Source organism: Acartia tonsa, chromosome 3 (assembly GCF_053477335.1).
Source record: "Acartia tonsa isolate MP-2025a chromosome 3, ASM5347733v1, whole genome shotgun sequence".
In the NCBI taxonomy this organism is placed as follows: domain Eukaryota; kingdom Metazoa; phylum Arthropoda; class Copepoda; order Calanoida; family Acartiidae; genus Acartia; species Acartia tonsa.
Window position 1 is genome coordinate 28,168,074 of NC_137262.1, and position 106,262 is coordinate 28,274,335.

The 106,262-nt window shown below is 33.4% G+C and overlaps 2 protein-coding genes across 2 annotated transcripts; both read left to right on the forward strand.

Annotated features, from left to right (window-relative positions):
- Positions 1–761: 761 nt before the first annotated feature.
- Positions 762–36,772, forward strand: LOC145314818 (uncharacterized). Its single transcript, XM_080154899.1, has 6 exons — positions 762–819; positions 8,898–8,964; positions 9,694–9,770; positions 22,893–22,969; positions 27,975–28,023; positions 36,674–36,772. Exons 1-6 carry the CDS (start codon positions 787–789, stop codon positions 36,770–36,772), a joined length of 402 nt encoding a protein of 133 aa, XP_080011025.1. The 5' UTR covers positions 762–786.
- Positions 36,773–37,146: 374 nt separating this feature from the next.
- On the forward strand, positions 37,147–53,954 carry LOC145315181 (uncharacterized). Its single transcript, XM_080155222.1, has 7 exons — positions 37,147–37,170; positions 37,610–37,681; positions 38,283–38,372; positions 50,876–51,043; positions 51,694–51,847; positions 52,321–52,527; positions 52,956–53,954. The coding sequence occupies exons 1-7, from the start codon at positions 37,147–37,149 to the stop codon at positions 52,985–52,987; spliced, it is 747 nt and encodes a 248-aa protein (XP_080011348.1). The 3' UTR covers positions 52,988–53,954.
- Positions 53,955–106,262: the final 52,308 nt, after the last annotated feature.

Sequence of the window (106,262 nt, forward strand, 5' to 3'; positions counted from 1 at the left end):
TGTAGAGTAGCTCTGCTTCTAATAAGTTAACCCCTTGCTCTGAAAACACTTTATCTAAGTATAGGCCTCACTTTGGATAATTCAGCGTTTATATGAATCTTTACACAGATTTGCCATATCTCCATTTTAAAGCCTTCCCCTTTTTGTCTCTTATTTCAATACTCTCATATCAATGGATATATTATTACCTGGATGTTACACCAGATTTTCATGATCTCAAATAAAGTAAAATCGCAGCGAGACAAAATAACGGCACCTCCCATCCACCCCCTTTAGCCCATCCCCTCACATCCTACTGGATGAATTAACTGACCAATAAATGAGTTCCAGGTTAGGAATTTTTCCCCGTTGTAATATCCACTTATATTCTGTTTCCATTACTCTGATATAAATCCAGTACCAGTGCTTTTCTTACCCCCTCAATCTTGCAATGTATGTATGTCTGCGTGTATGTGTGTGTGGAAACGGAGATTTTCCTGGATTTTCTTTCATCGGAGATTTGAGCTCCGCAGGTCGGGTGCCAAACCAATGCTTGCCCTCTGGGAGGATTTTAGATGAAGCAATTTTTTCGCCCTAAACTTCATGAAAAGCTAACACTTTCAAATTAAAAAAAAGTATTTTTTATACTTTAAAAGACAGTTTTTAAAAATAAAGTAAAAATTTTTACAGAAAAAAATCCTCTTAAATTAAGTGAAAAAATTCTGGAAAGAAATATTCATAAGTGAGATATAGAATTTTGTTGAAGAAATGTGACGGACCATTTTGTAGCATCCAGTAGAATACAAGATGGCTTGGAGGAAGGAGGAGGCTAATAAAAAGGTATCAAATAAAAAGGTTCTGCGAATCAAAGAGCCATTTATTTATAAAAATCAAAAGTGAATTATTTAAAAATGTGTTATTACAGGTTTGTATGATTCTTTAAATAAAGTTTTGAGTTTGAATTATTTTTAGTTTAAAATGCAATTTTTTTGCTGTATGTACACCAAAGGGATTAATTTGAAAATGCAAAAAATGTATACATACATACATATGCTAGGAAAGCAAATTTTGTGAGTAATTTTAAGATTGTAAAGCTGGTGTTTTTTGTATTTCTTTTCCTATTTTCTTTGAGATGTATATCAATAAAAATATCACCAAAAAATAAATTACTGAAAGAACAGTTAAAACACTATTTATTTAGAAACATTATGACAATCACAAAATACTCTTTAAGAGCGAATCATGATAAAAGTTTTGTTGTGACATTAAAAAAATCATTAGTTATTAATCGCATCGCATTACAGACATCTTTCCACGAATATTAGAATGAAAAATTTTAAGATTAAAACCAGTTTTGTTAACCCCGTGCTAGTATTTTCTGAAAACTTGTTCTTATCCAGCGAATATTGATCGGTAAAGTGAAGCTCTAAAGGACAAACGAACATTGTCACCCAAAATTACTTAGGGACATACCCTAAATATAGAAAAGCTTCACCTTAAAAAAGTTCATTATAACAAGAAAAAGAAATCAGAATAAGATTAAAGTGTAAATTATCTGATATTAAGTTGCATAAAGTTAAATTGTGCCTTTCCATTTCTTAAAAATTTTAAGCATTTTAATATTATTTTGTTATTGCTTATTTTCAATATAAGGATTGTCATGATGGCTGACATTTAAGTTTATCTATAATTTTGAAATGTCAAATACAATTTATTTGTAGAAATATATAATGACTAAAACCTTTTATTTATAACTAATTACTAATTGTTGTTTATTATATCCTAATAGCCTAGTACATAGTACATAAAAATTAACATAGACTTACCTCTAGAAATGATAGACAGAAAAGTCATATAAATTCCTTTATGTCATTTTCTATTAAGAATAGGCCATATAAACGTTTTTTGTTCCTATCCGAAATTTAACTGCTTGTCTGAAATTAATCTATATCCTACAATTAAGAATTGATTTATTATTACATCATATTTTCATGTACTCTAATAAAGTGAAACTTTTAACTGACTAAAATAACGATCTCACGCATCCATCCCCCTTACTCCAACTCATTAACTAATATTGAATGAACGAACTGACCAATAAATGAGGTCCATATCTACAACCTAAATTGAAGACCATTTTCCCCTTCATATTATCCACTAATATTCAAGTAAGTGAGTGAATTATTGAGAAGCTGCACAACTATTAGTTTGAAACATTTTAACTTTGTGTATTTACTCTTTTAAAAGGTAGAAGTTGACCCTTCCAAGTTTCAATAACTTTATAAGATAATGATTGATATTCTGTAAAACAATTGATACGTAGCACGTCAAATTATAGTTTTAAGAAACTTCTTATGTCAAAGAAGTAAAAAATAGCATAAAACCAACATTGGACCCATGTTAAGCTTCCTTTAAAATAAAAACTGATCGGATAAGGAGTTAGCGAGATCTTAAAAGACCACCAAAAATTATGATTTCTGCACTATTATTATAGTAGGTTCAGAGTTCTTGAAATAATCTAAATATTGATCCAACCATCGACGTAAATATCAGCAACATACTTTCTCATAGACATGTCAATAATGTGTCATAGTTTTATTGACCGTTTATTAGGCATAAAGCATAGAATTTTACGTCTATAAATGTGTCCAAGTTTAACAAGACTTGCATTCAAAAGATTGTATTAGGATTGCATAAAATGTTTCTTATTTACCACCAGTGACTAAAAACATTCCAGAAATACTAACAACTAGCGACTATGCATCTAGAGGCCTTTAGGGTAATTTTTTTAGGAGCGATTTCTCTTGGGAAGGTTGTTCTACCCTCCAAAAAATAGTTATAAACATTCACTGAACCTATTAAAATCTACATTGTAAAAGATCAGCAAGACACTTTGGTACAAACAGACCGACACATTGACATCCTGTTACTTTAGTATATAGATAGATTTTATTTTATTATTAATTATGTCTCTCACTTTACAACAGATCTATAGTATAGATGTATATACAGACAACTACCTCCCTTCATTTTTCAAATACCTCTTTCGTCTGCTTCTAAATTATTTTCTGCTACTTAGCTGTGTTAATATAAGCGACACCATTGGTTGATTTTCAATGACCCAATAAAAAGGTTGCACAATGCGGTTGCGATGGGGAGATATAGCAATTTAACCCTTTCTCCCTCTAGTGTTTTACTCTAATCACTTTACCATCCTAATTTACAATTTTTTTCCACATCTTTATGCCTGTTTGGGGGATAAGTTTTAGAAGAAATCTGACAATGAGATAGTTTCATAGTTTCGACAATATTTCCTAGTATTTCATAAACTTGAAACAACTTTGTGATCATCGAGTTTACTGTTTTCTTCTAAAGGCAAATAAATAAATCTATAGATATAGAATATTAATTTTTACTGTGCAGGTTTTTGTAAGGAAATAAGAAAAGTTCATTTTACTTAGCTGCTTTATAAAATATTTTTTAAAGAAAATTATTCTTTTTATCATTAGCAATTGTCTTTTTGCTCGTTTGTCTTTTTTTTTTGTCGAATTGTACATCAAATAATTCAACTTTTTTTTTCAACAGGTCAAAGAATACCTATTCTTGTCCTACCTGTTCTGTGATGCTAGATGCGTAAACTTGTAACCTTATTTAAATTTTGCAAGGTAAAAAATCAACAGGAAAAACTTTCGTTTCTTTTTCTGTTCAAAAAGTTGTGAGAAATAGGTGCTAGTCAATGCGAGGAATATTTTTTTATGAGTTGCAAAATAAATAGGTGTTCATTAGGGTGATTAACTAATAGTTACTTCAGAGAACAACATAAATTGAGGAAATGTTTAAAAAAATTTTTTCTTTTTTATTAGTGATATTTCAAGACTTTTATAGATTTGTTAAGTGCAGTTATTTATTATTAAGATCCAAAAATCGTTTGACGAATTGAAAAAAAAATTAAGAACTGATATTTTAAGATTGAATTGGTCTATCTAAAATGTCATATTTAGTGATTCGTTGAATCTTGATTAAGTCTATTATTACTATATCTGCTTTTCTCCTACATAATACTGCACTTTTAAAAAAAAGCTTGATAATGACTGGCCGCAAATGTTTTTTTTGCAATTGAAAATTAATCAATATCCGATTTTAAAATTTTGTGGTTTTTTTCATCCGTTGTGTATCATGTCATTAATGAAGATAGTGAAACCTTTGCCAGGGAGTGGACATTGGGCTGTTTATTGCACTAGTCACAAAAGTCTAATAATAACGTTTTCTTATTCATTGGCGTAACAACTTTGGGGACTTTTATGGGTTGGTTCATTAAGTTGAGTGTTCAAACATTTTTAACCACTAATTGTAATCGGCAGAAGGGGTTATTTTGTGTATCACCATTAGGGATATTTATCAATTTATTGTCTTATCCCTTTAAATCCCTGAACCTTTGCACTGCAAGAACAACAAACTTTGAAAATTTAGACATTTTCCTCAACATTCATACAAGAGCACTTTTCTCACAATTTTAAGATCTACAGGCTACGCCCCCAGAGCCCTCTAGGGGTCATTGAGGTTGTTAGGGAAGTTGACCCCTCCCACTTTTTTGGGGAGGTGGGTTTATTTTTTTTCTAGGGTCGATTTATCTTGGAAGGGCGTTGGTAACCTACCCCAAAATGATTATAAACCTGTGAAGCTACCCTGTAAAGGAGAACCATATTGGTTTAGTTGTTAGCAAGATCCTTCGGTACACACACACAGACAGATAGTTTACTTTATTATAAGACTGAATCAATTTAAAGAAATTCTAGAAATTATTTGCAAATTTAAGTTATGCTATTTTCTAAACAATAGCTGGAATTGAATAGAATATTTAGGAATACCTTTCCGTACTAAATATTACATGGTATAAATATCATAGGTTGACCCTTAATTGGATTAATTATTGATTATGTGATTAGGATGAATGAAAATAAGGTATAATAATTTGGTACAATATTAAATGAGCAGACAGAATAGTTGCAGAGTAGCTACGCTGCATATATTGAATTTTAACCAATATCAAATCATAACATTTTTAACTTCTCCATTAAAGAAGGATGGGAGACAAAAAAAGGATTAATGAAAATAATGGGGAAATGTTAAATTTGAAGCCAGGGTTAAATATATCTCTTCATCTTTGCATAGCTTCACATTGTACATACAATACACACACATACACACACTTTAGATGTAGGACCAAGTGCAGTAAAAATTGTTTTAAAAGGACAATCCTTAGTATAACTTTTTATAACTTTCAATTTAGACTTATTTTAATTAGAAAGAACCCTTTGTTATTAATATGACTTAATTATAATAAATTTTTGGGGTAATCTTAATTAATAATATTAGTATGCATAGAGAAATTCAAAATTCTTCATTTGATGGAATATGAATTAGCTTTGTTTGTATGTTCCTTTGGGGATTATTATGATTATTATTTTATTAATATTTCTAACTCAATTTAATTTTAATAGATAATTTCGTTGGAGAGATAATTATTAAATATGTTTATATTAGGAAATTAATTGCAACGTACTATTGACAGTTTTCCACGGAAAGATAATGAATTGTATGATAAACTCCTGTTTTATTGGCCCTAAGGTGTAAAAGCCACCAATAGCATGACACATATTCCATCATTTGTATATTTGTTTAGTATTTAAATATGATTTTTTTCAGTATTGCTCAGAACCTTTTTTAATCCATCAGTTTCAAAGTCATACTGGAATAGTTATTTCTCGCATCGTATTATAAACGGCTTTCCGCGGATATAAAATGTACAATTAAAAGATTAAAACTTGTTTTTTTAGCCCCGTGGTGCCGAAGGCACCGGCTAAAAAAACTGGTTGTAATCTTTTGATTGTACATTTTTATATTCGTAGAAAGCTGTATATAATACGATGCTAGACATAGTTTTTTCGTATGGATGAGAACCGGTTCCTATCCACCGGATTCGAATGAATACGAGAAAACTTATTATTGACGTATAGTATACTAAGACAAGGATCACAAAAGATTTTTAAAAGTGAATTTAATATCTATATCTAATATCTAAATCAATTATGGACATATTTAATGTTTGTTACAGTTGCTACCTTATTTTTTTTTGTCAATTCTAATACAGCATCTAAAGTTTTCTTATGATCAAAACATTCTTTTATTCCTAAAAATGTTACTGACTTGCAAAACCTAATAATAGAAAAGATTCCATTTTTTAAAGTCTTCTTTATTTGGAATAGTTATTTATCGCACCCTTTTGGCTAACAAAGCTGGTTTCAAAATTATAATTTTTATCTTATACGTGAAAAATTGTCTTTAATACGATGGAATTTATGATTTTAGCTGAGAACCGGTTTTAATCCAGCGGATATTATTAATCGGTTTCGAAGCAATATTATAAATTGTCCAACTAATATAGTTGCTGATGGAAAAATTTTATGTTTTATTTATATAAAAGAAATGTTTTATCAGAAGAAGAAGAAAAGCAGTACACTTTGTATTTTATTGGGTCACTATTTGAATAAAGCAATACTATGATTACCATATTAGGGTAACGGAAATACTAGAAAAGAGCAACATTTATTGATGGTGGTAACACATAACATTCTACTAATATATACAGACTTTATACTCTGAATAAGGAAAAACTATATTGTACTTTCCATGTCCTGTATAGAAGAACTTCTTCATATATGAAAATTTAATAGTTATTTATTGAATCGTATAATAGACAGCTTTCCGAGGAAATGAAAATGAAAATATATTAGATAAAACCAGTTTTGTTAGCCCCTTGATGCCGAAGGATCGGGTTAACAAAAGTTTGTAAGTTTGGCATGTGTATAATCTTTTAGGGAATAAATGATCAATTATTCTTGTGGCTTTTTCCTTTATTTTCCTCATAACAATATGAAAAAAGAAATTACATATTTAACTCTGTTAATAACAAGGAAAACATCATCCATAAAAGTTAAGCTTACACATTATATATTGATCAGTGATGGCCGTACTAGTTTTAAAGCATTGATAATGAGATAAATAATTATTCCTCTCTTTCATAAATGAGCATGATAACTGTCTATATTTAGCGTTTGATCTTTAAAACCACTGATCCAAAATGGTTCTCCTTGCAGTGTTGTTTCATATATGCCAAGGGAAGAATAATAACAATTTTCGGAAGGGGTTCCTCCCCCCTACCCTCAATTACAATGCGTATCCGCTAGTAGTAAATATTATAACAAAACATCAAAATAATCCAAACACTTCGCGATCAACAAATAGTTATATTCATCAGTTCTTCAATAACTTAACCAAAACAAATACTCTCAGTAGAAGAAGGTTCCTTACAAGCTCATGGCCATCATGGCGAACCTGACATAGCAGCAGTAAATAATGAATTATCTGTATGTATGTATTAATGTATGTACTGCACTGTTGTGTGCATAATTGTCCTTGACTTTGTTATAATGCATCCTTCATTCATAAAGTCATCTCCAACTAAATTTTTATACTTGACAACAAAACTTCATAAAGTGTGTCAGGAATAAATGGATAAAATATGTTTTAAAATGTTAATTAGTCAGGGATGAAGAGTCAGATTTTTGTAAAGGAATCCCAGGAAAATATAAAGAAGCAATATAGCAAGTAAATGTTTTGACTAAATGCTTATTCGGGAATAGAAAGTGTTTTCCCAAAAAAATCGCTTCCCTTTTTTTCCAATATAAAACAAAAACACTTAAAAAAAAAAACTATTAATAATTATCCAATTCATACTCAAGCAATGACAACAAGAAAAGAAATATAACCTTTGAATCTACTCACCTCTTTAGAGCACTTCAGCTCGAGAACTAGCCTTTGTGGAGAATTTAGCTCTACCTGGAAAAAAAATACTTATCAAACATTGAGACATGACAAGGCCCTTTAGGACTGCTTCAGTTATATTAGACCTTACAACACAAGATTTAGTTTTAGAAATTAAAGTATGACAATGTTAACATAAATTTTTTTTCAGGGAAGTATGGGTTAATTATGCTTACAAAAAAAGTACAGGGTTATAGGGGTTTATATTGTTGTTAAAATGAGGATATGCTTTTTAATTTTTGTTCCAATTGCACATCCCTATATCCATAGGAGTAAGAAAACTTTGCTTACAAAGTTATAACAGGAAATTGTTAAAATTAACTTCAATATAAAAGTCATTTTTCCTTCCTACCAGTACCTTACAAGGATTGGGTACTTAATGGTTGCATGATTACTTTTACAAGTATTACTTTGAAACCGATTGATATCTGCTGGATTAGAACCAGCTCTCAGCCATACTAAAAAATCATGTATAGCATCGTATTACATACAATATCCAATGATATTAAAATGAAAATCATAAAACTGTTTTTGATCTTATAATTTTCCTTTTTGTATCCGCATAAAATTTGTACTAATTTGTTCTTGTGCTTGTTTTAAAACAGTAAGTAAAAATACTTGTCATACAGTTTAACTGAACTTTAGTTAAGTTAGAAATAGTTTATTAGGTTATCATGATAATGAGGATTTAACGTTCAGGATAGGAAAATCTGGATATAATTTTTCCTAATGTGATATATATATTATGGCTACTGTACCATAATTTGAATGATAAAATAGCAATCATTGAAATAATGCGGTCTGATGTAATTGCAGCTCATTGAGTGGCTTAGTAAGCGGCGTGGCTGGATTTGAGCCTCCGAGCCAATATTTTATTATATGGTTTACCCGTCTCTTCAAACTTAAATAAAGGATCACTTTGAATCTATCTTATGTGTCTCATTTGATAGCTTAGGGAATTAATAATCAATATTTTGTGAATAAGAAAATTTTAAATTGTTTGTATTATTATTATAACTTTTGTTTCTTTTCAGCCTATGGATGATCTAACGGATCGAGAATTAGAAGTAGTTACAGCTGTTTTTAGAAGCTTTGAAACAGGTCAAAATTTAAATAAATGTAGAGGCCTAGAAGTGGTGGGTTGAATTCGACATATTTTATTTTCAAAGTTAATAAGGATGACAACATCCATAAAAGCGAAGCACTGAAACGGTAGGATAAACGGACATTAACACTTGTATAGTGTCAGAACTGAATAATCATAATATAAATGTATAAGGGTCAAAGCAAATTTGTAAGTAAATTTGTTGAAAAAAACTGCTTGATTCAGGATAATGTTTATGGACATACTTACATTTCTAGGACTTGATTTTAGAGTTGCTTCGCTTATTACATTATACTTTGTTGTCCCAGGAATCAATATACCAAAAATCAGATCAATCAGATGATTAGTTCACATAAAAATTTGTTTAGTACCTAACTACTAAAGGAATCACCATGCAAAATTTGAAATCGATAGGACAATTCTAACATGCCTAAATAAATTTAAAAAGCTATCCGTTACGGACGGACGGACGGACGGACCCACGGACGGACCCACGGACGGACCGACCCTAATTATAGAAAAGCTTTGCTTTTAAAAAGTAAAAACAATTCTTTTTGGAGGGGGGAAAATTTTTTATTTGGGTGATTTCTCTTGGGATGGTGGTGGTACGCAGGACCTATAAAAAATATCATTGTAATAGAGAACCATATCTGTTTAGCGGTTAGCGAGATCCTTATCTAAGGATTACTCTTAAATTAAACATTAAAATATATTGTTCTTTGTAGGTTTAAGAGAAGCTACAATATACCCGAAAGATTTACATCCAGCTATGAAAATGCTAGGACTCAACCCAATGGAACAGGTTCATTTTAGTAGTACAACTAAACTATATTAAGTGTCTGTCCTCTTGTTCCTCTGTCCGCCTGAGAACGACATCCTATAATATGAAGTACATAAAGTGATCAACACAGTTTATTAAAACATGTTATTTTTTTTTTGATAAGTCCAATACAAAGTGTTTCATTGTTAAAACAAATCTTCAAAGGTTTATAAATAAAAAGACACGATGCTTTAATGAGTAAAAAATTATATATTGTAGTAAGTTTGTCTGAAGCTCAAGATCTTTGAAATTACTGGTAATAAATTGTTGTAATTTTCAGGAAATCTTACGATTGTCTCAGTTCAATACATAGTCGGACACATACCCAATAAACACACACACACACACACGCTACAGCAGTGAAACACTATAATCGGCAGAAATTATGTTATATTTTATTTAATCAAACACTTTGTTGATGTCTAACCTACAATGCTTGAAATAAAATATTTCACATAACGTGATTTTTATCTGTATTTAACCTTTTCATTGAATACCTAGGAAATAAAACTTTCTCATGAACTTTTCCCATAATCATTTCATATTTTAATGTCAGAATATGGCAGAGATAAAGGAATATGATCAATATGACGATATTTTGAGAAGAATTGGCGGTTTCCCTAAAAGTGCAGGGTCGAGAAGAGAACGTCGCACCTTATTTTGAAATAAATTGGAAAATGGTTTAGGCGCTAGTTTATCGGACGCAACCATTGAGTCCGCAGGATTAGGGCTCCCTGCAAGGATTAACCATTAATTTAAAAAAAACTATCACTATTTTCGATTTTTTTTCCATTTAAGGGGAGAGATTTTTTTGTTTCACTTAATGGTAAGGGTAGGGTGGGGGATTTCGATGCTCGCTAAGCACTTTAAGGAAAAGCAGCGGAGAATAATGATATGGATAAGGTTTTGAAATGATAAATAATCTATACATATGTTGATAATAGTGTTAATCAAATCCACTAATATGATAGTTATATCATTGTATAAATTTTAAATTACGTTCAAGATTATTTGAAATGTTGCTGGTATATATTTTAAAAGACTATATAAAATATTCAAATTGTATAAAAATTGATTTTCTCCTTTGAATGTTATTTATTTGAATTACAAAATGGGTACACTAATAAAGTATTTATGATCAAATTACTTTTGTTTTGAACTTTTTATGATATAAACTACAAAATATTTAATTTTCCAAAACAAATATGCTTTCTTTGAAATTGACATGAACCTTTTAGCAGATTTTCTTTTTGTTTGAAAACATTTTAAGATTTCAATATTTGAAATGATATATTATTGTCAGTTTGTCAAATGGTCCCGCCTAAAATCAAGGACATATTTAGTATTTTTAGTAGGTTAAATCAAATAAATATACTCAGTTAAACTTATTATAAATAGAAAATATACATACACTTCAATTATACTTTTATAGTTGGGAAGCTTTTCTTTGTGTATTTGTGTCTGTTTGTCTGTACTTCTAAATTGTCATGGTGTTGCCGATCTTTGTATTTTAAGTGCTGAAAATTCACTTTCCTTTACTCATCTAATCATTAACTTACATTAACTTCCCCATTCTTTCAAATACACTTCTTTTATTACCCTTTTATTCACTTCCCTTCTAGTCCTATTTTGGTTTCTTTCCTTACCCTTTACTGCGATATCTGAACATTTTTTTAAAAAGGGGAAAAATGACAAACTTTTATTAGGATGACTCATGCAATAAAACATTAGTACATTTATTCTATTTTTCACTTCAAAATTTGAAAAGACTCAGTGTTCAATATTGTCCCTAATTCTATAAAAGATCCCATTTTAGAAAACATAATACATTTATTTAGTAAATGAGAAATTAAGTATGGGAATAATCTTTATTCATGCCATTAATCTGAGCATAAAAAGGGGGAAAACTAAACAATTAGACTCTTATATACTTATTTCCACACAGGGTGAAACATCCGTCATTTCGGAGGCGAGATAAAATGGCAATTTTCTGATTTATTAATAATATAAATGAATCATTATATTGACAATTAATTTTGATGGGTTATTTCAAATACATGAATCAGACCTGTTATATAGCCACTTTGCCTAATTTATAATTCTTTGATATTGTGGTGTTCTAAATTGCTAATAATCAAAACATCTAACTTACAGCTAATTTTGCTCTGTTAATTTTAATAGAAAACTAATTCAGTTCAGTAGTTATTGAAATCTTTATAAGCTTCAGGCAAAAAACTTATTATTTTATATAATGGGATAATGTAAAGCGGTAAGGTTTTTTTTGTCTGAAGCTAAAAATCTCAAAAATTCCTATTTTAATAATGTATTATTGAAAGGGAGTCAGCGGCTTACTGCTATAATTATATATATATTTGGCGGCTGGGGCAGCTTTATTCAGCTTATTACGTAATGGAACTTTGTCATTTAATTGAGAAAACACAACACATTATATACACTTATATAGTTTTCATATGCATTATATTTTATTCTTATTCAATACAGTAAATATTTGTAATTGCGATATAACGAGTGCATCAATTGTAGCTTAGCATAAAAATTATAAAAAATTATTAACTGACTATTACAGGGTCAATTTAAGGGTTCTAAAGGGATAAGACAATGGCTGAAATATTGATTAACATCCCCAATGAATATACACCAAATTACCACTTCTCTAGATTTCAATTAGTTGTTGAAACGTTTAGACACTCAACTTTTGAACCAACCAATCAAAACTGTCTACAGTCCCCAAAGCCAACGAATAAGAAAACTCTCAATATAAACCTTTGGGGACTCTAGTCAATCTGATGTTTGTATTATCTATAAAAGACAATAGACTATAGTCACAGTGTTATTATCAGAATGGCGTCATGTGGTGGACATTTAAGACAAAAATACTGATTTTTTATTATTTTAATGTTATTTATAGTTAACAAAAATTATATTCTGACAAAATGCTTGAATGTAATACATGGTTTAAAGAACAATCAGTACAGAAAAAGTAAAATTCAGACCGAATCATAAGTTATCTACTTGAGATAATTATTAGCTAACTTACCTAATCTTGCAGTTTTGTATGACTAAGCTTTATTAGTCCATAACCCTATCTGGAAATGTATTGTTTATGGTATGTTTAGAGATATAGGGATAAGTTCATGGATTAAAAATTCACCTAAGGAGTAAATGTATAATATTTATGTATTTGCTAGAAAATTATATAAAAGTGACAAGGATGAAAACACTCAAAAAGGCAAAGTCAAACAACAATACAAACAAACATTGAAATTTACTTCCTTAAAGATGTTTACTAAAACTATTTTTTCTTTAGAAGCACAACCATATGGGCAAAATTGACAAGGAACTCGATATTAACTTATTTACATCAGTATGTAATAAAGATGCTAAATTATATAATCTTATCTTATCGAAAACCAATTAAAAGAACTGAATTAGTATTTTTTAGGTAATTTACTTATCCCATATATTGTTTGTAACATATTGAATATGTATTCCATGTAGAAAGAACAATGTGCTTAATAGATCCTCTAATTTAGACATTGAACCCTGTAACATGTATGGGGAAAAGGGGGTGTGGTTATTTTAGTCCGCTATTAGTTTCACTTTACTTGCGTAAATGATAATCTGGTGTAAGATCCAATAAATAGTAAATCCATTTCCATAAAAAAAAATTTGTTCGTAATCCGATGGACCTTTTAGGTCAAGTCTTTACACTCCAAGAAAGATATTTTGGAAAGTAGATGATAGAAGTTCCCAAATACATTTATCATTCCCTAAAAACTTTTACTAATTTTTAATGGGTGTTTAAGATTAACAATGTCCAAACTAATACTTTTGATATCAAAGAAGGTCATTTTAATTTCTCATAATATGGGATGTAAATCAATATATTGTCTATTGTCTGATCATTATTCGTTCAAATGCCTCATTTAAAAGTTTTCTTTTTCATTTTCTTGATAATGCTTTCTTGTCAACAAATAATAAAAAATATTAATTTTAAAGTAACAGTGTTAGCATTATTAAACACACTCACTGTATTAAATCATAGATCAGCTACGCTACTTTTAACATCCATTCTGTAATGGTTTACTTAGGTGATTTGTTAATACGAATTCCAGACCTTTTTTCATTCAGCCTTGATTAGCAGCTACCAGCATGCATATATCAATATCAATAAAATACTCAAACAATATCCCACCAATCATTAATAGACAACCAATTTCAATCCCAAAAAAATTGTTTTGATGATTCTTATAGGCTCAATATAGGTTAAACAAGGATAATAACATCCTTAAAAGTTAAGCTCTAAAATTGGACGGTAGAACAAACGAACATTATCACTTGTAGAGTGCCAGAACTTAATAAGTAAAATATTAATTTATAATTACATTTTGTTGCAAGGACAATAATTTGTTGGAGAGGGTGGAATAGGGTTATTTGTGGATCATAACGAGTATTGGAGATTTTACCCAGTAGTTCGGGTTCTATATCAATAATACTTTTTCTTTGTTTTCTGCGTATTTTTCGCTCTAATTCCCGATTATCCTTTTTTATTTTGTTTTCCTCTTTTCTTACACTAATAAACTCAGCCAATCTTTCCTTTTTGTGTTTTTCTCTCTTCAAATCTTGAAATATTCTGTTTTGTTTACAATTATAATGAAATTTGTCTCGTGTAAATTATTCTTTTTTCAATTTCTTTTTATTATTTATATCTTAAACATTTTGTTAAGTTCAAACCTAATCAATATTTAATAAATAATGTTTTCATATAAAATAACTAGCGGTAAGAAGTGGGGAGGAAAAAAAGCCTTCCAAGGCGTGAATCTAAAAATAAATAGCATAAAACTACCTTAAGACCCAAAAAAGAAACCTTACTACCTCATGTAATAGGATGATAGATGATTATTGCTAATGCACAATTTATGACAAAAAATTTTGACAAAAATTGCTAGATTATTATATACATGACATTGAAACAATAGATGTAATGTACTACATTGTACATGTGTATCTTATTTTCATTACCAAGCATAGTATCGAGAATATATATATATGTTTATATCTGTCAGGGGTAAAGGAATTGAATATTTGTTTGGTTGGGACATTGAACATCACAGAATATAATTGCAATATATTTTTTTCCACAAAGTTTATGATGATTTTGTTGATATTTCTTTTCATAGATGCTACTCTATATTTCGAAATTTTCGTCCGCCCGTCCGTCAGAAACCGATGAATTTCTTAGTTGCTATTTCTCTATCCTAAACATATGTAACTGTAGTATAAATACATGAACTCTACCCTCTATTGTCTTATCCCTCTATCCTAAACATATATAGCTGTAGTATAAATACATGAACTCTACCCTCCATTCTCTTATCCCTCTATCCTAAACATATGTATCTGTAGTATAAATACATGAACTCTACCCTCCATTCTCTTATCTCTCTATCCTAAACATATGAAGCTGTAGTATAAATACATGAACTCTACCCTCCATTGTCTTATCCCTCTATCCTAAACATATATAGCTGTAGTATAAATACATGAACTCTACCCTCCATTCTCTTATCCCTCTATCCTAAACATATGTAGCTATAGTATAAATACATGAACTCTACCCTCTATTGTTTTGTCCCTCTATCCTAAACATATGTATCTGTAGTATAAATACATGAACTCTACCCTCTATTGTCTTGTCCTTCTATCCTAAACATATGTAGCTGTAGTATAAATACATGAACTCTACCCTCTATTCTCTTATCCCTCTATCCTAAACATATGTAGCTGTAGTATAAATACATGAACTCTACCCTCCATTCTCTTATCCCTCTATCCTAAACATATGTATCTGTAGTATAAATACATGAACTCTACCCTCCATTGTCTTATCCCTCTATCCTAAACATATGTATCTGTAGTATGAATACATGAACTCTACCCTCTATTCTCTTATCCCTCTATCCTAAACATATGTAGCTATAGTATAAATACATGAACTCTACCCTCCATTGTCTTATCCCTCTATCCTAAACATATGTATCTGTAGTATAAATACATGAACTCTACTCTCTATTCTCTTATCCCTCTATCCTAAACATATGTAGCTGTAGTATAAATACATGAACTCTACCATCCATTGTCTTGTCCCTCTATCCTAAACATATGTAGCTATAGTATAAATACATGAACTCTACCCTCTATTCTCTTATCCCTCTATCCTAAACATATGTAGCTATAGTATAAATACATGAACTCTACCCTCTATTGTCTTGTCCCTCTATCCTAAACATATGTAGCTATAGTATAAATACATGAACTCTACCCTCTATTCTCTTATCCCTCTATCCTAAACATATGTAGCTATAGTATAAATACATGAACTCTACCCTCTATTGTCTTGTCCCTCTATCCTAAACATATGTATCTGTAGTATAAATACATGAACTCTACCCTCCATTCTCTTATCCCTCTATCCTAAACATATGTAGCTATAGTATAAATACATGAACTCTACCCTCCATTGTCTTATCCCTCTATCCTAAACATATGTATCTGTAGTATAAATACATGAACTCTACTCTCTATTCTCTTATCCCTCTATCCTAAACATATGTAGCTGTAGTATAAATACATGAACTCTACCATCCATTGTCTTGTCCCTCTATCCTAAACATATGTAGCTATAGTATAAATACATGAACTCTACCCTCTATTCTCTTATCCCTCTATCCTAAACATATGTAGCTATAGTATAAATACATGAACTCTACCCTCTATTGTCTTGTCCCTCTATCCTAAACATATGTAGCTATAGTATAAATACATGAACTCTACCCTCTATTCTCTTATCCCTCTATCCTAAACATATGTAGCTATAGTATAAATACATGAACTCTACCCTCTATTGTCTTGTCCCTCTATCCTAAACATATGTAGCTATAGTATAAATACATGAACTCTACCCTCTATTGTCTTGTCCCTCTATCCTAAACATATGTATCTGTAGTATAAATACATGAACTCTACCCTCTATTGTCTTGTCCCTCTATCCTAAACATATGTATCTGTAGTATAAATACATGAACTCTACCCTCTATTGTCTTGTCCTTCTATCCTAAACATATGTAGCTGTAGTATAAATACATGAACTCTACCCTCTATTGTCTTGTCCCTCTATCCTAAACATATGTATCTGTAGTATAAATACATGAACTCTACCCTCTATTGTCTTGTCCCTCTATCCTAAACATATGTTTCTGTAGTATAAATACATGAACTCTACCCTCTATTCTCTTATCCCTCTATCCTAAACATATGTAGCTGTAGTATAAATACATGAACTCTACCCTCCATTCTCTTATCCCTCTATCCTAAACATATGTATCTGTAGTATAAATACATGAACTCTACCCTCCATTGTCTTATCCCTCTATCCTAAACATATGTAGCTGTAGTATAAATACATGAACTCTACCATCCATTCTCTTATCCCTCTATCCTAAACATATGTAACTGTAGTATAAATACATGAACTCTACCCTCTATTGTCTTGTCCCTCTATCCTAAACATATGTATCTGTAGTATAAATACATGAACTCTACCCTCTATTGTCTTATCCCTCTATCCTAAACATATGTAGCTATAGTATAAATACATGAACTCTACCCTCCATTGTCTTATCCCTCTATCCTAAACATATGTATCTGTAGTATAAATACATGAACTCTACCCTCTATTGTCTTGTCCCTCTATCCTAAACATATATAGCTGTAGTATAAATACATGAACTCTACCCTCCATTCTCTTATCCCTCTATCCTAAACATATGTAGCTATAGTATAAATACATGAACTCTACCCTCTATTGTCTTGTCCCTCTATCCTAAACATATGTATCTGTAGTATAAATACATGAACTCTACCCTCTATTGTCTTGTCCCTCTATCCTAAACATATGTAGCTATAGTATAAATACATGAACTCTACCCTCTATTCTCTTATCCCTCTATCCTAAACATATGTAGCTATAGTATAAATACATGAACTCTACCCTCTATTGTCTTGTCCCTCTATCCTAAACATATGTATCTGTAGTATAAATACATGAACTCTACCCTCTATTGTCTTGTCCCTCTATCCTAAACATATGAAGCTGTAGTATAAATACATGAACTCTACCCTCCATTGTCTTATTTCTCTATCCTAAACATATGTAGCTGTAGTATAAATACATGAACTCTACCCTCTATTCTCTTATCCCTCTATCCTAAACATATGTATCTGTAGTATAAATACATGAACTCTACCCTCCATTCTCTTATCCCTCTATCCTAAACATATGTAGCTATAGTATAAATACATGAACTCTACCCTCTATTCTCTTATCTCTCTAACCTAAACATATGTAGCTGTAGTATAAATACATGAACTCTACCCTCCATTGTCTTATCCCTCTATCCTAAACATATGTATCTGTAGTATAAATACATGAACTCTACCCTCTATTGTCTTGTCCCTCTATCCTAAACATATGTAGCTATAGTATAAATACATGAACTCTACCCTCTATTCTCTTATCCCTCTATCCTAAACATATGTAGCTATAGTATAAATACATGAACTCTACCCTCTATTGTCTTGTCCCTCTATCCTAAACATATGTAGCTATAGTATAAATACATGAACTCTACCCTCTATTCTCTTATCCCTCTATCCTAAACATATGTAGCTGTAGTATAAATACATGAACTCTACCCTCTATTCTCTTATCCCTCTATCCTAAACATATGTAGCTGTAGTATAAATACATGAACTCTACCCTCTATTCTCTTATCCCTCTATCCTAAACATATGTAGCTATAGTATAAATACATGAACTCTACCCTCTATTGTCTTGTCCCTCTATCCTAAACATATGTATCTGTAGTATAAATACATGAACTCTACCCTCTATTGTCTTGTCCCTCTATCCTAAACATATGAAGCTGTAGTATAAATACATGAACTCTACCCTCCATTGTCTTATCCCTCTATCCTAAACATATGTAGCTGTAGTATAAATACATGAACTCTACCCTCCATTGTCTTATCTCTCTATCCTAAACATATGTAGCTGTAGTATAAATACATGAACTCTACCCTCCATTCTCTTATCTCTCTATCCTAAACATATGTAACTGTAGTATAAATACATGAACTCTACCCTCTATTCTCTTATCCCTCTATCCTAAACATATGTAGCTGTAGTATAAATACATGAACTCTACCCTCTATTCTCTTATCCCTCTATCCTAAACATATGTAGCTGTAGTATAAATACATGAACTCTACCCTCTATTCTCTTATCCCTCTATCCTAAACATATGTAGCTATAGTATAAATACATGAACTCTACCCTCTATTGTCTTGTCCCTCTATCCTAAACATATGTATCTGTAGTATAAATACATGAACTCTACCCTCTATTGTCTTGTCCCTCTATCCTAAACATATGAAGCTGTAGTATAAATACATGAACTCTACCCTCCATTGTCTTATCCCTCTATCCTAAACATATGTAGCTATAGTATAAATACATGAACTCTACCCTCTATTCTCTTATCCCTCTATCCTAAACATATGTAGCTATAGTATAAATACATGAACTCTACCCTCCATTGTCTTGTCCCTCTATCCTAAACATATGTAGCTATAGTATAAATACATGAACTCTACCCTCTATTGTCTTATCCCTCTATCCCAAACATATGTATCTGTAGTATAAATACATGAACTCTACTCTCTATTCTCTTATCCCTCTATCCTAAACATATGTAGCTGTAGTATAAATACATGAACTCTACCCTCCATTGTCTTATCTCTCTATCCTAAACATATGTAGCTGTAGTATAAATACATGAACTCTACCCTCCATTGTCTTATCTCTCTATCCTAAACATATGTATCTGTAGTATAAATACATGAACTCTACCCTCTATTGTCTTGTCCCTCTATCCTAAACATATGTATCTGTAGTATAAATACATGAACTCTACCCTCTATTGTCTTATCCCTCTATCCCAAACATATGTATCTGTAGTATAAATACATGAACTCTACTCTCTATTCTCTTATCCCTCTATCCTAAACATATGTATCTGTAGTATAAATACATGAACTCTACCCTCCATTGTCTTATCTCTCTATCCTAAACATGTAGCTGTAGTATAAATGCATGAACTCGACCGAAACAATCCTTTCATTCATTCACTAATTGATTGGGACATTCAACATCTAGTAAGATATTCAATGTCTCCACACACACACACACACACACACACACACACACACACAAATACACACATACAAACAAAACAAGCTCACACAGAATACACACACTTACATACAAGATTTTAAGATTTACAACACAAATAGTTTTCCATATTTTGTATTTTGAGAACCAATAGATCAAATTAAAATGTAGTAAAGAACAGATTTAAGTGCCTTTAATAGCGAATTTAGTGTAAAATTGAAATTTTTGGGGGAAATTTAATTTTCTCTATTCTAATAAGAAGTAAGAAAACCTTTTGCAGTGTCGCTTTATTTTTTTACTGTCCTTCTTAAAAGAAAAATATTTTAAAATATACCTGATTTACTTTATAAGGACTATCTTTAATGATATAAGCATCACTATCACAAGGCATTTAGATTATAATTATTAGGCATAATGTTATAAATTAAGATATATAATTAAGTATTAATATGTAAGTACGTCCATATAAAGCATCCAGTACTTAGTTAGTTTTAGACAGCTAGATTTCTCACAAATATGGAGTAAAAAAAGCGTTCATACTCTATATTTGTTAATGTACGTTGTATCTTAATATATCCAGCTTTGCTTTTATGGATGTTAACATCCTTGTTACTTGAAATTTGAGAAGCTTTGTTTCTGTCCCCGAATATTAAGGCTTGAGAGTAAAGATTATTGATATTGAATATTGATATGAAGTGAACATGTACAGTACATACATATGAATACATGCAAACTAAAGTTTCACTTTCATCCCAACCACAAATTAATTATGGAGACTTAATTAGGACCTCTTCAATTTATTCACAGATTTAGGAACTTATAAATCAAGCTGAGATTGGTAAAATTATTTGAATTTACTTATTATTTTACCAAACTAGGTAATAGAAAAAAACAATTAATCTAAAAATGAGTACTATCCTATTTTATGTTCGGGTTGGGCTTAGGTTATTTTTTTTATTTTTAAAAGCGAAGCTTTTCTATAATTAGGGTCGGTCCGTCCGTCCGTCCGTAACGGATAGCTTTTTTCGTTAATTTATATATGTTAGAATTGTCCTATCGATTTCAAATTTTGCATGGTGATTCCTTTAGTAGTTAGGTACGATTTAGAAAGCGTAGCAACTCTATAATCATTACCAAAATGTCCGTACGTCCATTTTTAAACATGTTGATTTTTTTCCTTTTTTAAATAGCTTTTTTCGTTAATTTAGGCATGTTATAATTGTCCTATCGATTTAAAATTTTGCATGGTAATTCCTGTAATAGTTAGGTACGAGTTAGAAAGCGTAGCAACTCTATAATCATAACCAGAATGTCCGTACGTTCATTTTAAACATGTTGATTTTTTTACATTTTTAACAACAAATTTGTATGTGACCTAATTATCCGATTGGTCTGATTTTTGGTATACAGATTCCTTGGACAACAAAGTACAATATTATAAGCGAAGCAACTCTACAATCAAGTCCTAAAATGTAAGTATGTCCATAATCATTATCCTGTATCAAGCAGTTTTTCAACAAATTTACTTACAATTTTGCTTTGACTCTTATACATTCGCATTCTGATTATTCAGTTCTGACATTATAGAAGTCTTAATGTCCGTTTGTCCTACCATTTCAGAGCTTCGCTTTTATGGATGTTGTCATCCTTGTTTATATTTAATCCTTGGGATTTTCAAGCTATTTTTTTTTGTCTCTCCATATCTCTTTGAATGCATAGATGCTAGTGGTCCAGACCCTATTTTTAAAAGCGAAGCTTTTCTATAATTAGGGTCGGTCCGTCCGTACGTCCGTCCGTCCGTCCGTAACGGATAGCTTTTTTCGCTAATTTAGGCATGTTAGAATTGTCCTATTGGTTTCAAACTTTGCATGGTGATTCCTGAAGTAGTAAGGTACGATTTAGAAAGCGTAGCAACTCTATAATCATTACCAGAATGTCCGTACGTCCATTTTAAACATGTTGATTTTTTTTTACTTTTTTAACAACAAATTTTTATGTGATCTAATAATCCGAATGATCTGATTTTTGGTATACTGATTCCTGTATTGTATAAATACAATATTATAAGCGAAGCAACTCTATAATCAAGTCCTAAAAATGTAAGTATGTTTATAAACATTATTCTGTATCAAGCAGTTTTTCAACAATTTTACTTAAATTTTGCTTCGACATTTATACATTCATATTCTGATTATTCAGTTCTGACACTATACAAGTGTTGGTGTCCGTTTGTCCTACCGTTTCAGGGCTTCGCTTTTATGGATGTTGTCATCCTTGTTTTTAGAAAGACTTAATTAGGACCTCTTTACTTAAACAATCAATTTAGAAATCATTGACATATCTAAAACATAAATATCTTAGCCCACTATTTACTTTCATTGACTTAAAGTTTAATCACCAAGGAATTAGCATGTTTTTGACATTTGGGAACCTTTAAAAATTGTTTATTTATCTCTTATAACAGCAATGTTGGTTATTATTATTCTTGAAACCTTATCATTCTCCTTCCTTATTTATTCTTTGAAACCAGAATTTACAAATCTCAAATAAATTTTCAAATATTGTTAAAAAGAATACTTTAAAATTAGCTGAAATTAATAATAAGTAATTCTGATTTAAAACATTAAAACAAATTAAAGAGTATTATAACTGTTTTGTTATATTTAGTTATAAATCTAGTTTGAATTGAATAATTATTGTTTTTTTTATTTAGGATATTACAGACTTGGATAACGTTACAACTTTTAAATAACCGAGTGTCACGTACTAGCAGTTACATATTCTTTTTTTAGGAGATTATAGACTTGACAAACGAGATAGCCAAAAATGGTTTCATCTACTTTCCAGAATTTTGCACTGTGGTTACTAGGTGAGTTATTATTAGTAGTGCAGCTACTCTTTAATTAAGATATTTATCACAAAATTTTCTGGATAATATCATAAGTGCCAAGTCCAGCAAAGAAACACCTCACCCCCTTATTTTGAAATAAATTGAAAATTATGGGGTTGTTTCAGGATTTGGCCGCCAACCACCAGAAGTTTGATAGCGAGGGAAGGGGGGGGGGATTGTTTGTAAATTGATAGATTTTTTATTCTTGAACTTTTCAAGCAAAAGAAATATTAAATTTGTTTATGCTTACAAAAAGAATATTCTTTTTTTTTCTACAAAAAAATATTCTCATATAAAAATGTATATTTTTATTCAGCCACATAACTTAACTTCTCCCATTCAAATACTAGCTAATGTAAAGTTAAGTCTTGCATATAAAGATGTTTATTTACACCCATTGTTACCACTGCCAGGCCATAACCCCTGCAAAATATGGGCTCATAAACTTTTAATCTTTTTCCCCTCACAGCTTTTTCTTGAATATATTCAGTCACGAAGGTATACAGAATAACAAGAAAAAATATTTTAGAGAAAAATACAACATAATATATTTCAAGAGAGAAATAAAGAATTATAGAAATGTAGTTAGAGAAATAATTAAGCAGTATTTAGAAACAGACAGACAGAGAAAAAAAAGATAGATAGATAAAAAGAAAGATAGAGGGAGAGAGTGAGCGAGAAAGAAATAGATAGATAGGGAGAAAAAGAAAATCATGAAAAATATAAAAAGATGCAGGTGAATGAGAACAAGAAAAAAATAAACAATTGTCTTTTTTTTTAAATATGTTTTTGCCATACCCAAATTCCTGATAAAAGTGGGAAAGCATGACTAGGCCATTTCAAAGTAAATCGAGAAGAAAATAAAAACAAAGATGATATAAATATTCTAAACATAAAGAACCTTTTTTTCTTTTATGCCAAAAAAATATTTTTGGATAAATAAAATGAAGCTTAAAGTTGAACTTGAGAAGTATAGTAATAATTAAGTTAAAAGGCTGCTTTAAACAAACATTGTCTTTGTAAATTCAAATTCAACTTTTAATTTCATTTTAAGTTTTTCCATTCCATTGACTAGGATTGCGTTTTTTCGTTGTGCGACATTTACCACCGTCGCACAACGAACTTAAATTGGAAATAAAACTTTCAATAAATTATCTTTATTTGAACTATATTCTTTCAAATTTAAATTAATGCACCCCTGACATAGACGTCCAAGGGTGGTGGAATAGGGGGAAAGGTAGGGTTTACCCCCTCAAACATTGAAACCAACCATTTTACCCCCCTCAAAATTAAAAAAAAAGTACATTAGATTACCCCCTCAAAATAGAAAAATGAACGTCCCGTCCCTGCCATTAATTACATACCTAGAGAGTCTAAAATGAATCCAACCGACCTTATTCCTATTTTTTTTATGTGTAGAAAAGGAAAAAAAGTTGTAATTTAAAGGTTGTACAATTAATGATATTGCTTGCATTTATGTTTATGCAGTACTGTCTCAAATAAAATTTTGTTTACATACATTACAGAAGATTGCAATTTAGTTACAATATTTGCTGTCTAGTGGTTAATATGCCTTTAAATCAATAATTAGATTAACTGCTATTAGTTGTATGTAATTATTTGAATATTATTTATTGATTTTCTTCTGAATTGAAAGATTAAGTTGAAATTATAGCATAATAAATAATTTTTGTACTCTAAATGCTTTGTTAAAGTCATATAAATATGTTTGCTCTTATCTATAGCTCTCTTTATCGGACACAGAATATGAGAATGAAAAACCAGAAAGGAGCATTTTTGCTATTTTTTTATATTTATTTCTTAGCATAATTGTATGAAGACTCTCATGTGTATATTGTTGCATGAAGCTAGGAAGGTGCTGAGAGTTTAGTTATCATACAAAAGGGTTAAAATAAAATTTATGTGTTAATTAGTAAAAACTGAAATATTGTTGGTTTTCATTATTCTTTTTAAAAATTATTAGATGTTATTCCAAAATTGTTTATGTCCTTTTTTAGGTCTCATTGCCTTTTATTTCAATTTTAAATAGTCTTATAAATACTAGTCCACAAGATGTTGGTTTAATGTTAACCCTTACAGATCGGGGGGGGGGGGGTCATATTGACCCCCCCCTCTATTTTTTCAATGTCATTTTTTTTGTAGGTAAGATAGAGAGTTGTGACTTCATGACTTTTTAAGTTTAGTAATTATACGTCGGCAAGAGTTGATTTTATTAGGATATCTGGTCTGTGTCGGTCGTGGTGTCCGGTCAAAGTCGGTTGGGTAGCACCAAAATAAAAAAAAAATTCTAAATAAATCTTAATTTCTACATTATGACTTTGTATATAAGGTAGAAGCCTATAATTTTTTTGGTGAATACTGAGATATCAATGACCTTATGAGAAAAGTGGTGTTATGACCGTTTGATCGCACCCTGACCGACTTTATGACCGATTTTTGTCCGGCTTATACTACAGACATATATCATGAATATCGTGGCTTCTATTATAGCGAGAGAACTATAATTTTTTTTGGTAAATCCTTGAGCAATAATAAACAGATAAAATATTAATTGGCGCCGCCAACCGCCTTTTTACCGCCGTAACCGCCGAAAATGGCGGTTTCCGTTATTTGCCGTTTTTTGGCGATGATCAGAAAAAGTAATTTTTTTGTTATGAAAAATAAAAGTTCGTCCTAAAATTTGGTCATCCTAGCTGCAAAATTGGCCGCTCTACAGCTGTTTTAAAATTTAGCGGCTGGCCGCTAAAAAGCGGCTAAGGAGCGGCCTGACCGCTATGACTAGAAAAAGTAATTTTCTCTAAAAATACACATGAACCACCAGAAAAAAAATTTTACGTCTTTATCTGTAACAGAAGCCGAGATAGAGGGGGGGGGTCAATATGACCCCCCCCCCCCCGATCTATTAAGGTGGGAATAGGGGCCCGATCTGTAAGGGTTAAATGGTTCCTACTGTTAGTGTTAGTCGCATGAAATCATGTTATGGCTTTAAGAAAAGGATGCCTAATAAAAGTGCCACACGTTCTACTTTAGAGGTATCACCCATCTAATTTGGGAATCCATAACATATTCATAAACTTGTTATATTATCAATCTCATTGCTAGGACACTTTTGTAAGTTCATGTTATATGTCAGGAGCTAAGGTAATTTTAAGGTCAATATTATAGTACCTTTACAATATAAATTTATGCATGCTTATGCTAATCTTTATTGTTATACTGTACAGTATTAATATCCTGGGAACCAGCTCCATAGTGCAGATCAGAACCTTTGCACCAACTCTTATGCAAATGTCCCCTTGTATCTCACACTTTTTTTTTACATATCTATCTTTCAATCTGCAGAATAATATCTGCTTTTCCATCAAAAATTTTTTATACTAATTTTGTCATACAATTAGATTTTAATCCCCAATTTTGTTTGTTTACAATATAGCCTAAATTTGTACAATAAATCCATATTAAGGATCAAAGACAAACATCTTTACACGAATTATGTTTTACAGAACTGCTCTATAACTGTTTTTGATTGTTTGTTCTTATTTATAGCTTGTAATTTCAAATAGCTTCGCCTCTATTGTCGTAATGGTTCTTGTATGAAATTCTTCGTTTTGTGCCATATGAATTAATAAGTTCTGTCAAAGCACATTTAGAAAATTATTTTAAAATAAATATTCTACAACTTTACATACTTAAAAGCATAGACGTCCAAAGGGGTGTTTACCTCCCAAAAACTTTTAAATCCATCAATTTTTTAATTTAAGTTAAAGTTAACTATTTTATTTCATTTCTAAAATCTTATTCTTGCCATCATTTCTTGTTGAAGTTCCCACATTTGTATGTAAATGTAAATGAAGAGAATATTGAGGTGTGGGTGATGGAAATTTAAATCAGTCAATTATTCTCACTAAAAGTTTATACTCTCCAGCTAAATATTCATGTAGCATTACAAAGTAATATCATTTTATGTTTTAAAGACCTACCAATTGCTTGCAGAAGGTGGGGTTATCAAATCACTGTATTTACACCGCTTAAGACTTTTCTGATACACTTCCCTAAAACAGCCAAATGGGTGTCAAGTTAAAAATGCACCCCTCTACCTTTGACCTTTATGTAAGTTGATTACGAAGAGGGTAAGACATTAAGGGAATGTATCTACCACTAGACAATATAATACAACCCCTTTTGTTGTCTGTATTACACTCCCTTCACACACACTCCTGGTAAAACCCTATGCACGCCACTGCACGCCTGTGAACTAAAATAGATACAATTTTAAAATATCGGAGACTTAGTGACATTTGTATCCACAATTTTTAGTAAACTACAAGAGCTAATAGGCAGGTTTGAGGCTGTTTGCAGATATATAGCTCATTCCTTAAAAGAAAAGAAAAATGTCGCAAAATATAATATATTGTGAATTTAGCAATATTGTAAAACTACTACCCTTGACACATCAGGGTTTTAACTTGAGTTTAAATCTTTACATTATTCTAATTTTATCCATCTATCTATCTTATCTATTAAGCTTTCTTCACATTTAAGGATATTAACATGTGTTTCAATTATTACTTTATTCTTGAATTTTAACTATCGGATATGCCCCTCGAGGGACACTTGAGGTGGAGGGGGAAAGTCAATTTTAGTTTTAAAAGAAAAACTTAAACAAATAATTTTGGGGTTCATTTATTTCTAGGGGCAATTGCTCTTGGGAGGTTGGTGTTACCCTCTCACGAAATAGTTATTAACCAACCAGGACCTATCAGAAACTACATTGTTAAGGAGAACCATATCAGTTTAGTGATTATCAAGATCCTTTGGTACAGACAAATAGACAGACACACACTCGGCAGATAGACATCCTGTTACTTTTATATAAAGACATAATTGTACCTAGCCTTCTTTCCATCTATCTTATCTCTATTTCTATATATCTATCTATTTATGTATCTATTTATCTATTTAGAAAGTTAAGAGAGGAAGATGAAGAAGTATTTAGACAAAATATGTTCAAGGTAAATAATATCAATGCAGAATGTGTTTTGTAAAGATTAGATTTCCTCACTGCCACTCTAATCTACTAATCTAATGTATATTAATGCATCCAAGCCTAAAGTCCATTCGGGGGACCTAGACTATTTTGGGCTACCCTCATTTACTTAACTGGCAACCTTAAAGGACGCCTGCAAAAAATACCACGCTTTAACTGCTAAAAGACTGCCACAAGTAGACCTAATACCCGAAATTTAAAGCCTTCAGCTTCAATAACATAAAAGTTCTAGGCATTTCAAAATAGCATTTTATGTACAATGAAAATTTTGAAAGATTTCCAATGCTCATAAAAAAAATATTAAATTACGTCGCCTAGACACAAAATTATAACCTTATCTTTGTCAGAAACTTAGATTGCCGGTAACTGATTACATTTTTACAATAAAAACACTACATTTCATCGTCAAAATGTATGAAAAAAATTTGATTTAAATTGTATTTGTAAACGAAAATCATAGCGGAAACAAAGGAGAAAACTAATACAAGCTCAGCTGTAATTGGTTGCTTAGATGATTCAGCCTTCTGATTGGCTACAGTACACTCGGTACAATGCAAGATAATCTTAATTTTTTAAAATGATTTTGACTATAATAATGGGCATTTTTATTGTAAAAATATAATTAGTTACTGGCAACCTAAATGTATGAATAATAAAAATAAGCTTATAATTTTGTTTCTAGGCCACGTAGTTTAATTTCAAAATTTCTAACATTAGCATTGAAATTCTTTCAAAATTTTCATTGTACATAAAATGTCATTTTAAAATGCCTAGAACTTTTTTGTTATAGAAGCTGAAGGCTTCAAATTTGGGGTATTTGGTCTACTTGTGGCAGTCTTTCAGCAGTCTCGGCTGGAGGGTAAAGGGACGTTTAACCTCCTCAAACTTTGAAACCTTTCATTTTATCCCCCTTAAATTTTAAAAATACATTATATTACCCCCCTCAAACCTTTGAAACCACTCATTTTTCCACTTCAAAAGCTTTTACATCTTTGAATAGACACCATAGTTATAGAGCAGGTGTGCTACTAAAAAGAATCAGTAAAAAGATGCATCAATAACAATTGATACTTTGATCTTTAAAAGATTGAAATCAACAATTGCACTTATATTGTTTGAAAGGAAATAATCTTTGATTTACTATAGGAAATGCAGTATATAAATTTTTAATTATTTTTCTAACATAAAAGTAAAAAAAATATTTTTGGTCTTATGGCTAATTTTCATGATTGACTTCTAAATATGCTATAATAGATAAAAAAAATGTAAATTCAAGAAGAATAGTTATTTATTGCATCGATTTATAAACAACTTTGCTCTGATATTAAAATAAATTATTGTAAGATTAAAACCAGTTTTGTTAGCCCCGAGGAGGCCACAGGCCCAGCCTGACAAAAATTGTATTAATTTTAATATAATTCGAGGAAAAATGTTTATAATACGATGCTTTACATCATTTTTCAGTAAGGCTGAAAACCGGCTGTAATTAGGAAGAGATAAATCTGTATCGAAGCCTTACTGGAAAAACTGTTTTTATAAAAGCAGAGAAAAGCCAGATTTTAGATGTCACGGCTGCATGATTTGTCGTAATCAGTAACATTTTCGCAGCTGCGCCTTGTTATTTTACAAAAAAGGCCTTCTGCTTATCAACATCATTAGATAACAAAAAATTGTCCAATACAAGGCCGACATAATGTGGTATTCGGCAACCGTGAGCCATGTCTATGGCACCCCTGATCTGGGGTTCGGTGTAGGGTCAATGGCCCTCCCCCGAGTCCTGGGGAAGGGGTCTAGTGACCCCCTCCCTACGCTTAGAATTAATGATTTGAATCTGTCATGTTTATTATGGTTAACTGTATTCTTAATTCTCCCCCACCCTTTCCAGGGATGGGGGAATCATTATTGCCCAAACTGACCATTGTATATGTATTATTTATGCTTTTATGTTATGATTATTTATTCCTATCCATGTAATTATTGTTTGTTGTATATAACTGCAGTATCTCTTAACCCTTCAATAAAGGGACAACTGAAAATAAATGTTGATCATTATCTAGTGAAAGCTAGAGAAGCGTAGCTTCTCTATAGTAAGGTGTCCACGTCTGTCACACTGCCGTAATCTAATTGAACTCCGGTGTCTGCCCTTTGTCCTCGGCGGATACCACAACTTTGGTGACAGCTGTGTGAGATTACGGCGAACCACAAGTGTAGAGCAGACGCGCATCTGAGGCTAAGGTACTCCCAGCAGTGAATCTGGCAAAACTGACGCAAGCAACCTGAATTACCCACCCTGGACAGCAAAGTTTAACTCTGCATCCGGCAGTTGTGGAAGCGAAACAGCGAAATCTGACGAATAACCGCGAGCAGCGCTGATATCTAACGGAGAATTGAGCGCCAAAAGGGCTGAAACAGGCCTGCGGACCGGCTGAAACAAGCCAAATACGTGTAGACGGCTGAAAATAGGCCAACTTTACTGCAAGAAATAGCAGGATCCGAACCAGTGGCGCTAGCAGGACGGGACATTCCCTGCCGCCGATAGGCTGAAACATGCCACATAGCTGCAAGCTGCGAGCTAACATACGGGTGTAGTGCACCAGAACAGAGAAAAACTACGTCAACCCCGAGTATCCTGAGAAGCTACAACGCAGCCACCCATCTAGAAGACAGATATTATATCACATTTGCAGGGATTACCACCCTAATGTGATGGCCAAACAATAGATTTATGAGCAAAGCTTGGCAAACAAATTGTTGTGTTGTGATAAATCTAAGAATAGAACAGGCTTGGATTACTGTGTATTGTGATAACAGCTAAAAATAGAACAGAGTTGGTCAACAAATCTGTTATGCAATTGTGATAAGGACAAACATAAAGCTAGATGTAATATAATCAAAACAATCTCAAGCCCACAGCACAAAAACAATACACCCCTTATTCCAAGGGAAGGGGAGGGGCCCCTCTCCATTGAAGGCAAATACAATCAGGGTGATATAACAGATAAGCCTAAGATTAAGAAGCAAAGGCCCCATTACACCAGCACACAGTTACCCCCCTCCCTCACAGTGGGAACGGACGGAGTTACCCCCGTCCCCTCACGCGCTTCCCCCCTTCCTACCCACACTAGACTAAGTCCGTCTGTAGTGTGGAGCTAGCGATCGGATACACAGAGCGCCATTCACGGGTAGCGCAACAGAGTGCGGAAAATATCATAAATCCAACGGACGAAGCGGACCAATGAGAGAGCGAGCTGAGGGGTGAGAGCGCGTTTTCCCCGTGTGCGCGGATTTGACGGCGCGAATGCGCGTTACAAGGACAGAAGATTCCACGCACACACACACACACACCTTCACACCAGAGCGGAGCTACTCCATAGCATTTAACAGGGGTATTTTTAGCAAATAAAGAATTGCAAGTTTCTTTCCTCCTAGCTCTAGTGTGATAAGGGAAAACCCAATCAGTTCCTGACAGCAGATCAGACCCTCAACATCTATCTACCTCAACACCTAACTATTGATAAGTACAGCTAAGTTATATCTTTGCAACTAAAACTCCCAACCTAGTGATACAAACAGTGTTGGCTGTTAGGCTAGGAAGCCTCAAGTGACAACCCATTCATTGTAGTACTGTATAACTTTGTGCCCGCCGTTTCACCGTTGACCCAATGGACCAGCATCAAGTCCCAGGAGGTGACCAAGCCCCAGGATGGCTCCAGGATGACCCTCAGCCGGCCCCAGCCGAGTACCGCAAGCTGATGCTGAGCAATCTGCCGGAGTTTAGAGGGCCGCCCAAGCAGTCCTGGTCGGCACATATCCGCCGACTGGAGATGTCATGGACGGCTTACCGCGTGCCACCTCATGATTCCCTCAACCGCCGCAACGCCCTACTACTGTCATTGGTAGGGCAAGCGGCGGAAATGGCGTCCCATCTGTTTGGCGAGGCAGGCCAAGCCTTGACCTACGAACAGGTCAAGACCGAGTGTGAGTTGCTATTTCGCCCTGCTTTTGAATCCCAAACGCTTAAACAAGCGTTTAGGGATTACAAGCAACACTCGACAGAACCTATACAGGCGTACATATCAACAAAGTGCGCCTTGTATAGGGACGCCTACAACCATGAGGATCTTGAGTTGTTGGTGGACGAATTAAATCGTGGAATTCGTAACGCCAATGTAAAACGCCTCATGATGAACCATGAAATTGCGAGTGTACCTGAGTACACTCGCAAGGCCATGTTCACCGTGACCATGGTTACTAAGCAGCTGAAGGAGGGTGTGTGCTTAGTGGACTCGACCGACGGGCTGACTGGATCTGCCTGCATCCAGTTGCCCCAATATGACGAGTAGGAGCCAATGGAGATTGGCTCCTTGGCTCCGGGTCTCCACCAGATGGGGAAGGTCGCTCCAGATGACAAGGTTCCAGGCCGCTGCTACCGCTGCCAGGGGAGAGGCCACCGAGCTCGAGACTGTCCAACGCCTGTGGAAGTTAGCCTAGAGGAGAGGCGCACCCAGCCACGCCGTGACCGTTCTGCCAAGTGTGAGCGTTGCCACTATGACGGTCACACGGCGGCCGATTGTAGAGCTGACTGGGCCCAGGTAGCCAGCCGCAGGCGCACCGCCGACAAGGGTGCCCCTCCAGGGAAGCCCAGCAGAGTGGCCCATATGGAAGGGAGCGCGCCCCCAGCACCACCACCGCAAGCAGCCGCCCCCAGAGCTGCGGACCGAGCCGATGGGATGCCGCAGTTCGGGACTGTCCCAGCTAGGATCAACGTACTGGGCGGCGCGGCTGAACCCAACCGGGTTGGCCTAGGCTTCAGTCTTAACCATCTGGGGCCAGAGCTGGTACAGCCCAACAACATAGCCGAGCCAGAGGTGCTGAGGCCCCAGCCTTTCAGCCTCAACATGATGGAACCTGCCCGACTGAGCCTACCCAGCAAGAGTGGAGGGGCGCTGCCCAGCGTCCCTGAGACAGTGTATGGGGAGGCCCTGGCAGCCGCTGAACGAGAGAGGCAGGAGGTGCTAGCCAGCACCTCTGCATCGATGTATGGGACGCCACCCGGCGTCGCCACCTGGGATGATGGGGGGGTGCTATCCAGCGCCTCCCACCCTGTGCCTGGGGCGACAACCGTCGCCGCCACCGAGATACCTGGATCCTGGAACGAGCCAGCCTCCAACCTGATGTCTGGGGCGACAACCGTCGCCGCCACCGAGAGACCTGAGTCCTGGAACGAGCCAGCGGTCCCAGGGGAAGGGGTGACACCCGTCACCCCCAGCCAGCCAGCGCCACCAGTCTGCAGGGAGAGCCCAGCTACATGCCAGCCAGCGCCACCAGCCTGCAGGGAGAGTCCAGCTACATGCCATCCAGAGCCCTCTACCAGCCAAGGGAAACCAGCGGCTCACCATCAGGATAAGTTGAATTTGTTAAATGTGTTGTATCCAAAACATTGTAAACACCCAGCCTTGCCTGTGCCCCCTGCACCTGAGGCTGGGGAGATTGAAATTTGGGAAAATAAGGACTTGCCTGTGCCACATGCACCTGAGTTCCTAGGGCAGGGGAGGGCATTGAGTAAGGGCGAGCCTGTGCCACATGCACTTCAGCCCCATGCCACTGGGCATGCCTTGGACCAGGGAAGGGAGCACTTAGGGCTAGGGGAGCCGACACCCAGGCAAGTGCCAGTCGCTTGCCAGTCTGTCATTGGGGAGGGTATCGGGGTGCCTCGGCCGCATACAGATAACGCTCAATGGAAATTTGTATCTAGCCAGGAGCAGCCCAGCCGTGTCCAGCCCCAAGAAGCAGCCGTGACCAGAGCCGGAGATCCCCAGCCGCGTGTACGAGGAAGATGGTTACCTGGAAGCCTCTCCCATTGGTGGATGGTCCTGTGGGGCCTCCTGCTGGCAGCCGTGTGGCCTACAACCAGCTACGTCCTGGTGGGGTGGGACTGTGCCAACCCCACCCATGTCACGTCTTACAATAAAGAAAAGATGTGTGACACGGAGCCCCTACACCAGGAGGTGCCCCTGGGCCATGACGTCCACGTCCTGCAGCAAGTCAAGGTGAGGGAAACCACTGGGTTCAGCTGTCAGCTCACCGTGTCCCAGTGGACATTCAGGTGTGGGGTATGGGGTCACCTCAAGGTGACCTCGGTCCCCACCCTCATGAGGCCAACCAAGATAGACCCAGAAGCGTGCCGAGACCTGGCCAGGAACCGAGTATACACGTTGCCAGGCAAGACCCAGCCACTGACGTTCCAGCTGAACCACCCCCTGTTCTTCACCATTGATATGGTGGGCGCCCTCGTCAACAGCCCCGAGGGGGTGGGTTGCGAGGGGGAGGACGTCCACTTTGAGGGCCAGCTCTACCGCAATGAATTAGTGCTCCAGGAGCGGCGGCTGCTGGTCAAGGAGGAGACCTATGTGGTGGAGGATGGACGGGTGGAGTCCCAGTCTGACCACCTGACCCTCGAGTGTCCCCATTCTGAGCTGTCCTGTATCACTGGGGAAGCAACCTACGTGTGGGACCACCTGGGAAGAGATTGCCCCTTGAGGCTGATCCGCAGCCTCCAGCCCAGCCTGGTGAGGGATGCATATCTGGTTGACCATCAGGCCCAGTTTTTCATCAACATGACCAACCCCACCTCAATTGTGAACTGCGACTTCGAGGCCCATGCCACCAACCATCCAGCATTGTTCGTGGCAGCTGACCCAGCCGCGGCTGCGCTGCCCAGAGTGTCGGCCAGGGATGTTGACGTTCCCCTTCAAGCACAGATCCATGCAGGTTATATTGGATTTACCCTGGAAACGCGCATGAGAAGCACTGCAGCAGAAGAAGTAGCGGCCAACTGCTGGAAGCTCCAGCAACTAGATCCGGCCCACCCGGTGCGTGTCCAGGGGAGCACGTTCTCGGTACTGAGGGGAGACATCCTGCTGCAGCTGACCTGCCAAAGGCACAAGTATGTTGTCCGCGAACACAAGGAGTGTTGGGACAAAGTGCCAGTGGAGCCCACCGGTTTTGTAGACGCTGTGACACGGGTATACAGTGAGCACGCCACCAAGATTCCCTGTTCCTCCACCTACCCCCTGACTGTGCACGCGGAGGAAGGCTGGATAGAGTTAACCCCTGCTCCCAAGAAGAGGCCACCCCCGCTGGATACGCCTAAGCAGTTGTTGACAGAACCCTTAGATGACTTCAGTTCAGGTGGTTTGTATTCGCAGGCTGAGTTGAATGACTGGCAACAACTGCTGGCATTCCCAGCATACAAGAGTGCCATGCTGACCGGCCTATCCTATGGCTCCTGCGTTCAGCAAGGCAGCTGTTCGGCCACAGGAGACCATGGGATAGTGTCCTACAACATTGACCGACTGGCAGAGGAAGGAGAGGCAGCCCTGGATGTCTGGGCAGGATTTAGACAAGCCATCCACGAGTGGGGAGATGGCGCCGCCATCCTGTGCTTGCTGTTGCTGATCCTCAAACTGCTGGGGGACCTAACCATCATTTCTCTGGCAGCAGCACAAGGAGGAGTCCGGGCAGCCCTGAATGCGATATCACAAGTGTTCCTGTACCATCCAGCTTTGTATAGGAAGGCGTTGGCTAGAGCCAGGCTCAACCATGCCAAGTCCCGGGACTTTTCAGTGGACTGGGATGCCATTCCCATCGGCAGGGAAGCAGCCGAGGAAATGGTGTCTATGAAATCAACTGACAGCGGGCATGACCGCCCAGGTAGGCCAGGACCGCCCTCTGGCAGACCCCGCGGCCCCTCAGGAGGACAGGCCGCCGCTCAGACAATCAACCTGGCAGCCAGTGCCCCAGCCGCTGCCAACAACAATCCGCAGGCCCCACTGCTGACCGTTCCAGCAACAACTGTGCCACCAGCAAGCCTGATACCTGCCGGCGCTGACCAACGTATCCAACCCAAGTCAGCCTCTGCCTTCTATCCCACATTGGGAGCCCATCAACCCTAAGAAGATACTCACCACTAGGATTCCATTGAATCATTATCGTTTGTATATATATGTTAGTCCTAAGGAGCGGGCCGAAGGCCTCAACCACTGTCGGAAGTCTGGTAGGGAAACCACCTCCCAGCCTTCCGAGGGGAGAGTTGTGGTATTCGGCAACCGTGAGCCATGTCTATGGCACCCCTGATCTGGGGTTCGGTGTAGGGTCAATGGCCCTCCCCCGAGTCCTGGGGAAGGGGTCTAGTGACCCCCTCCCTACGCTTAGAATTAATGATTTGAATCTGTCATGTTTATTATGGTTAACTGTATTCTTAATTCTCCCCCACCCTTTCCAGGGATGGGGGAATCATTATTGCCCAAACTGACCATTGTATATGTATTATTTATGCTTTTATGTTATGATTATTTATTCCTATCCATGTAATTATTGTTTGTTGTATATAACTGCAGTATCTCTTAACCCTTCAATAAAGGGACAACTGAAAATAAATGTTGATCATTATCTAGTGAAAGCTAGAGAAGCGTAGCTTCTCTATAGTAAGGTGTCCACGTCTGTCACACTGCCGTAATCTAATTGAACTCCGGTGTCTGCCCTTTGTCCTCGGCGGATACCACAATAATATGGTTACTGTAGTTTTTCCTTATTCTTAAATATACCTGTTTCAGATGCTGTGTGGTACCGAGCCTTTTCCTGCGATGTTTAGAGCAAAGAAATATAAAATTAATGATAATTTTCTTTATAAACATGACTTTAGGAAAGAATAACCATTATTCATTTTTTTCTGAATATGATTTTAATTGAACTTTGATATACTTTACCTTAAGTTCTACTAAGATATTAGCTTGGGAAGGATGCCAACATCTATAAGCGAAACTCTAAAATATGAAGGAAGGACAAACGAACATAAACACTTGTAGAGTGCCAAAACCAAAAATAAGCAGAATATCAATTTATAAGTCTAAAACATAAATGTGTTGCAAAAATGCGTAATAGGAATCAACATGCCAAGTTTGAATCAGACAATTCTTATATGTCTAAATTACGGCATTCAGTTTTGGACAGACGGACTGACTTTGATTGAAGAAAAGCTTCGCCTTAAAAACTTTAAATAATTAATGGTCATTTTATTACCAGGCATATGATGATAAATTTACCTGTACCGGTAAGATTTTAAATCTTTCTTAGCTATTATAAATTTAACTGGTAACCAAAGTTATTTAACCAATTTAATTTGTTCTTTGACCCAAACACTTTGGGTACTTATATTTAATGTTGATCGGTTAGTTCAAAACAAGTAGTATCCAAACTTTACAACCAAAAATTATCATCTACAGAAGGAATAATTTAGTTTATCATCATTGGAAATGTGTATCAATTTATTTTCCATCGTCTTATGCACTAAAATCTCTGGGTAAAAGACTTGAAGCACTGTTTTTCGAAACTGCGTAATTTTGTTTTCTTACCGTTTTCACTAGGGGTGTTAAATGTGACCTTTACATAACAATAATTCAAGCATTTACATTTTAGACATATAAGTGCACCTATACAATTTTACATGTTTACATTTCGTACTGTATGATAATTTACTGTTTTATTTTTAGGTTAGTGAACAAGATATAGAAGAAATGTTTGATTATGCTGATAGTAATAAAGATGGAAAAATTAGTTATCAGGTAAGTTTAATGGCAGTGCTCGGCTGTCGCAGCTATAATCATACACCCTTACTACCAAATACAGCTGCATTTACCATACAGTTGCTAAATCATTAATATTTACAGCCGCAATCCTTCTATAGTAACATGCTAATCAGTCAGCGACAAGCTTAACATGCTGGCTGACTAATGAATTATTTTTAAAACGACCAGCTACCTTGATCTTTTATACCAGGCAATTGTTCTCATCAATATCAAAAAGCCACCGGTCAGCTGTTCCTTTACAAAAGACAAGCTGTTATCCAGTCACTTTCAAAACTCATAACTGCTGATCCCTATTCTATCTCATTCGTCATTGAAACCTTTGATCTAATTTGACTGAAAAAGTAGGAAGATTTTTTGTTTGCCAGTTAAGATTTTGCTACTCATAGAATAGAAGAGTTCTCCATTTTGGGTCCTAGGATAGATTTAGAATATTTTATTTTCTGATTCAAGTCTTTGGATGGCTTCCGGCTATTTTTCTGTCTTTCCCTAACCCATTAAATATAAGTTTTAATTAACAGAATTTTTTTTATATTAGCAGGTCTAGAAGGAATGGTTTAAATCTAAATTTATTTTTTAGGAATTTCAAACAATGATAAATCCTCCCAAACCTCCAGAACCTCCAAAGCCAAATATTAAAGACCTAGAGACCTCTCTTTCATTTCATCAGGTAATGTCCGGGAGGGAGGGCACATTGGACCATAATTTATACTGGTACACAAAGTTTTATTCGTTGGATAAAAAACACAGGGTACTTTTACTGAATTTTATAATTTTAATCTACAGAAGTGGAAGTTTTGTGTAAAGTCATTGTTGATTTATACAATTTATTGTTTATTGTATTATCCATTAAGATTTTTTGGTAATACTAATTTTGTGATCAAATTTAAATTATCAAAAGAATTCTATTAGAAGTTATATACACATAAACTTGTATTTTAACAGGATGACAACCTGTATGTAAAAGATCGCTAAACTGATATGGTTTGTCTTTACAGTGGTGGATGTTTGATATTAAGGGAAGTCTTTAAATTATTTTTGGGGAAGCTTTATCATTTTTCCAAAAAATCCCTACTAGATAAAGGATCTAATTAATTAAGCTCTACTAATAGTAAATTGATTGGTATATATAAGAGATGGTTAAAACCAGGGTTCGGAAGCCGCGCGTACGCCGCGTGTAAGCCTCAGTGAAATCTTTATTTCATCACTATAAAATTCAGCTGGATGTATAAAACTGCTCTTTAGCAGACAATCCTTCTTTCTGAAATTTCTTTTTCTGCTCACAAGCAGGTTTAAAACTGAGGCTTATGCGCGGCTGAGGCGCGGCTTCCGAACCCTGGTTAAAACTGTAGAAATAATAAAAGTAAAATGACCCTATCCTAAAAATATCCATTTTCTAGCACTGGCCCAAAATTATAAATGTGTATTGAACATCTGTATTACACACATTTTATCTGATTTATACAGTTGGGAGGTAGGAACAATTTCAATATCAAAATACGTTAAAATAGGTATTTATTGCATCGTAATATAGACAGGTTTCCGTGGACATTAAAAGAAAAAAATTATAAGATTACAACTGGTATTAATTTCATGATTTAAAAAAAATATTAGTGGATAATTTTTCGCAATCCGACGATAAACATGATTTTTCAGTATGGATAAGAACTAGTTTTAATTCACCGGATATCAAACGGTTTTAAGGGCATTTTCTTAACTTTACATCAATTGAAGATTATATATCTTATCCATATAACAAAGAATTGATCACTTTTATTTTGATGATTGTAGTATTTTTTGCCCAGAGCCATGTAGAAACATTGAAAATAAATTAAATTAACTTTTAAGAAATATTAACTATTTTCAACCCCTAAACTGTTTAACATACAAAACTATACATTGCATTAAATATAATTCTCATTCTCATTCTAGATTTAGATTTTTTACATTATTTTTCAAGGAAATTTCTTTTAAAATAATCTAACAAAATATTTATATTAAAGGCTTAAAAATTCAGTAAACTAATATATAAAACAAGGATGACAACATCCATAAAAGCGAAGCACAGAAACGTTAGGACAAACGGACATTAACACTTATATAGTGTCAGAACTGAATAATCAGAATTTAAATGTATAAGAGTCGAAGCAAAATTGTGAGTAAATTTGTTGAAAAACTGCTTGATACAGAATAATGTTTATGGACATACTTACAATTTTAGGACTTGATTAAAGAGTTGCTTCGCTTATAACGTTATACTTTGTTGTACCAGGAATGAACATATCAAAAATCAGATCAATCGTATGATTAGATCACATAAAAATTTGTTATTAAAAAATCAACATGTTTAAAATGGACGTACGGACATTCTTGTAATGATTATAGAGTTGCTACGCTTTCTAAATTGAACCTAACTACTACAGGAATCATCATGCAAAGTTTGGAATCGATAGGACAATTCTAACCTGTTTAATTAACGAAAAGCTATCCGTTTGTGACGTACGGACCGACCCTAGTTATAGAAAAGTTTCGCTTTTAATAATATTGAATGTGTAATGTATACAAAAGTTAGTGAGAAGTCATTCGTTTGGGGGCTAAAGGGTAACATAAAAAAAACATAAAAAACATTTATTCAGTGACAGATTACGCCCCGTCTTACGAAGCAGTACATACAATAGTACACCAAGCTACTGCTTAGTACCAGGTGTACTTTACAATTTTTCATAATATTTATAAATTTAAATTGCATGACTAACACTAGATGTTATGTGTGGCACTGATTAGGCTTCCCTAAAAGTAGGAATATGCGTATCCGAGATGTTTGCATTGCCTTTTTTAGGTTGGCATTAAGTTAATAAGAAAAATAAGAAATAATAATGTCAAAATAAATGTAGGTAAAATTAAATGGACAGGGGAAAAAGAGAAGGAAAGAAGGGTTACAACAAATTTTAAGGCTAGTTTTTCTTAAATTTTAAAACCATTTCTGTAATTAATAATGTAAGGTTTTTAATAAATCCAGGCAAATCAATATATTTTAAGTACATTCATTACATTCTTCAATATTACATATAGATTTAAAAAGTTCATCTTTAAGATTTAATGCAAATGTTTTTTTAAGAATATTCTCATTTAAAAGATCTTTTTCATGACAAAAATTATTCCATAGTCTTTGAAATGAAAATAATGGAAACCTTTCAATTTTTTTAAATTTGGCTATTGAAATATAAAACTCACTAGAATTTCTTAGTTGTCTCTGATTTCTTAGATTATTTCTAATCCATACACCATCAAAAGAATTTGGTAGCCTCCAGCGAATAAAATCATAAAAAAATAGTAGTTTTGTATAAATAGATAGCTCCTTAATAGGCAAAACATTAATTTTCCTAAACAAAGGTGGCGTATGGCTGTTATAAGCGGATTTGTGTATAATTCTAATAGCTTTTTTTTGTAGGACTACTAAAGGCTTAATAGATGATTCTAAGCCACAGCTCCATGCTGGCAAGCAATACAATAAATGGCTATTTATAAAAGAGTGGAATAATGTTACTAAGGATTTTTCACATAATATATGCTTAACTCTATTGATTAAAAACAAACTTCTAGATATTTTTTTCCTTAAATATTCAATGTGGTATTTAAAGTTAAGTTGAGAATCAATAAACACACCCAAAAATTTAATTGCAGGAATTTCACTCTGTTGGTTGATATAACCCAAATATCTAATTTTATCTGTATCATTCTCATTTTCATTATTAAAATCTAATTTAATTTTAATTTGTTCCCAAGTTATGGAATCCTCCCTTTTATTAAAGATCATAAATTTAGTTTTAGTTGGATTAAGAGACATTTCATTGCAACGAAACCAATCACAGATATTTTTAAGTTCAATGTTGAGTATTTCAATTATCTCATTCAAATCTTTTCCTGATATCAAAAAATTACTGTCATCTGCAAAGAGTAGTGTCATTAAGCTAGTACAATTTTTAATATCATTGATATAAACTAGAAACAAAATTGGACCCAAAATACTTCCCTGTGGGACACCCTTGCTGACTCCTAATAAATCACTTTTTTTGCCATTTGTATAAACAAACTGATTTCTATTACTTAAATAGTTTTTAAACCATTCTAATTCTAATCCATGTATACCATTTTTTTAAAAGTTTTTTTAATAAAATTGTATGCGAAATTGTATCAAAACATTTAGCAAGATCACAGAATACCCCTATAGTAATTAAATTTTCATTTTTTGCTTGTCCTAGATAATTCAAAAGGTGAATCATAGGATGTAGTGTAGATTTTTTTGCTTGAAATCCATATTGATGTTCATAGATAATTTGATTAAATTCAAGATATCTTGTGAGTTGTTCAGATACAATTTTTTCTAACAATTTTGAAAAAATAGGTAGCAAACTTATTGGACGATAATTGCCAGGGTTACATTTATCCATTTTAGAGCTGTTACTATATTTAAAAATTGGCAAAACTTTAGCAATTTTTAATTGTAAAGGAATTTGACCTGTTTTAATAGATTGGTTAATAATGTGAACAAGAGGTACGGCAATACTATTTATAATTTGTTTTAATAAACAATTTGATAATCCAAACATGTCAGAGCTCTTTTTATTTTCCATTTTTTTCACTAAATTAAAAAGAACATGAATATTTATTTCTCTTAGCTTAAATACACTGTCTGTATCAGGAATAAAGTCGCACGGATTAAGTGGGGAAGGGTTAATTTGGCTGGCAATTTCATCAGCAATTGAAGTAAAATAAGTATTAAATTTGTTAGAAATATCATGATTATTACTGTAAGATGTATCATTGACAATTATTTCATCTATACACGATGTCTTGTCATTTGATTTTGAGATTACTTGTCTTAAAGTTTGCCAGGTTTTTCTTAGATTTTCTTTATTTTGATTAAGTTGTTCCCTGTAAAAAATTTTCTTTGCATCTTTTATTGCCTTATTGTAAATGTCCCTATATGTTGTATATGCAATGTTATTTTCTGGTGTTTTATTTTTTGAATAAATTGTCCCTAGCTCAAGTTTTTTTCGTCTAGAAATCATAAGCCCTCCCGTCATAAATCCCTCTATTTTATGAATATTTTTATTAAATTTAACTTCTTTGATAGGAAAATGTAAATTAAAAGCACAATCAAATACTTCATGAAAGTTTTCAAAACTAATTTGTGGGTTTAATTCATTAAGAACATTACCCCAGTTGTTCGTGTTTAACATTGCATTAAATTGAATAATTTTTTCACTTGTTATATCCCTGCTGATAAATGTTTTAGGCTTTTCTGTTTTTTTGTGTTTGAGAACTAACATGAAAAATAGGGAAATGATCAGAAATTGAGTTCAGAATAACGCCAGATTCCAATGTATTATTGCAAGAATTAGATAAAATATTATCAATCAATGTACATGAAGCATGTGTAACTCTAGTTGGTTTAGTAATTAAAGGCAAAAACCCGTTAGATAAAGTGTTCTCTATAAAATCATTTGTTTTTAAATGAGATTCAAATTTAAGGAGATCTAAATTCAAGTCAGACATGATGTAAGAGTCACCTTTATAAGATGACATTGCTGCTTGTAAATTTGATATTTTATCAATGAAATATTCCATCTGATCATTAGAACTCATGCCTTGTATTGGAGAATTAGGACGATAGACACAACTAATTATATTGCTTTTTTTCTGTTCAGTAATAACTTTCAATGTTAAAGATTCAAAAAGATTTTCTTCAAAATATGATAAATCATCAATTACAGTAAATCTATGTTTTTTATGAATATAGATTCCAACTCCCCCTCCCTTCCCCTTTTTTCTAGATGAGAATACAAAATTATAATTTTCAAGTTTATATAGATCTTGATCAATAATTGAAAATATTTCTTGAATACAAATTATGTCAAAATAAATGTTGTTTTGTAGAAGAAAATTGATATATTCTTTAAATTCATAAAATTTCGAGGGTACGGAACCAAGATTCCAGCTTAAGAATTTTATCTTCCTGCAATTCTTAAATTTATTAATGAGTTGTGTGTTGTCAAAATAGGAACATTTTAAATCTATACTGAGATACGGGCTTTCAATTTCGTTTTGATTTGCACTATTTAATTTATCAGCAAAACATTCATTTAGATAATTAATAAATGTCAAAATTTAAAGAAAAAATAGCACATAAAAAATGTTGTAAAATTTTTGCGTGAGAAAACTTAGGAAATTTTATTAAGGAAGGGAAGGAGAGAGGGGGTGAGAATATTTTAACTTCCTGTTGAAATAAGATATTTAGGGTGTATGAAAGGATATCTTTAAAAATTGAGGGGAAAAAAATAGCGAGAAATACTATTTTGAATAAATTTCAATTACTAGTTTAATTTAGAAGGTTAAGATTAGGTCATAATTACTATTAAATATACTAACTTTGAGCACTATTTAATTGTTCATTAGTTCATTGCATGATTTATCAAAAAACTTCACAGATTGTATCCTGTCTCCTTCGTTCTTAATATATTTGATCACTCTACCATCCAGGTGCCAGCATTTAGAGAATTGTTTACTTCTGATCAGTTTCTGCATTACATCATACCTCATTTTGATGAGGTCGGCGCTTATCGAGTATCTCTCTACACCATTTTTGACGTCAATTTCTCTTATAGGCAGATTTTTTTTGTTTGAGAGGATAAAATCTTTCAATGGGCGACTATGGAACCTTAAAATTATAGGTGGAACTTTGTATGATCCATTCTTGTCTTTCGGTATAGGCAGAATATGGGCATTTTTGATGAATTGACCTGGTTCAGTAGGCATTTTGAAACGGTTTTTGTTCGCCTCTAGCAGAGGTTTGAGGACCTCTTCAACTGCTTTCATGGCTGCTTGATTGTGGCCAAGGGACTTTTCCAGATCTTTATCAACTTGTACACCATTGATTCTTACACACTCGTTTCTGCTGTGTTGTTCTCTGTCATCAAGCTTGATTTTTAGCAATTTGATTTCAGATTTGTAGCTCTCCATCTCTGTCTTCAAATTTGTGTTAACAACCTTTATGGCGCTAATATCCTTTTCAATTTGTGGAAATTTTTGAATAAGGGGTAGAACCTTCTTGTAATTTTCCTCAAGGACATGGACCCTTTGTATTAAATCATCCAGGCTGTTGAGCTTATCCATCACTTGCTTGTGGTCGGAGGATTGTTTTTCCGTAAGCTTAGTAATAGCCTCCATGATATCTTTGGAGATATCCTCACTTGTCAACTCAATAGGAAGATTTGCAAAACGGTTTTTGTCCGACATTTTTAAAAACAAATTTTGTCCCTTCTAGCTTGAACTATGTATTAAAAGCGAGACATTTACGACACGTCCGCTCAGTTCAAGTATTTTAAGTCAACTGAATATTTAGATAAAATAATAATTGATGTAATATATAAGAAAATATATAATTGATTTAATGAGAAAAGCCTTTTTCCCCGCCTAAGTAAAAATTTTAAAGTCAGGAAGAAAAATTATTTGATAGCAAATTTATTGGAGCTCCCCTCTCTGGAACAAATAAGTCTGGTATGTCTTGGTGGCTACAGAAATACCAAAGATATTGAAATAATTTTTATTAAGAATAAATGCCCATGTATGTAATACATTGTAAAGTAAAGCTTTAGAATAGTAAGATATACGAAATAATGATAAATCACTGTGCTTTAAAATGTAGGCCGGAAGTCTCAGTAGGCATATTTCTTAAAAATTAAAAATAAGCACCAAGCCAAACAAACGTTTTATTTAAATGCTATTTTTCTCCACCTTTATTTTATTATGTTTGTCCCTGTTGATGGAGCAGACTGGCAGACTTTACCTTAATATTCTAGAATAATCCTTATTGATTGCCAGACCCCCAAACAAGAAAAAATATAAAGGTTATCCTACATTGCTGTTTAGAAATTTTAGTCTAATTAGATATCAAATAAAACGTTTTGAGAAATAGTTCCCTTGAATTAATTTGAAGGTACCTTTAAATTAACAAAAAAAATGTAAAACGGCAAAAAAATCTACATCAAACAAAATAGGTAAATAATTGAAACATATACTTATTATCAAAAATAAAATAAAAATTTGTTTGCATTCTTTTAAAATACTAGTTACTTCACCCTTAGGTTAGGGCAATTTAGGTCAGAAAAATAGCCTATAACCACTCAAGGACATGTAAAGCTTGCTTGAAAAGTAAAAACGTTAGACAATAAAACGTACTACTTAAAATAATAGGATTATATTTTGAAATAATAACAAAATCAGCTAATATATTCAAGGTTATTTGACCCTCTGGTGTGAACACAAGAAATAAATATTTCTTTCTCAACATATTAACATAACCATACTGAAGAACGATATGTACAATAATAAAAATGAATATGTATTTATTCAGTAGGAAAGTTATAAGTATCTATAACAACTAGTGACTGTGCCCCTAGTATCTAGGGGTGTGTATACAAAGGGGCAGGAGTAGAACCATCCAAAGGTTTAAATCTAAAAATAAGACCAGCACAAGAGAACTAAATCAGTTCAGTAGTAATTGAGATCTTAAGACTAAACTATTGTTGTCAGCCCTGCTAACAAAACTGGTATTGATTTTATGATATATATTTTAATATTCATGAAAAACTGTATGTAATACAGGCTGTAATCAAACGGAAATTAATAGGTTTCGAAGCCATGCTGGAAAGTATGGTATACAGTAATACCTACATCTGAGATGAATTCTTAAAAAACTTTTGCCTCACTAAAATCAATTTGCCCCTCAAAAATCAGTTAGGCTCGCTAAAAATTTCGAGGGGATAATTTTGCCTCACTAAAATTTGAGTGAGGCAAAAGTTTTTTTAAGAATTCACCTCAGGTTTAATAAATGTTCCCTTGTAACCAATTTACCTATCTTTAACACCTTGGAATATATTACACATATTGATGTTTATTATAAATTGTGTATTTGTGAGTAGAAAATGTATAAACAAGGATGCTAACATACATAAGAGCGAAGTATATCAAGTTTTACATGGACATACATAGTATTTTAGATCTTCTTATGGTGATGCATAACGCTTAAAATATCGTAATTAATCAAAAAATTAAATTGTGTTATATAATGTTATAATTGAATGTCAAAATACAAATTTCCTTTAGTCAAACCTTATAGTCGGAGGTATAAAAGAACATGAATATATTACAAAAAGGTTCGTCTCTTTCAATTTTGGTTAATTTGATGTTTAAAATCAAATACTACTTTAAAGTCAAACTGTTCTAAAATGCGCTAAATTTGATGACTTAATTTAATTGAGCACAATTTAAATGCAATATAAACATCTTGCGGAAGTGGAAATATTAGATTATTCCAACAAGGATGGTAACATTCATTATAAACATTATTATTCTTTAGAAGTCCTGTCTTGAGTTTTCGTCAATTTTTAACTATTTTACCGTGGCAAAGCAAACTCCCTAAACAAACAAAGACCAAAATATATTATAGGCTATAGGGCATTTTTGGTGGTACACTCCCCCAAAATATTTAAAAATCTTTCCAGGACCTTAATTATAAAAAATACCTATATCGGTTCAGCTAAGGTATAACTATAAAATTTTATTGATATGCACTCTTCTTTTGAGGCTAGGGGACCAGCTTCTATTTTGACTAATAGTATCTGCACTGAATTAAAACCACACTATACAACCGATATACTGCCTGCTGTTGCAATAAACCAAAAATTAAACACAGTAAACAACATAGTAGCTACACTATATTTAAACTATCATATCAATACTAAAATATAAACATAGTAAACAACATAGTAGCTACACTATATTTAAACTATCATATCAATACTAAAATATAAACATAGTAAACAACATAGTAGCTACACTATATTTAAACTATCATATCAATACTAAAATATAAACATAGTAAACAACATAGTAGCTACACTATATTTAAACTATCATATCAATACTAAAATATAAACATAGTAAACAACATAGTAGCTACACTATATTTAAACTATCATATCAATACTAAAATGTAAACATAGTAAACAACATAGTAGCTACACTATATTTAAACCATCATATCAATACTAAAATATAAACATAGTAAACAACATAGTAGCTACACTATATTTAAACTATCATATCAATACTAAAATATAAACATAGTAAACAACATAGTAGCTACACTATATTTAAACTATCATATCAATACTAAAATATAAACATAGTAAACAACATAGTAGCTACACTATATTTAAACTATCATATCAATACTAAAATATAAACATAGTAAACAACATAGTAGCTACACTATATTTAAACTATCATATCAATACTAAAATATAAACATAGTAAACAACATAGTAGCTACACTATATTTAAACTATCATATCAATACTAAAATATAAACATAGTAAACAACATAGTAGCTACACTATATTTAAACTATCATATCAATACTAAAATGTAAACATAGTAAACAACATAGTAGCTACACTATATTTAAACCATCATATCAATACTAAAATATAAACATAGTAAACAACATAGTAGCTACACTATATTTAAACCATCATATCAACACTAAAATGCATATAAATTTCATTTTGCAACAATTTCTAATTTTATTCAGAGACAAATAGAAAACTAAATAACTAAAAAGTTAATATCAGTGCAAAGATAAGAATATAGAGGGAAGAACAGCAGCTTGTAATACAGTGATGATGTAGAATATTGTGTTCCTTATTCAGTAAATGTAACTCTTTTTCAGTCATAGCTTTACAAACAAATAATTTACTATGAATAGATTATTTTTAGATGACGGAATACATAATAAGATTTTACTTTGATATACATTTGAAACAAATCTGTTAATGTAATGCACAAGTACGCGACACAATGTCCTAGATAAAACCAACTCGTTGATTCCACGACATATGGCTGGAAGTGTATCTTATTGGGTTACACCTTTTTTGGGGCTAAATTTTTTACTTTTTTTTGTCCTCATAGCAGGAGTAGAGACCATTTTTAACGTCTTTGTATAACCATTCTATTAGGTACACTATCTAGGAGTCTTATGGCAGTTGAGCTAAATTTTGAACAAATTAACTAATACTATATTCCTAGTTTTTAATACATTAAAACTATTTTCCTCTGTCACATTGTTTCCTCTCTAGAGAAAAGGGTGGAGGTGGAAAGGGTTTTGATAAACCAGGGAGGGAGGGGACATTGGACTGTAAATTAAATTATTACCCAAAGTTATCTTATTCATCGACTCAAAACTTTAGGTAATTTTATTGTTTTGTGATTAGTTGGTTTAAAACTACCAGTGTCTAAACTTTTCATCAACCATTTTAATCCACAGAAAGGGTAATTTTGTTTATACCATTGGGGATATTTATTAATTTATCTCCATAGTCTTATCTCTTAAGATCACTAAGAAAAAGAGGAAATTTAATTGAACCACTTCCGACATAAATAGCCAAAATAAAAATGTACTAAAATGTCATTATAAACACAAATTTAATTGTTTATATCCACTGAATTAATTCTTGACATAATGCTAAAAACTATATAATATAGGTTAATATAATAACAATCTTTTTATAAAGACACAAAAACTCAATCAAAAATTCTTTATATCAATTTATTTTTCAGCAAATATACACTTTTTGCGTGATTGCTTAAACACTGTAAACGGGGAAGAATGACCAAGGCAGAAAAATGTTTCAACTTTTAGCGGCAATGCTACTTTTTAATTATGACATGTTTGTTTATTTTCTAAAGGCAGATTCCAAACTCAAAGTGCCTAGAACCTTAGAATGTCTTCCTTTCCTTATTTGTAATAAATCAAAAATAAGGGGGGAAGTTTTTTTTTGATATTTTTTTAACCTAGACTAGGCTAGGTTAGGTTGGGTTATGTAAGGTTACATGGAGTACAAGGTATCTCCGCAGGTTTATGGCTCAACAGGTATTGAGCATATGATCAAAAAATCTATTTTCAATTTGTTTCAAAATTTGTTTTCTCTGTTCATTAATCTCTTTGAGGGAAAGTACCGAGCTACCCAATGAAAGTGTAAAAGTACCGAGCTACCCAATGAAAGTGTAAATTAGTGAAATTAATCATAAATGGAAAAATATCTAAACCTACTTTTATAATTACAAATTATCCAAAAATTAAGTTTTGTAAAGTAATTTTTATAACAAAAATTTTGTCATTACTGCGCAATTGATGATGATAATTGCCCTTGTTGTATATATTTAATAGCATAAAATATGAAAATTCATTTTGACTTTAAAGTTTACACTTTCATTTTGCATCCAAGATTTCACTAAATAAGCTTCTTCTTCATATCATTTATACAATTTGAATCTTTATTATATTACAGGCGGCTGTGCCCCAAACATCTAGAGACTATATATTCGAAGGGATATAGATTGGCAGAAAATAGCCTAAAACCATACCCTGACATGTCTATAAAAATAAGATAGAATAAAACTATTCATGGACATATTTGAAGCCTCACTGTAAAGGAGAAACATATCGGTACTGCGGTTAGCGAGATCCTTCGCTTCGACAAAAAAGCTTACCCAACTTCTTTATATAATAGGATAAACTTCTTGTTTTACAGCTGTAACAAGAAGGTATAAAATGGTCAGTGGTTACACTTTTTGTACAATGATAGATCAATGAACAAAATAATTTATTGCTTTGACAAAATTCTAATTCAATAAAAAAAATTTGACACGGTTTCTATTACACTTTCAATAAAACCTTTGTTTAAACTAATCTTTGTATTTGATCGCAATTATTTAAGAAAGAAAAAAATCATTATAAGGAACTTAAAAAATTTGACATTCAGCTACTAAAACTTTAAAGGTTTCATTAAGCATTGTCATACTCATAGCTGCTCGTAAATATTAAAAATACAACTATGTTAATAAATTTATGAATTATTACACATAAATTTAATGGTTATTTATCGCATCGTATTAGAGACAGCTTTCCGCAGATGTTAAAATTAACCATAATGCTTTTTAGTATGGCTGATAATCCGTTTCTTATCCAGCGGATATTAATCGGTTTCAAAGCCATACTGGAAAAAAACTTTTACAATTTTCATTATTTATTATGTTTTTTATGTTTAGTTGAATCCTGATGGCCAACCTTGCCTGACTGAAGACCTGAAGGGCCAACAGCCAGGAGGAGGTGTACAACAACAACAAGAACAAGTCCAAGGTCAACCTCCACAACAGCGGAGACAGTCACAGCATCATATACATAATAACAAAGGACATAACAATCATCAACAACAGGTTTATTTCATTTTATTGTTAAAATACAAATAAATGGTTTTTGGTGTATTAATATAGGTAACACAACTATTTTATTGTAGGATTCTATACTAGCTTGAGGTAACACAAAATAATTGTACTAGAAGAGAAAATAAGATTTAGAAAAATCGGGAGGAGGGGAGGGGGGGGGTTGTTAGTTTTTGTTTGTGTTAACTTAAGGTCAAGGTAGGTATGGTTTTAATACGTAAAGATAGGTACCGCGTGGATAGGTAACGCAGGTGTAGGTCCGCAAGGATTTTGCACCCCAATATCCCCTAAAAACTATTCCCCCCCTTATTGTTGAATTCATTTTCAAAATGATGGGAGGTTGTTCAGAGGCGTCCAAGCTTTTTAATTTGGGGGGGGGGGTAAAATTTTTTTTAAGGGGGGGGGGTAATAAATTCGTTTGGGGGAGGTAATCACCCTATTACCCACCCCCCCTTGGACGTCTATGAGGATGTTTCTTTGCTGTTTCATGTATGAAGGAAACCCCTGAAAATACTTCAGTTATATTTCCAAATTCATTAGGAGCAACTTTGTATCCTTAATTTCCTTTGATTTCATAGTTTGAAGTTAATGTTTATTAGATTATATACCTTAATGTATTCTTGAAATACATTTTAAAATTTTAGTTTTCCCAAGACCCTGAACTGCACCACCCTGCCACCAACCACCAACACATGTCCACAAACCAACCACATTTGTCAGTAAATCAACAAATAATTGATACACAACACCTGCCAAAAACTAGAAAACTGCCTTCCACAGCCAACCATCTTCCTCCAGGTATATGTATAGTACTTATTTATTGCATCATATTATAGACAGCTTTCAGTGGATAGGAAGGTGAAAATTTATAAGATTAGTTCTCGTTTTGTTAGACCTTATTTTAATATTTTTTTATTGCAAGTAGTCTATATAACAATACAATACACTGGTTGTTCACGGAAATCAGGTATAACCAACAACCAAAATAAATCTAAAATAATGTTTTGGGGGCAAATGGAGACGTCAATTTTATGACGTGTTGCCCCCCAACGACAGCTGAAATACACTTATAGGTTTCGTGAATTTTTTCCGAATAAATTCCGTTATTGTATAAGTGGGTTGTTTAAGATATTGAAAATCAATTAGATCAAGTCATGATTTTAAAATAGATTTTGACATATGGATAAAATATATTTTTTAAAAGAGCATACCTTTGAAAACAATCAGTTAAATTTTCAAAAAATGCATTTTAAAATTTTTTTTTTATCTAGGTGGAGGAATAAGGCAACCAGGAGGAGGAATTCTGGTAGGTGTCCACCACAATCAACAACAATATCCCCACCACAACAATCATCAGAACCTCCCTCCCTTGCCACAGCACAACAACCTCCCTGCCATGCACAACAACCACAACAATATTCCTCTGCCCCAGCAACATCAAACATTGAGTGTGTCCAATTTTATGTCTCCCAACACAGGTAAAACTTATAATCATTAGATATACTTATTTTTGTTGAGTATCAAATAGAGGTTTGGATAGGAACAATATGGTCATAATTTGCCTTAAGAATTATTAAATATAATAGGAATAGCAAAAATAAATAAAGATATGATTGTTTTTGTAAATAAATTACTATTTGATGTAACCTAAATTCCTAATTCATAAACTAATATTTTTTGTCTGTAGCTTAAGAGTTTGACTATACTATTTTATTTTAAAAATTGTAAGATGGTTTTAGGCAATTTTTCTCCGCCTTTCTCTTGACCTTTAGGGGCGAGCTGCTAGTAAAGTTAGAAATAACTTTTAACACATGCCTTTACAACTCTCCAATAGAAATTGTATAGACAAGACAAATCATTAAAAAAACAGCCAGTGAAAAATTTTTTATAATTCTCAAAATTTTAGGTATGTATGGAGTAGCAAATACAAGACTGTAGGAAAACAATAACTTATGATGCCAAATATAAAATCTAAAAGTACAGACAGCAAATTTTCAACTTAAAATCATAAAAATCCATATTATCTTTGGTGCCAACTTAAAATAATAAAGTACCCCAAAATTTTAAAACAAAGTTTTTTTTTACACATTTCAAAATATTTAAAACAAAAATCTTCAAATATTTTGAAGAATCATGATATTTTTAGAAAATTACCCTAGAAAAAATTTAGTAAATGAACATTATACAATGCCCTTAAAAACTAGATGAAAACATTGTACAGATATGTAAAAAGGTAGATTACTAGAGGGATTCCTTTTCAAAAAAAGGCTGTGTTAACATTAAGTGGCAGGATAGTTGTGAATTGACAATTCAAAAATTATGATATTATACTATTAGTAACATTTCCCATGTTATTTGGGTAATTTTTACAATACCCTCACATCTCCAAACATTCTTTTAGTTTGATATTGAATTGCATTAGGATTTCATACCCCCAATACATTTATTTTCTGTCACTCAAATGAGATGGAAAATGTTTAATTTTCTGATTCTATACTGTAGACTGTGACCTGTTCTTACATTTTGTATTAGTTTTCATCTTAAAATTACAATTGAGTTTTATTCATTTCTGAGTTAATGTACTACATAACATAAAATAGGACAAATATTTATGAATTTTGCAAATCATCGATCATTAATAAAAATAAAACATTCAACAAAAAATATGTGAAATCTAATTAAAATTTAAGGATTTTTAGAAGTTTTATTTAAATGGACAAATATTATTATTAAGCCCATGTATATTTTATTAATTTAAAAATGTTGTTAAATAACTAGATAATTATGTTAATTGTTAATAGTTAAACTTTGTTATGCAATTACAGAGTGTTCTTAAAAGATTTAAACTTATATATTCAAATATAAAACTTTTTAAGTTTCAAATTTCTAAATAAACAAATTAAAATTTTTTTTTTGTGAAACACTTTGTAATTTATAAAATCTAGAATACTATTTGTTACCCTGTGAAGAACATTATATCTGGCCTTACTAGAACCACATCCAACATTTTAGTTTATATTTCATGCTTATTAATTTGCCTTAATGTCAAATTTGATATTGTGGATGATTTCAAATATCAAATAAGATGTTTAATATATGCCTGTTTGTTTGGTAAAAGTGCATGTACATCTTATAGTTTTTTCGTTAATTTATTTAGTTTAAAAATTGTGGATAGATTATTTTCTTAGTGTTATTATATTTTAATATGGCGATATTTTTGTTTGGCAATTGACCTACATCTATAAAATGACCAAAACCCTGCCCAGGATCATTGCAAAGTTATCCTAAAGTTTTGGATTTTGTGCTCTAGAAGATTTTGAGATCTCAATGGACATTCAAAAGACACATCCAGTAACTTTCCTAAATAGGATTTCTGCAAGAAAATGGAAAAATAAAACAAAACTTGTAGTTCATGCTAAAAATGTAAAGCAATATCATTTTAATTTTGTGAGAGATATAAAAAATATATGACTTGTATGGTAAAGTGTAATATAACCCAAATTCAGACACTGTTCTAGGCAATATTACATCTACATACATATATATTCAAAAAGAACAGAATGACTGGGTTAAAATAAAATAATAAAATTCATTTTATGAGAAGAAGCTGTGCCTTTTCTAAATCAATTTAAAAAAACATTTTCTCAGAAAAAAAGGTTTGAATTAATGTTTTGTATGGCTGTTATATAAAATTAAAACCATAATTAAACTGATAACATCTTTTTGCTGTGCCCTTCTAGCCATATACGACCAAAGATAGCCAAAAACCTGACCGTTACTTTAAAAAAATCAATTTAAAGTAATTTTTTATGGGCCATCCTGAATCTCCATTGTATGTAATATATACATTACATACCATTTTATTCAATGCAGGGTACTTACTCCCCGACAAATTGAGCTACACACCACACAGACAATAGATTTCATTATTAGACATATTTTATTCAAAACAAAGTACTTAAATCACCTAAAAAACTGCATAGCACACTAATTTATGGACTAAACTTTTCTGCTGTTAAAATAGTAAAAAAAAATATTAAACATAATACAAGAGAATCTTTGACAATTATCTATTTTAAACAGTCTTCAAAAACCTTCTCACCAGCAGTTTGAGTTGGTTGCTGCAATTGTCTTATAGAATTGACAAGCATAACTTTTTCTCCAATTTTATCCCCGTTTTGAAGTGTAATAATATACAAAGTAGAGGTCTTTGGGAAGCACCCTTTATTCTTTTTTAGGTTAATTTCCACCGCATTGAAACATATAGAAACACCTGGCTTCCTAATACTACAAGGACACAAAATTTCAAAACCTCCAAGTTAGAAATATAAAGAAATATTAACAATTTCAAATAGACGAAAATTTACAATCATAGATTTATTTATTGATTATAAAATAAAACATTTATAACAAAACATCATTCTATAATAGAAATAAGAAATCCCTAAATATAAAAAAAATTTAGATTGTAAGTTATAGTGTAGCTTTTAAATAAAAGCTAGGTTGCAAATTTAATTATTTCTCAAACAAAATTTTACATTTTCATTCCCTTGTTGTTTTTCTTGTACTCAACGACAAATATGAAAATAACTTTAATAATATAAACAGTGCCGTGAAAGATACAGAAATTTTAATTTTTATTTAACATTTGATACTTAGAATCTGTAGCGTACTCAGCATTCATCAGGGGGTCTTGAAACCCTGACGGGATGAAAAAAGGGGACGGCAGGCCATTTTATTTTCAATTTTCAAGAGGGTGTTGACACCCCCATGTTGCACGCGTATGCTTATAATTAAAGAAAAGAGTCTAATTAATTAAAAAATCTAAAATGGAAAGCAATATTACTTTAATCAATTAATGAATAAATAAACCAAGTCAATGGTCTCATAAGTCTGGGCTAAGCAAAGCTTTTTAATGGAGGTATTTTTAACCCCGATGGAAAGAGTATTTCTAGTTCCGAAGCTACCTGAATTTTTTTTATCTGTCCATCTGTCCCTCAGTTAGTCAGTCAGAAATATAATTTTCTCGGCTGATATTTAAGATAGATTAGACAGGTGATATTTTCATTGATGATTCCTATGACCAGTGCGCATCTAGTTTGTACATTGTTTTCGTCCGTCTGTATGTCATTAATGCATCAATAGACCTAAATACTTTTTTGTAAGGTTTCTTGATTTTCTTTGATTTTTTGCATATTTTTGTGAAAACTGAATATTTCTCTTTAACTCATTTTGTCTATTAATGTTTTCTTTTTGAGCATTGCTACTTGGATTTGTAATTCTAATCAACCAACTTTTTAATCAATATTGTTATTTGCTATCCTACCTATTAGTTAACTTTATTTTCATTCAAAGTAAAATTGACTTTTAAATTTTGGAGCAGAAGACCCCCTTTATCTTGTGTTGTTGGTGTAATATTGCATACCATCTTGAATCTTTAATTTTATCAGGATGGGGAGAGAGGGGGTGGGGGGGAAGAGAAAATGCAATCTAGACCTCTGCAACAAATATGTTAAGGCAATATAGGTCTTTATTTATACATAGAATAAGGAGAGATAGACAGATAGGTAGGTACCATTAGTTGCTTAGGTCTTTATTTATACATAGAATTAGGATACATAGACAGATAGGTAGGTACCATTAGTTGCTTAGGTCTTTATCTATACATAGAATTAGGATACATAGACAGATAGGTAGGTACCATTAGTTGCTTAGGTCTTTATTTATACATAGAATTAGGATACATAGACAGATAGGTAGGTACCATTAGTTGCTTAGGTCTTTATCTATACATAGAATTAGGATACATAGACAGATAGGTAGGTACCATTAGTTGCTTAGGTCTTTATTTATACATAGAATTAGGATACATAGACAGATAGGTAGGTACCATTAGTTACTTAGGTCTTTATCTATACATAGAATTAGGATACATAGACAGATAGGTAGGTACCATTAGTTGCTTAGGTCTTTATTTATACTTATAATAAGTAAAGGCATACAATTATGTAATACGTAGGTACTATTTGAGACAATGTAGGTCTTCATTTATACATGGAATATGAATAGATAGTCAGATAGGTAGGTAATATTAGTGGCAATGTATTTCTTTATTCATACTTAAAATGAGGACAGATAAACAGATAGGTAGGCACTATTAGTGGCATATAGGTCTTTATTTATTCATAGAATAATGATAGATACAAAGATAAGGAGGTACTATGTGGCAATGTCTTTAATTTTACTTAGAATAAGGAAAGATAGACATATAGGTAAATTAATTTATTTAAATGAGAAGAATGATTATTGATTAAGACATAGATTAAGTGTGGATTAATAGATAGGTAGGTAAATTATACTTTTAAATATTGGGTTTTGTTACACATAATATCATTTATAACGGGTGTAAGGTAGTTGTAAAGAGATTTAATTTAAGGTGGTCTAATAGACATTTTGGCACAACTTTCTAATTTTCTAAATAACTTTGTAATTAAAGAATTGGTTATTAAAGATCGATAGATACATAAAAAGAAAGCTTAAGAAATTACTATATTTACATAGGAGTATATAGACTACATATAACAACGCTGACAAATTCCATTAAAACGAAGCTCTAAAATTAGATGGTAGGACATACAAACATTAACACTTGTAGAGTATAAATTTTTTGTTTATACAAAATTGTATCTAAATTTGATCCAACATTGCTAAAATACGAGATGATGTCTCTTAACGTACTTACTTTTAAAAGATTGTATTATAGAGATGCTTTATAGAGATAACATTTTACCTTGTCGTTCTAGAAATAACTATTCCTAAAATCAGATGAATAGAATTGTCTAAAAAATTTAGTCAAAAAGTTTCTATATCAATAAGTTATATCTGTTTCTACTCTTTCTGAATCATACCTAACTGTTAAAGGAATCATCATGCCAGTTTGAAATCGATAGGACAATTATAACATGCCTAAATTAACGTTTAACGCAGACATACAGAACAGCAATAATTATTGCAAAGCTTTGCTTTCGAATTATACATACATACATATGAACACAACTGTCTGGATATTATGTGTTTTTTACTCTTTCTTAGGCCTGATTGTTTTCTAATTAGAATTAATAATCCGGATCGGGGAATACAACGGATTTAATATACAGGGAAACAGCTTATTAAAATAGTTGATAGCAAATAAACAGATAAACTTCTCATTAAAACTAGTCAAGCATCTAGAAGCTTTGCATAAGTGGGTAGGAAAAGTTAAATATATCCCAAGACTCAAATCTTCAAACTTAATAGCTCAAAACTATCCCGGTTGGGACATATGTGAGGTTTTTAATGAATAACTTAATCTACTATGTTGTTATCAAAATCTTCATAAAAAAACATCAAAATTCATGGAAAAACTTTTTTTTACACTTCATATATTCCGAAGTTCCTTTTTACCAAACATTGAAAATATTTATTAACAAAAGTAAACTCTTTTTATATAAAATATTACTTCCATTAAATATACCTTTACTAAGTCTTATTTATATTATATACATATATGTACCAATATAACGTTTTAGGAAAAAAACAATCAGAAAAAAACCTATATGTATAATTGTATATATCAAACTTTATTATTATATAATTTATCATATTAAAAGGGTTTATCGTTTAAAAGATAGGTATAAATTGAAATAATTATCCTTTATTATATATTTTTTTGATAAATTGATTTAGAAATCCTATATAGGTTGCTAGGATCCATATATAAAAATAGACATAAATATTTCATAATTTCTAAGTAGGGTATTTATCGAGATGAATAAAGTGTTCATGTTCTATAATATCTTGAAAACCGCTACTTCTAGTACGAACTAATTAGAAATAATCTATCTACATATTTGTTTCAGTTTTATTGTTTTTAGTAGATTTTTTGATTTCTTTAGCTTTGCACCGTTTATGTCATTTTTTATAATAAATTTTGCTTTTGAAAAGCAAAATTTAATAAATAGTCGAGACTTTTTAGGATCTAAAAATTATAAATCCTTTTAAATCCTAACTATTTAATTAAAATGTATTTGTAAAAAGTTAATTCTATGTTTTACTGTAAAATGGAAAAAGTGCTCATAAAAAATAACATTATAGTTATTATACAAAAATGATATTAAATTGACAATTACAAACTATATATTATATGTATTATGATTATGTATATAATTGTATAAATTTAATGATGTTTTTGTTGCTTGAAAATAAATGTATTTTCTGTAAATGCCTTTTTAGTTTCTCGGTATCAAATGCGTTGTTTAAGTCAAATTGTCACAAATAGAATTTTACGTTTAGTTGGTATGAAATTTAAATCGATTTGTTACAGTAATTTTTGCAGAAATTGCAGAATCGAGTTTCTAGTATCGTCTCAAACTGACTAATATCCGCTGGATTAGATTCAGTTCTGAGCCATATTGAAAAATCATGTATCGTATCGTATTATATACAGTTTACGAAGGACAAAATTAAAACCAAAAATAAATACAAGTTTTGTTTATCAAGGCCTACTGCCCAAACAAAACTAAAACATATCTTATACTTTTTCATTTTACTATTTACAGAAAGCTGTTTATAATACGATGCAATAAATAAATATTCTAAGACTTTTTAAAGAAAGAGCTTGTTTTGAAGACGTTAGTTTAGAAACCAAAATCTACCACATAAAGCTATTCTTGTAATGTCACTATAACTTAAAGTACAACTACAAAGTTGATATAATAGCAGCACCTAAGTTTAACATATGGGAAAGTGTCGAAGGTTGAGCTTACTGCGGCAAAAAGTGAATGTTGGTTCTAAGCGCTGTTACAATCTATATAATACTATACGTGGATATTATGACAGGAGAAAATTTGACGTCAATTTAGCTTCATTACATGAGTATTATTTATTGGTCAGTTCGTTCATCCAGTAGGAGGGGAGTGGATAGGGCGAAGGATGTAGAAGGGAGATATACTTATTTTAGCCAGCTAAAAGTTTCACTTTACCAGAGTACATGGTAATCTGGTGCTACATCAAAGTAATAATAAATCCATTGCACTGCTGCTACAAAAATTTAAGCATTGCAAATTTTCCATTTAATGTCATTATAGACCCTTATAACAGCATTGTTTTAACCCATTTTTGTAGGTTCTAACTGTTTCCTACAGTTCATACAGAAATAATCTAATGAAAGTGATGGTCCGCTACATGTAATTACTTATATAAATAAAAAAGTAAAAATATTAAAAATTGTGTTATTTCAAATGGTTTTGTTCAATGAAACCAGTGAAGTTCACAGAGTTTTTATGAGGGTGCGCTAAGCACAAACAAAAAACTTTGTCACCTTCTTAAACGAAAGTCGAGGGAGTTGTGATAAAAACAATGAGAAGGGTGTTATTGTTAATCAATACAACCCCATATGTGATATTGTTATGAACAAGAAAACTGAGAAATTAGGTTAACAGGATTAGAAATTAAAATGGGAGGTTGATGATTAAAACTCTCACAGCTAATGGGAATTTCAGCTAATGTATAATTATCTTCTAAGTTTCAACTTTTTAACACGTTCCAAATGCATTTCTTCCAGGCATACAAGGATTGGTAAATGTTGATATTTGAAAATTCTCAAAACAGCTTATAGTTTTTCCCCAAAAAGTGGACAAATTTCACAACACTTAGCCGAAATATCCAAAATGACGTCATATTAGAAAGAAATAAAGTGTCAATAGACGTTGGAACATTTGTCTACTTTTTTTTGGAGACAGTATAATCTGCTTCCAAATTATGACTCAAATTCTATTTTATGATTGAATGTTTTTGAAGTTACAGCAAATTACCCTTATTTATAAACTTAAGAAAATTATAAAAAAAACTATATGCATAAGTGACTTAGAAAAAAACAAGATAAAAATTTTGAGTCTTGCCAATAAATCAAGATAAACTCCCAAATTCATAAATTTGCTGAAGGGGAGGACTTTCTAGCAAGGAACTAACATTCACAAGACTTTAATACAAATTTTTAGATTTATTTTGAAAATTTAAGTCTTATAACCTATACCTTTGTTTCACATTTCCCACTTCTAGCTGCAACCATTTCATTTTGTTCTTTCTACATATGCTTTTAATTGATTTTCTTCTGGTTTACTTAACCTTCAAATCTGTCTAGATGGGGACTCAAATTAAATACCTATCTAGTTTTGGTTGGTGTATATGAAAATAATTATACATGCACAGATTGACAGCTCGAATCTTCTACATAAAATTGAGAATCCGCAACTAACTTACAAGCCACCAAATGTATCCACCAAATCTACAGCCACAATTTATTGCCTTTTTTCTGATTTACTTACCTAACCTTCATATCTGTTCAGATAATCAAATTCAGATAAGGTATTCCTATCTGTAAAGATAGACTATTCGCCTTTGTAGAATTAAGCTTACCTATGAAAAGGTAAATATTAAGCCGCATCTTATTAACATCTTGCAGCTGCCTACCAATAGATCAACATCATTAATTTTGACAGTCTTTAAAAAGTTGACTACTTGAATAAATCAATTGATATTTTGTTTAATTACTATTATGAATTCAAAAGAGCAATCTGAAAATAGGTCAATTTTGTTAAATAAAAAGCAAAACATTTGGTACTAAGAACAATTTTGACTGTTAGAGACTTCATATTGAAAATAATAAAATTATAAATTTTTTGACTCTTATGTATTATTATGCATGTTTTTTTAAACCAAAATTATCAATATAATTTTTATATTTAAGATTATTTAAAAGAAAGATAACTTTTTACTATAAGATATATTTGAGTTTTTTTAACAAAATTATAAATTAGTTAACAAAATAAAATTAGACAATAAATTAAAAATATAAAATAGATAAAACTTTCTTCAAATAGCAATTTGTGTAAAATCATGAATATTGGGATATGACAATAGACAGAAAAAATCTCCTCAGTCCTTAACTGAATAAATCTCCAATTTGTAGCTTGGAATATTAAGAAGAAAAAGTTATATGTTATCTGTCATTGTCCTATTCCTTCCATGAAAACTTAACACCATTGCAATTTTGATAGATTTAAAATAAAAAAATCAATTGGATAAAAATAACTAAAACACTGAAATTAAAAACAGGTAAGCAAAAACACAGTAAGTGAAGAAATTTTTTATGTTTTTTTTTTCAACACGTTTTTGGATAGTTTGACTAGAATAGCTGCAATTGTTTCAAATAGCTGCATACATATAAATTATAATACTGAAAACAAAAGGTATCATGATTTCACATGATATACATAATACTAACGGCTACGCCTGCATAGACCTTTAGGGGTACTTGAGGTGCGGTGGGGGTAGGAGGGGGGTAGTGTTGACTACCTACCTAACTTTCAATTTTGGTTTTTTTGGGGGGGGGGGGGGGGTTAAGCGAGATCATTTGGGACAGACAGACAGACACTATCCTAGTACCTTTAATAAGGAAGATATCTTAAATTTGGCTAAATAGGTCAACTACCATGAGAAGCTTTGGTGTGAATAGCTGCCAGGCTTATCATTTTGAATATGCTTTCTCAAAAAACCGTTGCCAGACTCCCTACCATTCTTCGGCACTCTCACCCTGTAGATTCCTTTCCCGCCATTCCTGAATGCCGCGTTTCTGTGCAACAAGTGTTTCCCGCGTCTTTTGTTTGGATTCAAAATGGCGGCAGGACGTTGTTGTTTGTATGGAGCAGCTGATGGTAGGTAATGCTTTGTAGGCTGTAGATGATTGTAGGGGGGAGATACTGTTGATTTTGCATAATGAGAAGGGGTTGGAGAATAAGACAGTTTTTCATATGGTGAAGGTGTAGGGGAGACGGAAACTTTGTAATAGGGAGTAGGAGAAGAATACAATGGTGTTACAGGTGCTGTAGGATAGGAAGTTGGTGCAATTGTGGACGGGCTTGCATAATACTTTTCTGTCGGGGATGTATATTTGGGTTTTTCAGTTTCAGTATATGGGTTATGTGTAAAACCCTTCAGCTTCTTTCTTACTATTTCAACAGCATTTTCATAAACTTCAGGAACATCAATATTCTTGAGACCATCTTTAACTCCGTATTCATGGTGGATTAGTCCATCAGGAAAAAGGTCATGGGGCCCAGAAAGATGAACTTTTTTGCCCGCCAAATTGCCACCATTCAAATGGGCTATTTTCACATACTGGTAGCTAGCAGAATTATAGTCATTAATTTGCTGTAAACCATAAACAGAAACTATTGGCTGATTTACAATAATATCTTTATCATCAACAGCTTTGGTTTCATATTCCCAATCAGGATCATCTTTCCAATCCTCACTCTTTTTCTCATACAGTGTGTAAGGACCATAGCTACTCTTGGGTTGGTGCTGTTTTGATGTTTTAGAGGGTTTTTCATAGTTTTGAGCAAAATTTCTTGGGGCATAATATTTGCTGTACTCTTCAGGGTTCTCAGCCTAAATGAAAAAACAAAATTTCATCTGTACACTTTATCAATTTTTATATATCAAGTGTTATATTATATTACAAAAAAATTGAAATTGAAAAAAAAAGAGAATATTTATTTTTATTTATTTACTTTGCTTTTTAAAAATAATATTACCTTCATTCCAAGGCTCTGTCTTTCTTCATTGGACAGCTCAGTTCTAGCTTCATAAATGGGCTGTCCAGAACCATCAAACACAGTCCACTTAAAATAAGAGGCAGACAGTCTTTTCTCCTTATTTTCCCCATCATATTGAGAGTGATCTATCTTGTAATCATTAATCTTATCAGGTGTATTGTCAGCAAAGATGGCATCAAAATCATTTAGGTCATCATGGCTTTCAATTTTCTTTTGAGGTTGAGCATACTGTCTATTTTTAAACTGATATGGATCATAGAGATAAAAACTTGGAAGGGATCTTTTGATTTGGTCTGGTTTTGTAATGGGCTCTCTGTAATTTTCAAGTTTATATGACCAATTTTTATTTTCTTTCTTCTTACTAGAATAATCTGATATACTAACAGCCTTTGAATCTACAAGTGGAGGCAGACTTATTTGATTTGAGCTAGCAGCTGGCTGTATAAGTTCTTGATTATCATACTTTAAAGTTTCAAAATAATGCTTCATGTTATCCTTGCTATGTTGTTCTATAGTTGGTTGGGAATTATCTGGGTTGTTTAAGGTAAACTTTTGGTTTGTTGCGACATTTTTGGTGATAATATCTGTCTTAGAAGGGTATCTTGGGACAAAGCTGTAATCAGAGGAAAATAAATCATAATTTTCTTGTATTTTAGGGTAGTTTGGTGAATTTTGAGAACTTGTAGTAGATGTTGGATAGTTAGTTGTTAAATCAATTTCATAACCAAAGGAAGGAATTGGTTGGGTAGGGTATTCTAGAGCAATTTTAGGTATTTGTTCATTCTTTCCTAGATTTTCTAAAAATAAATATATAACCATTATTTAACAATGTTTATCAATGATAAAAAAAATGTTTACAGTTACAATTTTAAAAATATAAAGAATAAAGATGTGGTGATTTTTTTTCTTTTGTTAATTGCATTACAAAATTAAATTTATTTGGCTTTAGAAAGAGCATTATTTAAAGAATAACAATATTTTGTACAAATATTAAGTAAAGAAAAGTACCTTGATTTTGAAAATTATTTTCTTGGGAAAATTGGGAACCATAATAATTTTCTTTTTGGTTCGAACTAGTTTCTTTGTACATTGTATTTTCTATGAAGCGAGGTTTAATATTATGGACAGGTTTTCCATCTTCCAGAAGTTTATCAGTCAAATCTTGTAGTAGATTATATTTGATTTCATCTTCTGCCTCTATATCAGTAAAGCTTTGATACATTTTGGGTTCGATGGAGGGCAGATCATAAGTTGGGTTTTTGATTAAAGATTTTCTTGGATAATCAAAGGAAATCTGTAGATTTTCATCAAAATATTTCGGAGGATTTTCTTTTGTTGCAAGTTCAAGGTTTGATGGATTTTTTGTTGTTGAATTTAGAAGATTTGTTGAGATATTGTGAAACTGACCAGAGCTATGCAATGGTGTGTGTGCAGCATTATAATTCTTATTATTGTTGTGTTGCCCCATCCATACACTAGAATAGGATGTGTTGAAAGCTTTCACAGTTGAGTACCCTTTGATCTTTGAAAGGTTTGTTGTATGAGAATTTGCAGGGCTAAGGACAACTAGCTGTGGCAAGTGGGCAAGGTAGATGTAGAGTAGAAGCCAGAACCGACATAACAGGCAGACCTAAACATGAACATATATATATTAGAGGTATAGAATAGAATGTACCTAAAATTTTAATTTAAATGTATTTTTTGCTTGTTCTGGAAAGGAAATTCAATAATAACTGTAGGTCGGTTTATTTATTGCACATTTTTGTACTTTCTCTTCTCCATGTTGTATTTTTCTTCACTGATTTAATTTTTTACATTCTTGTTTTTGTTTACTATTTGTAAGATTTAAAGACTAAAAATTTCTTATATTACTTAACAAAAGGTTAATATTCTTTGTTTTCTTAGTCAAAAAAAAAAGAATTTAAAAAAAAATTCATAATGTTATTAAACATGTATCTTTAGTATAAAACTCTATTGTATGAATAACATACAAACACACATACACACAAAAATACATAGAAAAATTCGGTTTAAAATTGTGGTCATATCATAGGGGGTCATATTCATTAGAAATAAAATATTAATTCTTGACCCGTTTATATTTGAGCTGGAGGGCTTTACCAATTCTTCCCCCACTTAACTCAAACCCCGCCCTCAAAAAGGGCTTTTAATAGGTCAAGAATTAATTACAATATCTAATGAAAACATTATATCCAACAGGCAAAATGACTTTGCAATTGTATCAGTAAGTAGGTCTAATAACACCCTTTGCTAATTTTAAAATCCAACTAAAACTAAATTTTAAAAAATTTAAGTTTAAAAATTTCAAGTTCAAATTTCATCGCCTAAGAGCTTACACTCATCCATGATAAGAAGAACAAACATTCAAACTTTTCAATTCTTTACAACTTTGCTTTTATGAAGTCTTTCATAAAACCACGCTATATATGATTTATTTAAGGCTGAATTTCCGTGACTTTAGCAAAGCAACTGATAAAAATGGCCATTGATTAACTCCCTTCAGTGGTTTTATGAAGAATTTTACAAAAGTAAACTTGTTCAAAATTTTAAATTAATAATCTTTGCTTTTCTTGTCATGAATGTTCGGTAACTCCTAGGGGATGAAAATTAAACTTAAAATTTTCAAATCTAATTTTCTCTAAAATTAGATTTAGTTGGATTTTAAAATTAGCAAAGGGTGTTATTAGACCAACTTACTGATACAATTGCAAAGTCATTTTTGCCTAACACTAAAATAAACTTTTTTCATCTGGCCTCCCAACAGTGACTAATGTACACAAACACAACCAACTACTTTGTTATGTTGTCGTGTATGTCATACAATTATTTTTTTAAATTTTGCCAATAGGTACAGACTACAATATTTGAAGGTATGCACATTTTATATTTTGCATATATCTATCTATTTACGATTCCAAGATTCGTTTAAATAATGATATCACAGTGCAAAATTAGCTTCAGTTAAGCTTTACTTTACTGTAATACAACACTGTATAACTGGTCGACTTTGGGGATAACCTTAGATCTTTCTATCAATGATATTTTAGTACCATTGCTTCTCTATATCAAGCGTATGTCCACAGGTCTGTCCAATCGAAGCCTAAAACCAGGGTCAGTAGAAAAGAACTTGTACAAATGTTTGCTTATTGCATTCCAAATTTATATATAAATCAAATATAAGCTTCCGTTTAAAAATTTCCCAAATAATTAAACTGTTATAAAAACACATTTTATTGTTTGTTATTGATGCAAACATGTGAATATTTTTGTCCTTGTGTATTGGTATATTAATACGTAATGATCAAGTACCAAGGACAACTAGAAAAACTATTTTGTCTCAAACTTTTCCTTTTGAAAAAAACTGGCAATTAAGCACAACCTTCTAATTTTATCTGTATATTTATTTATATGTTGATTTGAAATTTTGAAGGCAAAATAATGTTTAATTTAAAATTACTAAATTAAATTTACCTTATTAAAATCAGTCATTGTAAAATAGTTTTTGACTTTTAGACAACCTCGATTCTATGTATCTTCAACCAGAAGCTAGTTTATTTCATCACATATACAGCATTATAACATCTAAAAATATATTATACTTAGGTTTTCTTAAATTTAAGATTAAGTGAGGTTAAAGAAAAATTTTGACAAATAATTTTAGGATGAATATTAATTTGATGTTAATAGTTTAAGCGCTTAACGCGAAATGATCCCAAAAAGTTAAGTTTTTAGTTTCCAACTGTAAAAATTACATTTTTACATGAGATTGTTTTTTTTCAGGGATTTTTTAAAATATCTAATTAGAAGATTTTTTATTTTTATACTTTTATGACATATGAAAATTATTGATGATAGTTTTATATTATTTTCTAATGCGAATATACAACCCTGATTTTCAAAAAAAAAATCCATAAGTTTTTTCTACTTGACATGAGTATATAAGTTCATTAATATTGGTTTAACCAAAATACGGTTAGGGTATAAGAAGTTATGCAATGTAAAAAAAATTATTACAAATTTCTTAACTTATTTTTCAACTTAAACAGACTATATTTACTAGTGAAGAAAAAGTAATTAAGGAAAAAAAAGGATTTATCTCCCATCCACATTTAATTTTTTATGTAGAAAATTGAATAACAAGATTTTTTGAAGTTTTCAAGATCTTATCTAACACACATGCATACAAATAATTATTCTATTCTTCGAGTTTCACTGCTTATTCGTAGTTTATTTTTACGTTTTTGATGGAATACCTTTTTTGGTTTCTAAGGGTGAGAAAAACAACTTAAATCATGCAATTTTGAATCTAAATATGAAAAAGTTTTTCTTTCAGTACATGTATGTAATATATAATTGAATTAAATAATGTTTTTTTTTATCGTTTATGATACGTAGCATATCTGTAAATAATATTTCCATTAATATTGTTTTTAAGGCACAAATCAGGAAGGGAGGGGTCATTGGGCTGTTTATTACACTTGTCCCAAAAGTTTTATAAGATCGTTTTCTTATTCGTTGGCTCAACAACTTTGGGGGGTTTCATTGAATTTTTATCAGCTGGTTCATTAAATTGAGTGTCCAAACGTTTCAACCAATAATTGTAATTTTGTGTATCATCATTGGGGATGAATCAATTTATCAAATTGAAAAGTTTATTCTGAACAATGCAATGTTTTGTTTAAATACACCCCCACCTGTAAATTTTGCCCCCTAGTACGTTTTCTTCTAAGTAGTAACGTACCTTTTTCCCCCAGTACGTATATCCTCATTTAGTTGTAGAGTAGCTTTGTTACTCTGAATAAAGATGTATCGTGTTATTAAAACTGTATTATCGAAAAATACAGTTAAAAACCTAAAATTTCACATCTATTTTTATACTAATATTTGAATGTAGGAATGAGTATATTTAATTTAAAATATGTATCCTTAGATGTGTAATTTTGTAATACATTTATACTTGCTTATATCCATACAAATAACCTTTTTATTTCCTAACCCTTGCGGAACCTATACCTGCTGGGTTACCCAGTATCCAATATAATCTAACCTAATCTGACTTAAATTAATAGACCCGTTCTTAACTTTGTGTTATTTCACCCAATATCCATAACAGAGAATACATTATCTGGATTATAAAATCAGAAACTTTTTGATAATATTTGTTATATCAAAATTTGGTTAGTTTACATTTCTCTATATTTGTGATAACTACATACTTAGTAAACATGCAGCTTAGATTTGATTATTAATGCTATTTAAATACCATGCCACATGTCTTTGTTAATTTCAAAACTAATTAACCTTTAGTGTAATAATTATAGTTAAGCTAATCGATATATTATTACTTGGATGTTGCACCAGATTTTCATGTACTCTGACTGATAAAGTGATACTTACAGCTGGATAAAATATCGATATTGTAATCAACCCCTGTTACTATATACCCTATCCTCCTACTGCATGAAAGAGCTGACCAATAAAGGAGGTTCATATTAGCAAGGTAAATTGACGACAAGTTTACCCCTGTCAATATATTCACGTATAAACTATATCCGTTGTTAAGCTATTTACAATACAATACACTCAGAGAATATAACTATTATGGCAGTAAAGTTGAATATAATGGCTAGGGATCTTAAGGGATAAGTCAATGGTTGATATACCTTGATGTACATCCCCAATTATGATAACAAAATTGCACCTATTTTGTAGAAAAGTTCAGACGCCACTACTAGTATGGCCCAGTAAATCAAGATTTAATAAAAGTGTCAAAAAGATTTTAAGACAAAAAATAAGAGAACTTACTTATGAAATTTGGGTCAATACATGTTAGTTGTTTAAAAAAATCCTGTTGACTCAACATACCTTGAAAAAAATTTATATGGCTTTATTGATGTGTCAAAAAAGGAAGATTATATTTTCTTGTGGTGAATTACTTTTTATTTTTTAAAGAAAAAAAAAGTTAATTTAATAACCCCCATTTGCTAAACTTTGACTAACAGTTAATTTAAAATTATTATTACTAATTCTTGGCCTAAAAAAGGCATGTAAATTTGTTAGTTTTTTAGGCTACGTGTCCTTATCTTAAAAATTAAATATTTGTATCCTTCATACATAAAAATAACAGAATCTGTGTCTGTGTGTATCGAAAGATTTCGCTAACCGCTAAACCTATATGGTTCTCTTGTACAATGTAGGTCCTTGAAAAGTGTATAACTATTTGAAAGAGGGTACATCCCCTTGAAAAAAAACTTTCCACTAGAATATTTTTTTCCTTTTCTTTTTAAAACAAGTTATAACTAAGGGGGGGGGGGGGGGGTAGAATTCAACCCAACTACATACGCAAGTATAACAAATATTACAAAATCAACATTTTGTACTTAATAATATGAAACAAATTTAAAATCTTTTCTCCGTTGGGAATTAGTATTAAGCTTATCTTAAATATTCTCTACAACTTAAACTTTGCAGAATATCACAATTTAACTTTACCTTAATGTGCGCAAAATCTAAATAAAATGTCGTTAATCGTTGAGCTTTATAAAAATGGCTTAAAACTGTTGTATGAGATAAGGACAAACGAACAGACAGAGGGACAATTGGACATCATTTTCCTTAGTTTTTTTTTATGGTTTGATAGATGAAAAATTCTGATAAGAGAGAGAGGTAAAATGTGTGTCAACTGTCTATTTGTAACTTTTGTGGTCTTGTACACTGCTGAATAGATTTCAGCTCAAAGAAAGTCTCCTTTTCGACTGTTGTAAGAGGTTAGGTGTAAATTGTAAAGATATAACAGTCTGTCTGTCTGTCTGTTTTTACCTTAAGATATCGCGAACTACTGGCCCGATTTAGTTATTCTTTACATTGAAACTTCTCTTATGTCCAGGGACTATTTTTGGTGTAGAGTCCCTCCCAAGAGAAATTTCCCCTGGAACCCTCTCAACCAAAAAATATTTTTTAAAACTAAAAAGGGAAAGTGACTTATCAACTAACCCTTACCCCTTTCCCTAAAGTGCACCAAAAGGCCTTTAGGGGCATAGCCGCTAGTGGTTAATATAAAAGTAAATGGTGATGTATTGTCTCTATCTTAATGCACATAGATATTACATAATACATTCATTTCTTTCTGGGCAAGGTCATGCACAGGCCAGGCCAGAAAATACAATAAATATAAAAAGGCTTCTAAATATTCTAGGATAATTGTTTCTCTAAATCAAGTCTTTACGCTGTCATTAATATAAAATGCAAAAAATTAGCGGCGGTGAGAGTCAATTAGATGTACTTTTAGATTTATCTAGTTTTAAACTTAAAAAAAGACACAAATTAAGTTCTTAAAATTGTCTCATTAAGTCTCAGGTAGTACAATAATCAAAATTGGTATGCATAATTAGCATTTGATTTTACTAATTGGGCCCAATCCTATATAATTTTGTAGGCTAGCCTAAGTGTTAGAGTTTAATAAGTCTTGCATTTTTCTTTATCTTTAATATTTATTTATCATATCGTACTATAGACAGCTTTCCACGGATATTAATGAAAAATTTTAAGATTAAAACAAATTTTATGTTTTTGTTTTAATAGTTGTGGAAAATTGTCTGTGATATGTTGGTATACATGATTTTTCAGTATAGCCGAGAACCAGATCTTATCCATCGGATAGTAAACGGTTTCAAAACTATACAGGAAAAAAAGTTTCTTTTATGTATTATTTTTTCTCCTGCATTGCTCCTAAATGTAGGCCAAAATCTTGACGCATCTCAACATACAAAAAAGATTAATGCTGTAGAATTTACTATAAACTGCTAGTACTTTTTTTTAGTAGCGAAGCTACTCTATAATTCGAAATGTCCGTCCTTCCGTCTGTCCGTCTGAGACAAAGTGGGGGAAACGTGATTTTCTTGGCTCCTAGAAAAGATAGACAGCTGAAATTTTTAGTGAAGATTCTTGTAACATATGCCCATCTAATCTATACGTTATTTTGTCCATCTGTCTGTTGTTTGGGGTGCTAGATCGATTCCTAGATTTTGATGTTTTCGTGATTTTCTTAACTCCTTTTTAAGATAACAGGCTGACATTTTCAGGGATTGCTTAAATTTACATTCTACATATTTTCCTTAAGTTTTATTACGGTTTTTTTTATTAGTTGGGGCACTAGATCGATTCCTAGATTTTTAGGTTTTCTATGGTTTTCTCGATTCCTATTCATGATTAGCAGCTGAAATTATCAGGAATTGAATATGCTCATATTCTACATATTTTATCAAGTTTCATTAAGATATGTATAAATTGAGATGCTAGATCGATTCCTAGATTTTTAAATTTTTGTGATTTTTAAGGTTGCGTGATTTTTATGGTTTCATTATTTCCCTATTTTATCAAGATTAATGTTTATTGTATGAAACTGCTTTATAGTAATTTTTTCTGATATCCATTCATAATTTTCGAGCTTCGCTACTTATGGATGTTGTCATCCTTGTTAGTAGCGAAGCTACTCTATAATTCGAAATGTCCGTCCGTCTGTCCGTCTGAGACAAAGTGGGGGAAACGTGATTTTCTCGGCTCCTATAAAAGATAGAAAGCTGAAATTTTTAGTGAAGATTCTTATAACATATGCACATCTAATCTATACATTGTTTTGTCCATCCATCTGTTATTTGGGGTGCTAGATCGATTCCTACATTTTCATGTTTTTCTGATTTTCTCAACTCCTTTTTAAGATAATGGGCTAAAATTTTCAGGGATTGCTTAAATTTACATTTTACATATTTTACATAAGTTTTATTACGATTTTTATATTAATAGGGGTGCTAGATCGATTCCTAGATTTTTAGGTTTTCTATTCTTTTCTCAATTCCTATTCAGGATTTGCGGCTAAAATTATCAGGGATTGAATAATGAATATGCTCATATTCTACATATTTCCATCAAGTTTCATAAAGATTTGTTTATAAATTGTGGTGCTAGATCGATTCCTAGATTTTTCATTTTTCGTGCTTGAAAGGTTGCGTGATTTTGAAGTTTTTGTCATTTCCCTATTTCATCAAATATATAGGATGACACTGGTATATTGTAAATATATTCATAATATACATTCATAATTTCTGAGCTTCGCTACTTATGGATGCTGTCATCCTTGTTTACTTTTTATTAGTTTCTAAATAAAACTAAGAAGTTATTATGCATAAATTAATACTAACATTTCTAACATTTGATAAATAATTACTTGGAAGATGCAGAATATGTACTTTATTATTGTGGTATTTCCAGCTGGCTAAAAACCAAATACCCAGGTCCTTTATCTCATCCCCTCCCCTCCTACTGAACGACCTGAACAATAATGAGGTCAATTTTAGCAACCTAAATTGAATTTTTAACATTAAGATAAAGGTCATCACCTCAAAAAATTAGATTTACTCCTTAGTTATTAGGAGTATTAGGGGAAATCTTTACACAACACCCCCTCCCCTCCTTTGGTTACCTGAATCGAATGGTTATGGGCACAGCCAACAAATAGTAGTTTGAGTACAAATTTAAATTGTTTTTTTTTATTCATTTAAAGTGTGTTACCTTTTTTTATGTTTTATTATTATTTGGCCACAACTTGGTTAAAAATGCTCACAAATCGGACCTTTTTCGACCGAAGATACTCAAATGGTTCCTTTACAAGAAGGGATGATGATCTTAAAGAAGCTCTTGCTGTTGGTGATGATGACCCAAATGGTATCAAAATACATGAGCATTATGACAACTTATCTATTAAACTATGGTCCGATTTTTGTATTTGTAGCATTCTCCAACCAAGAGAAATCCCAAAACATACCATCATGGTTTTTAAATTCTCCAATTTATAAGGTAAATATAGTAGTTTTTAAAAGATGGTTATATTTCTTGTTGCAACCTTTAATTGGAGGCTGCTACAAATACAAAAAATGGACCATAGTTCAATTGATGAGTTGTCATAACGCTCATATACATGGATACCATCTGGGTCATCATCACCATCAGTAAGGGCGTCTTTAAGATCATCATCCCCAAAATTAAGATTTAGATTATCATTTTTTTACCATATAAAAAACTTTTTGTTTTACTTTTTGGGCTAAGTATTATTGCTAACAAGTATTTAACTACATCCTGTCAACTGGAGGTTGGCAGCTGTCCTCTAAAGTGATAGAGGTCGAATTTCTTATTTTCCAAATTTTCTTTCTTTGAAATACATTAATTTCTGCCCAATATTATGTTTCAGTATAATCAATGCATAAATCCCTTCAAGAATAGCCCATTTAACAGAATTAAACTTTTAAAATGAGAGAAAAGCAAAAATAAGTATTTTTTCTGTTAATTGTATTGTATCTGTGCATATAAAAGGTAACACCCAAATTTGCCTTTTTTTGGGGTATTTTCATTAATTTTCCTTGAAATATAAAGATATCTTAAAACTGATTGATTGGGCATGCAAGGGAACCATTTGAGTATCTTCGGTCGAAAAAGGTCTGATTTGTGAGCATTTTTGACCAAGTTGTGGCCAAATAATAATGAAACCTATAAAGAGGTAATACACTTTATGTAAAACCAGAGTGTATCCACCTAGAAAATATAATTGTTATACCTTATGTCAATCTGACATAATATCTGTTACATTTATCATAATCTACGTACATAATTTAGGGTTATGTTAGTATTGCGCAATATTTTTCATTTATACATGCACAAATTTGTCAATGAACAACGAGTCAATAAAACACCATAATTTGAAAATGCTTGCTGCAAATTTGTTTTTTCCAGATGAAATTTCAAAAATTTCTGGTCGGACTTACAATTTCTCTTTAGTTTTAAATCAAATCACGAAACCTTTCAGTGTAAACATATCATCAAAATAATAGATCTGAACCAAAGTATAATTAAAACGGAAAGGCTGCTAAAAATCAATTAAGGATTTGTCTGATTACCTTTATTATTTCACTGTTAACATGTCCGATAATTGGAGAAATACAAAATAGAATCAGAGTGCGTTAAAAATAGGGAGGAAAAGATAACATATGAGTTGCCGGGGCTGTATAACTCCCACTATAGATGGCTTAAAATTAACCTATTGTATCCAGACAAAATTTGTTATAAAGGCTTAACAAGCTAATCGTACCGACATACAGATCCATGCTATACAGTAAATGCTTTTTTTAAAGAAGACTATAAGCTTATACTCCGAGAGGAAGGGGACTTTGTGCTGTTACATAGTCCTCAAAGTTATATAATAACGTTTTCTTATACTTTGCATTAACAACTTTGGGGACTTTTAATGAATTTTGAGTTGGGTTTCAAACCACTAATTGTCTTATCCCTTAAGATCCCTAGCTTGTACTGCATTATAATTTTCGCCACATCTCAAAGACTACCCTAAACTTGAAAGCCAACAAAGTGGGTAATATCATCAAAAGAATACAAAAAGAAAACATTTTACACAAAAACAAAGTATATGTCTATAATATAGATAGATTAATTCAAGATAGATGGGATAGAAAAATAGATAAAGGTTGCGTCTAGCTTTTTAGGTATATATATATGTAGACACTAATATAAACGAAAATCTATGTTTTCACAGTACAAAAGATCAACCACGAATAATTGTATACAGGCTAATTGCTGAGCCTTCATTGTACCTAACTGTTAAAGGAATCATAATATAAAGTTTAAAATGGATATGGTTAAATGCTAAAAAAAATGTAGAAAATATAACTTACAAAATAAAGTTTTTTAACAGAAAAGAAAGAAACATTCTGATTGTGACTATTTGCTATAAAATTTTCTAAAATGTAAGGACACTGAATACCGCATTTAGGAGCTTGGGAATAAAGATTTACCATTCTCCCAGAGTTATGCACAGTGGTATACTAGTGGACATAATATAATATTTAGATTTACCATTCTCCTAGAGTAATGCACAGTGGTTTACTAGTGAACATAATATAATATTTATATTTACCAGGCCACAGTAAAAGTGTCTGACTATGACGTCAGAAAAAATTTACAATTAACCAATGAGAAGCCAGTATTCACAATGGTAAAATATATAGCGGCCTCTCATTGGTTAGTTGTTAATTTTTTCTGACGTCATAGTCAGACACTTTTACTGTTTTCTATTTACCATTCTCCCAGAGTTATACACAGTGGTATACTAGTGGACATAATATAATATTTATATTTACCCTTCTCCCAGAGTTATACACAGTGGTTTACTAGTGAACATAATATAATATTTATATTTATCAGGCCACAGTTAAAGTGTCTGACTATGACGTCAGAAAAAACAATTAACCAATGAGAAGCCAGTATTCACAATGGTAAAATATATAGCGGCCTCTCATTGGTTAGTTGTTAATTTTTTCTGACGTCATAGTCAGACACTTTTACTGTTTTCTATTTACCATTCTCCCAGAGTTATACACAGTGGTATACTAGTGGACATAATATAATATTTATATTTACCCTTCTCCCAGAGTTATACACAGTGGTATACTAGTGGACATAATATAATATTTATATTTACCATTCTCCCAGAGTTATACACAGTAGTATACTAGTGGACATAATATAATATTTATATTGACCATTCTTCCAGAGTTATACACAGCGGTATACTAGTGGACATAATATAATATTTATATTTACCATTCTCCAAGAGTTATACACAGTGGTATACTAGTGGACATAATATAATATTTATATTTACCATTCTCCAAGAGTTATACACAGTGGTATACTAGTGGACATAATATAATATTTATATTTACCCTTCTCCCAGAGTTATACACAGTGGTATACTAGTGGACATAATATAATATTTATATTTACCATTCTCCAAGAGTTATACACAGTGGTATACTAGTGGACATAATATAATATTTACATTTACTATTCTAAGTTATAGACAGTAAAAACCTAACTGACTAAATCTTCTCCTTACAACCTGTCGGTATCTCAGTAAAGGTTGCGTGGTTATATATTGACAAATTGTAACTAAATTATAAGAATTTAAGCTAACATTTAATACAATTTTTAGCCATATGAATTACTTTTATTCCATTGTGTGTTGTATAAAAACGATTTACAATTTAGCTTGGATTATCTAACATCAACAAAGAAGTTAGTTTGACCCATGGATACAGGATTAATATTGTGTAAAATTTCATATTTTTTTTTATTACTCACTATCGACTACGCCTCTAGGGATGGAGTGGGAGGGGGGTAGTAGTCGGATATCCACTTAACATTATAAAAGTTATTAACCTTTGCATTCTTTGTAAAGGAGAACCATATCGGTTCAGCGACTAGCGAGATCCCTCGTTACACATAGACCCAAGACATCCTGTTATTTTTTTCAATGATGGATTTGTGCAACAGGAAAATCTTAGAAATCTTAGCTATTAGCCAATTATGACCCTAGAAGAGGCAGGACTTTAATACGTTTAATTAGAGTGTTGTCTTAATTAATTTTAGTTTTCCTTTTTTATTATTATTTTTTCAGACCTTAGTTGAATATATTTTTAACACAGTCCCGTGTCCTTCAGTACTTTGGAATACATTTTCGAAAAAGAGAAACAGCTAGTTTTAGCCTTTAGGAAAAAAGGTCTTGTTCATATGTTTGTTATTAAAAGCGAGTCTTTTCTAATCGCATTTCTAAATCTAAAGATATGTTATTTTTAAAAGCGAAGTTCTTCTATATATATTTAGGATCTTTACAGCCGTCCGTCCGTACGTAACGTAATTTATACTTGTTATAATTGCCTTAACGATTTATACCTATGTATGATGATTCTTTTAACAATTGGTACGATTTAGAAAGCGAAATATTAACTCTGTAATCGTTGAAAGTCCATTTGAAACATGATAATTTTTGTCCTACTTGAGAAAGTTTTTTGTATGATATAATTTTCCTACTCATCTGATTCATCAGGATAACTAGGTGCAATATCTAAGTTTTTTTTTACAATTTTACTAACAAATTAATATTCTGCATATTAAGTTGTGACACTCTACAGTTACACTCTGTCTGATTTTAGAGCTTTGCTTTTATGGATGTTGTCATCTTTGTTTAAGCAAAGTTCATAAATAAAATTTTATATGTAGTTTATGAAGAAAATTGAATTTAAGAGTAACTGTGCGCTAAAAAGGCTGCAATTAAAGTCGCTACTTTGAAGTAGAAATAGAAGGAAGGTGAGGATTGTAATTTGGTAAAATTTATTATCACATTAGTCTTACTCGCATTACAAGTCTACATATCAGACTTATTAATTATAGAAGCAACAAGGGTTGTAGATTACACGTGGATATTAAGACAGGGGTAAGATTGTCCTTAATTGGTGTTAGTTCAGTTCTTTCATCCAGTAGGAGGGGAGGGTATGAGGCAAAGGGGCTGGATAAGGGGGGAGGGTTGTTATCTTAACCAGCTACAAGTTTCACTTTATTTGAGCATATTATAATCTGGGGGTAAGAATTGATAAATCCATTGAAGCAATATAAACTAAACTTTATTATATACAGTAGATATTTTAGTTTAAAACTATTTATCTATGACATACGTCATTATAAAACTGATTTTTAATAGATAAATTAAATTTTTATATTTCTATTTTGAGGCTACAGGTACAGGTTAGGCAACTAGACAGAAATTCAAATGAACAAGATACAACTCTTATAAAAACTCTATCTCACATATACATGTCTTGAATTTCTTGTCTTCTACACCATTGAGATGAAGTCGAATTTTGGTTTTTAATTGTTTAAAATTTGAAACTAAGATATAAAACAGCAGTTTTCTCATTGTTTTTTTTTGTATAAACTTTCTATTTAATATTCAAATCCCATTTTAAAATTACCTTTCTTCCAATTTAACTCTAAGACACTAACAGGAATTTTTAGACTTATCGTTTGTTCATTAAAATGTGTTAATTTTTAAAATCTATTTAGTAGCAAAGGAACTCTATAAATGAAGATGTCCGTTTTACAGTATGTAATGACTTTTTTCTTTTTATTATCTTCTTCCCTAATTTAAATTCGTCTTTCTGTAAGATTTGACACAATCGTCCTTGTTTAAATTTATAAAAATCAATGCACTCTATTATAAAGCAAAAGGGGCTATCTTTATCTTATGTGAGTTAATTTAAGTTTTAATGCCTCTTAATTCATCTATCTATCTATCAGACACAGTTTTAATGTTTCCTAATTGTCTTGGCATTTAATTAAATTAAGTAATTATATTTTACCAGTTGCTTTTAGTTATAAAAACTGTCTGAAAAATTTGAGGAAAAAATACTTTTACTGAATTTATGGAATTTAATTTCTTGTTTGTTAGTACAATAATGTCATGTAGAGAAAAATGGTAGAAGTAAACATTTTGACTAATTGTCTTGTTATTTTTTTATGTGTGGAATCTCATGCAGCCAATAATTGTTGTAAAAAAATGATTGACAAATTTATCTTTTAGTTATGGCGAGTCATTAATGTCATTAGATATTGACTTTTCAAAGCTACCCCTCATTCTATTTGTTCATCAACCAATTAGTTCATTCTAGATTGATTAACTCATAATCTTAAAACATTTATTAGAATTAGTAATATATTGTGTAAGAAAGAGCAGTGATCTAAAAGGATAAGACAATGCTTAATAAATTGATGTACATCCCCAATGATAATCCACAAAATTACCCCTTCTGTAGATTATAATTGATGGTTGAAACGTTTGAACGCTCAACTTAATGAACCAACCAATTAAAATTCATTGGAAGTCCCCAAAGTTGCCTCTTTTAGTAAATAGTCAACGGCATATTTATGTGTAGATAGACATATTGTGGTATTCGGCAACCGTGAGCCATGCCTATGGCACCCCTGATCTGGGGTTCGGTGGAGGGTCAATGGCCCTCCCCCGAGTCCTGGGGAAGGGGTCTAGTGACCCCCTCCCTACGCTTAGAATTAATGATTGAATCTGTCATGTTTATTATGGTTAACTGTATTCTTAATTCTCCCCCACCCTTTTCAGGGATGGGGGATCATTATTGCCCAAACTGACCATTGTATATGTATTATTTATGCTTTTATGTTATGATTATTTATTCCTATCCATGTAATTATTGTTTGTTGTATATAGCTTCAGTATCTTTTAAACCTTCAATAAAGTGACAACTGAAAATAGATGTTGATCATTATCTAGTGAAAGCTAGAGAAGCGTAGCTTCTCTATAGTAAGGTGTCCACGTCTGTTACACTGCCGTAATCTAATTGAACTCCGGTGTCTGCCATTTATCCTCGGCGGATACCACAACTTTGGTGACAGCTGTGTGAGATTACGGCGAACCACAAGTGTAGAGCAGACGCGCATCTGAGGCTAAGGTACTCCCAGCAGTGAATCTGGCAAAACTGACGCAAGCAACCTGAATTACCCACCCTGGACAGCAAAGTTTAACTCTGCATCCGGCAGTTGTGGAAGCGAGACAGCGAAATTTGACGAATAACCGCGAGCAGCGCTGATATCTAACGGAGAATTGAGCGCCAAAAGGGCTGAAACAGGCCTGCGGACCGGCTGAAACAAGCCAAATAAGTGTAAACGGCTGGAAATAGGCCAACTTTACTGCAAGAAATAGCAGGATCCAAACCAGTGGCGCTAGCAGGACGGGACATTCCCTGCCGCCATCAGCCGGATTTGGATCAGCGGCGCTAGCAGGACGGGACATTCCCTGCCGCCGATAGGCTGAAACATGCCACATAGCTACAAGCTGCGAGCTAACATACGAGTGTAGTGCACCAGAACAGAGAAAAACTACGTCAACTCCGAGTATCCTGAGAGGCTACAACGCAGCCACCCATCTAGAAAAACAGATATTATGTTACATTGCAGGGATTACCACCCTGGTGTGATGGCCAAACAATAGATTTATGAGCAAAGCTTGGCAAACAAATTGTTGTGTTGTGATAAATCTAAGAATAGAACAGGCTTGGATTATTGTGTATTGTGATAACAGCTAAAAATAGAACAGAGTTGGTAAACAAATCTGTTATGCAATTGTGATAAGGACAAAAATAGAAGCTAGATGTAATATAATAAAGACCCTGATATACAATCAAAACATCTCAAGCCCACAGCACAACAACAATACACCCCTTATTCCAAGGGAAAGGGAGGAGCCCCTCTCCATTGAAGGCAAATACAATCAGGGTGATATAATAGATAAGCCTAGGATTAAGAAGAAAAGGCACTATTACACCAGCACACAGTTACCTCCCTCCCTCACAGGGGAACCGGACGGAGTTACCCCCGTCCCCTCACGCGCTTCCCCCTTCCTACCCACACTAGACTAAGTCCGTCCGTAGTGTGGGGCTAGCGATCGGACACACAGAGCGCCATTCACGGGTAGCGCAACAGAGTGCGGAAAATATCATAAATCCAACGGACGAAGCGGACCAATGAGAGAGCGAGTTGAGGGGTGAGAGCGCGTTTTCCCCGTGTGCGCGGATTTGACGGCGCGGACGCGCGTTACAAGGACAGGAGATTCCACGCACACACACACACACACACTCACACCGGAGCGGAGCTACTCCATAGCATTTAACAGGGGTATTTTTAGCAAATAAAGAATTACAAGCTTCTTTCCTCCTAGCTCTAGTGTGATAAAGGAAAACCCAATCAGTTCCTGACAGCAGTTCAGACCCTCAACATCTATCTACCTCTACCAGCCTACCCTACAACCTCAGCACCTAACTAGTGATAAGTACAGCTAAGTTATATCTTTGCAACTAAACTACCAACCTAGTGATACAAACAGTGTTGGTTGTTAGGCTAGGAAGCCTCAAGTGACAAACCATTCATTTTAGTACTGTATAACTTTGTGCCCGCCGTTACACCGTTGACCCAATGGACCAGCATCAAGCCCCAGGAGGTGACCAAGCCCCAGGATGGCTCCAAGATGACCCTCAGCCGGCCCCAGCCGAGTACCGCAAGCTGATGCTGAGCAATCTGCCGGAGTATAGAGGGCCGCCCAAGCAATCCTGGTCGGCACATATCCGCAGACTCGAGATGTCATGGGCGGCTTACCGCGTGCCACCTCATGATTCCCTCAACCGCCGCAACGCCCTCCTACTGTCACTGGTAGGGCAAGCGGCGGAAATGGCGTCCCATCTGTTTGGCGAGGCAGGCCAAGCCTTGACCTACGAACAGGTCAAGACCGAGTGTGAATTGCTATTTCGCCCTGCTTTTGAATCCCAAACGCTTAAACAAGCGTTTAGGGATTACAAGCAACACTCGACAGAACCTATACAAGCGTACATATCAACTAAGTGCGCCTTGTATAGGGACGCCTACAACCATGAGGATCTTGAGTTGTTGGTGGACGAATTAAATCGTGGAATTCGTAACGCCAATGTAAAACGCCTCATGATGAACCATGAAATTACGAGTGTACCTGAGTACACTCGTAAGGCCATGTTCACCGTGACCATGGTTACTAAGCAGCTGAAGGAAGGTGTATGCTTAGTGGACTCAACCGAAGGGCTGACTGGATCTGCTTGCATCCAGTTGCCCCAATATGACGAGTCGGAGCCAATGGAGATTGGCTCCTTGGCTCCGGGTCTCCACCAGATGGGGAAGGTCGCTCCAGATGACAAGGTTCCAGGCCGCTGCTTCCGCTGCCAGGGGAGAGGCCACCGAGCTCGAGACTGCCCAACGCCTGTGGAAGTTAGCCTAGAGGAGAGACGCACCCAGCCACGCCGTGACCGTTCTGCCAAGTGTGAGCGTTGCCACTATGACGGTCACACGGCGGCCGACTGTAGAGCTGACTGGGCCCAGGTAGCCAGCCGCAGGCGCACCGCCGATAAGGGTGCCCCTCCAGGGAAGCCCAGCAGAGTGGCCCATATGGAAGGGAGCGCGCCCCCAGCACCACAACAGCAAGCAGCCGCCCCCAGAGCTGCGGACCGAGCCGATGGGATGCCGCAGTTTGGGACTGTCCCAGCTAGGATCAACGTACTGGGCGGCGCGGCTGAACCCAACCGGGTTGGCCTAGGCTTCAGTCTTAACCATCTGGGGCCAGAGCTGATACAATCCAACAACATAGCCGAGCCAGAGGTGCTGAGGCCCCAGCCTTTTAGCCTCAACATGATGGAACCTGCCCGACTGAGCCTACCCAGCAAGAGTGGAGGGGCACTGCCCAGCGTCCCTGAGACGGTGTATGGGGAGGCCCTGGCAGCCGCCGAACGAGAGAGGCAGGAGGTGCTAGCCAGCGCCTCTGCATCGATGTATGGGACGCCACCCGGCGTCGCCACCTGGGATGATGGGGGGGTGCTATCCAGCGCCTCCCACCTGGTGCCTGGGGCGACAACCGTCGCCGCCACCGAGATACCTGGATCCTGGAACGAGCCAGCCTCCAACCTGATGTCTGGGGCGACACCCGTCGCCGCCACCGAGAGACCTGAGTCCTGGAGCGAGCCAGCGGTCCCAGAGGAAGGGGTGACACCCGTCACCCCCAGCCAGCCAGCGCCACCAGCCTGCAGGGAGAGCCCAGCTACATGCCATCCAGAGCCCCCTGCCAGCCAAGGGAACCCAGCTACTCAACATCAGGATAAGTTGAATTTGTTAAATGTGTTGTATCCAAGATATTGTAAAAACCCAGCCTTGCCTGTGCCCCCTGCACCAGAGGCTGGGGAGATTGAAATTCGGGAAAATAAGGACTTGCCTGTGCCACATGCACCTGAGTTCCTAGGGCAGGGGAGGGAAGTGAGTAAGGGCGAGCCTGTGCCACATGCACTTCAGCCCCATGCCACTGGGCATGCTTTGGACAAGGGAAGGGAGCACTTGGGGCTAGGGGAGCCGACACCCAGGCAAGTGCCAGTCGCTTGCCAGTCTGTCATTGGGGAGGGTATCGGGGTGCCTCGGCCGCATATAGATAACGCTCAATGGAAACTTGTATCTAGCCAGGAGCAGCCCAGCCGTGTCCAGTCCCAAGAAGCAGCCGTGACCAGAGCTGAAGATCCCCAGCCGCGTGTACGAGGAAGATGGTTGCCTGGAAGCCTCTCCCATTGGTGGATGGTCCTGTGGGGCCTCCTGCTGGCAGCCGTGTGGCCTACAACCAGCTACGTCCTGGTGGGATGGGACTGTGCCAACCCCACCCATGTCACATCCTACAATAAAGAAAAGATGTGTAACACGGCGCCCCTACACCAGGAGGTGCCCCTGGGCCATGAAGTGCACGTCCTGCAGCAAGTCAAGGTGAGGGAAACCACCGGGTACAGTTGTCAGCTCACCGTGTCCCAGTGGACATTCAGGTGTGGAGTATGGGGTCACCTCAAGGTGACCTCGGTCCCCACCCTCATGAGGCCAACCAAGATAGATCCAGAAGCGTGCCGAGACCTGGCCAGGAACCGAGTCTACACGTTGCCAGGCAAGACCCAGCCACTGACGTTCCAGCTGAACCACCCCCTGTTCTTCACCATCGACATGGTGGGCGCCCTCGTCAACAGCCCCGAGGGGGTGGGTTGTGAGGGGGAGGACGTCCACTTCGAGGGCCAGCTATACCGCAACGAATTAGTGCTCCAGGAGCGACGGCTGCTGGTCAAGGAGGAGACCTATGTGGTGGAGGATGGACGTGTGGAGTCCCAGTCTGACCACCTGACCCTAGAGTGTCCCCATTCTGAGCTGTCCTGCATCACTGGGGAAGCAACCTACGTGTGGGACCACCTGGGAAGAGATTGCCCCTTGAGGCTGATCCGCAGCCTCCAGCCCAGCCTGGTGATGGATGCATATCTGGTTGACCATCAGGCCCAGTTTTTCATCAACATGACCAACCCCACCTCGATTGTGAACTGCGACTTCGAGGCCCATGCCACAAACCATCCGGCGTTGTTCGTGGCAGCTGACCCAGCCGCGGCTGCGCTGCCCAGAGTGTCGGCCAGGGATGTTGACGTTCCCCTTCAAGCACAAATACATGCAGGTTATATTGGGTTTACCCTGGAAACGCGCATGAAAAGCACCGCAGCAGAAGAAGTAGCGGCCAACTGCTGGAAGCTCCAGCAACTAGACCCGGCCCACCCGGTGCGTGTCCAGGGGAGCACGTTCTCGGTACTGAGGGGAGACATCCTGCTGCAGCTGACCTGCCAACGTCACAAGTACGTTGTCCGCGAACACAAGGAGTGTTGGGACAAAGTGCCAGTAGAGCCCACAGGTTTTGTAGACGCTGTGACGCGGGTATATAGTGAACACGCCACCAAGATTCCCTGCTCCTCCACCTACCCCCTGACTGTGCACGCGGAGGAAGGCTGGATAGAGTTAACCCCCGCTCCCAAGAAAAGGCCACCCCCGCTGGATACGCCTAAGCAGTTGTTGACCGAACCCTTAGATGACTTCAGTTCAGGTGGCTTGTATTCACAGGCTGAGTTGAACGACTGGCAACAACTGCTGGCGTTCCCAGCATACAAGAGTGCCATGCTGACCAGCCTATCCTATGGCTCCTGCGTTCAGCAAGGCAGCTGTTCGGCCACAGGAGACCATGGGATAGTGTCCTACAACATTGACCGACTGGCGGAGGAAGGAGAGGCAGCCCTGGATGTCTGGGCTGGATTTAGACAAGCCATCCACGAGTGGGGAGATGGCGCAGCCATACTGTGTTTGCTGTTGTTGATCCTCAAACTGCTGGGGGATCTGACCATCATTTCCCTGGCAGCAGCACAGGGAGGAGTCCGGGCAGCCCTGAATGCGATATCACAAGTGTTCCTGTACCATCCAGCTTTGTATAGGAAAGCGCTGGCTAGAGCCAGGCTCAACCATGCCAAGTCCCGGGACTTTTCAGTGGACTGGGATGCCATTCCCATCGGCAGGGAAGCAGCCGAGGAAATGGTGTCTATGAAATCAACTGACAGCGGGCATGACCGCCCAGGTAGGCCAGGACCGCCCTCTGGCAGACCCCGCGGCCCCTCAGGAGGACAGGCCGCTGCTCAGACGATCAACCTGGCAGCCAGCGCCCCAGCCGCTGCCAACAACAACCAGCAGGCCCCACTGCTGACTGTTCCAGCAACAACTGTGCCACCAGCAAACCTGATACCTACCGGCGCTGACCAACGTGTCCAACCCAAGCCAGCCTCTGCCTTCTACCCCACATTGGGAGCCCATCAACCCTAAGAAGACATTCACCACTAGGATTCCATTGAATCATTATCGTTTGTATATATTTTAGCCCTAAGGAGCGGACCGAAGGCCTCAACCACTGTCGGAAGTCTGGTAGGGAAACCACCTCCCAGCCTTCCGAGGGGAGAGTTGTGGTATTCGGCAACCGTGAGCCATGCCTATGGCACCCCTGATCTGGGGTTCGGTGGAGGGTCAATGGCCCTCCCCCGAGTCCTGGGGAAGGGGTCTAGTGACCCCCTCCCTACGCTTAGAATTAATGATTGAATCTGTCATGTTTATTATGGTTAACTGTATTCTTAATTCTCCCCCACCCTTTTCAGGGATGGGGGATCATTATTGCCCAAACTGACCATTGTATATGTATTATTTATGCTTTTATGTTATGATTATTTATTCCTATCCATGTAATTATTGTTTGTTGTATATAGCTTCAGTATCTTTTAAACCTTCAATAAAGTGACAACTGAAAATAGATGTTGATCATTATCTAGTGAAAGCTAGAGAAGCGTAGCTTCTCTATAGTAAGGTGTCCACGTCTGTTACACTGCCGTAATCTAATTGAACTCCGGTGTCTGCCATTTATCCTCGGCGGATACCACAATATCATTATTTTTCTTATTTTTCCAGTTTTAAAATTTTTCCCTTTAAAAATTTCTTTGGGTGGTCAAATTTATCAAAGAGGTATTTTCTAATATTTTAAAAATGGCTTAATTGAAATATGGTCTGGTTTCTACTTTAACAAGGGTAAAATATAAAAATGGACTTCCAATTATGTTGAAATATCATGTATGAAAAAAGAACAATAAATGTGTATTCAATGATAGTTTCAGTAAACTTAAAAAGATATAGTATATACGCATCATTAGTTAAAAGAGACAGCAAAATTTGTGTCCCCGAATAACTATAAAAAAGAAAGTCATGATCACAGACAATCGTACATGACAGAGATGCAGAGAGGCATCGCTACTATAAACAATTAGGTTAATAATTCAAAAATTTAAATTTAAAAAAAAATCTGACAGGAATGCAGAGTAGAAAAGATGTAAATTTTTTTACAAAACACTTTTCCCTTACCCATTTCAGTATTTTTGGAATGTACCTAAGAATTTCCTAATTGCTGGAAAAGTTTAACATTCAGATTTGGTATCTGCATAAAAAGGGGATAGGCTTTTGCTACAGGGGTTTAGAAATCAGTAATGATAGTTATTTAACGCATCCTATTATAGACAGCTTTCCGCGGATATTAAAATTGAATATTTTGATATTCGTAAAAAGTTGTCTGTAATAAGAAACATACATGTCAGTATGACAGAGAACTGGTTTTAATCCAGCAGCAGCGGGTAGTAATCTGTTTCGAAGAAGTACCTGAAGTTAACTCATACATCATTCAAATTCAGCACTTACCTTATTTCACATTTACAATTGCAATTAAATGATTTTCAGGGAAGTTTTATTTAGGTCTCATTATGGTTTTATGCTCTTTAGTTTCTAAATATAAACATTTTGGCTGGTTTGAGGAATACCCCTTAGAATTCAGAGCCCCTAGTTGGTAGGGGTACAGCCGCTGGTTTACATATTAACTATTTACCTAAACTTTTATTCCTTGAGAATTTTCGTGCATTTGTTGAGTAAATTGCTTAATTGTTTCAGCAAGATTTGTCTGTTACATGGTTTTAGTTAATTTACTGCTAAATTTATACAGAATACTAAATAGATAATTTACATATTTTAACAAAAAAAAGTATGAAATAAGATATTAAATTATATGCATTATATTCTTTTTTAATGGTGCTTTAAATTCAAACAATAAACATCCAACATACTATAAATTTATTAATTTTGTAAATTCATAGGCCAATAATAATTTCAATCTAAAGAAAAGCATATCTGAGCATCGCTCGTCATTTAAGGTGATAAGTTCGCATCTTGACGTCAGATGTCATATGCGCGACATTTATAAGGAAAGTAGACGGAATTAGTTGGCCTAAAACAGGTGTAACTCATTGAAATGCATAGTTATGACTTCCAGACAAGTGTTGTACAATCAAGTGGTTGGTTGTCTACAAAATTCGCTATGTTTGTGCCTTAGTACCTAGTATAAAGTCCTAGGTTGTTTTCATCCGATGATCCGGCCCTCAGATGTGTTATCTGGTATCCATCTTTAAAAGAAACTTTGATACCTCCCTTATTTTTATATTTTTTGCTCAGCCAATTTAGTAATTTGATTACTATGTTTTGTTAGGTACAGGTCTTCGAAAAAGTGTTTACACGAACCAGCGGATAATTATACACACATTTTCAGCTAGGCAACACGACGGAAAAGAATTTAACACCGACAGGATAAATTTTGTGTGCATAGTTTCACGTTATTGCAAGGGATTGTCCAAATGTTGTTACATTTTGATTAAATATACAAAACTTGCGGCTACTTCTCTTATTGGACAATGGTATCCAAGCACTTGAGGTGGGAGGGGAGTTGAAACCGACCTCCTCTTTAAATTTTAGTTTTAAAAAGTACAAAAAAAATTTAGTAGCCTTCCCACCGAGATCTCTGACAAACAGACAGATACTAAAAAAAAACAGACAAATATCCAGTTTCTTTTATATAAGGATAAAATTAATATTTTAACTCGATTGCTATTATAGATAGACAGCTAAAATTTACGCATCTAAACTCTAAAATTAACTTTGACTGTCTGAAAAGTTTTCTATAAAAAAATGTTTAATTTCATAATACTCCCATAATTCTGTCTGTCTGTCTGTCAGGTACGATATTATTTTGTAAAGTGATATTAGTTATATTGAGACGTCAAAATTAAGCTTAAAATTGTTCAGGTTCAATGATCTGTTTGATCAAACATTTCTCAAGTTTTAACCAATGAATACAATATCTGTATGGCTGCAAATGGTATCAAAACACCTAAAAGGGATGTTAAAATGAAACTGATTTATGCTAATTGTTTGTGTGGGTTGGTTAATGGGTTGCAAGCTATATATACATTTTAAGAGCCATGGTTTTCATGCAGTCATGCTAATATTTCATTTAGCTAAATTTTAAACCAGACAAAAATAATTGGGGTCGGTCCATCTGACCGTGCGTCTGTAACGTATAGCTCTTATAGCCAATTTTTGCATGTTAGAAATGTCCTATCAATTTTAAACTTGCCATGATAACACTATAATAGTTAGATACGATTTAAAAGGGTAGCAGCTCTATAATCATTATCAGAAAGTCCGTGCGTCCATTTCAAACATGTTGATTTTTAACTTTTTTGACAACAAGGTTTTGTTTATATATTATGATTATTCTATTCACCTGATTTTTGTAATAATGAATCCTTATAACAAGGTATAATGTAATGCGAAGTATCCAAAGTTCAATAAAAGACTTGGGAAATAATTATTTGACAGTATATACAATATCAAACTGTTATCCTGTATTAAAATATTGTATGTTTGTTTTTCGAGCTCTTTTACAAATTTATCTACATTTAAAGAAAGAATTTTGACATCGTAAGGCGGACAATTTGATTTTCATACTTATCAAACTTGTTATCTTTTTGCTTAAATTAACATGTCTTACATTTCATATCATTTTGAAATCTTTGCATTGCTTATATCAAGAACTGTCCTTTTATTTTTGTAGCGAAGCTACTCTAACATACGTCCGTCTGTCCATTACGTTTTCTAACACGTTTTGATCTGTTTAAAAGTATGTCCTTATATGACAACTTTGTGGAAAAGGAGAGGTGGGGGACGTCCTTCTCTTTGTTTTTTAGTTTTAACAAGAAAAGTAAAAAAAATGTGGTGGGGTAAATTTTTTTTTCCAGAAGCGTTTTTTCCTTTAAGAGATCCTGTTACTTATTTTTATTAGGGATTATAAATTTTTCTCTTAGAACGGTATTGGGACATTTCTGTGTAATTTTCTCTATAGCAATTACTTTATCTTATCAAAAAATCTGTTGGCTGCTTTTCTTGTGAACATTATGTTACATGTTAATAATGTGTGCTCAAAATTTTATCTTAAATCAAAAAAGTGCAAAATTTGATGAACTTTTGTTTGAGAATATTAAAATTTTTAATTGTTTGCTAGCCAGGGGGTAAATCAGATAATATCAAGATTTTTATATAAATATAAACATTGGCCAGAATCCTCACAACTTATAGTAGACCATAAGCGTGCAGAAGGGGGATGTCGAATATAATATTGAAATTTGACAGCATTTCTATTTTTCAGTCTCTCAGAATACACATTCCTGTATTAAAACCCTGTGTACGCCACTGTGCACGGTTGGTTTTTTATTAAATGAATAAGTTAGCAAACTTTAAAAACTGTTTTTTTAAAACTGAAACTGAAGATTAAACTCAGTAATAATATTTTTTTTAAATTAAAAAAAGAGAAAATATTTATGATTTAGATATAACAGTAGTAGACTAATAAATCATTTCATAATTCAGTAGTTAATTTAAGCATACCATAAAAGGCAACAAAATGAAAGAAATTTGAATATTTTGATGTAGTGATTTTCATGGATATTTAAGATTTGTTTTCACACAGCAGCAATATTTTAGAATATTTCTTGAATGGTTTTCATTCAATTTAAGTTTTCAATAAAGATTCCAAAGTTTTTCACCAATGATTTCAATTTAAATAAGGGGAAGAGGTAATTTTGTTTCAAAATCATAATTAAGGGTTTACATCAAATCTACAAAAAGTTGTATATCGTCATTGGGGATATATCAAACTTATCGTCCATTGTCTTAGCCCCAAAAGTCCCTAGCCAGTGTTAAATTAAACATAAAAAGATAAATTATCAGCTGCTTGATTCAAAATACTTTGAATATTACTTCCTGCCGAGTAAAATTAACAAAAATTTCAAATATTCAAATTAGACCATCAAAAATAACTAAAATTGATATACATTTTTTTTGGAAATATTTTGAACTTTTTAAATAGTGAAAGTAAATGTTATTTAAAAATCTATGAATTTTCTAGACTTTATACTAAAATTTATATCCTTATAAGGTAAATGCTTTTAGATTTACAAATAAAGCTCATTCTTAAACTTTTTAATGTCATTATATAAAAGAAGATTTGAAATTTTTTAAGTGAGGTTGTGACTTTATATCCGTAGATTCAGGGGCGTCCTAGGGGTAGGGGTAAAGGGATGATTATCCTCCTCCCCAAACCAAAAATAACTTATTTATTGGAAGAGTTTTAAAACAGGCTGCTCAAATGTAAATGAAGCATACATTTAAATTGCATTATGTACTCTAATTAAGTGAAACTTGTAGCGGGCTAAAATAACGATCCTCCCCATCCCCTCTAAACCCCATCCTCTCCCATCCTACATTAACTTAAAGAAAGAACTAACCAATAAAGACAGGGGAAATAACAACTTTAATAGACGACAATTTTTCTCGCTGTCATAGTATCCAAGTATATTCTAAATCTATTATGAAAATGCATAGATTTCAAAAATAATTTGGAAAGTGAATCCTCTGGAAAACGTTGACTTTCCTTGTGTGTAGCTGCCAGAGGAGAATATTCCAGGGATCTTAGGGGATAAGACAATGAAGGATAAATTGTCATATGCCTCTAATGATAATAGACAAAATTACCACTTCTATAGATTAAAATTATAAATTGAAAAATTTGGACAATCTTAGTTCAGATATAGTAAAAGTATCCAAATTTTTGAGGACGAAGCCCAATCTGTCCCACTGTGAGGAAGACGATTCCTATATGACGTCATATAAAGGGAAAAGAAAAAGGGAAGAAGGGAAAGAAAATCTCTTCAAAAGAGATGGGAGAAAAGGGAATCGTCTTCCTCACAGTGGGAAAGATTGGGCTTCGTCATTTTTGAGCCAACAAATGGAATCATAAAATTTTGGGTACTGGTGTAATTTATAGTCAAATGTCCCCCCCCCCTCCCTGGAATATTCCCATGTTTCAAATATATTTGATAATATATCAACACATATCTGCAATAAACCAGGAATTAAAGGATTAGTATAATCACTTATAATACAAAGTAGAACGATGTCTATCTGTCTGTCTGTCTGTCCGTCTGTCTGTCTATCCTTTCGTCTGTCTGTCTGTCCGTCCGTCCGTCCGTCCGTCCCTTAAGATCTCGGTAACCACTGAACCGATCGGATTCTACTCTTCAGGGTATATACCTACTGGTCCTGTGGTGGTTTTAGGCTATTTTCTAGGGGGGTGTGACACCCCCAACCCCCCCCCCCCCCCAAAAAAAAAAAAAAAAAAAAAATCCCCCCCCATTTTTTTTTAAAACTGAAAGTAGTGGGGGCACCTTAGTATGGGGAATTAATTTTTTTTTAACAGGAAGTAGTTGGAGTACCTTAGTGGGGGTACTTAATTTTTTTTTATTTACCTCTTGGGGCAAAGCCCCTAGAGGCTAGGGGCGAAGCCGCTAGTATAATATAAAATAGTATGGTATTTTTGTCCCAAGCCAAAGATTTTAATTTCTACTGAACTTATTGGATTCTCTACCTTAATCTTGGGATGGTTTTAGGCTATTTCTAAGTCTTAGGATCGTTTAAACTAGTTGGGCTAAAATTAGGATGTGGATTACAGACCAGCAGCTGTTTTAAATTATTTTTTTAAGGCAACTGTTTTGCTGAGACCTGTCTCAAATTATTTGATTCTATAATCCTGCAACTTAAATTCCTTAAATTAATATTACTTGGATGTTGCACCAGATTTTCTTGTACTCTAATACTCCCAGCTGGCTAAAATTCACACCCTTTACCTCATACCCTCCCCTTCTACTTGATAAACTAACTGATCAATGAGGTCCATATTAGCATTATAATTAGACGATAAATTTTCCCCTGTTAACAAATCCATTATTTCTTATCAACTTTTAACTTTCAAATGATCCCTGAGAGTGCACAAGAATATAGTGTGGAATGGATATTCATCATTCACATTAAATTTCATGAGTTCTGCCCAAGGTTAAATATCCAGAACAATTATTCAGGGTGGACACATAAACTAATAATTAGATTTCTCGTATTCATTCGAATCCGGTGGATAGGAACCGGTTCTCATCCATACGAAAAAACTATGTTTAAAATCGTATTATATCCAGCTTTCTACGAATATAGAAATGTACAATCATAAGATTAAAACCAGTTTTTTTAGCCGGTGCCTTCGGCACCTCGGGGCTAAAAAAACTAGTTTTATTCTCATAATTGTACTTTCTATATCTGCGGAAAGCCGTTTATAATACGATGCGAGAAATAACTATTAATGACTTCTCAGCAAGTTAGTATCCAGTAAACTTATGCAGGGTGGACAAAAAGATAATAAATAAATTTTATGCGTTTTGAGCAAGGTTAAATATCCAGAACAATTATTCAGGGTGGACACATAAACTAATAATTAGATTTTCAATAGTTATTCTTTGTTATTTGTTTGATAACAAAATCTTCGTTGTTTTCCGATAGGTGCTGTGAAGATATTGTTGGTAATCGGACACAGACGATTTCTACCATCACTGGAGAAGAATCAGTTTTCTGTCTGCCTACTTTTTTCCTGCTTCAAGTTTTTTTCGGTTATTATATATCCATTTTTTGTGCTGGAAATATTGTTTTGAAATCTGAAACCAAGCCGAGACGAGATGGCCGCTAGTAATCCCGCCTTATCAACAACAGTTTCACCTACCTCCCTCCCCTCCAACTCCTGTCATCACCCCTTCTGCTACACCTGTTCTACCTCTTTTTCCCGCGTGATGTCTGTGTTTTATTACTATTCTATTTATTGTGTGTGATAAGGGAAATACATTTCCCTTTTATTCTGGTGCATTCTCCCCCATATCATGGGGTTATTTTTACCTGCATATGTCAAGGGGCAGGTCACTTTTTGTGAATTTTAAGAAATCTTTGACAAGAACCTTTGCAGTCTTTATTATTATAGGACTGCCTTACGATTTTGACTTTTCATCAATTTTGTAAGACCCCAAAAGAGCCCAGTAAGCTGAAACTGGGACCCCCCAACTCCATAATCTACTCCTGCCCAAACTGCTTGCTATCAATCAAACCAACCAACTCTAACAAACTGAAACTGAAACACCAAACCAATTTATACATTATTAATTTAATTGTGTAGTTAGTCTTTATGTTAGTTATTGATATTTTATATTTATAACAGCTAACCCTTAACCTACTAACACATATCTAATTTTTATTTCGTATTTTACTTATTTCATTATGTATGATTTTTTTTTATAAAAATAAATCATTTTAACAACAACAATAGTTTCATGATTCACGCCAAGATACTCGAATTACATTCACCAAAAGTGAAAGGTGGTGGGCGATTTCTCTTGTGAGGGTGGTGGTACTTCCCCCAAAATAGTTATAAACCTTCCTTAGACCTATGAGAAGCTACCCCATAACGGTACAGCGGTTAGCGAGATCCTTCGGTACAGAAAAACAAGCAGACAAACATAGACCCTGTTACTTTACTATAAGGATAGCTATATTTCTTTTCTTGCTTTTATTTTGTGCAAGCATTATTATTTTTTATTAGTCCACCCTGCAAATTTGCATGTATGCAGAGTTGTACAGTTGATGATTATTACAATTCATATTGAGAATACCATATCTTTCCTCATACCCACCCATGGAAGTGGTGGACATTGGAAGATTTATCAATCTACATCCTTTCATTCCACAAAGCTAATTTTAAGGCAATATTTTATACAAAATTTAATTGAAAAAATGTTTATTTTGAATTGTCTTATCTATGTATCCTTGCCTCTTACATACCATGCTGTCTATTTAAATATTTTCAATTACCTCGACGCAAAATTAATAGGAAAACATATCTAATAATCTATTTAAGTTCTGTTCACCTATCCCTGAATAATTAGTATTGCAACTTGATGAAATATAATATTCCTAGTTAGTATAAGGAAACAAGGAAAATCCAGGGGTACTATAGCTAATTCTTATACAAAATTCTTCTGTTTTACTACGGGCGGTTTCCCTAATATCGCATATCGATCAAAAATAAACTTTTTTGAAATAAACGTTTTATTATGTTTTATATTTTAGGCTAAGACTAGCGCAAGGATTGTATCCATTAGAAATAGGGTCTTCTGTAGCGTCTGGAAATGTGTATTTAAAATTATAATTAAGGAGCGCAGAAGGTGGTTTTCTGTGGTCCAAAAGTAAGCCTCGGTGAAAGCAGCTTGTGTCTAAATGAAATAATTATCTGTTAAAAAGCAAAATTTGATTAAAAATGTTTTGAAATTTTATATAAAATTTTTATATATCCTTCGTGTTGAATAAAACAGTAAAAGATTTTAAATGTCCTATTGTCTAAAAAAATGCACAGAATCGAGAAAGAAAACATACAATTTTTAAGAATTTTTATACATTTTTAAAAGACTTCATCAATACATCTTTTTATAAAGGCATTATATTTCCTGCAAAATAGACACACTACATTCACAGTTGAGGGAATGTCTGAGCCTATAAACAGGCAAAATCAATCAATCACACTTAAGACATTTCATTTGTATAAGGATCTGCCCATTAGTTAAGAGTTCTGTGTCAAATTTTCGTTTATTATGTCAGTCAAGATCGCATAATTTTTATGACACATAATTAATCGATGTAAATTTTTAATGTCTTCTGTAGAAAAGGTATAAGCTCAATGTTTATATAATCAAAATAAGTTGAATAGGAGTTTAAAACATTGCTAAAAAAAACTCGAAGTATAAAAATTCCTAAAGAATACAATTGGCTGGTGTCTTTTTAGTTAATCTGGTCACATAAATTAACACTAAAATAGATAAAAACCACCATCAGTGTTTCCACAGTGTACCTGATAAAATCCTTTTATATAAAGAAGATTTTTTTTCGCCTGTATCTTAAAACTCAATAACTACTGAACTATATTGGTTTCTCTATTTTCATGGTTTATTTTTATACTAGCGGCTACGCCCATAGAGCCCTGTCCCGAGATCCTTAGGTACATATACAAATACAAAGATCCTTTTACTTTATTATAAGGATTGGTACCGTGAACGTTTTAGTCTTTTTTATTTTCAGATTTTTTATTTTTCTTACCCATTTCTGAATATTTGAATACAGAGCTCCTAGTTACTAGTCCTTTTTTTGAATTAAGATATTATTGGCTTCAATTTAAGTTGTCTCGATAGGACAATACTAACATGATTAAATTAAAGAAAAGAGCTAACCGTTAACCGGACGCCAAAATAGAAAAGCCTCGCTTTTAAAAAATGCAGCTGTTTTGTAAAATGACTATAAAATCACCACACAGACCGACAAGAACTAGGAAAGAGAAAACTATTCATAAAAAATGAAAATTGTAGGTGACAATACAAATAGTATTTATTACAGTTTTATCAGATGACTTACAAGATCCTTCTTGTTAATCGTAATTTTTTTAATTTGAAAGTTTTTTTCCAGGTTGGTTTCAAAACCGATTAATACACGCTGGATTAGAACCGATTCTCAGCCATAATGAAAAACTAATATATCGTATCGTATTATAGACAATTTTCTACGAATAGTAAACTGATAAATCAGAAAATTAACATCAGTTTTGTTAGCGATATGGCCTTCAAGCCCCCAGGGTCAACAAACCGCAATTAATCGTATAATTTATCGTTTTACTATTTGCGGAACGTTGTCTATAATACGATGCGATAAACAACTAATCTTTTTTATCCCTGAAACGACAGAATCTAAGAAAACATTACAATGAAAATGTTCTCTGACTTTGCAAGTAAAAAGTCTAGTTAATGTATAACCTTTTTTTCTAGGTCAATATGATGTTGCATCCATTTTAGAAAAAAAAACATTAGACAGGTTAGGTTAGGCTAAGTTGATTTAGTTTAGGTTAGTTGGTCAATGGTTATGCTACCGCAAGGTTAAGCCCTCTATAGGATGTAATATAATTTAAATGTTTTATTTTCATATTAATCCCATTACATAAATCAGTAAGATCTCTACTACTGACCCGATTGAAGTCTTGATTTTAGGGATGCTTTATAAAGGTCTTGGAATGGTTTATGCTGTTTTAATTTTAGATTTAAGCCTTGAGATGGTTTTAGTATATTATTCTCCCAACTTCTTAACCATTTGATTACAGAGCGCCTAAATACTAGGAGCGCAACAGCCAGTTAAAAAAATTAAAGTTTGTTAAAGTATCAAAAACTGCCGCGCTGTATTGATATTGCATGCACCAAAAAATGTGCAAATCAAGAGCTATAAAAAGTATCAATTAAATTAATTCCAACTATAAAAGGCTACACAAGAAATATGTCATCTAGTACAGGGAATTACGTATAATAGTTTAATATTTTTTTTCTGAAAAAGATTCAGATAGTATCAGTTAGTTTTTGAGGAAATAGGATCTGCAGGGTTTGGTGTTCCCGATAGGGTTAAGCAAAGGAAACCTATCCCCCCCCCCCTCCTTTTGGATTTTCTTTTTCCTATGTCCCTGTGTTTAGAATGGATACACCTTTAAAATAAAATGTTACAAATTAAATTGCTTTTATCATTTTCTCTTTAATTTGAATTAAAGACTTTATTCTCAGGAGCCGTTTGGACAGAAAAATTGTGCATTAGATATTCTAAAACCATATTAAAAAAAATCATTATGATGTACTTATACTATCAAGCTATCAACTTACAAAAAAAAATAATTTTAAAAATAACATAGCAAAAAAAGACCGACATGACAATTGTTAAAAAAAAATTATAGAATTTTAATTTAAAAAGAAATACATTTGCACCTTCCAAATATTACAAAAAGAACTATCGTTAAATGATTGATTAAAATGAATAAAATAGGAACGCGTCTTGTGTTTCAGTTATCTTAAAGTAAAATCAAATACATCTCTCTAATATACAAATCACGAAATCCAAACTATTTGTGTTTTCTAAAAACCGTTGATTTGATAGTTCTGTCATATAAAATTTACCAAAACACAACTTATTTAAAAAAACAGTATTTTTGATGCTTTATTTAGGTTAGGTTATTCCAAGTAAGGGCTACAAGGGCTCATAGGGGATATGGTCCCGCAGGGTTAGACCTCCCACAGAGGCTAGAAATGTACATACATATTTTAAAAATTGAATGAAATCATGGAATGTTGTTTTATATGAACGCCATATAAAAGCTAGGGATGCTTTCTAATTTATCTGTTTATATAGATCCATGCCAGATTAATGGATATATGATATACATGGATGTTATGACAGGAAAAAAATTGTCATCAATTTAGGTTGCTAAAATAGACAACATTTATTGGTCACTGTTCATACAGTAGGAGGGGAGGGGATGGGGTAGATGGGATATATCGTTATTGTAGCCAGTTACAAGTTACTCTTAATTAGAGTGTACATGATAATCTGTTGTAAGATCCAAGTAATAATATATCCGTTGCCAGATTTGAATGTTATACCACACACACAATAACGTGGCAGCAGGTTTTCAAACAGTTTAAATCAAGGTATACATAAATTGAAAGTAAAGTATTGGTATCACTTTTTAATATAGAATTTTATTTCAAAACAGGGACTAACTTTTTTCGTAGAAAATTTTTCCAACAAGATCTTTTCAGTATGACTTGCAACTGCTTTTGTCCCAATGAAATAAATCGAATTCGGAGCCATACTGGAATAGTTATTTATCGAATCGTATTGTAGTCCGCGGATGGTAGAATGAAAATTTTTAAATCAATTCCATTTTTGTTAAACAAAAAATAAAAAAAATACTCCCACAATAGCGAACCTCATTGAAACTAATCCTAAGGTTGTGAATTTATCCTACCATAAAAGTAACATGACATCTGTGAGTCTCTCTGTGTGAACCGAAGGATCTCGCTAACCGCTGAACCGATATGTTTTTACTTTACAGTGTATCTTATGATAGGTCATGGGAAGGTTTACAACAATGAATAGGGAGGCTAAAATCACCATCCCAAGAGAAACCGCCCCGAGGGGCGTTGTCGCTAGTTAAACATTTTTAAAATTTATGAAAGTAGATTCAAAGACAAAAATTATTGAAAATTAAGAAGAAAAATTTGCCAAATCCAGTAAAAATTTTAATATTAAGTGTTAACCTGGAGATAAATCAGGCCCAGGGTAAGGTAATTAAATATTAGAAATGGAGGGGCCATTAATCTGTTTAGTCCCCAAAGTTTTGATAACGTTTTCTTATTCGTTGGTTTAAAAACTTTGCGGACTTTTATTTGATCTTGATTGGTTGGTTCATTAAGTTGAGTGTCCAAACAACGTTTCAACCACTATTTGAGGGAGTAATTTTGTGAATTATCACTTGGGATGTGTAATAATTTAACGGCCATTGACATATACCTTTATGTCCCCGTGGAATAAAGAATTTGCTTCCATTAACTACAGTTTCTTTTTTAAAAGAAAAGTTTTCTTTCTTTTAGTTCAACTTGTGCATGTTAGAATTGCACTATGTATTTTAAATCTTTCATTGTGACAAGGATATTATAGGAAGTTTAGTATCTCTAAGTCACTTTGAAACATTTATTTTTACATGTTTGATATGGTATGAGTATTAAGTAGAATTGCGGATCGAGAACGACTGCCAAAAAAAACTTCAAAGGCCCTGGCCCCTCACCCTGTAATACATGCAAAGTATATTATAGTTAAAAACTGCTTAACTGCCTATTTTGCAATGCAGTCTCCTGAATTATGTGAAGATAGGGCAGTTTCCTTTATTTTCTCCTTGTTCAGATAGTATGCAACTCTTCTTAATTTGAAAGAGAAAGCGGTAGAGCCGGCAGAAATGCCTTCATCTGCGTGGCTGAAGCTGTAGAGTAATACAGAGTTGAGTCTGCTGTTTTTGGAGCTGCGGCTAACAAAGGCCTAGGGTAACTTATGCGAAGTGATACTGTGGCTTATTGTGGCTAATAAAATATAAATACAGCACCTAAATTTGAGCAAACCTTTCAGTGTTATGTTAAGATTTATATGAATTCCTCTATGCCTTTTATTTTCAATGCCCTTTATTGGGAGTTCAGTAATAAGGTATAGCCAACAAGAGAAATAAATCTAAAATAATATTTGGGGGACAGATAAAATGTTCGTCAATTCTACTAAGTGTTGACCTCAAAAACAAGTAGAAAAAAATTGGTATAAAAGTAAATAACATAATTTTTTATATTACCGGCTACTATCTGCCTGTCTTGTTATGCATAAAATGTAACATTACACAATACTTAATTTATTTCTCTCTTCCTGTAAAGAAATTAACTACACTGCTAAATTACATTTAATTATATTCTGAAACACTGACATATATAATTACTTGGATGTTGCGCTAGATTTTAATGTACTCTAATAAAGTGATAAAATAACGATACCCCCCCCCCTCCCCTCCTCTCTAACCTCTTTGCCCAATCCACTAACCTCCTATTAGAGGAATGAACTAACCAATTAATGAAAAACATATTTAGCAATCTAAATTGACTAAAAAAATTCCCTGTCAATATATCCACGAATTCTATATTTATTACTTTAAGAATTTTAATTTGAATTACGTTTAAATGAGTTTTAGGATATTTATATATGACTTTAAAACTAGATTTGCAAGTTAAATGTGTGTGACTAAACCATATATGCTAGATATGGTATTATTGCATTATAATGCCATACATTTCTAATTCAAGGGAACCTATAAGATCTAGATATTTTTGGTATGCATTAGAACCTAGTAGTATTTTTCCTAATCGGTTAACCATATGGGGGCCTGACCCTACAGGGCTACGCAGTACTCAATACAACCTAACTCAATCGACAAACGACAGAAAAAACTATCCGCACTTATTTTCGAACCTAGTAATAGTGTCTAACTTTTTATCTTTGTGACGTAACAAAAATCGAAGGATGAGAGGGGAGGAGGGAAAGGAAACCCCTAAAAAAAAAGATGGATTTTTGTTACGTCACAAAGATAAAAAGTTAGACACTATTACTAGGTTCGAAAATAAGTGCGGATAGTTTTTTCTGTCGTTTGTCGATTGAGTTAGGTTGTATTGAGTACTGCGTAGCCCTGTAGGGTCAGGCCCCCATATGGTTAACCGATTAGGAAAAATTCCACCTCCTCTCTTTATTCGAAATTTATTTTTTAAAGATATGGGGGGGGGGGGGGGAGGAGGGGCTATCATATCTCATCTAGACCTTAATTCAAAAACGCCAAATTAAATTATAAATATTTACTTGTTTCACATGTAACTAATCAACACCCCCGCCCTCCTTTTTCGAATTCCCCTAAGGCTAAAAGCGAAGCCACGTGTTAAATGCAATGAGTAAACTTTTATAATTGCATGCACGTACAAACCAAAAATTACTTTGGAAACATTTGTTTTCATTGGATTACTGTTAATTTCTGTAATATCAGGGCATTAAGGATGCATTTATGTTGTATTCTCAACCTCACAAAGTAATATGATGTATGTCTGCCTATTCATCCGTTGATCTGTAATGTAATAGACCCTATCAAAAAAATTTTTTGGTATAATGAATCGATTCCTGTGACAGTAAGATACAGTTTAGAAAGTTTGATTTATTTGCTTTAAGATGATTTATATATATTTTTGCAATACACTTGATTTTTTTATTCACATTACGATTGGGAACAATGTCATTAGCAAAGAATATCAATAATCAAGTCTTTAAATTCGAAATGTGTGTTTTCACTTTACTTTTGTACAGTATGTTTGACCGTCTTACATGTTAGGTTTCTCATGTATTCATGTTGTCATCCCTGTAGAAATATATCCTAAATCTGCTTAACCAAGCCAAGCTTCTTTAAACTGAATTATGTTTGTTTTCTGTTAATGTTAAGATATATAAATACACGAAGTTTTTTGTTAATAAAATTAGCAACCTTTAATTTTAGCCTAAAAATTCATCCGTGCGGCTAAAATTTAATAATTCTACGCCCTAAAGATATAGAAAAGTAAACACCAGAGAAAGTAATAATGATCAAATAAAACAATTAGTTATGAGAAAAGAAAAAAGTTGCAATTTGAGGATTATTTGCTTGAATATTTGCTGAAAAGCACACTTTCAATCACCATCATAAAAATATAAATGGGAGGGGGGGGGGAGGCTTTTTATTTATATATTTATTCATTTTATTTTATGTGTAAGGGGACTTACCCACCCAGGAATGTAAATATCAAATGTTATGTAGTAATGGCCAGAACAAAATCAAATTTGCGGATTTTTAACAACATTTTGACGGATTTTTGAGCATTTACTTTTATTCAGTAATATATGATCATACTGTAACAAATCTTTTCTACAAATGGAAGGACAGACAAGCATATAAACGAACAACATACTAATTTCATATTTTGTAATATATATCCTATCCCCAGTAAAATGGTGGATACCTTCAATTTTCTATCTTTGTCTGCAGTCTGATGAAATCTAGAGAAAGGATCTTCCAGTATGGCTAAAAAAAAAATTAATGTCCGCTGGATTAGAATCAGTTCTCAGCAATACTGGAAAACCATGTACCAAATCGTGTTGTAGACAATTTTCTACGAGTAATGAAATAAAAATCCTAAAATTTTAGTTTTATAAGCCTCGAACTTCCGCCCCTATGGGCTCCAATCTTTACTTTTACTACAGATATAGGTCCTGCAATCAAAGAATATTTGTTGTCTGATGGGTGTTACTTAACCTTTAACCTGATACCCCGGGTGCTGAGTAGAGGAGAAATTGTTTCCTTTAGTTACCCTTGGTTGTTGGATCTAACGTTAAAATGTCATGGAAAACTGCATCGGTAGTAAGAGGCTATTGACGCAGTAATACCTATCCCTATATCCCTGAACCTGCCTAACTAACCCCAACATCAGGAGAGGAAAAATTGGCTCATTAACTCTACAGACTACAGAGTAGCTATACACACATGGAAAAATCTTATTAAAGATTTAATATTTAGATAACAGATGGGTTCTAGAGTCAATATATTTCATATGAATTACTATAAAAATCTTAAAATAAAGAAGTAAGGTTTTTTGTATGAAATAAAATATCTCCAAATAGCTGCTCTGAATGCAAGCTGTATATAAATGTATTGGGGTGGTTTTGGGCTATTTTCTTGATCTTCCCCGTCCATATATAGATAAATGGAAAAGCAACTAGTATAATCATAAGCTGGTATTGTTGTAGCAAATAAAAGTACCAAATAGAATCTGTTAAAACGCCATAAATGAGAAATGTATCATCACTTCCGCTAGATGTATCACCTGATCAAATTTTTAGAATCGTAAATTATTACAACAACAAAAATTTAAAGTACTTTTTCCTTTTTATTTGATTTATTACATAAACAGCGTCTATATTCTATTTCCGATTTTGTCTTTTTGTTATTTTTTTTGTTAAACACCTTGCAATTATGAAGATATGTTGAAGTAAAGGAACACTTAAATGAGGTTATATTTGTTTTTTTTTTATATGCAAAGCAACTCTACAAATATTACTTTGATGAAAAACTCTTTACTTGGATTGTTGAATATAGAATCTAATAACACTATCTACAGAATGGTTGTATAATACATAAATAATTTTTTTAAAATGTATTCATGGATACAAATTTAAAGAGAAGAGAATGGTTTGAAGACGGCAGCTTTTTCAAAGTCAATATTAACGTGTGAAGATATAAGAAAAAAACATTCAATTCTTGAAGGATGCAAAACGTTGCATCATACATAACTTTGCATTACTCTTGATTTTGAAAGGTGTCAACTCTAAATCACATTATATTCAAACTAGATAATAAATATAAATTATTTAAATAGGGAATTAAAATTCCTATGAAACCCAGAATAACATTAAATTAATCTAGTCACATAAATAAAAGTGTTCCTGGCATGAAACAAATAAATTAAGGTCATATTATCTCAACAATAGAGAAGTGTCTAGAAAATGTACATAGGATATACATGGATATTATGAAAGGGGAAATATTGTCGTCAGCTAGCTAACATGGAACTCATTTATTGGTAAGTTCGTTCATCCAAGGAAGAGAATGACATGTGAAAGGTGGTAGAAGTTGGAATCGTTATTTTAGCCCGCTGCGTGTTTCACTTTATTAGAAAACATGAAAATCTGGTGTAAGATTCAAGTAATTATATATCCATTAGGAGTAATAATAGAAACATACGAATAAAGAATACAGAAATTTTGTAATGGTAAATGAGGGGATAAGAGAAAGCCTCACAAACAGATTGACAAACCTTCTAGCTTTTAATAATTTTGTAGGTTTATTAAAACACAAGAAAAAACAAACATTTTTTCTTTAAATTATCTTTACATTAATCAACTATTTATTTCCATAATTAATTTTGATATTATAGTTATCTATTCATTTATCAATTTTTCAATTTTTAATTGGAGTTTTTTTCTAATTTAGAAAAAAACACAAAGAGCAATGTTAAAATCATTTTAAATAAATAAAATCTATAAGCAGGTACAAGACGTCCAAGCTTTTATTTTGAAGGGGGGAAAATAAGTTGTTTTAAAGGTTTAAGGGTTAATCTAATAAAATTTATAAATTTTAATGAGGGTAAAATGTGGATTTTCATATTTTAAGGGGGTAAACGCCCACCCTTGGACGTCTCTGATCATTAGAAGCGCAGCTATAGTTAATAACTAAAGATTAAACTGGTTCATCGCTATGTCAAGGTTAAATTTCCTTGTACAAATATAGTTTCCCTCAAGTTTTAAATTTTTTTAAGGGGTTCATTTACTTGGAAGAAAAATGGGAAAACATTATTTCCAAAAATTTCCCCCCTACTATGGAAGTCCTTGGCTTTGCTTTCTAAAAAGGCAAAGCACATAAAATATATGCTCGCATTAAGAAGACAATCAGTAAATAGCGTGTGCTCAATTTATAAGAGTTGAAAATTAAAACTAAAAGAATTTATTGTGCGCGAATGGCAAAAGCAAATTTACATTTATAAAAGAAAAGAAAAGAATTTGGACGGAGGAGAATTTATTTTTCATGGGAGGGTTTGGGTATCATCCTTCAATAAAGTTATAAAACTTTCCCGGACCTATTAGAAGCTATATTGTAAAGGAGAACCAAATCGGTACAGGGGTTAGTGAGATCATTCAGTACAGACAGATAAACAGACAAACATCCTGTTACTTTTTTGTAAGGATTAATGCATATAAATAAAGTTCACAACATTTTAAACATGTCAAGCCAGTTTATACGTAGATATGTGTCTAATCTAATTTTGTCTTGAACTTTTTGTTTATCAGTTTTTGATCAGGTGTGAGTAGTTTCTCTTGTCAAATTCAATCAGGGAAATTTCTATTAGGGCTCGGCAGCTGCGCTTCAGCCACGACTAAGCTTTAAATTTAAACCCGCTTGAATGCCTTGAAATTAATTTTGAAATAGGGGATGCCATATTTGGTTCAGGTTTAGACTTCCAGCTGATTTTTGAAATTGTAAAATGATGATTTTCAGGAGGCTGATGTGCGGCTGCCGAGCCCGACTTTCTATCTCAACATCTTACCATTTGTTAGCTATCTAGATCTATCTATCTATTTGCGTATCAAATGCAATTAAGGAATTTTTAAAATCTAACCATTAAGCTATCTATCTAAGCCCTTTATTAATTTCTACTTTTGTCAAATTCAATTACTAAAATGTTCTCCATATATTACATTGGAAATATTTATTTAGTTATGCATTTAACTGTCTATTTTTAAGGTATTTTTCTTGTCAGAGTTTAACTTACTCTAAACAGGTTATAGAAACTATTTTTTTTGTAATATTAGCAAAGTAAACTTACAATTACTTTACAAATTTTTTTTATTTGAAGACTCCATATAATGTATATTGATTCTGTTCGTAATTTATCTGTAATTTTTTTTCAGGCAATAAAGTTGATTTCATTTAAAGCTTTTCAATAATTTTAACAAAATTGTTTTACCCAAAGAAAAGGGACATATATATCCTTAAAGGAATCCATACTTAAATACAGTGCGTTTTTTTTTATGAGAACTTTTTTGAAAGCAATTTTACCCCACTTATAGTTATCAGAATTTAATGATTAAAGGCTTATTTTCTTCGTTTTTTAATGCAACTAAGAGAACACCAAAAAAATATTTCAGTTTTTATTTAAAAAATACAGTAAAATCTAAAATTCAAAACTTAGGTGTCAACATCTAAAAATGGTTTTAGCGCATTTTTCTTATGCCTAAATCTTCTACTCTTTGCAAGAAAAAAATTGGATTTTCTGTAGTCGACTTTGGGTGGCCAGTACTCCCTCCCTGGTTGAGATCTCAATTTTGAAGCGTTTAGCAGCCATTCTTGCAAA

What these genes read in the sequence shown, in the direction of transcription:
- LOC145315181 (XM_080155222.1), top strand. Translation starts at nt 37,147, where the DNA reads ATGATGATAAATTTACCTGTACCG. An exon ending in TGATAAATTTACCTGTACCG is followed by an intron (nt 37,171 to 37,609) that starts GTAAGATTTTAA and finishes TTTTATTTTTAG; the next exon opens with GTTAGTGAACAAGATATAGA. An exon ending in AGCCAACCATCTTCCTCCAG is followed by an intron (nt 51,848 to 52,320) that starts GTATATGTATAG and finishes TTTTTTATCTAG; the next exon opens with GTGGAGGAATAAGGCAACCA.
- LOC145314818 (XM_080154899.1), top strand. Translation starts at nt 787, where the DNA reads ATGGCTTGGAGGAAGGAGGAGGCTAATAAAAAG. An exon ending in TTTTAGAAGCTTTGAAACAG is followed by an intron (nt 8,965 to 9,693) that starts GTCAAAATTTAA and finishes TGTTCTTTGTAG; the next exon opens with GTTTAAGAGAAGCTACAATA. An exon ending in TTTTGCACTGTGGTTACTAG is followed by an intron (nt 22,970 to 27,974) that starts GTGAGTTATTAT and finishes TTATCTATTTAG; the next exon opens with AAAGTTAAGAGAGGAAGATG.